This window comes from Ictalurus punctatus, chromosome 17 (assembly GCF_001660625.3).
Source record: "Ictalurus punctatus breed USDA103 chromosome 17, Coco_2.0, whole genome shotgun sequence".
Lineage (NCBI taxonomy): Eukaryota > Metazoa > Chordata > Actinopteri > Siluriformes > Ictaluridae > Ictalurus > Ictalurus punctatus.
In genome coordinates, this window is record NC_030432.2 from 10891265 (window position 1) to 11001324 (window position 110060).

Below are 110060 nucleotides of genomic sequence, written 5' to 3' on the forward strand. Positions count from 1 at the left end.
CACAGGACATTCCAAATAATTGTATTGGCTCTGCTCAATGCTTATGCAATGGCTCTGATCAATGTTTCCCTCTTTTCTAAGTTTCAGAATGGCTTGCATTTCTTCCATAGACAGCTCTCTGGTCTTCATGTTGGTTTATCTTTTGCAACAACAAATGCAGTGTGCACGGACAAAACCAAGGGCACAAACCAAGAGTAGACCTTCAGAGTTATATATTAATTATTTAAACAGTCAATATAACAGGACACACCTGGGCAAGAAACACCTGTCAAGCGCACATTTGAATATTTTTGATTACCTTGAAAAGTGGAGTTTGTTCAAACAAAAGTAGCCACGTTCTAAATTGTTTAACACATCTAGTTGTAAATATCAGGAAATAAAAACTGAAATTCTGACTTAGGGTTACAAAATAACATCACTCTATTTGATAGTTTTATTAATGTTACAAACAGTGTGTATGGTAAGGACATTGCCCCTAGGAAAAATAAACATGCTTGGAAGAGAGGAGAAAAAATGTCCTTCAAACAGCAGGATATATTATGCTTTCTTGGACCATTGTGGGGCTTTAAACCTGATATTTCGTGATGACAAGGTGATGGATTATTGTTGTGCCACTTGGGAGCCCAGGTTGCAAAACTCTTAGAAAAAGGCTACGTCAGCGCAACCATAAGAGGCAATTTATAATTATTAGTCTAGTTGCGAAGGCGTGCTTGATTATGCGTTTGCCTTTTGGATTAATCATGTTTTATAGGGACGTCAATGACAACCTTTTAACTGATTGACAGACTCGCTCTACTCCTTCACTCCGACAAAGTCCTGTGTCATGTTTATATATGTGAATTTGTGTGCTCAGTGTAGTGTTACAGTAGCTGGAATGAGTAATGGGGGAACCACTAACCTGTTAAACCCACTGCAGCCCTTTTCACTGCCAACACTCTGCAGCACCGCTGTACTATGGGAGAATTTGTAATCTTGTTTTAGTGTACGTCAAAATTGGAGCTGTCTGGCACAGAAGATTTCCATTTGTCTCATAAAGATTTTTCGATGCCTTCAGCTCTTGCATTTCCTGGGTATTGTCATTTAAAATGATAAGACATGATGTATATGTCAGCTGTCAGCACACTGTATTAGGAATGATGAGAATTAACTTTAGTTAAATGTGTTAAAGGCCTAGAAGATAATCAATACGGATCTTCATACAAAAGGATATATTTCATTATTCTGTGTTATAACTGTAACTTTAAAGTGTTCAAATATTTTCCTTTCCAAAAGAGGAAGAGGATTTTGTCACTGTCTTTGTAGAACTGATCTCACTTCTCAACAGGAGAATCTTACCTCCAGTCATTCATTCACCCTCATTTCAGTTTAAGCTTCTTACAAATCTTCTACTTTTTTTTCCCCCTTACAGCTCGGATCGACTTATTGAAGACACAATAAGGTAAGCCTGATCCTACAGAAATTGCACAGTACTTAAAGATACTACTTTTAGGGATGTACAGTTGTTACTGTAAAAACTGTTTATGCTATACACATTTGAACTGTCTTTAAATGTGTATGTTTCTTAACTGGAGTATGACATGACAATCTCTTAATACTTAAATCTCTGCTAAACCAGTAGTGTATTTTTCACCCATTTCCATTAGAAGAGACCTCAATCAATGTTAAACATCAAGCCACTACCCCATTACTTGTCCATTCTCTGATACCATTAGATTATTGCTTGAGATTAGGTTGAAAGCAGATCCTGCCTCTTAAGTGAAGCTGTCAGAAAAGCTTTCTTGGCAAACATTTAATGGTCGCTTTGTTTGAAACCGCATATTCCACTTTGTTCAAGCGTACATCATGTGTCCACAATGGCAGGCACATCTAATGGATGCAAATCTTAACATATCACAAAGGAACATGTGTGTGTGTGGTGTTTTTAATCAAATGCCTCCTTATGAGTTGAGTCTTGGCTCAGTAAATAACAATTAACACATCCGAATGTGCAACTGAAGCCCTGGGAACAGGTCCTGCCCTTGAACTGCACTCATACTTACACCTGGTGGGCGATGTACAGGCTGACTGAGAGTGGGTCATGTGCTCACCCATGGCGTGACTAGACGTACGTGTGAGCACATTCTCTTTGTCTCGGTCCCAGAGTAGCAGCTATCTTCATCTTGGGGAAGCCCACAGGAGCCAGGTGGCCCAGAAGCTTAATTAAGCTGGTTCCTGGTCCATGCAGCTCCTCTTCTAATCTCCTTCAGCGTTATTCATGCATAAAATTGCTCAATATCATCTGCTTGTGATCGTTGTGCTTTCTGCACAGGGCACACAACAATACACTAAAAGGAGTTTGGGATTCATCGTTACTGTGGTCTCTGGGGTGTCTGGATGCTTCTGATTTCTTTTTAATGATTCTTAGGAAGCTCTCCTAAACAAGATTCCAGTTCATATAATGTCCCTGGACAACATTTTATAATTAACAACTAACATTATATATAATTAACAGTTAATTGTCCTTACCACTGTAGATCATTTGGAATTGGAATTAATAACATTTATCTGGAATGATTATAAAGAAAATTTTGAGGCCATGTTTTGATTTCATTAATGTGAAATTAAATCTATCAATGTATGTTCAACTTAGAAACATTAGACACGTTTATAGTTAAGTGAATTTTTTTTCAAAAAAGAAAGAAATACGATCAAAAGAGGATTAACTATGCCTACAATGAATTTTCATATCTAACACTTTAGACATATTTGTCCACCTGGGCTTAGTGGTCCAAAGACGTGTGTTATACAGGGTTCGTGCATGGTGCTTGAAGTGTTTGAAACGTTTGAATTTGGCTTTTTGAAAGTAAGTACTGGAAAACCTTGAAAATAGCCATTTTTATCCAGTGTTGCTTAAAAAGTGCTTGAATTATAAAAAGTCAATAAATACGAAATTGCTAAATACCTTTAAAATATTTGTATTTGTGTTCTCCCAAAAATAATCCTTTCACTCAATATATGACACCCCACTGCAGCCCCTCCTCCTCCTGCTATTCACTTACTCATTTTAACAGAAACAGCTCCGGTCCACTTTTCAGGCCCCTTTAGCACCTTTTTTCCACCGAAAAAGCACCTAGTGACAAATCTAGTGACTTTTTGGACAAACCTTAATCTACTTTCTGTAGAAGAGAGTGGCCAGTACTGCCGCGTGTGCACACGGTCCTGCTTTCCTGCCACAGGTACACCTCTCTCTCTCTCTCTCTCTCTCTCTCTCTCTCTCTCTCTCTCTCTCTCTCTCTCTCTCTCTCCCCCTCTCTAGAGCTACTCTGTTCAGTGAGTGGCAGAGAGAAGCAACACATTCAGTGTGAGAGTAAAAATAAGATGCATTCGGTTACTTCTAACTTTCTCTCTGAGTGATCATTTTACATGTAAATATCGCCAAAATCACAGCAAAGCCATTGTCTTTAACTTATGTATCTGGTGATTTTGTCAAACGACATCATGGTTATAAAATCATGATTTTTAGCAGTACAGAGCAGCAGCTTGGAAATGGCAGGGAAGTGACTGCTGGTTAACATGTAGTCTCTTAATGGTTGGGTTTCAGTCACTATTTCATACTTGTTCCGTTGTCTGACATCAGAAACAGATAAATCTGTAAATGCGAACAGCTTTATTGGAAATTCGGCTATATTAAAATACAGTATGTGAGCACAGAGAGTCAGAGAGAAGTAAACCGATGTAAAGGGCCGACACTAGGCAGAATGCACATATGTAATGAATATGCTAATTAGCGCATGACGACATCCAGCGACATTTAGCAACTTTCCATTGAAAGTTGTTGGCAACAGTGCTCTTGTCCCTCACCTTGAGTACGTTGACGTTATGGTGAAGATGAAGCAATGTCTGGGAAATGCACATTTAGTCCAGCATGTCTGGGAAAAGGCGCCATATTAAAATTGGTTGTTTTTTTTATTATAATATATAACAAATATATGTTTGAATGACATCTCTTGTACAGTTCTTGAAAACAAAATAAATACTGCTTGAAAAGTCCTTGAAAGTCCTGGAATTTCATTATGAAACATCTGTATGAAACCTGGTTATAGGCTGATTGCCATTCCCAAATTGTTCAGCGTGTATGAATGGGTGTGTGTGTGATTGTGCCCTGCAATGGCTTGACAACCCGTTCAGGGTGTCCCCTGCCTTGTGCCCCGAGTTCCCTGGGATAGGCTCCAGGCTCCCCCGTGACCCTGATAAGCGGTATGGAAAATGGATGGATGGATTTGTCTAACTGATTTCCAACCCGCCAGCCAGCTCTCCACTATCATACAACAGCTACCAACTGCAGATTGTGACGGCTAGCAAGTGCTTCCTCCGAGACATGTGAAGCCAGCCAAAGACATCTTTTCAAACTGCTGCTCAAGCGGCATCACAGGGCAGTATAACTCACTTGGACGAACACGATTTTTGCCCTCTTCCCCATACACAAGCTCACAGGGGAGAATGAGAGTGCCATTCCTCCCACCCTGAGAGCATGACCAATTTTGCTCCCTTAACTCCAGTCCAAAGATTGCTGTGGTGTTATCAGGAGTTGGCCTCGCAATCTCTCGACCATACTTCATACACTACACACAATTTAAAATGTAATGATAATTAGAAACTGATTATCACTATTTATTTCCTTTACTACATCAGTAAGAGCAGATATGTTCAACAGTTTGAGCATCAACAAATCCTCAGTGACACTGTTGACTGGAATATTTAGCGAAAAGATCCTGTGTTTATGCTTCTACTACGTTTTTACTCCACTGCCATTTTGGCAGGACAACACATTTTTCCTCTTTCCTGTTCGCAGGTCTGCTCATGGTATTTTACTCTATAAAGGCAGTTTGTGCACTTTTTACACTAGAGCTGTGGAGCTTCTGTATACATCAGCATACAGTATGTTGTAAGAGTGAGAAAGTAAGTTTAGCTTTGGACACAAATGTGTCCACATGTAGTACTCCCTGTGTAATTCCACTCTCCCAGTCCTCGGGTAGTGGTCCGTCAGCAGATCTCTCAATGATGATGATAAATGTCTCTGGAGTGTGGAGAAGCTAAACCGTACTGAAACAAAGCGTTGGTTGTTTATGTCTAAAGCCACCAAGGGAGAAAGTACCAAGAGGGAGTTGTCTTATGTGATACAGTTTGTTTATATCAGTGGATTGTTATTTTCCCTTGTTCCACTCCTGTGCTTATATCAGTTCTGTGCTGTATTACGGGTGGAGTTGAGCTCTTAGCACAAGTATAAAACTACAACAAAAAATGTGCTTTGTAATGTGACATCTAAATGGATGTAAACAGATAAATTACTGGACGATCATAGAACCTCAGAGTTTGCATCATTTAACACATCTAATGCAACTCATCAATTAATTCCCAAGGCCCTCATTGGTGTGTTTGAACAGGGAACGTCTCTGTGGGGTTGTGATTCTCTAGGACAGGAGTATGAAACCCTGTCGTACACAGGATATTTGAATGTTACAGGATTTATCTAGATGGCTTAGATTTATACCTGTTTATCTGACACTGTTCATTAGAAGCATGTGAACGTGACTCTGCATGTATGTTGTTTAAGCTGAGAACATTGTGAATTTTCATTGCACACAACAGTGGGATTAATTTTGAACCAAGGCATATAATGTAAACATATTACCCTGCATTGAGTCTGCTTTGTTCATTTGTTTTTTCCATAAATCGCACTTTTCCTGAGATGACTTTTGTATAACATCTTTTTGTCCCACACCCCCAATGAATAGCTGAAGCCTGCAGCATGCGCTTAAGGTGCCAGGCTATCATTTACACTCCAAAAAGCTGCTGAGCCCAATTCTGAGTGAGCTATAGTGTCACACTGCAATTTAATCCTCTCTACCAGTTACAGGAACGCAAGACTCAGCTGAAGAAGACAAATAAGTGCTGGCTCTGTATTTGCCTGACAGGTTTAGAAAAGTCTAAGCGTGCATAACCGGGTCATGCATTTAAAAAGTGACAGTAAAGTCATTCACATCTTCTGTATTAGAAATGGGTTTACAGCAGAGTAAATGACAGCTGCCGTCTGTAATCTAATGTTTAACTCATGTGAAACCATTCTCTCCTTCTTTTCCAGTATTGCCATGGCAACCAAGGAAAACATGACTTCCCAGCGAGGCATGTTAAAATCTATACAGAGCAGGGTCAACACTCTGGCCAGTATCCTTTCATTTCTGTGGAAGATATTGAGGTGAAAGCATCAAGCAATGGCTACTATAGAAATGGGTATTATGGGACTGTATTCAGAACTTATTTACAACGTTGTCCTCGAAGCAATTAGCGCTGAGCACACTGAAATGGGAAAGTAATAATTTTTTGTTTTCTTTTGTTTTGTTTCAAAAGACTTTTGCACTATGTATTACAGTGTCTGTTCAGTGTAATCAAGTAGACAGTCTCATGAACATTTAGTAAGGTAGAGTAGAGCACCCGAAGGTCAGCCGCTCCTACAGATAACAGGTCATCGTTTGTTTTTTAATACTACATTTGTCTACGTTGATAACACTTACCTTAGAATTTTTTTTGTTATTCGTACATTTTGGTATGGTGGTAGATTTTGACCACTAGTGTTTTACAGCGTGGTCGACTTTTAAACTACACTATGCCAGATACTTTCTTAAAATACAGTAGGTTTTCGCCTGCCTTACTGTGGAGGCAGCAACGACAAGTCTGTGATGAGAGTTGCACAGAGTCACCATTCAAAATGGAGGGAATTGGATTTGTAAGATAAATGCATGACTGCCACAACACAGATACAGCACTTGATCAGAGTCTATTGGTGTGCACCGGCCTGTTAGCACAAATAATTAGTGCTGGGTGCTCTAGACACTGAGAGAAAAAGCCAAACCAGTGAAAATAAAAATAAATTCATTCTGCTGCAGTTGAGCAAAACAGCAAAGGCAACTATTTCTCTAAAACGTTCCTTGTAGCAGAACTTCTTGCAAACAGCTGAGCCATGATGATGTGGAAAGTTGGGACTACTTAAAGGTTTGTACTCTACTTAAACCATAAAAGCCTGGTTCATGTTTTCTGCATTTCTCAAGCAATGATGTAAAGGGTATGCAGTCTCAAAAATTGTCATTTTGTCTGCACATACCATAGGTAGAGTGGATCCGTCACACATAAATGAGGCTTCATGTTCAGTAGTAGGTGTCTTGATTCTATACAACAAACAGAAAAGAGCTAGAGAGCTATTTAGAACAAACCCGAGGAGTCCTTGATTGTAGTTCTTCTCATCCCAACATGTAGAACCATATCACCTTTAAAATGGGCATTAATGATAGCAAGCCTTTGAGCATTTCATTAATTCTTAAAAGAAATACTGATTAACTACATGCTTCAAAAGTATATTTTTTGTCCTTAAAATAAGACATTAGTTAAGAGATTAGTTATTTCACTAATTGTGTTTAGAAATTCTTGGCACTTTCTTTGGGTCCTTAACTTTCCCTGCCAGATCGATTTCCTGCCATCAATAGCCTCATCCAGCGAATCAACTTAAGGAAGAGACGGGACTCATTAATTCTGGGTGGAGTTATCGGCGTCTGCACCATCCTTCTGTTGCTTTATGCTTTTCACTGATTGACAGAAGATCTGATGGCATTTTGGGCTATTCTGTGAGCAGTGGCAGGGCTTGGAGAATAAGCTCAGTAAATGGGACCCTGGAGGCTGCTAAGCAGACTCCCACTTGGCCTAATCAAATAACAGGATTGATTGTGGCCAGAATGGACTACCTTACTTGTATCTAGCACTGGGTTGGATGTGGGTCGTACAACATTTTTGTTTTCTTTAATGCAAACATAATGATGACAATGAAATGGAGACCAAATAATAAATGAGACCAGAACATTTTGGTTTTAAAGAGCATCCTGTAATACTAATACTGGCTTTGAAAAAAAAAAAAACACAACAAAAAAAGTCTCTCTGTGACATAGCACCACGAAATTGTGCCGTCACTGTTGATTACTGGGGTAAAGAGGATTTTAATGTGATGATCCTTTTAGTGAAGGGGATATTCATCATGTTATGTGCGATGTGATTTAATAAATTATTCATATACATGATATTAAAAAGTGAAACAGTGGGTACTTGTAAAGTTTTTATTCTGCAGACAGTTCCAGAGATTCCTTGGGCTTATGGCCAATTTTCTGACACAGGAAATTGCATCGTAGTGCATAGAGGTGTGATTAACCTAAACCTCTTCATGTTTTTACTGCCAGCGGAGAAATGTTAAAGATAAAATTGCAGCAGCATCTGTTCGTTCCTGTGAGCCTGCAGTTCATGTAGCTGAACATCGACTCAGCCAGAAGACTGAAAGGCAACTAATCCTGTGTCTGTGTCTTTTCTACTACTCAGTGTACTGGAACATTTGGCACCAGAAAACCACCAGACCAGTACCAAAGGCTCAGATTGATGTTTTTTATGATTTTGGTTCCATGCTAGTAGGATATTTTTTATCAGTAATTTTGCTGTAGCCAAATAAAACTGGTTAAAAGCCAAGGGAGCAATGCATTTAATGACTGTAGAGGCATGCATCGGCACTGTTGCACAAGCAGGAATGTTTTTTTATTTTTCTGCAGCAGGGAACAGCTTCTCAGGTGTGAAGTGTGAGGGATAAAGGAAAGTCACATTTATTAACACGAGCATATATGGTGCTTGCACAGTGCTGCATGATGTATTCAATCATTCATCAGTAACGACTTTATCCTGGCCATGGGCACTGTTTTAAATGACAAATTTTGCCAGATTTGTCAGAATTCCTTCAGGAATGGGATATAAACTGTCCCACGCACGTCTCTGTTTGGTAATGATGACACACTTGCTCTTAGTGTTGCTATAATCATTCCAGTTTCCAGGTTGGTGTAATGAGAAGTTCTTCTGCTTCCTGTCTGGACATGTTTTTGTTTGAGTCAGGCAGTGGGATAATGCAATCAAAGTTCATTTTTGAACCTCAAGTGACTTTTCTGTCATAATTGCTTTTGCCATTTCTCCAAACGCTTTAGGCCTGTAATTTCTCAATGTCTTGAGTTACAGCTTCCCTTTTGGTTTTTACAAAATTAACGGAATTTGAAGAGTGAGCATGTTTTATTGGCATATATTCTGCACTGCTTAATATGATATGATCATATTGTTTGTTTCTATAGAGAGAAAAACTCTAGGAATGCACATTGTCCAGGATGGCTGTATGCATTTCCATCATTATACTGATGTAAAAAAAAAAAATGTAAAAACAACAACAACTTCTTAGATTAAAATGGCAACCTTTTTTCATACATCACAATGACAGAAAAAAAAACACCCCAATAACAACTGAACATTGACTGTTATTGTTAGACCGCTGTAGTTCAGAGAACCATTGAGTGAATGAATGAATGTGCAGTTTTCTGATGGTCACCCATTCCTGCAGGAGAGCCTGATGACTCTACACATCCTGATGGTTTAATATGTGACATATTTGTTCTATGATATTAAACAGCAGGAAATAGAGGGCTAGTTTTGAGAGCAGTGATTCTCAAAGTGGGGTTCATGAAGCATAGCCAGGCATTCTGTCATACACCATATGGCTAAAAGTATGTGGACACCTGACCATCACACCCATATGTGGTTCTTCTCCTAACTGTTGCCACAAAGATGGAATCACAACTGTGTGGGATGGCTTTGTATGCTGTAGCATTACAATTTCACTTCACTGGAACAAAGGGGCCCAAACCTGTTCCAGCATGACCATGATCTTGGAGTGTCCAACACAGAGCCCTGACCTCACCGAACACCTTTGGGATGAACTGAAATGCCAACTGCGTCCCAGGCATCTTCGCCCAACATAAGTACCTGACCTCACTAATGCTGTTGTAGCTGAATGGGTAAATCCCCATAGCCATACTCCAAAATCTAATGGAAAGCCTTCCCAGATGAGTGAAGGTTATTATAACAGTAAACAGGGACTAAATCAAGAATAGGATGTTCAAAATACAGATATGGTGTGTGTGAGATGATCAGGTGTCCACAAACCTTTGGCCATATAGTGTTTTGTTTATTTTTCCCCCACACAGTAATGGAAATCACAACCCACCATTACTCAAGTTGTTATGTTTATTATTGAAAATCAAATAGCCTGTAAATGATGTCACGTGGGCCTAATGAGTTACGTCACTAGAAAGTGCTCCAAAAAAGAACAAGAATATTATTGTACACTTCTGAATAATGAGTAATATTAGAATAGTTTATTAAATAACTACTAAGAAGGGTCCAGACTATAAAAATTTTAAGAACTGTTGGTCTATAGTGTGTGATAGCTCTGGCACATGGTATACATGCCTGCCTGTGGTGTGATGAATCATTTTCCTTGCCTATTGTGCTTTGCTTGGCATTATGATGATAAATTATGTGCTTTCTTTGCATTAATGTTTATTTGTAAAGGCAGGCTGATTGGTGAAAATGCCTCATCTTCTCAGTTCCTATATTGACAGCTATTAGACAAGGTATAACTTCAGTTTTCCCTCTTCAGGAAGTGTCTTCCCCCCCCCAGCATGTTTTGATGTCTATCTCAAAGTAATGTTCTCCAGCTGGGTCTTAAGTAAAGAGGTTTTAGATCACCATACTGAGTCACTGCTATGCTCTAAATGTTTACCACAGTCAGAGTCATCAGTTCTCCAACAATGCTCTTTCCATTTGGGGCTTTATCTAAAGGTCACAGCAGCAGCACATGGTTTCTGTTTTTGCTTGATACAGTTTCCAGAAATTAAAACCTAAAATAAATAAAAAATATTTGGAGCCATGGGTTTCATTGCAGGAGGGAGCTCTAAAAGGACATCATATTAAAGTGATTGGTTTGTTCCCTCTCACATGGAAGAGAAAACATGGGCTTACGGCAGCTGCTGGGAAATCCTCTTCACTCTTCTATTATGATGTATAGTTTAAACATTGCTGGAGTTGTACTTGTTTTATCTTGTGTGAGGCTATCCAGCTGCACAGACTGAAGAGATGAGTAGATTACAAGCAGGTGGACTTAACCAGATTATCAATCCTCTTACACACTGTACTGTTCTTACAGCTTTCTCAGCACTGAGATGTTGCTGGAAGATTCCTCAGTTCGAAAAACAAATGACCACCAACAACCAATCAGATCAAAGAGGCGTTTCAACTTTCCAGTCGATCATGTTGCCTTGTGAATTCAGAAAGCTCCTCCTCGTCTATGCTTGCATGTACGCAAGATGGCAGCCGCATTTATCCTGCAGTCGTTTGGAGCATTACTTGTCCATGTCCTCAGAAATTAATGCGATGTGGGAGAATCGTAGCATGAAGGTGCACCTGAAAATTCTGCAGGAATATCAACATGGACCAGAATCTCAAAGTACTGTTTCCAACATGGAATCCATGCCACAAAGAATTGAGGCTGTTTTTAGAGCAAAGGGAGGAGACCCTGCCCAGTATTAGTATAGTGTTGTGTGTATATCAGAGCCATTCGGGTGTTTATTGGAGCAAGAGAATTCTCGTCACTGTAGTCCTCTGACTATCAGTAGAAAACTACATTTTAAACAGGGTTAACTGTACATCTGGACCAAAAAAAAAGTACTGACAAGAACTTGATCATTCTGGTTTAATATTGAGCTGCAGTAAATGCTGCTACTCTGTCAGTTATGTGTAGTTTGTAGTCTGTTTTCATCTTTCATAAAGCCACTGACTGTGCCATTCATTATACTGATGTAGGATCATATGTCTGTTTCTTTATACATATGTTTGTGCTATATTATAATGTTATGCACCATTTCATTTTGAGCCTGCTTTATAAATATCAAATGGTGAGATTGCATTGAAATTTATTCGTGTGTATTCTTAAGTATTATTTTAATGGGTTGAACTCACACTTCTTACTACTTACAATTTCATGAAGACCTTCAAAACGGTTGATGCAATGCTCCAAGATGGGAAGAACCTTAATGGATTCCCACTAAGGGTTAACCCTTAACCATTAAACTGCTCTGAACTTTATCTGATTGGTCAGAAGGTGTTGATTAATTGTCTATAACAGCAGCTCTGAAATTAGTGCTGGCTGGAACTGACTGGAACGATGGGTTTATATTTATGCGCTTGGTTCAATATGTTATTACTTGTATAATAACAGCTCATACATAGGAACGTGCATGGGTGATGTTACACAGATAATCTACACCTAATAATCAAGTAAACATTTATTGTTATTTAGAGAAAAATGTATATTAGTAGATATGGCAAAGATTTCTCATATTGTTCTACGTAAACCCCTATCACAGTGTTTCCCATAGTGCATCCTGGTGTCTTCTCTTCCCCATGTAAGTGACACACACACACACACACACACAGCAGTCCACATGATGTAAAAGAAACCATGTTTCATCAGAGCAGGCCACTTCTTCCATTGCTCCATGATCAGTTCTCATGCTCACATGCTCATTGTAGGCGCTTTTGCCGGTAGACAGGGGTCAGCACGGGCACTCTGACCGATCTACAGCTACACAGCCCCACACGCAGCAAGCTGTGATGCACTGTGTGTTCTGACACCTTTCTATCATAGCCAGCATTAACTTTTTCAGCAATCTGTGCTACAGTAGCTCTTCTGTGGGACCAGACGTGCTAGCTTTCATACAACCCCCCCCCCCCCACCCCCCTCACCGCACATTAATGACCTTGTTGTCGGTTGGACCTTGGACCACTTTTGGTAAGTACTATCCACTGCACACCTGGAACACCCCATAATACCTGCCATTTTGGAGATGCTCTGACCCAGTCATCTAGCCGTCACAATTTGGCTCTTGTCAAAGTTGTTCAGATCCTTACTCTTACACTTGCCCATTTTTCCTGCTTCCAACACGTCAACTTCAAGAACTGATTGTTCACTTGCTGCCTGATGTATCCCACCCCTTGACAGGTGCCATAGTAACGATATAATCAATGTTATTCACTTCACCTGTCAGTGTTTTAATGTTATGGCTGATCAGTATAAATACGAGTACATTAATTTTCACTCCAAGGATCATTTTAACTTGCTGCTTTACCTTTCAATTAAGATTTGACACAATGACCATAATTTTACTTAGGTAATTGTTTTCTGTACGTTTTCCATCCCTGTGTGTGCTATAGTGAGACCTGTACAGATCAGCGCCAGGAGCTTGCACATAAAGTGCAAAATCAGCCTGTAGATGTGCTGTTTTACTGATCTATGCATTATTCACTCCTACAAACAGACTGAAAAATAGTTGTGCATGTGCGGTTGTGATGGCGTAAGCTTTTGTCAGAGAAAAGCATAATAACCTCTGTGTCTACTGTACTGGCAGTATTTATCTACAAAATAAGTAAGCAGACACATTGTAGATCATGCGTGTTAACATTTATTCCACCCATGCAGAAGTACACAATGAACCTATGAAATGAAAAGTCATATCCAAAGAGAATTAAAAAAAAAAAAAATCACAGTTTTAGACACATAGCAGCACTTGTGCATCTCATCAATATTGGCACTGCACTTTAATGTACAGTAAGTACCTGATGTATCAAACTGATATTTCTATACGTGAGCTGTGTTCGTCTAAATGTTCCACAGCTTAAAGCAAAGCTCAGCATTTCTACCTCTTACATAAACACACACACACACACACACACACACACACACACACACACACACACACACACACAGTATGGACAGAAAAGCGGTGGATGAGGTAAAACAGTACACAGAATCCAGTGATTAGTGTTTCTGGGTGGTTTGTAGATGCTAACAGTCTCTACTATTAAAAAATAAGGCAATATATCAAAGAGAAAAATACATAAATTTGTCAATCAACGTGAAGAAAATCATGAATCTGGAGTAAAAATCCTGAAAAGGCTCCGGTAATAAAGTGCTTGGAATGGGGCAGTAAAATATTTAATTCAGAATGAACAGAATGAGAACATTGTTGTTTATTTCATCTATGAAGAAAAAGCCTAATAGCCAAATCTAGGTCTTTAGACAAAGATTTAGATGATGAATTTCCTTTTTTTACGTCACTAGGTTAATTATGCAGAGATGCAGTAAATACTGTCATTTGTGTCATATCAAAGAAACAACTTAATTTGTAAGATGGCGATTTTTTTGAGTGTGTGAGAGAGAATAGTACTGTCTGTCTACAGCATGCCTATATATTTTGATAAGTATATGGATATATAGCATATGTATACAAGTTAGGAGTCCAGAAGAGCTGGACTGGCATTCTGCACTAGTGATTTCAGTGATTGCGGGTAGAGTACAGTTCTGAGGGCTTTGGCACAGAGCACAATGAAGTGGTCCTGCCCTCTTCATGCCTCTAGACATTTGTCCATGCTTCAGCAAGTAGCTCAGATTGGAGAGGGGATTCAACATGCTTTTCAATGCTCAGTTCTCAGACCACTTCCAACAGCAAGGCAAAGAGAATCAGCTCATCTGAGCCAAGATCAGCCCTGGGCATGTAGCATGTGCAATCCACTTTAAATACCCGCAGTCTTTCTAATGGGATGTGATGAAATTTGGCTTTTCACATGCACGTGGTCATCTTAGTAAATCAAAAGCTACAAATTAAATAACGTAAATGAAAAAACAAACTCCTCCCATTCAGAATCGCTTCCATTTTCCTTCGACAGAGTCCATGAGGTCACGTGTCATCCAGCAAAGCTAAGCGTCTCCAGTTTCCCCAAAAGTTAATTTCATCTTGTCATACAAATCTTTACATAAAATATATGTGAAGAGTTATATTGCAAATATATCTGTGCATCTGGATATTTCAGGAGTAATATAAGGTTATGATGCAGCTCGCAGCTCAAAGTCCCCATCTTGATGAAGAGTTCTGCTCTCATCCTTGGCATCATCTTCAGTCAGTTCTCCAGAAGAACAGTATTTTGTGTATGCTAAGCACTCCCTGTTCAATGTTTTTTTTTTTTTTTTTTATCAAGCACACATTAGCTTAAAGCATGCACGTCATTTCTCTGTAAATAGATATTATTTTTTGCTACACTCCTTTTAATTTCTTTTTTTGTTTTATAGATTATTTTATAAGAAAGATCTCATTTTTTAAATTACACAGTAGAGGTTTTTTTTGTGGGTTTTTTTTTTTTTTTTTTTTTTTTTGCTGTAGATGGTTATTTCTCGTCAGCTGGGTGTTCCTGTTCTTTAGCTCACTGTGGGAGAAAGCAGAGACACTCTGAGTCATCTATCACTCAAGTATCCATTCCAAGGAAACATTCATTAAACTTCCACCTGCTATAATCTCTAAATGCGTCTATATAATATTATCAAGCAGTGAGTAGTTACACGTCAGATTTCTGAGTTATGCTCAAATATAAAACCATGAGTGAATTCAGTATTCGATGATACTATACATTTTCTGCAATTTGAGTGTATTTAGGAAGGAAGCAATATTACGTTTTGCTTAGATGTTATTCAAATACTCACCGTTTTGTTTTGTTTTTTGTTGTTTTTTTAGGTTTAATGTTTATTTTATATGCTTATATCATGTGCACCGACAATTGTGCTGTCATTTCTACTTCTACTTGAACACAGTGCTCAAACGTATGCATAGCCTTAGGACCATATAAACACCTGTACCCCTGCTGATTTATGCAATTATCCAGTTACCAAATCATGTGTCGACAGCAAGCACAATGCATAAGCTTGGTAGATACTCGGCAAGATCTGCAGTTATTGTTCACATCAAACATCAGCATAGGGAAAATACTGTATGAGATCTCCATGACTTTGACTATAACATGAATGTTAATGCCAGATGGTCAGAGGCGAATGTCCAGAAGCTGACAGGAAGGCTACGACAACTCAAAGAACCCCTCTTTACAACCGTGGTGAGCAGAAAAGCATCTCAGAAAGCTCAATATGTTGAACCTACATATGCGTGCACATGCTCACTGAAACTGGACAGTAGAAGATGATGTTTTTCCAGTCTTCAACTGTCCACTTTCTGTGAGATTGTGCCCTTTGTAGTCTCAGATTCTTGTCCTTGACTGACAGGAGTGGAACCTGATGTGATCTTCTGCTGTTGTAGCCTATCCATATTAAGGTATGATGTGGTTCCTGAGACGCTTCTGAGACGCTTTTCTGCTCACCATGGTTGTAAAGAGTGATTATTTGAGTTACCATAGCCTTCATGACAGATCTGTTCTTTACCCTGCCTCGCAGTTCTCCTGTAACCTTTCTCATCACCAAGCCATTTCCACCCACAGAATTGCTGCTCCCTGGATGTTTTTTTTGTGGCCATTCTGTGTAAACTCTATAGAATGTTGGGTGTATAAATTCCATGAGATCAACAGTTTATAAAATACAATTTTGGTCTGGCACCAAAAACAATGCCACGTTCAAAGTCACTGAGATCTTCTCCATTAAGATGTTTGATGTGAACATTAACTGAAGCTCTTGACCTGTAACTGCATGATTTTCCTTCTTCAGATCAGGTCTGATCTGAGAGGGTCATCATACAACATCTTTCCAAAATGTTAACAATAATGGTTTGTATTGTTGTGTTTTGTAGATATTTTTCTTAGAAACTTTTGCACTCAACTGTAAATTTTATGCATATACACACAGTGATGTGTATACACACAACCTTTGTGATATATGGTATCACACTACTGTTCTCAAATCCTAATCAATCTTGACTGATTGTTTAAGCAGTTCATGTTTCATTATATATTTTCTATTTGAGTTACTGTTTTCAATTACTGACTGAAATCAACAGTAGAATTATTTAAGTCTGGTTTAGACTTGCTACCCCAGATCACATCTTCCGACAGGCTGACACTTTACTTTCATTGGACCCAAAACAATGACAAATTTGCAAAATAAAGTGCATGAGTGTGTAGTACCTGATACCACAACGTAGACAATAATTGCGACCAGGCCCAGGATGATAGCCACGATGCTGAGTAGGCGAGCCAAGCTACCCAGACGTCTTGCACCATCGATATCCCCCTGCTGTAGGCTGTTTCTGGACTGAATGAAAAAGACAGAAAGATGTTGAAGGCTTCAAAATCTCCCTGAAAAATCTCAGATCTCACAAAGAGCACAAAGTGCTTCCTGTTCAAATATGTATGAGTTGCCATTACAGTAGCAGCCTAACAAAGATCAGAACCTGAACTCTGTATCACACTGCATAAAGATGGATTAAGTTATTTTGACTCGGATTACTTCCCCACTTGGTGTATGGAATCCTATTATGTTTAGGAGCCAGCTTTTTATTCTAGAGAATGAAATAACCACAATGTGTTATTGTAAGTCCTACCACAGCTGTCATCAGTGGCATGGAGACATGCTGAGCTTCCTGAGGACTATGTATTCTCGTTAACAGGGACCCTATGCCACCACTTCCTATTAGCGCTTCAGTGCACTCTGGGAAAAGCCCCTCTAGACTGCATTAAAGCAATCGATACAGAGCAGCGCAGCTGAAAGAAAAAGCCCCTGACAGAGGCACCTCACCCTACAGCACACTCTCCATACATACCATTACTCCTATACTTCTGTTTACATGCTCAGTGATGTGATATAACCTTAAAAATCAGCGGATGCAGAAGAGCAGCAACCGGAAAGACTGGCTTTTACACTGCTGCTGTCCGTGGTGCTGAACACGATTTGGCAAAGTAACGTGAAATGAATGCCTTTTTACTGCGGTTCACTGCTGATCTCAGAAGAAAAATAAATCGTTCACATCCTCTGGTGCATACATCAGGAGTGATCAATTAGATCTGACATCAGGCCAATTTCTCAAGGAATTTGATATCCAGCCACAGAGAACTTGTCGCAGAAACACAGAACTGAATATAGTGTGGTAAATGTAGATCTCTATTTGAAATATTTAATTGAATAAGATTAAAATGTAATCCCAGTGAAAATTACTCTTAGAAATATATTTCATTAAGACAGCAATCTTTTTCAGTATAATAGTTCATAATTTCAGGCTGTTTACATGACTTTTTCATACTTTCCATAATACTGTAATGATGTCACCTGCGCAGTATGAGAGACTAGATCCTGGTGGAGGGACAGTATTTAATGCTTAACCCTTTTTTTCTATTTCATTTGTTTTACAGATTCTACTTCAATTTAATGTAACTGAACAATGTTATGGAGGATTGGGCGCAGAGAATATATTAACATCTATAAGCAGAAAGCATTATCCTTTGAGTTGTAATGAAATATTGTGTATTTGTTTGATCCAAGACCGGCTTTGGATTTAACAATCAGCTAGGCAATTACTAGACAAGCCTTATAATCTTCTATTTGTACTGGACTGTATGCACAACATGGCCACCTATTATACTCCATCTCAGCATTGCAGGTGTGTTTGCTTAGAGCAGGGGTCATTACTGTAGGGGATTGAATTACTACTCTGTCAAACTGCTCCTGAGCAGAGTGAGAACCCAATCACCCCCAACAACCCTGCCCCCCCCCCCCTTCCCAAGCCACCTTGGTGCTTTGAATCAATGGAATTCAAGTTCTTGAAAAACTGTGCATACTAAAATGTCATTTATCTCTCCTTCCTCCCTTCATCCTCTCTGCTTTATAATTACACAGTATCAGGACAGATGGGATAGCTGTACTGTGATGGTGCCGAGCCAAAACTTGTTAATATCTACTAAGGATGTAGTCGATCACATATACATTATTCTGAATGAACAGACGATGTGTTCTAAAAAGATACAAATACAGATAATACGAGATGCACAGGTATGCGTATGAAGTTTGCAGGACAAACAAAGACCTCGTGCTGTATGATGCATTTACAGAATTCTGCCTGATCAGGGTCATGGTGAAATTAAATTAGATTACTAGTGTGTTTATAATTTGGGAAACAGGATGAACTAAATGCATTAGAAAACAAATTAAATCTAAAAAAAAAAAAAAAACAACAACAAAAAAAACCCTCCACAGCTCTATATGAGACAAATTATGTACTCTAGCTGAGGTTGAGAAAATGTCAGAGCCAAAATTCACAGACCATGCTGGAATTTCTGCCTCTGGAATTTCCCATAAACTTCTGGTTTAGGCCACGCCCACTTCAGGTTTAAATCTGAATATACAGATGGTCTGCACTTATATAGCACTTTTTTAACCTTAGCGATTCTACAAAATGCTTTACACTGGTTCTCATTCACCCATTCACACACACACTCACACACCAATTGTAGCAGAGCTGCCATGCAAGGTTCCGTGTCTTGCCCAAGGACACTTCGGCATGTGGAGTCATGTGGGCTGGGTATTGAACCCTACGATTAGTAGATGCAAATATTTGGAGCACCAAACAGATACAGATACAGTTAGTGTCATTGTGTTACACCACTACTATCTATACGCTGTTAAACCAGACATCTTAAAGGGTTCTTCGTTTGTTCCTGTAGAAGAGAACCCTTAATAGGTCTATGTAGAGCCCTGCAAAAGAAGGTGTTCCCATTCACAAAAGGTTCCTAATAAAACCTATTTAGAAAGCTAGGACTGTTAACCATATATTTTGCTTCTAAGAGTGTAACAAACTTTTTTAAATTAGGCTTTGGACATTTACCAAGTTTTGCATAATTATGTGAGCAGTGAGAAGCTGTGCAGGAATCTAATGAGTATATAGATTAATAATGTGTTTTCTCTGCAAGCAAGAGGATCAGGATTACCTCCCACAGTGTGACAAATGGATATTTTTATTCCAGCTGTATTTTCCTTGTGGATTTTAAATTCTTTGGCATTACTGCAGAGCAAGCATTTATGCATGGTATTTGATGCACTTGACAACACCGTAAACCCTTCCCCCACGATACTGCCCAGTGTAATCTGTTATGTTGAAGGAGTACACTCTTACAAGCTTCAGCCATTAATAATGGCAGGAACAGCCCCGTTAAAGGTCAGAAGCAAAAGTGACAACCAAGTAATGTCAGCAATGGAAGAGCTACTCGCACTGTGGTTCAATCAACCACTGACTCAGCTCTCTTACTGTACATAAAGCGTCTGCGGTCAGTATGTGAGCAGGTGCACTAGAAACACGATCTCACTGACACTGAGCATCTATAAAGTGATTGTTCACATAGTAGTGTAAAAACTCAAAATGTGCAGCTTGGATAAATTGCTCGATAGGCATTATCATTTTCCTTAGCTTTTGTTTGTTTGCAGCTGCTGAGCTTGTGCTTAAAGAGTCATCCGTTGCTGGAAAGGTTCCTGTTCTACTGATCAGGTCATACTAAGAGGAGGAATAAAACAAAAGGGAAACATCAACTGAAATGCGTGGACTTTGTTGCAACTCCGAGAGCCATAACTGCCCAGCATACAGTCTTGTAGCTCTGGCCCTCCCTTTATTTCAAGCATTGCTTAGTCTAATAAATGGACTTAGTAATGGGATCCTTCCTGCATCCATGAGCTGCAACTTGCAAGTACATCTTACTGATCTCTGTAACCAACCATATTTTCTGCCTTCTAATTCATCTCAAGAGTCTTTGATAATGCACTAGAAAGAAACACCTTGACAATGCGCTATCTGTTCTCTCCCTCTCTTTCTCTCCCATACTGTCTTCTATACCTAATAAGCTGTGTAAAGGACCTCTGCTAGCATCTAACAGGTGTGAAAGTTGTTTCTGTGTGTGACCTCTGCCTAACAACTGCAATTTCCCGTCTCTCCTACTATTGCTCTTGTTTCATCTGGAACTCCCCCTTCTGATGGAGTAGAAATGAAAGCCAAGCCCATTTGAATCCAGTCGTCTGGTGAACAAGCTCAGACTGCTTGGATGTCTGTGGTTGGTGCATAAGGTATGTTTGCAACACAATGTCAGCAACCGTTACAAACAATACAAGTAATCATTGTGCTGTCAGAACACTCTTCAGTTTGCCCCTCAAGTGAAGCTCTTCAATGTCCTATGTAAAACCCTACAATGGAGTGTTCCAAGTAGATTTCTATCTGGAAGCTAAAGATAAATTCCTTGAAGAACCGTTTTTAAGACTGTACAATATTTCCCTGTGTGGAAGTGTGGAAAAGTCCTAAAAAATCATTCTCCTGTACCCTTATGATGTCTCCATTTTCCCCACACTGCGTTAGTGAAAAATCGAGCAGATTCTAACTTTACTACTTTGCAGGAATTGGAGTTACTGCGTGTACATGATCCTGCTGAAACAGCAGTTCAAAACAATCTGTCTTTGCATTTCTCTAGAGACAACTCTCCATTTTCCCTGTAGAGACAAAATGATAGGCACAAGGACAGCACTAACACATTGGCTAAAGACCAATGTGAAAGTCTGGAGTATGCAGGGAAACCTAAGAAATAACTCTCTTACACCCCACTTTTTAATTCTACTTTATTCTACTCCACACAGAAATATTGTAGATCAGGCCACACTCTTGGACTGCTCTACATAGAATTCCTCAAGGGTTTTTGAATAGTTAAGAGGTTTTACATGCACCTCGACTCTGCCTGTCTGTCACTGGTGTAAGCTTGTCTTGTTACTGTTACCATCCCTAGAAACGTGGAATCAATATTTCAACTCCAGATGGTTCACTGGCTATCTATGGCTGGGAGTCCTCAAAAACAAGAAAGAGAGATATCGATATTGGATATTTCACATATCCAATTTCTGATATGCAGATATCCAATTTCCCTCCTCTCCAAGTGTTTTTTTCAGAAGTGTTTCCCCACGAATAGCTATTTCTGATACACTAACATCAGGGGAAGACCATTTGGTTCAACATCTCTTATGAGAGAGTGGAGTGATTTCTCTCAATACTGCACACACACACACACACACACACACACACACCAGTCAGCCCAATGCATGGAGCCGCACCCAGCACTACCATCCTGCCTCTAGCACTAAATGAGAGGCTATTATGAGTTATGATTCCCTGTTGGAGACTGCAAGAATAAATGATTACAGTGGGAAAGACATTATCTTGGCACATTTTGGATATTTGATATAAGCAGCCAGGGCTTGCTGGTGGCCAGTGCATGATTTTTTCTACCTATAAAACTGGCTTATGTTACTGATTTCCATCTTTGATTTTTATTTATTTTATTTATTTTTTTTTTTACAGATGATTCAGGCAAGAAACAGGGGAAAATACTAGGTAAAACATAGGGGAAATATGTTAGGTTTCAGACTATACAATGTTGGACTTTATGATTATTAAAGTATTCCTATAGAACTGAGTAAGAGATCAAATCTAACAAATGTGTCCATCCTAAAATACATGAGACTATTGTGATAGTCAGTCTGGTTTAGGTTTGGGCCATGAATGCGAAAGAACAATTTTCTCTCAGTGCCAAGCCTTAGCTCAGTGTGAAGCGTGGCTTTAAATCACTTTTGTTTTTTGGGTTTTTTTTTTTTTTTTTTTTTTTTTTTTGTGCATTTAGCTGTGCAAATGCTCTGGGCACATCAATATGAACTGAAGACTCACAGATATAGAGACACATATCAGGGCTGGATTAATATAAGGGGTCTCTACAGTGTAAGAGTAAATTGAACAGAGCATGTCTTATTTTAACATTTTAGCATTACACGCTCAGAGAAAAAGGACTAAACTTTAGCTACCATTGCTTATGTGTGAAGTGGGACCATCAAGAGCACACTGTACCTTTGTACCATTAGTATGTATCTTTTACCTGGAAAGGTGATGAATAGATTTAAAGCTTTATTCTAAAAGCTAATTATATTAACTAGGAAATACTGGGAAAGCCGAGCAAATGTGCAGAATGTAACTTTTCCATTATTTCCTTACCATAATGGAATACACGAGCGCTACGATGCTGACGGGCCACACGGGACAGAAGCAGGACAGGATGACCAGCAGCAGGTAGTCTTTGGGCTTGGGCTGCTCCTGCACCGCGTTGCCGGTGGATGAGGTGCGGCTCAGACTTGGTCTGGAGGAAGACAGAGGTGCCGAGGCGAGCTGCACCACCGAACTGGATCTCTGTGGTCCCCCATGGCCATTCTGCTCGCTCTCGGGTCCTTTCTCTACGTCCACAGTGAGAGTGCCCGAGGTGGACATGCTGAGCCCGTTTCCTGCCCCGCCTTCACGCAGCAGCTTCTCCGTTTCCTGCTGCGCCCTGCCGCTTTCAGCCAGACCCGACTTCTCAAACTCACTGTCGGTGTTTATGGCCATGCTTCACCTCCGAAAGTCAGTTTACACTGAGGAGAAAAAAAAAAAAAAAAAAAAAACCACCCGTTTTGTAGAAACACCGGTGTAGAAATGAAATAATGCGGCAGCGCTAAACTTCCATCGTTTGCAGTTCAGTTACGCACTGGTCTAGTTCCCAATAAGACGTGTTTACAACAGACCCTACTGATGAAGAGCACTTTCAGCATCCACTAGACGCTCGGAGGACCAGTCACATCCGGAGAACTGCAGGCTGTCAGTGTGCTCCCATTCACATCTGCTCGTTTCCTCTTCCCCGGACACTTCAGATCAGCGCTTCCACTCAATCCTCCCTTCTCACAAAAGCAGTCAGTCCAAAGCGATTCCGAGGAATAGAAGAAGTCATTCACCAAAGCGCACCATCATCACTTTTCTTCTTTGCGCAAGATTAAAGGTGTTTGAGATTACCAAAATTAACCACGTTTCTATGCGCACAAACGGTGAAAGAGAGAGAGAGAGAGAGAGAGAGAGAGAGAGAGTGTGTGAGAGAGAGAGAGCGTGTGTGTGAGAGAGAGTGTGTGTGTGTGAGAGTGAGAGAGAATGATGGAGAGAGTGTGAGAGAGTGAGAGAGAGTGTGTGTGTGTGTGAGAGAGTGTGTGTGTGTGTGAGAGAGAGAGAGAAAGTGAGTGTGATAGAGAAAAAGAGAGAGAGAGTGTGTGTGTGTGTGTGTGTGATAGAGAGAGAGAGAGAGAGAGAGAGAGAGAGAGAGAGAGAGCGCAGTAGCTGCGTGTCGTGCCGCGGGATTTTTGGCTTTGTTGTATTTAAAGCTGCTGTTGCGTTAAAGCTGCTGATGAGGACTGCTCGAGCTTTACTTCACTTCACTGCACACTACTCACTACAGGACAGTGCACTGTTCTTCCCATCAGCCCCCGCGCTGCTGCGCCCGGACTCTCCCCATAGACAGAGGTGTAGAGAGGCACTCCCTATCGCTCACACCATTTTCCACAGTTCAGTCCAGCGGAAATAGGTATTGGACAGTCTCAAATCAATTTTTGTACATAAAAGTTTCAGATTCTAAAATCAATAACCTGCAGCTTTTGCCAACAAATCAATATCATGTTAAAAAAAAAAAATCAGCGATAGTCTACAAATCCAGCATGATTCCAAAAATGCCCACAGGAGTAAGAGAATGAATCATTGTTACTGCTGTTTAATTATACATGGCGTGCTTTTTCTGTAAATGCTGTTGAATGCATTTATGTAAATCTTGCTTTTGTAGAGCCTGACTACTGTTTTGCATTCAGATGTATAAAGTTAAATGCATCATTAATGTTTGTAATGTTTGGATGGAGAGAGGAGTGTGAAATTCTTTTCATTATTCTTTAAGGTGTAATGACAATAAAGTTGAATTGAATTAAATGAATACAGTTAAAGCCCATGCCAACGTGTGAAACTCCACACAGACAGTAACCTAACCTTAAGATCAAACCCAGGACCTAGGAGCTATGTACACTGCTCAGCCATAACATTAAAACCAACTGACATTGTGTTGGTCTTTGTGTAGGTCCTTGTACTGCCAAAACAGCTCTGACCCATCAAGGCATGGACTCCACAAGACCTCTGAAGGTGTGCTGTGGGTGAGTAGTGGGTGTGGGACATGGAGGGGACAGTTATAAGATGGAGTAGACAACACAAGACAGTAGATATGACTGGAATATGGTACTTATCAAAGCGATGGGTTGAGGGGGTATGGGAGGAAAGTGTGTAATATTTGAAATGTCAGTTGAGTTAATTAATATGTATAACACCGACTTTGGATTCTGTGAACGTTGTATGCGTGTATGTTTTGTTTATTTACCTGTGTTTGTGAGCATCCTGTTTGAGGCTTTGATTATGTAGTTGGTCTGTAGAAGCTGTATTGTTGGCTATTGCAAGGTGATTCCCTGGTGTACGGAGGTGATCAGTGGTATCCGAACAAAGTTACATTTGAAAGTTTCTTTTTTTGATTGAGGCAGAGCGTTTTTGCAGTGTTAAGTAGTCGATTATTAGGTTTTTCAAATGTGTGATATTAATATTGCTCTTTGATTTCCAATTTGTTAGTGTGTGTGTATATATATTCGATTATTAGGTTTTTCAAATGTGTGATATTAATATTGCTCTTTGATTTCCAATTTGTTAGTGTGTGTGTATATATATATATATATATTAGCGATGGTTAGTGCTGTACGAAGGACTGTTGTGTTTTCCTTTGATTTCGTTTTAATTTATTTATTTACTTTCATATGATTCATTTTCATGTGATTCATTTTCATATGATTCATTCTCATGTGATTCATTTACCTTTTCTCTTCTCTCCTCCATTCCCTTTCCCAAATATTTCATTGAGAAGAAGGAACCCCCACGGCTCATCATGGCCACTCAATAACTGTCGCTGGTTATATAAACATTATAAAACCCAAGAACAGGTACAAAAATTTAAGTGGGAAGTGTCTGTAACTCCATAAAGTTATACAATAAAGGGATGCCATTTATAAAATAATAAATAAATAAATAAATAAATAAATAAATAAATACATTCATCTAAGTTAGGAGCGTATACAATACCTGTCTTTGCATTAGAGTACCAGCAAATATAATATATCTACCGTTCGCATCAGCGATAGCGTTAGTGGATGAAAACTGTAAACCTTTTGTCAATTAAAATAGCGACCCCTCCTACTTTCAAATTAAAGTTCGAGTGGAAGACGTTTCAAATATGTAAAAACCTTAGATCTCTTGACAGGATTACCTCTGACGTTCCAACAAATAAATCTTAAAGGCGTGCCTGTCCCAGCCGGAGTGGGCCCCCCCTCCCCCCCAACACACCCAAAGTCTCCATAAAACAAAGGGAGACAGCAGTGTTTCCCACCAAGAGTTGTCCACAATGTGAAAACAACTCAAAGAGTAAGCCGAACTAACCAAATAAATTACCTAAACAAAAACAATATTCCAGTAAGAGAAAAGTCCCCTACTGACTTCAAATCTGAAAATAGTCTGCGCACTTTAACAAATATAATGTCCTTACCGTTTAAAGACTTGTAACAAATAATATAACACAGTGTAGCACGTAGAAATGAGGAAACAACACTAATAAAATGAAATAAACTCTTACCCAGCCAGAGCATCAAAACAGAGAAGCACATTAATACAGAAGTACATTTAAGAGGAGTGAGTCCACCAAATCTAGACGAAGTAATGCACCGACAATATCTTCAATAAGAATCCGAATTCTGTAGAGCTGGAAGGCCGAGTGCAAAAAAAGAATAAAAGTGAAAAAAGCCCCACTATATAGGTGTTGCAGTTCACCCCGATATCAAGAGTTTAACGTAGTCTGCTGCTTCCTCCGCTGAAATAAAGTCCTTCTGAACACCGTTATATGTAATGCGAAGCCGAGCTGGGTGAAGTATTCCATGGCGAGCTCCCTCAATACCACGAAGTTGACGCCGAACCTCGTTAAACGCGGCCCGGGCCCGGGCTGTCTTGGCTGTGTAGTCAGGGAAAACGGAGATGGTCAAATCCCTCACTTTAATCCACTGGAGCTCTCTCGCACGGCGTAAAATATCAACACAGTCACTGTGATAGTGGAATCTGCACACAATAGCTCGTGGTCGTTCACCAGGCTTGGGCTTCGGCTGAAGGGTCCGGTGGGACCGGTCCAAAACCGGCTCCTTCTCCAGACCTTTGTAATGTTGATCCTAGATGTATCTCCAAGTAGGGAAAGTGAAGGGGAAAGTGGGATGATGCTATTTAGAAAACAAGATATTTCCTCAGTGATTTGTTTCCAGAAGTGCTTAACTGGTGTGCAGTCCCATATTGCATGTATGTAATCGTCTGTTTTATTTTGTGTGCAGTGTCTGATTCCCCGAAGCCCATTCTATACATCCTACGACCTGTGTACTGAGCTCTGTGGATTATTTTGTACTGTATCAGGTGCAGACTTATGTTATTAGCTATGAGGGACATGTTCTGTAATATCTGTCACCAAAAGTCTTCTCTAGGTGTGATAGCTACAAGGTACGGCAGTTTAGGAGTTGGATTTGGATATTATTTTCTATATTTTGGTTAAGACTTTAGTCGGTGGTGATATATTTATTAGTTCTGATACTAATGGGTGGAGGTCTAATGTGTTGTCTTTTAGGTTAATTTTAGAGCATATAATGGATTTAAGTTGTAGAAATTCAAGGACATGTTTATTTTCTAGTTCATGCTTTTTGGCTAGATATGGGAATGATGAAAAGGTGTTGTTTTGATATGTGTTAATGCCTTTATCTACCCATGTGGAGATGTTTGTTATCTTAACCGTGTTTGTGAAGTCAGGGTTATGATGGGTCAAGTTGAGTGATTTGAAACAAGAAGGGGGAGGTTGAACTGGGATCATTGAAAATAACTAATTCATTTTGGGTAGTATCGTAATTTTTATGGATGCTATTCTGCCAATGAGAGAGAGGGGGAGGTTTATCCAGCGTTGGATATCATTACGTATGGTGTTCATAAAGGGTCAAAATTGAGTTTATGGTAGTCTGACAGCTTGGTGGATGTTTTGACACCAAGATTTCCTCCGGGCACTCCGGTTTCCTCCCCCAGTCCAAAGACATGCATGGTATGTTGATTGGCGTGTCTAAAGTGTCTGTAGTGTATGAATGGGTGTGTGAGTGTGTATGTGATTCTGCCCTGTGATGGACTGGCACCCTGTCCAGGGTGTACCCTGCCCTGTGCCCGATGTTCCCTGGGATAGGCTTCAGGTTCCCCCGTGACCCTGAAGAAGGAGTAAGCCTTAGAAGATGGATGGATTGATGGATGTTTGCTGTCTGGATCCCATTAATATTTACATTTTGTCTTATTGCTGCGGCTAATGGTTCTATAAAAATGGCAAATATGGATGGACAGAATGGGCATCCTTGTCTAGCACCAAAAAGTTAACAGCAGATCTATAAAGTCCTGTATGCAGGGCCTCCATGGATTGGATGTGTTTGTCCAGCACATCCCACAGATGCTTGATCAGATTAAGATCTGGAGAATTTGGAGGCCAAGTCAACACCTTGAACTCTTTCTCATGTTCACCAAATCATTCCTAAACAATTTTTGCAGTGTGGCAGGGTGCATTATCCTGCTGAAAGCATCCACTGCCATTAGAGAATACCGTTGACATGAATGGGTGTACTTGGTTTGCAGCCATGTTTAGGTAGGTGATTCATGTCAAAGTAACATCCATATAAATGCCAGGACACAAGGATTCCCAGAAAAACGTAGCTCAGAACATCATACTTCCTCCACCAGCTTGCCTTCTTCCCATAGTGTATCCTGGCGCCTTCTCTTCCCCATTTAAGCGACACACACACACCTAGCCGTCCACATGATGTAAAAGAAACTGTGTTTCATCATAGCAGGCCACTTCTTCCATTGCTCCATGATCCAGTTCTGATGCTCATCTGCCCATTGTAGGCGCTTTTGCCGGTAGACAGGGCTCAGCACGGGCACTCTGACCGATCTGCAGCTACACAGCCCCACACGCAGCAAGCTGTGATGCACTGTGTGTTCTAACACCTTTCTGTCATAGCCAGCATTAATATTTCCAGCAATTTGTGCTAGAGACTGCCAGTTGTGTCAGTGGTGTCTCAAAATAACACAAACAATCCAATAACAATGATGCAAAAGAAGATAGGAATGTCATAATTCCTGCATGGCTTTTCAAATATAAAAAAAATAAATAAATAAAGACTTTTTTATTTATTTTACTGTTCTTGTGTTTAACTGCCCTCTATTACCTCTGTTAACCAGAGATCTGCCTACAAAGGCACAAAGCCTAGACATATTGGATGACTGCTAAAGGTCGTATAGTCTAGGGACTAGCTGTTTTTGTAGCATATATAGTATGTTTATTTTGTGCATTTAATATTGCATATCTCCATCATAGCCCATCCATCTCAAACCAGCCGGAAGCAAACACCAGGAAAGGTTAACTAAAAAAATACAGCATAGTTTTTTTTTCTTTTGAATCTAGGCAGGTGCTTTTAAAAGGGCTAATGTTTAATGTCACAATGCAGCATTAAAAAGTAAGAGCTAAGTGTCTGATTCCAGTAATATGAACAGCACAATTTTTCAATCTAACTATTGTCTATGGGGAATTAGGGGAATTTCCTATAAGCTAATTGACAGTGAGCAGTCTAAAGGTTCTTAATCTGATTTTAACACACTTGAGACAGAAACTGAGTGTCTGTGATGAGAAAGAATGACAATAAAGTTGACTTTGACTTTGAGATACCATGTCGAGTGCGTGTGTGAGCTATACTGACAATATGATTTGTTTTTCTTCATTTAGCAAAATGATCATTAAAAGCCATGTAGACCATAAAAAAGCAACTGAAACATCATTGTAGCGAATGACCACTCTTTCAAGGCAATGAGTCTGTTAAATGTGTTTTATTACAGCATGCTGCTTGAAATGCATGTTAATAGCACAGATCTACTGGCATTATATGGTTGATGGTTTACCCAAAATTACCCTGATGGAAAATCATTCATCTAATAAATATTATGCCATAGTATTATATCAAATATCAGATTTTAAGCACCCCTGAAAGTAAGCAATATGCCCATTTCATGCCCTAATAAATAAATTCCAATAACAGGGATCACATTGAGCAAACGGCTATCAGTCTGTTTCATTACGTGTCTTCATCACTGACATGAGTCATTATTTGTAGTGTTCTGGTGTTGCTTCTTCAACAGTTGCGGTTAAATCTGGTGCATTTTCTTGTCTTGCAGTTCCCTTTTCAGGAGTAACTTGCTCTGCAATCTCTTGCTGTAGAGTTTCCTTCTCTGGAGTTTCCTTCTCTAGTGTTTCCTTCTCTAGAGTTTCTTGCTCTAATGTTTTCTTCTCTGGAGTTTCCTGCTCTAGTGTTTCCTTCTCTAGAGTTTCTTGCTCTAATGTTTTCTTCTCTGGAGTTTCCTTCTCTAGAGTTTCTTGCTCTATTGTTTTCTCATCTGGATTGTTTGCCTCTGGAGTTTCTCGCTTCACAGTTTCCTGCTCCGGATTGTCTTTCTCTGCAGTTTCCTTCAATGCCGTTTCTTGTTCTGTAGGTGCTTGCTCCAGGGCCACTTGCTTGGAAGGTTCTTGTTCAGTAGTTGATTGTTCTGCTGTTTCTTGGTCTGTATTCGTCTGTTCCTGTGTTTGCCCTGGAATTGTTTGCCCTGTTGCTGTGGCTGTGAACATGCCTTTGTATTTTTGTCTGTCCTCCTCTCTCTTCTCCTCCATACGCATGTTGAGAACAGCTAGCTCTTTCTTTACTGACTTTTTCATACTTGGATCTAGATCCAGCACCCTTTGAAAGTCAGCCCTGGCCTCGGCCTCATTCCACACCTCCATGTGTGCTTTTCCCCGCAAGTAAAAAGCTTTCATCACCCCTATGCAACACAAACCAATGTATAGTAGTGCTTCACATACAATTCTCAAAATGACTTGCTTTGGTGTATCACTGTTATTCTACATGATTACACAGTAACTCCATTGATTACACCAACCTGGAATAAGTTCAAACCAAAGTTATGAAGTCTATATTCTACACTCACCAGGATGCTGGTTTATGATGTCACTAGTGTGCTCAATGACCTCATAATACTCCTGCATGCGCAGCAGACACTGGCAGTAGTTGAGTGTGAGAGTGTTGGCCATCTTCTCGAGCTTTAGCCAGGGGACCTCCCAGGCCTTCTCCTAAAAGAATACACACACACACACACATATCAGGCATTCAGATATCAATTAATTTTCCATTCACTTTTATCCCCCAACTAGTCATCAGTCATCCATAGTCAAGTCTTGGCTCACTCACCTTTGACTGAACATTCTTGATGCAAAGGATTGCCTCCTTGTACTTGTTTGTGGCCTCCTCAAAGCGACCCTGTTTGTACAGTTTGTTCCCTTGGCCATGGAGCACAGGAACAGCCTTCAGTCTCTCCTCATCGCTCATCGCCCACGACTCCCTGTGATACTCACTCGGCTGCTGAACCTGAACAACACGACACACAAAATATCAAAACCACATTAAATAATGTATATAGTGTAACAATGATATAGTGTCTATAGTGTTATAGGGAGAGCCATAAAAAATGTACTCTAGAGAACCTTAAACTGAAAATAAATCCAGAGCTCAACCTAGTGGCCATTCTAGAGAAGTATTTTATAAGTCCCTCTTGCATTTTCAGATTTGTAATAAATTGCCAAACAGAAATCTCTTACACAATCGGTCTATGAAAATACCCTGACTAGAACAATATGTGCTTGCTTAATATTTAGTATCTCTTTGTACATGAAATGATTTCTTTACAGATGTGAAATAGAAGTGAGAGAAATGAGAATGACCTTTAGCAGTTCAAGCACAAAGATGAGAGGCTGTGGTTCTTTCTGGAGCTCATCCAGATCGTCGTAACCCAGGGTGTGAAACGCAAACATGTTAGCCATGCCACAGGTGTGGATGTGCCAGTCCACTGGATCTTTTCCCTCTGCAATGCGACGAAGACTTTTTGCCACAATGGGGTACAGACCAGTGTGCTGTTAAACATCAAACAAACCAGAGAACAATAAATACACACACAGAGATGGCTCTTGACTTTTGAAAAGCAGATTGAGATATTCGCATACTACCTATTGCTAGGATATTCTAAAACTGAAATTAAATAAAGGTGTTGTCCCTTTTTTTGAAAGCTATATCAAGCAAAGCTCACTGCTGTAAGGAGAGGTAATGTGAGTCATGTTGTAGGGCTCAGTTTTGTCAGCAGTACATAATAACTACATCGGGTAGATACATTCAGCTTAATCCTCCTTTAGGTACTTGAGCTGTAGACACTAGGCTTCTGTTTCTCTTACACTGCTAATGAACAGAGCTTATGGGGGTTATTTGGGCCTGCATCCCATCATAATGCTTACTGACCAAAATATCAGCTGTGTGCTATAGATCTCACAGGACCTGCACTAACACTGCACAACAGCATTTGCATTTAGCCTTAACTGAAGGTAATATACAGAACTCAGCACCATGAAAACCGTAGAATGCTATACACAAAAAAGTTTGTACACAAACAGCATGACAATGTCACTTTTGCTGGCAGTGAAAATGATATTAAATTGTATATCATTACTGGCTATTAAATATTCTATCAGCGGTTGTGTGTTTTTTTTCTAGTAATTTTTAATGAACTTTTTACAAAGCTCATTTTGTGCTTTCACTTTCACTGTGGTTGGCATTTTGCATGGCGATATTTACATAGTGATGTTCATTTGCACAAGTCTTACATCAATCGGGTTGTTTGAGTACATTTTAGTTGACTGAGAGAACTAAACGCTGGTACTCACGATTATGTCACACCAGAACTCTGCAACTTCTCCTATGCGCATGGACTTGAGCAGAGCCTCCCATATGTCCAGTCTGAACATGTTCCCGATCACCACCTCCATGGGCATCCCGACCTTCTTACTGTCATCCAGCACTGTACGATCGTCATTGCACAGCATGGTTCGGAAATGGAAAGTCACCTGTGGGCCACAGAGGATGAAGATGAGAGGACACAATTAGCCTCCAAATTCAGATAAGCATTGCATGCATAGTCAGCAAATCAGATACCTTATGTGTATCAAAAGGTCTGGTTGGCATAGTACTTTGGTAATTGTGGCACTGAAGGGCTATAGCACTGAAGAGGTTAGTGTTTACCCAGCTCTAATATACATAATCAAAGTATCAAAGGTCTTGATTATTAGCTTGTGAGTTGAATTAAGCATTTTCAATAAGGGAATTTCCAAACTCTACAATCATGTGCCACATGTGGTCCAGGTGGTGTTCGTTATGCAAAAAAGACATCACTATTAAATGTACTTTTTACAGATCATTCATTGATCCGGTGGCTTTAACTTTATTTGGGTCAAAATCAAAGATCCAGAGCCTATCCAGTGAACACTAGACATGAGGTGGAAAAACACCCGGTGTGAGACACCAGTTCATTTCAGGGCAACGTACACCCGTGGGCAGTTTAGCATAGCCAATCCAACTACCGGCATGTTTCTGGGAGGTGGAAGGAGGAGGAATCTGAAGGAAACCCACACAGATAAAATCCTTGAGCTGTGAGGCAGCAACGCTTCCCACTGTGCCATCATCCTGCTCTCCATTTTACAATCAGTCTTATTAATAATAGTTTTGCTGAGGACAAGAACATTGCTTCCATTCCAAGTATTTTTTTTACTTCCTTTCCTTATTTCCATAACTTGATAAAGAATAGTGATCAATTGTGTTACAAATAAAGCTATTTGATGCTTAGATTACATTATGCAAATGTGTTTCTTGGTTCTTGGTTACTATGCAAATACATTTACCAGCTGGTAAATATGTGCGACAAATCTGAAATGAAAGCAATAGGTTACAGACAACGTCATGGAATTATAGAGCTAGCTATATACACAAACAAGTCCTACTGTACCTTGGATCCTGTGCTGAATTTGGGAATTTCACTAGTTCCTCCATACAAGATAGTTTTTTTGATTCCCTCCACACCAAGCAGCAGACTGTCCACCATACTGCATATATGTAGAGACAATTGTGTCTGGGCAAGTAGGTTTGCACTGTATAGGTGAGTATTAAAGTCTGAAGTGTTCCCTGTGTATTAAAGGACAGGGATAACAGGATTAGGCCTGATGGCTCCACCTGCCATCCACAGAAAGGCTTTTCTCAGCACTTTTCACCCGTAATCATGTCTCACCAGAAATGTCTGGAATATGCTGGGAGACAGACGAGTGTTTGTCCCTCTGTCTCAGCCTCCACAATTGTCTATGCTAACAGGAGAGAGCAGAGACCCATGGACTCAGTGCCCTCGGTGTACACATGTGGCTGACAGCTGGAGAGTGTGTTCACAGTGCTCCCGCTGAACAGCGGTCCAAACAAGCCATGTTCTACTTTTACAATTTTATAAGATTACTTAGATGGGCTTTACTGATTAGCTCAGCATAGCTAGCTGCATTTTGTGCATGTGTCACATTAGTGAGCGACAGCTTCAATTTGAGTTGGACTGTTTGGATAGTAAGGTTAGAACATTAAGGCACAGCTGTATGGGGAGGGCCCTGAGAAAAGGAAACTTCCTTTAAAAGGAAGCATGCATTGCTTACAAAGACAAAGTGTGCTTACATTCCTCCAGTCATGTGGCCATTGATATTGCACAACAGTTTGAAAAGAGAACTAGGACCTAAGCCAATCAGAACTGGCTTGCAGCATGGTTTATCTGCCCTCTAGTGGCAGCAATGTGGACACTTCCATGTGCATTGTGCTTTGCGAATGTGAACTCTTTCATGTGCACTAAACTGTGTGAACATCTGGGATTTTCAGTCTATCTGGTGTTGCCCAGAAGAGGTTGAATTTCCTTTGGAGTCTGGTTCCTCCCAAGCTTTATTCCTTATGCCATCTCAGGGACTTTTCCCTTAGGTCTGTCACCTCTGACTTGCTCTTCAAAAAAGTAGAGTCTAAATCTAAACCCAGTTTCTGTAAAGCTGCTTTGTGACCATGTTTAAGTGCTATACAAATAAATAAATAAAAAGAACCGAAAATGCATACTTCCATATGTATTGGGACGACATTACTATTTATAAAAGGACCTGTGCAGTTTGTATTTTGGCACTACAAAACAGTATACAGAAAACTTAGAATTTCGATTCACACAGGACTTTTAGTGGAGGTGGTAGGAACACTTCCTGATTCTGCATCTTAATTGCCAATTACAAACCTGAACTTTCAATTTATGTTTTGATCTATTTAGGCTTGTAGTAATACCTTGCATTGCACCATGCTCCCTCCGAACCTCTAACACCGCTAGACTGGTGCCTCCATCTCTCAGGATACAAGGAAGGCATGCATGAAAACTCTTCCCTGTTCTGGCACTTACATGGTGGAATGAACTTCTCCTAGATGTCTGAACAGCTGAGTCACTGGCAGTCTTCAAACAACGTCTAAAGACCTACCTCTTCTTAAAGTACTTAAATTAGCACTTTCATTTAAAAAATTGTGTTTTCTTACTATATTACATCCCAACAAAGTTATAAGACTGATGATATTCTTAGTCTGTGACCTAGGGAACCGTTATCGGGATGTATTTATTGATAGAGACTTCAAAGCACTTCTGTATATCGCTCTGGATAAGGGCGTCTGCCACATGCCGTAAATGTAAATGTAATAATAGACATCAAAATTTACTTCTTTGTTTTCTAATGCCATTTTCCTCTTTCTTATCTTTTCTTTTCATTTAATTTCCTTTGCTTTCTCTTTTCATCGCCTGTGCAAAGGAACAAAATAAAAAGATCTACTATAAAGTGAATTTCAGAGTCATACAGTTTTTGTGAATATCTCATACTAAATTGTTTCAGAAATGAAAACAAAATCTAAGATAAACAAAGGCAACCTGAGTAAACACAAAATACAGTTTTTAAATGGTAACGTTATTTAATGAAGCAAAATGTTCTCTAATACTAACTGGGCCTGTGTCAAAATGTATTTGCCCCCTTACTTAATAATTGCCCAAATCTGTGAAACTGCATTCATAATGTGGTTCAGCTGGACTAGACGCAATCAGGCCTGATTACTGCAATCCCGGTTCAATCAAACCAACATTTAAATAGAACTTTTTCAACAGCATGAAGCTGGTTAAAAGGTCTTACCCAGTAACACACTATGCCAAAATTGAAAGAAATTCCAGAAATGATGAGGAAGGGGATGGAAATAGGAAGGGTTACAAAGCTATTTCAAAGGCTCTGGGACTCCAAAGAACCACAGTGAGTGCCACTTTCCCAGATGTGGCCAACCTTTCAAAATTCCTCCAAGAGCACAGCAACAACTCATCCAGGAAGTCACAAAAGAGCCAAAGACAGCATCAAAGGATCTACAGGCCTCTCTTGCATCAATAAAGGTCACTGTTCATGATTCCACTATCAGAAAGACACTGGGCAAAAATGGCATGCATGGAAGAGTGGCAAAATGAAAACCACTGATATCCCAGAAGAACATTAAGGCTCGTCTGAATTTTGCCAAAACACACCTTGATGATCCTCAAACCTTTTGGGAGAATGTTCTGTGGATTGATGAGTCGAAAGTGGAACTGTTTGGAAAAACAGGGGTCCCATTACATCTGGCGTAAACCAAACACAATTCCACAAAAAGAACATCATGCGTGTGGTCAAGCATGGTGGTGGAAGTGTGATGGTGTGGGGATGCTTTACTGATTCAGGGCCTGGACAGCTCGCAGTAATTGAGGGAAACATGAATTCTGCTTTCTACCAGAAAATCCTAAAGGAGAACGTCCGGTCTTTAGTCCGTAAGTTAAAACTCAAGCGCAACTGGATTATACAGCAAGACAATGATCCAAAGCATAGGAGTAAGTCCTAGTCCTAGAAGTAAGTGAAAGACCGATCTGCACTCATCGGAAGCATTTGGTTGCAGTTATTGCTGCTAAAGGTGGCACAACAAGATTTTAAGTTTAAGGGGGCAATTAGTTTTTCACATGGGTGATAGGTGTTGGCTAACTTTTTTTGCTTCAAAAAAAAAACTGTATTGTGTTTACTCAGGTTCCCTGTATTTTATGTTGTATTTCGTTTGAAGATCTAAAACTATTTAGTATGAGATATACCCAAAACAACAGAAGAAATTTACACCACTGTACATAAAAGAACAAAGTTATTGGTTTCTCTTATTCTCTTATCTCAGTGTTGCCATGGGTACAGGTTATGGAAAGCCTATGGATAACAGAGTATTTAATACATGCTTTACAAAAGGCCTGATATGCCTGATGAATTTCAATAATTTTTAATAACAAATGCATTAATCTGTGGACTGGAGATTTACATATGGTGCCATTTTATTCCTCAGACTACAATATAAAATGGCACATGATCAGAAGTGCTGTTTAAACATCAGTCATGGCATTGCATATTGTATAAAGTCATGGCATATGTCAAATTCTCAACGCCTAGAGAGATTTAGGTGAGGCTTAGGTGACCTGGATCAGTGGAGCTGTTTTATGTAGTACATCTGCAGCAGAACTGTACACTGTGCTTGAGGCTGGTTTGATTCTCCACCTGTCTCATGCACACGAGGATTTTACAATTCCTGTATGTCAGCTCTGGTGTCTGAGTGAGTCATTGTGACTGAGTCACTCCTCCTGCGCACATAGATGAATGTGTATGGGGATGTGTTCGTATTACTGAGGTGTGTTTTCAAAGAACACAATGTGCATCTTTATAATGACACCATGGAAAGCTGATTAATAATTATGCATCGCGATCTGTTTGTGTAATGTGATATGTTCTCAAGTACAACAAAGCTTTCTCATTCATAAAGTGATGAGGCTAAATCCCTGGAACAGGTGCTGCAGGGACTTGGCATGGAAACCGAGCCATGGTTACTGCTTTATCACTAGAGCTAGAGACTGAATTGAGTATGTGAGAGATAGACAAAACTGTGAGTGTCCCCTATTTTCACCGTGTAGATTCTCAAAGTGGGAACCTCCAAGAGTTGGTGGAGAATAGACAGGGGTCTATGTTTTATTTTCATTTAGTTACAGGAGTGGAAATTCCAACCCAGCATTATCACAGTTATTATACTGAATATTGAGTTCTAAAAGTTATTGGCCTTTTTGAGTGGTCACTTCAATTTTATGGGTTTCATCCAAACCTCAAAAACACATAGCCCATAAATAATGCCAAGCTGGACCTTATTAGTGAAAAATCCCAAAACAGAAATCTCTATAGCTCAATAACAATAATAATATTCATGAAATAAATCCGTGCTGAAGGGATCTGTGGACTGTATTTTCCATTTCAAGGAATTGTTAGCTACACAAGTTTGAGAACCCTTGGTTCAGGGGAGATGAGCCTGGTCAAACACTTCTCCTCCACTGGGAGCTGGCCTTTTCACATGTTCGCCTGTGTGCATTCATACAGCATGACATCTGTGTGATCAGATCAGCTCCTCAGTTATTCTCTGAAATGTCATCTCTGGAGATTTCAGCAAGTCTTGACAGAGGCCTGGAACCCCATCTAAATAACAGGCTCTTTGGCCTCGACACCTCTGCCCACAACAGCTCTGCTCTCTGATATACTACACACACACACACACACACACACACACACACACACACACACACACACACACACACACACACACACACACACACACACACACACACACACACACACACACACACACACACACACACACACACACACACACACACACACACTCTGAGTGAGACAGTTAATGTGTGTGTCCTGACAATCCTCTTATTTCACAGTGGCTCACACACCACGGAGTTGCTGGCTAGGCAGTTTCAAAATGGCCTCCTGAATGAACACTATTCCACAAGTCCATTTAACACCACTTCTCTGTGGATATCGCAGATGACACGAACTGACCAGCCAATCAGCAGGGTACAAATCTGAAACCTTGTTTTTGATTTGATCTTTCAGTATATTTGATATATTTCCATTAGTAAGTCTATCACATTAGTGCCTTTTACTGGTAATTCTTAATAAACATGAAGTGCTTCCTGAACTAACAACTGAAAGAGGCTTAATTTCACTATAAAATCACATAAAACGTTAGTATAAATGCAGAACGTTAATGGATCAAAGATTTTTAAAAATAATAATAAATAAATAAATTCAAAAAACAGCAGCAAAAAAAAGTTATTTTAATTAATTGGTTTATACTAGATATTGGTGTACAGTTAGATTATTTTTGTTCAATAAAAATATCAAAATACATTTTAAATGGGAACAACAGAAATTCAGCCCATTGAAATGCTATTAAGTAGAGCTTTATCCTTGTCAGGGTTGTGGTGGATCTGGAGCCTATCCTGGGAACACTGAATGTGGGACAGGAATACAGCCTGGATGTGATGACAGCCCATTTCAGGGCACCATGCATTGCAAACGCATTCACACATTAATTCACAACTAGGGTTAATTTAACATAGACAAATCATCTACCAGCATGTTTTTGGGATGTGGGAGGGAAAACCAGACAACTGGAGGAAACCCACACATACAGTACACAGGGAGAACATGCACAAAAACCGAACACAGACACTAACCTGAGCTCTGGATCGAGCCAGGGACCCTGAAGCTGAGAGGTGGCAACATTTTTAAATTATAAGGCATTTGAATTATGTGTATCAAATAATTCTGAATGTCTCATGATGTTCAAATGTTTGTTTTCCCATTGGAAATTGAAAAACTGTACAAAAGCTATCAGATGCTCCATGAGCCATGTGGTCTGAGAGTCTGGGCTCTGAGCTCCAGTTACAGTCTGTATGGAAGTGGATATATTGTGTGGGTCAATCTGGGGTTTATTTTAGGATTCACTTTTTCCCTGACCAGTAAAAAGCAAGATTGTTCTTTTAATTATTATATTATTTATAAACTGTTATTCTTTTTCTATATTTAAATTATATTGTAATAATAAATATTGCTGTTAGACCCTAATATGTTAGAACGCTCAAATAGGTGAATGGTCATGATTAGTAAAGTAATTCAGTCCTCTTGTCAGATTAACACAGTGCTGCAATTAGAGTTGCCTGGATTTAAATGTAAGGCTTCGGGTTTCAATAGGATTCAGGGCTGCCCTTGAATCCAAGGTCTTACAACCAAGTGGGAAGAGCTCTTTCAGAAGGAGTCCCATGTGACTTCAACCCTTTAATTATATTTTAGTTACGGTTTTATTTTTGACCTCCACATCAGATTATTTGCTGTTAACAAATTCCTTAAGGAGGATTATTTTGGATTTTTCTGGAACCAAGCACAACAGCACCACTAATGGTTATCAGAAATGTACACACAACAGTATATACTGTAGAAGCAAGGCTGGGGCTGATTTCTGTCTAGTCCGGGCTGTAGATTCATGCAGCCTATTAGTGACAGCCATGTCAAGTGAGTATACAGAGTGACACGCTGATATCTGGGCTGATATTTTTAGCCCATGTCATTTATACATCTGTAACAAATTATCACCAGTGATTGAGAAGGCACATGTGAAATACAGTTCTGAGTATAGTGAACACAAAGGAAGTAGATAATTTATCATTATTTTTTCTTCCCAAAATGCCTTGGGAGAACAAACTAAAAGTAGACTGTCCAATCAAAATATTTAGAAATTAGAAATCAAGAATGTAGCTGACATTAAGTGTATGTATAATAGTTTGCCCGCATCATTCTTATTATACCTTGTGATATAATGCATCGCTCAACCCTGACAGTTTCATATGCTATTATTAGAACCCTCCCATCTAATATCACAACCAGTCATCACTGCTCACATGTACACGCACCCACATGTTCTTCCTCACACTGCTACTTCATACAATTCTATGAGCTTCATTACTGACAGAGATAGTCTGGGATGACTATGGGATTCTACACTACTTATCCTCTTTGAACTTTGGAGAGTCACGTCCTTGAAGAATTTAACACTTGAGGAAAATGTCTGGGGAAAAAAGCCTGCCTTTAGCTTGTACAGACATCTTGGCCTTCTCTATACTGATACAAAGGCAAGTGATTGATGCACCTATGGTCCATGTCATACACTGAGACATCAATGGTTTAGACAAAATTTGACTAACCTATCCCCTAATACTAATCTGGTCTGTATTGATATTCTCCAGAAACATCAAATATAACAAATATAAGAAAAAAGTTACAAATAACTTGAAAAATGAGGAACAAAATGGTGTGTAAAGTCAGAGCCTATTTACAAGCCAGAGTATTTCTGGTAATCTGATCATAATCACCTCTTTCCAGCACATATGCTTATATGCTTTTATAGCACAGTGTGTTATATGCTTTACAGGGCACTAAATTCAGAACTGGCATTAAATTATAAAAAGAATGGCCAGCTACCAATCAAACCAATAATCATTTGGAAATCCCAGTCTGCTGGTGGATCAAGAACATACAGATAAATGTGGTGGCTGATTCAGATGTATATGTCAAAGTTTTTACCTTACTTTTTTATTGATGGCTTTGTGATTCTTATATCTGTTTGTTGCAAAAGTTCCAGAAAATGATATCCATCCCAAAGATTAACTCAAATAAGTTTAACCGGTAAAGATGACTTATGGTGATGGTCATTCCCAGCTCAGTGCAGCATCTACACTTTTTTCTTTCTTAGGCAACATCCGCTAATAAGGCATCTACTGTTTCTGTATCTATGATTCAAATCAACTACTAAATGATTCCCTCATATTCTGAAGTCCCTGAGACTCAGATTTACTATTTGTTGAAATAAAAATCTTATGGTCTTCTCCGTCATCTTTTCACTTACAAACTTTGCATACCTTTAGGATTGTTTTTCTAGCTAAGCACAAAGCATACACTTTGATACATCCTGAACCCTGGAGGTAAAAAACAAAACAAAAACAACCCCTCAATCAACCTCATAACTCCAAACCTCATTCCCAAACCGCACAACTCCAAACCCCTGTTCCAAACTCATAAACCACATCACCAGCTCAAGCCACCTGGTCACTTGAACAGAACTTGTGTGTTGGAATTCTCAGTGTGAGTGCAATGTGTGACTCAAATTCCTCAGAGCCAGACTCTTGCTGGGAGGCTGGAAATTAATTTTTGCTGGCCGCAACCAAAGCTGGTTTGCATGATTATGTTCATCCCTGCAGAGACGGAGCAAAAAGGTCTCAACAGATATTTGCAGGGATTTGGGAAGATGTGGGGAAAAACACATTTTCTGTTGTTATCATTATCATTTTATACGAATAAGTACACAGGATATTTTAAGCATAGCCCATTCTTCTAGCATGTACTGCAGAGTAATTCTATTTTACATCATTACTACATAAAGCACACCTTCAAGAGTTTATGTTTCAAAATACTTCATCCTCTAATGTTTAAAATAATATAGCACAAGCATTTGTAATTCTGGTCTCAGAAAGTTGTACGAGCCAAAACAAATTCTAGTTTTTAATACTTTTTATTTACCTGCTGTGTGATTACCCAGCAAATGAACACATCTGAGCATCTGGCCTCAGTCTTGACTTGGACTTGGTGTTGCTCTCATCTTGGTCTAATCCCTCTGTCATACTTGGTCTTGACTTGGACTCTGATGGCTATGGTCTTGGTCCTGACTTGGTCTTACCCAAGGTAGTCTTAAAGCCAACACTATAAATATTGTCTTTAGGATTGTCTTTAGGAAGATTGTTCACACAGCTATTTGTACTAATAATATATTCTTTACATATTAGACTTTAAACTTTTCAAGTCTTAATTACATCCACATTTTTGTGCTGACTAACATTCATAACTGGAGATGGAGAGAGAAAGGCCATTCTTCTCACCAAATGAGCACAGCTTAACAGTGTTCAAGCTCATGATCTGACAATAGGGTAGAATTTAATTAATGCACCACTATGGAGCTCATGAATTTTGTTATATTATTACCAAAATAACCATCATAACATAAATGCTAATAACTATTAATAATGGTACTATAGAAACCAACCAGGCAAACTGAGCAATAAGACAAAAATTGCTACCAGGAGATTCCAGGTTTCATTGAAGGACACTAGTGTATAGATGTACAAGTATTTACATATTTACATTTACAAAATATAAGTAAAAGTAAAAAAAATAAACAAAAAAAAAACCTGTAATATGGTTTCATATTTTATGTTACTATTACTCCATTTGTTACAAATGACAAAACATGGTGTGACCTGGGTCTAGCGTAAGCACATTAGATAAAATCCTCACTAGAGGATAAAAGACTGAACATGCCAGCAGAGGGCTCGAATCACTCACCAAGCTTTAATTTTTCTATCAGTCCTGAATCCTTTTTCTTTTATAGTATAATATCTCACACTTTAGGGGCGCACGGTGGCTTAGTGGTTAGCACGTTCGCCTCACACGTCCGGGGTTCAATTCCCATGTGTGTGCTGAGTTTGTATGTTCTCCCCGTGCTGCGGGGGTTTCCTCCGGGTGCTCTGGTTTCCTCCCCCAGTCCAAAGACATGCATGGTAGGCTGATTGGCGTGTCTAAAGTGTCCGTAGTGTATGAATGGGTATGTGATTGTGCCCTGTGATTCTGCCTTCTTTTGTGCCTATAGTTGAGGCATGATTATGTTTTACATATCTAAGCTGGCATATAATGTAGGAGTGCAAATTTCCTACCAATTTAGACCCCTGACACACCCCTGACACAGTGCTGACTGAATGACTATTAAAGGCTAATCAGGGGTGCATGGTGGCTTAGTGGTTAGCATGTTTGCCTCACACCTCCAGGGTCTGGGGTTCGATTCTCATGTGTGTGCAGAGTTTGCATGTTCTCCCAGTGCTGTGGGGGTTTCCTCCCCCAGTCCAAAGACATGCATTGTTGGCTGATTGGCATGTCTGTAGTGTATAAGTGGGTGTGTGAGTGTGTATGTGATTGTGCCCTGCGATGGATGGATGTACACCTTGTCCAGGGTGTACCCTGCCTTGTGCCTGATGCTTCCTGAGATAGATTTTTATCTATCTATCTATAGATAGATAAAAAAAATTTATCTATAGATAATTTTTTTCATTTTTAAACAAAAATCTTATATGCTGTAGCTTTAAATATCAGTGAAATGATTAAATGCCTTATTTTTAAAGTGCGGATAACTACCCAGTTTTTGTTTTTATTTATTTATTTATTTATACCTAGAACTAGGGTGATATTTTGGGGCAATAAATATATTTGTTCACTATACAAAACATTCACTATATTAAAAAGATGCTCAAGTAATAAAAGACTGTTTATTCAAGAGAATATATAATCAGTTACAGCAAGCATTTATACAGTTGAATGTTTTGAACATTTTCAGGAAGGGCCGTCAAAGTTGTAGGTATATTAAAAGCACAGATTTAGGGAAATGACACGTCTATGCATGAGTGAATAAGACCATGCCTTAAAGCATGCTTAGCACGGCTTCACTAGCTAAAAGCAATGATCACTGGGGGCTTTGCCAGTATTTAATAGAGCAGAGCGCTCTCAAATGCACTCAGTGACCCTTCTGAGTCATGCTGCTTGTCCTCACACATTGAAATGGGTCAATTAAAAAGAACGGGCGCGGGGGGCGGAGAAAAAAAGAAGTCCGGCTCTCTCTTGACTGCCAGAGCTGCTTCATGCCCAGGGAGAACCTGACTTGAGCCACGATTGACAATTTCATCAAGTATGTAATCATGGGGCTCACGCAACTCATAGTCCAGATGAGCACTGGAGCTAAGCTAAATGAAAGGCAGACTGATCTGACATGGACCCGCATGTGGTACACAAAGGGGACTTTTCAGCACAGCTCTTCAGAGAATAGCAAACACTCAATTGCCTTGCACTGCTTAAGCATGTTAGGGTTTACTGTAGGACAACAGTGAAGGGAAGCAGGACCATGTCAAGAGACAATGAATCAGTGTCAAAGGCTGCCTGAGATGCTGCTGTTCCTGTTTCATTATACAGTAGTTCTCACTAGCTCACCACATAGTTGCCATGTGACCTGTTCATACAGACACAGTACTCTTCTCTCAAAGGACCTGTAGTAACACAAGCTGATGTAAAGAGGTACAGAGAAAAAGTGTGTATGATTGTGCATGCATGGCCACGTGTTACACATTTGTCGAGATTTTGTAAATCTTTAAGAAACCTAATTGACACCAGTGTTAGAAGTGTTCTCAGCATTGAAAAGTGGATTAAAGTTGACAGTCATTCAACTGCACAAGTAGTCAAGGCCTCTAGTGCACTAGACTAATTTTATCTCTGTTGAGTAAGCTCTGCTTTACACTCTTGCTCCAGCAAGTGGCACCTCATGGCACAGTCCATCACCATGACTGAGAAGGAGCTAAATATGGATACAGTAACACCAATGCAGCAGATCAGGCTTCTCAGACTTTTTGCAGCCAGTAGGTCCATTCAGTGTAAAACATATTTCATGGATCCACTGACATAATTATTCTATAAACAGAAATAAAATAGTAGGCACATTTAACAAATATGTATACTGGCATACTTACAGTGCATTCACAAAGTATTCAGACCCCTTCATTTTTTTCACATTTTGCTATGTTGCAGCTTTATGCTAAAATTCTTTAAATATTTTTTTCACATCAATCTACATACCCCATAATGACAAAGCTAAAACGAGATGGTTATAACTTTATTATATAACTTTATGCAACTTTATGTTATAACTTTATGCAAATTTATTAAAAAGGGAAAACTTAAATATCACACAGACATAAGAATGCTATGACACTTGAAATTTAGCTCAGGTGCAGCTCATTTCTCTGGATCATCTTTGAGATGTTTCTACATTTTGTCTGGAGTCCACATGTGAAAAATTCAATTGTTTGGGCATGATTTGGAAAGGCACACACATGTCTATAGAAGGTCTAACACTGAAAATGCATATCAGAGCAAAAAACAAACCATGAGGTCAAAGTAACTGCCTGCAGAGCTGACAGGATTTTTTCAAGGCACAGATATAGGGAAGGCTACAAATACATTTCTGCTGCATTGAAGGTTCCCAAGAGCACAGTGGCCTCCATAATTCTTTAGAACAACCAGGACTCTTCCTACAGCTTGCCGCCTGGCCAAAATGAGCAATTGAGGGAGAAGGGCCTTGGTAAGAGAGGTGACCAAGAAGCCCGATGGTCACTTCTGAAACTTGCAGAAGGTCAACCATCACTGCAACACTCCACTGATCTGGGCTTTATGGCAGAGTGGCCAGATGCAAGCTCTCCACTTGGAACAAAGAAAGACCATTGACATGAATGGGCACAATGCATTTAGAGTGATTCATATACAGCATTTGTTATTTCATCCTTAGTAACTGTCTGGTCAGGAATGCACTGTTTTAAATTAAGCTACTAGTTTGTATATATTTTGGGAAACAGAAATAACTGAAAATGCTGTGGGCAGGTACAAACCAAAATAATAACAACAGAGTGAGCAGAATTTTTAAAAAACAAAAAGAAAAAAAGTCCCTCACACATCTCTAGTTAAATAAAAAACTCAGTTTAGGCCACACCCACTTCGGGTTTTACAACAGATAGAGATAGTGACATTGTGTTAGATCCCTATATACTGAGTCTTAGATTAGAAAATGAGTAACTTCCTCAAGGAAATACCTTTATGTGACTGGCCTAATTATAAACCCAGTAACCAGTAAATACCAGTAAACAGCAACTGATACTGATCTCATAACATCATTAAAGTCATTAAAAATCGCAGACCCCACTTTGATTATTACATCAGGAGATAATGAGCATAGTCCTTTTAAAATAGTCAAAGTAAATGTTTTGAACTGTAGGCTGCAGCGTCTGTGATATTTCTGAGCACAGAAAAATCAAGAAATTTCAGAAGGAAGACATTTGCTGAGGCGCCATGCCTCTTTAAAGAAACTGTCTGGCTCTTACATTTCTCCTGTCAGATGTTCCATGGAATTACATAATCATTAAGGGGCAGAGAATCAACCTGACCGTTCTCGTCCTGACGTCATCAGCAGGATTAACTGCAGAGGTAGACAGTAGATTAAAGACCCACAATGAATCCTATTCACCGACTGTTGTGCCCTTAAAGGCTCATACTCTCACATTTTTCCCCTCATCCCACCTCGTGGCTACGAGGCTACATTAAACATGACACATTGCCAGTGACCTCGCTTTGCCGTATGCATCACAGAAATCAGTTCAGGGCTCCAGTGGAACAGGAGGCTAGTTAGTCACTCAGACATGGTGGTGGCGGTGGGTGTGCATATGCTCTGAGTCATCAGTATGTATTCAGACATCCTCTCATGGTATTTTCCAGCAGTAGTTAATGAGCAGGCCAGACTAAGGCTACCGTTTATTATAGGCCTGGAGATTTTGGACTCATCCATTTGTCTGAGATCACAGGTCTTAAACATTTTCCTGGGCTTGAGGCGTGACTTACAACACTGCATCACATGTGCACTTGCTTTTATAATGGCATATGATCCTATTCAATCATATTATCTAAGAACACATTTGTGGATAACTGCTTTGATTCAAAGCGCACTATCTATGCCATTCGATAGATAGATAAGTGTGGTTTTGGGATCTCAATACTGATAAGAATCAGTTGAAAACAGATCCAGAAACATGGTGTACTCTACTCTACACACTGTAAGTGTGAGGGTCTGGTTTGTCTACGTGCAGAGTGAGAAAGCTCATTGGCATGAGTCATGCTTTATGTCTGTGTGCTGCTGCTTCCTTTCAGGCTTCACACACAAAATGGCCTCTGCTGAGTAAACTGATTATGAGTCATCATAAAGCGCTGGGATTTTTGTGAGAAATTGCCTGGGTCACTTTTTAAGTACTTGGAAAATAAACACCTGATTCTGTTAATACACAAAAGACCACTGAGTACTTCATTACCCACATTTACCTGACTGAAAGTGAGTCTCACTGCACAGCAGGTAACTTGTGTTCGATTGACCCGGTGAACAGGGCGGCAGCGGTCAGCCTCAGTCACAGGGCCAAAGATCAAGCAGGCTTGCAAGAGGTCTGGCACGGTGTCGCAACATGAATGTTTCATCAGGTGCAGTGATCTCCTGTCTGCCTGGAACTCAAGGTAATCTGGGTAAGCAGCTTTAACCTGGTGCTGAGAATTCTGCCTTAGAACCCTCTTTCCCCTCTTCAGGTGGCATGAAGACAGGCATCAAACCAGACACAGCAAAAAAAACAACATAGGCACATAAACATTATTTGAGTAACTTGTGTCTTCTGTAACATTTCTGTCTACTTTTCATATGAAGGAAGTCCTTAGTCATGACAACCCTTACTGAGAGATGAACTAAAGCATTAGGGCTTTGGGCATCATACATCCCTTTCCAGTTTAAATATTATCTAATGTGTTGAAAGCAAGTGCTTTGAAATCCCACTGCTGACTGATCAATATCACACTTCATTGGGTTATCGAAGAGCATCTGACCCTTCCCATTAGTAATGCTATTGCTCTTCCTGTGACAGCACAGAGCTTTTAACCATTACACAAAGCTGTACAATGCCAGTCTCCTTCTACGCAATTGATTTCGCAATTGATCTTTCTAACTTCTCTTTTTTTTGACAAGTTCAATTTGTGTGTGTGTGTTGGGGGAGGGGGGGCATGCTGTTTCAGCACATTTTCTCAGTGATTTCTCAATGACTGACAGAAGACGGTCAGTGGAACAGTCAGGCTAAATATTAATTAGAGTAAACCTTTAACTTATTATCCACATGCTTTACTGAATTGTTTCTCCTCCACTGTGAATATGCAGTATGTCTCTGGTGCACCTTCACTGCTACTAAAGAAGAAATGTATGCCTTCTGTATTATGAAAGAATTTATACATACAAGAATCTTCACAGTTGAGCAAATTCACATTATATATGAAAATATTAATAACAGAAGAAGTGTAATGTTATAATCACTTATAATGCATTTCAACATTATATATATATATATATATATATATATATATATATATATATATATATATATATATATATTTCCATATTTATAGCCAAAATCACAGTTTAAAGTTTACAATTCAAGATTAAACTTTTACTTTAAGTCTATCAAAGCGCATATCAAAACAACATTCGTTGTTTAATGTGAAACAAGCTCTGAATATGTGCATTTATAACACTTTATTTTCACAAATGTTTAAACTGTGCCATTTTTAATGAAAAATATAAAGTCAATGAAGTGAAAGTAATATTAGCCCTACATGTAACTAGTTCAACAGACACATACTGTAGTCATGTTTTGTGACTGCATCTCAAAGATCATTCAATTGTGCATTAAAAAGGTCATATTTGTTGTGTTATACCCTATGTAGCATGCACATATTTAAAAAAAAAAATGCCTTTGTGAAGATGAGATGAGAAAACCAGTAATGTTTCAGATTTATTGTTGACCTTAATTAAAGTTTCTATAAAATTTTGATATTGCCTCCTTGTTATTTTTGTACTTAAGGAAGCAACCATTTTTCACTTTCTTATGTTATATGAACATAGTGTAGTGCTACTACTCAGCAGTATAAAAAAAAAAAAGATTATTAATATTCAGATGCATGTAAACAATACGTTTAATTTCGTAATTAGTTTGAATGTATCTTTAAAAAGCCTGGTATCAATAAAAAAAAAAAGGTAAATGACATCGGCAGCAGTCCTGAATGAGCCTCAAAGATGAAGGAGAGCACAAACACAAAAAGCGTGGTCTTCACTTTTCAGGCCACGGGCATCTGGTTCTGCTGAGTGGCGAGAACATTTTCTACTACGCTTTTCATCCGGCTGGGAGGCTTAAGACACATTCTCATATCCTGTTTTCGGCACTGCTGTTGCCCTTGAAGTGAGGTTTATTGCTTGCTGAGGGTCAGGCACTGTGAGTGTGTATGTGTGTGTATGTGTGTGTGTGTGTGAGTGCGTGTGTGCGTGTGTGCATGTGCGTGCATGCGTGTGTAAACGCGCACGTGCATATGCATGTGTGTATCCCAGAGTGTCGGCGGTTGTACTCATGCACAGTATGCATAAGCCGAACAAATAAACCCAAAATCACATACCACAGCAGGGCCCGGGGGAAAATGAGGGGAAGTTACAGATGCAAGTCCAGTGAGTGTGTTCTTCGTTCATACTCTGGAAGAACCCGGTGACTTATTCATAAACAGAAACACATGTGAAGGCCTGGGCTTTGATCCAGAGAACACAGTGACATCCATAAGAGCATTGCCGTTCTTCTTTCAACCCCGCAAAACATTTTGATCAGTAGCAGAGAGGTTGAAAGGGTGTTTCCCCGCCTGTTCCACGCCCAAATAAGGGCAGGAGCATCTCATCCTTTCAGGAATGTTGCTGACTCAGCATGGGCCTTGCCAGTAGGTTTAGTTTATGCTTGCAGAGAATGCAGAGCCAGGCCCAGACAGCTCACGTGACACCTTCCAAATGGGGTATGGGGGGGGTTTGGGATGCAGTGGATAAACGAATTAAGATAAAAATCAGGACCTGTCTGACCTGAGATTGATTTTGACTTCTCTACCATCTGGCTCCTGTCATATTCCTCCAACTCTTGACCTGTGATAGTCTTGTTCTAAGCTGGGGTGCCAGGAAAGAGCCAACCACAACAGTTCTTCAGCTGGCAGCTTTAGCTGATACACAAGGACATAAAGCTTGCCAGTGAAGAACTGCTGCGGGTCAGCCAGTGGCATCCGGATATGCGCTGGACATTCCAAGAGATGGAGAGGATCAACCTGTAGAAAGAAACACAGAAAGAAACAGAGGTGTCATAAGACTTAGAAATCATGCAAGAGATTGCAAAGGAAGATTTCTAATTTCTAACACAAATACAGTTTTTGATCTCCTCAAACCAGCCAATGCCAGAGGAAGCATGGTAAAAGGAGACGTATACAGGCTGATAATGAAGCTATGTGGATGGGGTTTCAGCTGCGCCTCCCCTCGCTGCCACAGCTATGCAGGCTAGAACAAGCAGTGGAGTCATGTGCTCTCTGCCCCAGGGTTTTTTTCATCTGAGCCAGCCCGCTACTGCTTCCCCATTTACTGTGCTTAGCTCAGCTCCACTCAATCCTGGCTTTCTTGCTGCTGTCAGCTCAGAACAGCACCAGAACTTTAGCTCCAACCAGAACCAGTTCTTCAAGAAACTGTAATGATCACATCTAAGCAATGCAGATCCCAATTCCTCTCAAGACTTTAGGTAGCTTTTTTTAAAACACTCCAGAGGTTGCAAACTGATCCATGTTAACGAGTATTAAGACAATTTATTACATTAGAAATAAAACAAAAATACTCTCACCAAAAATGTTTTTGTGACAAAAAAGGCAAGTGAGGGCATGACAGTGTTACGCAAAACATATTTCATAATATAGATGCAGTCCTCATGACAGAAACCTCAACCAGTCAGAGAGTCTGGAGGCCTCCGTCTCAGTGTGCAGTTAAAGGTGGCATTGTAGCGCTGCATTTTTTCAACAGTTCAAGGACGACAGCACGGCAAGCACAGCCTCAGTAGCGCATTGAACCCGGCGACCCTGCAGCACCATGGAAAGAGCCAATCCACACAGCTCCGGCCAAGGACAGGACACCCACAAACTAACACGCTCTCACAGGCAAACTCACTAACTCCTACAAAGCCGCTCCCACACACTCACCACACTGCACAAATACACCCCTACAAACACTCACCCACATAAAAACACACTCTTGCCAAACAGCAGAGATTTTTTAAAATCCAGCCACGCTCATTTAACCAGGTAGCTTATGGGATCAAGCCAGCACGTTGGAGTCGAATTCAACCATCCATCCGTACAGTTTACAGTGATTGAAATTACTTTCAGTAGCAGCTTCCACTGTGTCTAAAACAGGTTATCAGACACCCAGGCAACTGAATCACCCTTTGTCTGAGGTGGAGATAAAGTCCTCTCTGTGGCCAGGATACTGATGGCGGAGAGAGCAGTGGGCTACGATTACACAGAGAGCAAGATTCTCTGTCTCTCACACACATGACCTGTGCTGTATTACATCGTAAAACTGCACCTCTTACACCTTGTGCACACAGTAGAAGAGGTGGCATCTCTAGGGACCTGACGATTCAATTCAATATTAATTCAGGTGTCAAGTCATTATAAAGCAATTCTTCATATGTCTTGATGCAGCTCAGTTTTTGATTTACATTTCCTATATTATGATTTTTTTTCTGGTCTGACTGTTTAAAAGGCTTTTTTAGTACCTCACTTGAAACCAGGCTTAAAGTATTTCCATTACAAATGTCAATATAAATTTCAATTTGAATAGGGTACTATACAAATTCTCAAAATATTTACAAAAAATCCACATCCACATCTACTTTTAGTTGCTCAATGTTACAGGAAATGGGCTCTTGAGTGGATCTTTATGGAAATATTCTTTATTTAATTACATTAACCTTCTACGTTATTGAATGCATTTGAATTCTAAAACTTTTACGTTTTTGAAATGCATATGAAATATCTGAATATCTTGTGGTTTATTTTTTCATTATAAATGTTTGATAATACTTGTATGTATGCATAAACCTATGCAAAGGTCTGATCACAACCGTGCACTGATAGATAATCTTTTAAGAATTATTTACAAAGCTTTAAAGTATCAATTATTTTTCACTTCCCTTCATACTAGACAACAAAACCATTTAGTGTTCAAGCAAGAACTACAGAGTCTCTCCTGATAGGCCATGCTAGTGTTTCCATGAAGCACTTCCAACTGAATTCTCACTGTTCCAGGGTATATGCAGGTTTCCTTCCTACATTGAGATGCACTGCCACAAAGCCGCACTCTGCTCTTTGAGCTAAAAGCTTCATTCATAAGGAGTCTGTTTTGCACACAATGAAGCATATTTAACCATAGCCCACTCTTCCTGTCTCTCACACACCGTGACTCATTCACATACGCACACTCACAATGGCTTAAAAATCCCATTGCAGAACAAAGTGTTCCCAAAGGGTCAGTAATCCTATGGATGTGGACATTTCCTGGGAAAATTATACTCCAACAACTCTGCTCTTCGAGAGAGACTTCGAATAGACACGCCTCTCTCTATATATGTTCTTGGACCAGCACATCCCAGGCAACTGGCTAAGAGAAAAGAAGTCATTAATCAATAGCCAGGCTATGTGTAAGGAGAAAAAAATTCTCACTTTACCCTTTCTAGTCAACTCCTTACAGTCATCAGCTATGCACCAGATCACAGCAGCGAAAAAAAGTCTCATTTGCTTTAGAGATATTTCGAATCTCAACTTTAATCACCTTCACCAAACATATGAGCGTACAGTTTAGAGTTAATTAGAGTTTGGCCTTACAGTCATTTAAAAAAAAAAAGATAGGTCAGGACCAAGGTGACATGACATAATGATTAAAATCAGCCATGTTGGAAACTCTGAGCTCCCAGGACGAGAAGGTGCATTCCAGCCATACTTGCCCTGTCGAGAATGAGGAAAGGGGGGTTGGAGCGAGAAACAGAGTAGCAGAAGAGAGAGAAACGGAGAGACAAACTCAGTGGTTAAGAAGCTTGAAAAGCTAGTCTTTCGGTGCTCTGAAAAATTTGAGGTTTGCTTTCTTAAACTGGCAGCGAAAACCACTACAGCCCTGGTGGAAAGGTACCTTAATTTAGCTTGGCAATACCACGAGACATGCAATACAGAAATGATCAGAAGAATTAAGTCGGGGTTACCGTATATCACTTTCACCCAAATTGGGCAGAGTCTGCGCTTGATTTGTGGGTCATGTGTATGTTAAGGACACAGTCTCTAATTTCATGCTTTATGCTTTTGCTAGTTTTAGCCCATTTGGCCAGAGTATCAAACGCTGGACATGGCTCAAATTTCTCTCAATAACCAATGAATATTAAGAGTGCAAAAAAAGTTCAATTTAGGAAATAAAAATAGCAGGCAGGCATTTGCGGCTGCAGTGGAGAATTCAATCGAGGATAAAAGAATCAGGAGTAGCACAAGTTCCTGTATAAAGTAAATTCAAAACCATCTGGACAAGAAAAAAAGGATTGGTTGCAAATGATAAACTTTTGATACTGAATGTCCAGCACCATTCTGGAGCTCTGCTCTCTCCATCTGCGCTGTTCACACTGTACTATACTTTATATGCATTATTCATGGTGAACACTTGTGCAGGAAGGAACATTTTCACTTGACATCTCTTTAATCAAACAGTTAGCTTGCATCAGGCTTTTCCAGAACCAAGGCAATCAAGCCAGTTCACCAGGTTAAATCCAATGGCAATGTGACCTCAGTCATCCATCTCTGACTCATACCTCAAGCAGCGAATGAGACATGAGTGTAAGAAAAAAGTAAGATATTGAGAAACAGATGTAAATTGCAGGGGCACAATAGGAAACAAAATCCACAGGATGAGAGGAAGGGGATTATTATATAAAAATACAAACCATTATAGTGCAAGCTGCACCTGCAGTTCAGAAATAGCTTTTTTGTGAAAGAGGACGTGTACGATGTGTATGGGGAGGTAAACAGGAAGCTCAATAAGGATTTATACCCTGCCACTCCTACCTGTCTGAATGAAGCTTTAGACTCCCAGGCTCAGCACTGATGCTCATCCTGCGAGTGTTAATCAGATATACTACGAGTTTCCTGTCATCCTGTGAAATAACCGCAGCCTGTATATTCCCTTGGGGCAATCTATACAAAGACATCTCAGCATCCAGTGCAGCTGCTATGCATTCTAGGTCTGGTGTATTTTCCCTGTGGAATTTAGTGGATGAACCTGATTGGATACAGATGCCATGATCATAGGAAAAGAGGGAAAAAATAGGAAAACCACCAACCCAAAACTCCTTGCAATCCCACATTCTAGCTTGGGTAGAAGTTGATTTGGTTTGGTTTCACTTTATTGTCTGTTCAGATTTCCTGGACAGAAATGCATCTTTGACACTGGTATAAAAATACATCTTATCAGACAATACTGCACATCCACTTACAAACCACATAATTAAGCATATGGAACACACATTTGTCCCCATTAAGAACATACATAAAACAAATGAATACAATACTACATATATACACACACACAACACAACACACACACACTATATTATATATATATGCACACATATACTCACGTATGTATACACACACCTACCCATATAAATATATAGTACCTCAATTAAGAATTTGGTTTAAAACAGTCACCGCTATCAGAACAAATGATGTCTTATATATGTTGTTTTTAGGCAGCGGTATACGCAGCCTGTGCCCCAAAGGGAGGGCCTCATAGCATGGAGGGGAAGGGCTGGTCTGAATATTCTGCAATTGCTTTTTTCCATAAAGTGTGAAAACAGCTCTTGCAACATATTCTGTTTCTGGCCAGTGATTTATACTTCTATAATGTGTGTAAAATGATTTGTCATACACAACTTTAAAAGCAAGAGATTGGGATCCTACATACATTTGGTCATTTCTTGCATCTTGAGCATCTGGATTATATATCTGAATGGAGATTATCCACATTTTTAAAAATAAATAAATACAATAAAATAAAATAAAAACACCCACATCCAAGACGCATTTGCAACAGATTTAAATCTGATCGTTTTAAAAGACACATTTTACACACATTATAGAAGTATAAATGCATCTTTCTCTACAAACCACATTTGACAAACAAAACCCCACCCAATTGGTGACTCCCTTGAGTGCTGTATTTGCACATTTAAAACATTACAGAGCTGGGTGTTTGAAAGGAATAAGCTGATTTGCATATTATTGTGCAATACAGTGCGCAGACTTCAGTTTGGCTACCCGGAGATGTTGCAAGTGTAAATGAATGTAGCTAAATCTCATCAGAATACAATCCAGATACAAGACACGTGACGGCAGGTGTAAATGGGATCAGTGAGCATGAGGACAGCCATATGAGAACTTAATTGAAGAAGTCAAGCAAGGGGAGAAAATGATGAGACACATTGAAGTAAATTACTGGCCCTCTCCCCTATCCAGACATGGCTTCCCCAAACTGCTGTGTGTGAGAATAAAGACTTTGTTTGTGCTTGGTCCTGCGAGCTGCAGGCTCTCGTTTGACTTGCCAGCGCCTCACACTCATCTCTCTGTAGCCTACTCTCTCACAGTGAACTTTGCCCCCAATACTAAACACATTCCTTTAGCTGCTTGCTAAACAGACAAGCAAATAAACAAAATAGTTTGATGTAAAAAAGGAAATTCCAACAGGCTCATACAATGGAAATGACTGTGAGGCAATTCGGAAGTATCAAATCCGTTTCAGGAATTCATCTAATCGCCCGTTAATATTGGAGCTGAGAGTGGAGGCTGTCTATAAATCACCCCACAGAACTGCAGAGACCCACATACATCCACAGCAACACGCACATATGGGTTTAGTGTAAGACTGTGTAAGATTAAACAGTGTAGTGGAGCAAACTAGATATGTCACTTGTATTGTGGATTCATTGTAGATTCATTAGGTTTACAGTGTCAAAATTATGCATCAGTTTCTGATGATGAAGGCAATTAGTTGTACCTCAATCATTGCTGAGGATTCTTTGTTTATCTATGAATATTACATTATGTATCAATTAAATAAAATCTCTTCCAAACCTTTTTTTCTCTAAGCCATCCACTCTTGCAATTTTTCGAGTTATTAGTCTTCCTTATGTGAATTAAATTATTCATCTCTCTATATTATTTCGCAGAATATGGCAATTTTTAGATGAATAAAATGTTTCATTATTTTCAGCATTGTCGGGAGAGCTGCTATACAGATCCCACAGACACTAATGGACATATTCATACTGTAAAGTCAACCACTGAAAATGCATCTTTACGAGTCCGCTTTCCGACATAGCTTGGACAGTGGAAAATGTAGTGTCCTTTTTAAAAATGAAAAAGTATTATTGACATGTGATCTCCATGATTCCAAGATGACTGAGCTCTTTGCGATGCTGATTTCTGTGTTTAGGTATTTAACACAGACTGCTTTGAATGTTCAGTGCGGGTGTGTGCAAAAAAGTGTATTTTCTGTTCATGTTGTCAAGACAAACAAACATGGCAGTAATGACATAAATTATAAGGTCATGCGTCAAGACAGCCAGTGCTGTTTTCTGTCATTTTCATGTTTCATTGCAGTTGGGAAACTTTCAGAAAACACACTGAAAAAGCTAGTGCTTTCAAAATGACATCTCTTAGTGTGAGATATGTTTAAATTGAGCAAGTAATAACAACATCTAATAACAACCATTTAGCACCATTGCCTCTGTTTTGAGTTTTTATCAAGTGACTGCACAAGCCTGTTTAGTAGAGTAGCTGTTTTAATAAGTGAATATTGTACTAAATCTAGCCCACACTTGTTTTTATCCATCGAAATTTCATTTGTTCTCATCCTCTTCTGTTGATTCAGATCACAGGGTTTATTAGGAAACTGTGTTAGTGAAGCACGTGCTACCAAGGAAACAAAGAAAGCAAAAATATTTTCTGACTTCATCATGCTTTGAACATCGATAAGTCACCATTAACATTACCAATGCTAAAGATATCATCAGTAATTTTAGCTAAGTTTGTTACTTCTAGCTGAAACTAAAATCTAAGCAAATACAGTTCTTGCTTTCAGTGTTCTCTCTCAAATCATGCCCCCTAAAAACCACATGCAACGTGTTCTGCCTATGCTAGAATACCTAAAAGGTGGCGCTTTCTGAATTGTGAGGAAACAGGTAGAAACATTGGCTGGATTTTTTTCTGGCCCGTATTATTTTTTCCTCCATTTACAGAGCCCAGTGGGCTCCACATAAACCACATAGAGTTTAACCTCTGGGTAGATATTTTGTTAAAACTGCCATAAGGCATATGCACACATCTACACAGTGATGGCTTGGGTATATAGTTAATAATGATACTAGTAATGTATCGTATCATTAAATAACAGCCCTATTCTTTTAAGATGCACAGCTCCTAACCACTATTTACCCTCACGGCTAAATAGGTCATTGGAAACCAGTCACGGAATTATACACCACAGGTCTGTTCCTGCAGCTTTCCCTCCTCCCATCCTTCTCTCTCCTTTCCATTCCTCTTTCTGTAGTTCTTTCCATTGGTCAGGTTCCTGTGCCACACATTCCGAGGATGCCTGGTACATATGGTATAAATTCCATTCAGACTGGTGAGGCCCTCTATGCTGTCTGAACTGCTCTGTGCTGGACGGACTCCACCCTACCTCAGAGCCAGGCCAGCATACACTCCCTCCCTCGTTCTCAGAGAAAGAGCCTTAAGGAGTCAACAAGATTCTTCAATATGGAATGAACAAGATTTGACCAAGTTGAAAAGTTCCCTGCAAAGGGTGTTTATATGTAGCACATGTCAGTGGCTGATATTCATTGTCGAAAAAAAAACCTTAAACTGGCTTACACCAAGCCCACAGGCCATTTAATCAACAGGCCTCTTAGGAAAGATGGCATTGGGATATTAATTTCAAATGTCTATATGTCGATGACGGCAGCAATCAATATCAATTTCAAATAATTACACAGGAGCTGACAACTGGACTACTTCCTGTTTGACTTTTAATATGTTGCAAATGTGTCAAAGCATTGCTACATAGGAATGCAGCCCGAGACCCAGCTCTATTCTGAAATAGAGCCATTAAGAAGGAAATGTTTGCAGGCCCGGTTCCATCACCGGCTTGTCTGAATGTCCAGTATTTGGTCCCAAAGGACCACGCGGCTGCACAGACAGGAAGCTCCACCATCTCAGAGACAGTAGAGTGCACTCAAACCAAACGCCTGCCTTCCCACATGGACAAGGCAGAGACAGCTAACTGCCAAGTGGAGAAAATCACTATCACAGAGAACCTCACACACCCCCGCAAAGCCCACTCAAAATCTGTTACACTAACCATACAGTACAAACCAATGAGCGAAGGCAAGACTGTGCACACAAATCCCACAAGAGCTCTTCAACCTACTCACAGGATAGCGTGCAAAAACTTCAGCACAGATAGGAGAACTGTGATACAACTCTCAGGGTGTGGCCCTAACTAGCATTTTTCTCCTCAGGCCAATGAACACTACCCACTGGTCAATATTAATTTCCAGCGTTCATTCCAAAAACCACAATCACATCCTCGAAAAAAGTTTCACAAACCGCTGATCTGCTCCTGTGAACGTGATAAGTGCACCATGTATTTCGAGTTACGGACAAATCAATAGTACAGAGCAGAAAACAAACTCCATTCTCCAGACCGCTCTCTCACACATCTCACAGATGTTCTTCACACAAAAGAATACATCTTGGCCATAGAGGAAAACAGACAGCGAGAGAGCAGTGAACAAGTGCGGACCTTGAATAACAATCATGTCTCATTTCTGATTTCTCCATTTGAAGTCTGGCCGCCTGGAGACCAGCCCAAAGAAGCATTGAAACAGCCATTTGTGGACATTTGTAGTCATTTTTCCAGCCAGACTGGAAGGACAACTAGTAAATGTGACTGAAAGACCAGACAATGCAATCCCCAAGCAAACATTTACTGAGAGTTTAAAAAAAAAACAAAAAAAAAAACAGTATCCCAGCACATTTTGACCGGAATTTCTGAAGCAGGCAATACAAGAAGGAATTCATCTCCCATTTGTTTCACTACACAGAAAACAATGCCAGGCTTCAACAAGGATTTGAAAAATAGACCAAACAGTATAGCGCTGAGACGATCAACCAGTCTCCAGGTCTCTAGTTCCACAGCTCTTTTTTATTTTTCCAAGAACATTCTTTACACTGGTTCATCCATGTAAAAGGCTTATATCATTTCAAACCCAACAGATGAATTTATTATTACTAGACTAGACTAGACTAATACTAGACATGACACCAATCTGATAACCGGGATTGGTATCTGGCCTATACCAGCAAAAAATTCTGGATCAGATATTAGAGGCAGAAAGAACGATTCTGTAACAAATGGAAAAGACTGGAATTGGATTTGAAAAAGTTATTTTAGAACTGGAAAAGTTTACATATTAAAAAGAGACATGACTGTATGACTTTATAACACACACACACACACACACACACACACACACATACACACAAACACACCTGAGTGTGATTTTTGTGTTAAAGAGTTTAGCTGAAAAATATTAAGCTGAGGTTCTGGAAGTCATGTTTTTACCTATGTATTTTCCTTTATTTTTTATGTGAAGTGCTTCAGTTAAAACATATATATATATATATATATATATATATATATATATATATATATATATATATATATATAAATAAATAATTTATATATATATATATATATATATATATATATATATATATATATATATATATATATATATATATATATATTAGATATCAGCTAATGCTCAACGTTTCAGTATCTGTAGCAGAAATGAAAAGTGTTATCATGCCATCTCTAAAAAAAATAGTAATATAATCCAGCTTGTCTGACATTTCTATCAATATCAACCTGCTTAGTGTTGTTTTAAGAATTACCAGTTACAATTTGAAAATACCTAAATAGGTGTCTTTATGGGTGATTTAAATATTTTACCAGATAAGCTTTTATTGTTAATTTATAATTTTGAGGCCTACCTATACTACACATCTCGCCATAATAGCTTTTTTTTTTTTTAGCATTAAAGGTGGGTAAAAACCTGAATATGTTGTTAAGACAACCTGCTTCATTTTTTCCAATCCTACAAACATTCAGCATTTTAACTCTTCTATGCATCACTATGAAATTGGCCCGGTGCAAAAAGCCCAACAACGCCATTAGCTGTTTGATGATATAATAAAAGCAAAGGGTTAATCAGGCATGAATTAACTGAATATATAATCAGAAGAACTGTATTAATTGTAAATATGTTGCTGACAGGTGGCTGGTCAACATACACATCACATTTTGCTTTGCCATGCTAAAGGCTTATTTATTCACTGGCTTAGTGTTGCAAAACTGACAGGAAATATGCTGCCACATCTGAGATCCAGCTGCCATATTGGAAGCAACATATAATCAGGTGACAAGAAAAAAAAAAAACAACAAAAAATGTACTAGTAAGCTGTTGGGCCAACAGAAGCTTCCAGAACTGCTTTGATGATCCCGGTATAGATTGTCAAAATCTCCGGAAATGTACAGGAGCAGGAAAATGCTATTTTATAAAAAAAAATATATATATGTATATTTTTTTAAAACCTCAGTTGTTGGTAGAGATTGCTGTATAGCACATCCGAAATCTCCCATAGGTGTTAATTGGGTTGAGATGTAGTGACTACGAAGGCATGTAGCATATGATTTACATAATTTTCACACACATCGAGTTCACTGATACCTCGAGACCTGTGCATGTGGAAGAGACCGCTCCCATCAGGATAGAAATGTTTTATCACGAGTCAGTATAACTTTGTATGATTTCCCTCTAAGGGAACAAACCCAAACTATGCCAGATATACCCCATACGTCATAACAGAGCCAAAAGTCTTTCATTTCATTTCGAACCTGTGTGAACATTAAATCCTATAGTACCTAATGTTCACACAGGTTAGAAATGAAATGAAAGACTGTTGGTGCTGTTGCGCCTATATGCTTGTGCCAAAATGGTAGACTGGTAGGTGGCGTACTATTTTCACATAGCATACTGGTTAGTAAGACAGTAGGCTTGTGTGGTTTCGGATAGCCTTCGGGAGCCGAACTGCTTTTTTCTCTCTATTTTTTGCAGTTGCATAAGCAACCCTGTAAACATTTTATTACTTAGCCTGCGTAGTCATGAAAAAAGGAACGAGGTTCAGAAAACTGAATGAAGTTCTGTCGCTACTGTGTCTATAACTTACATTCATTAGGTTGCAGTTGTGGATTAACAAAAAATCTTCCAAGACATCACCTTTTGTTAAAATGAATCTATTTTAACTTTAATTACAACTTGTGTTCAGAGCACACTGTAGGTATTTGACACGGTTTAGCTGAGTATACACATTAGCTATAAAATTTCCACTTTTAAACACTTCATACCTTCAGACCAGCAGGCCACCAGTCAGACCAGCAGAAATCCATTATGCCTCGCAGCACTGATGAACATTTCTACTGCTTACAGCAGCTATGTATAGAGGAAAAAGAAGGGGGAAAAGGCAGTCTTTGAAAACCTGCACTGACGTGAGAGAAAAACAAACGAAACGAGAAACTTTAATAGGTGGGGGAGAACTTGCTCATCCATAACGCAGTGTACAGGGTGGGGCCGTGCTCGGACCTCAGAGGAATCAGTGTCCATGCATAAATACATACAATACGTAGCAGACTGGTCAGCTTAGACACTTCACAGCTTTTAATTCATCAACGTGAGTTTTAGTTTTATCAAGCAATTATTAGTCTACATGTGAATATTGTTTTCTTTTACGATAAAACGTAGGGAGGAAACGCTGTAATAACACCTCAAGACATGGTGCCCATCCCTGTCGGCTATAAACCCTTAACTTTTATCAGGTGATAGGCTGGAGCCTAATAGGCTAATAATTCATAAAGGGGGGGGGGGGGGGGGGGGGGAGTAGGAGAGAAACCGTACCTTGTAAAGAGTCAAGACGACATTTTAAAGCCGGTGTTCATTCATATATCAATATGTCGAGTGTATTTTAAACCCGGTCGTGCCATAATGACTCATTAATTGCTAAGCTAATTGTTTAATAAGGGCTCTACAGCCCAGGAACCTTCGAGCACTTCGGACAACAAACACCTCTCAAGAAAACTTGCCTCAAATAGCATTGACCCATATCTAGACTACTTACTTTCACAAGAGGAATTGTTTTCTCAGTGTTATCTTCGCCACCGCGTCTCCTTTCGAAAGCAGTGCAGGTCCCCTTTCAAAACTTCTCCTAAACACAGGCTTGTGTAATTGGTTTTGTTGTTTATTCGAGGAGCTCCTCACCCCGACATGACGGAGCGCTCTCTCTTCTGCCCGACTCCACGCTCACGCCCTGCTCAACTCCCAGATCATCCCCCCGTCTCCTAACAACTCGCCTTTCTCAAGGCATACAACATGTTTATTATACCTCTATTACACTCCAGTGTTGTTTCCTCTTAGGGTAGTTATCGAGAAATCGTGCCAGAAACGTTATAACAGTTTTCCCGAGCGCTGCAACATTTTTTTTTTACTTATTAGTTTAAACACATTGTAGCCTAGACGGTTGCTTCCTTCCTAAAAATCCCACCCGGTTATAATCATACCTGAAAAGTGACTTTATCTTCAATAAACAAACCGAGTCCTTGATTAAACTCAAATCCGAATGGGACTCGGGGAAAATCGCATTTCGCAGTAAGCCACACCTTAACCCTAAATCAGAGCTGACACTTCACAGCGCCGCTGTGGAACTAAAAGCTGTTTATAAAGCGAATGCGTGTCAAATGCAGCCACAGTAACTACTACCTTGTCATTAACTGGATTAAATAAGATTGTTCCATTAGTCTGTCTCTGCCTCAGTGCGTCCGTCCTCACATCGCTCCCGAAGTCTGTCCGCTTCTACTCCTCTCATACCGGCTTCTCCTCCGATCAGCTGGCAGCGCCGTGACGTCAAAACCACCAGATGACCAATCACCTCTAACGTCAAAGCCCCGTTATGACGCCCACTTGGAGCGCTGTCGTAATTGACGGGTGCACGCACCAATGAGACGTTTGTACTCGGGCGGATGGGAAACGTGCCGACCAATCAGACCTCTCTCCGACCGACGTTCCGTATAAAGTGGTTAAAAGAGTGTGGTTGCCAGGTCCGAATGTTTCGCACCTGTTTTGTGTACCTACTTTTTAATAGCTGCGGTGGGCCTGTTGTTCACGTCACAATCTAGGATCAAAATTAAAGTGAGATATACAGTGCAGAAATGCCAACCCACTTCATATTTAATATACCCAATGCCTCTAGACTACACGAATTCATAAACTTTCAATCTTCCATAAACTGCTCTGACTCATGTTAGAATGCTACATTTTGATTAACAGGTATGTCTTTCTTTCTTTGTTCTCAGTTTCTCTCTTGCTTCTGCTTACTTATTACTCACAAAAATGCATAAAAATGCCATGTGCACAGCTAACACAGCTAAGAATAGAAACCATCACAGAAATTCTAATGGTTTCCACTACAAATACCATCAAAACCATTGCTGAATGGTTTCCACTACATAGTAGGGCATATTAATGATATAGGTCCTTAATGGTATCCACTAGACATAACATGCCACCAATAGAAGGCAACAAATTACCAGTAGAGACCCACAGGGACCATTACATTTTCCATTAAAATCAATATAATTCCCATTATAACCATTATACCATTACAAACTATTGTTGTTGTTTTATCAGCAGGGAGGGTATATCAGCTAAAGTTACTTGGGATCAGTTAATATTAATGCAACTAGCAAACATTACAAGAAGTTTGCATGTCACAAGCTGCTAATTGATAGCAAGCACGCATGTCATGGCTTCATAGCTATGACAGATGTTAGCCTATAATATGTACATTGTATATTTCACAAAAATGTTAAAGTCAGATAGCACAGCATTTCGTGAGCACTAAAATTAATGGAAGTCTATGGGAAAAATTGAACTGTCTTTCTCAGCTGCCCCAAGATTAGATTAGATCATGTATTTTCCACATAGTAGACTATATTCTTCCACTACATTATCAGGATGTTGCTGTGTCCATGGGCGGCTGTGGCTCAGGAAGTAGAGCGGGTTGTCCACTAATCGTAGGGTTGGTGGTTCGATTCCCGGCCCACGTGACTCCACATGCCGAAGTCTTCTTGGGAAAGACACTGAACCCCAAGTTGTTCCTGATGGCAAGTTAGCGCCTTGCATGGCAGCTCTGCTACCATTGGTGTGTGTGTGAATGGGTGAATGAGACACAGTGTTAAGCGCTTTGGATAAAAGTGTGATATAAGTGCACCATTTACCATATTGGACAAATGGAATTTCCATGAATTGGACAACTGGAGATGCTACTAAGCCCTTCTGAAACTACTGAGGTCCAGACTTTTGTGTTCTCATAGTCAGTTATGGTCACAGTTATTGATGCCATTCACAACATTATCTCTGTATATTAAGCCTAATTTATGATTACAGTATATATCATGTGTCAGTGAATTCACCTACTCATTCTTATAGCTATACTTTAATTATTCCAATATTTGTAATGATATTGAACTATTTTAGGACCCTTGTGAAAAATCTGATTAGGGAAACTGCGTGTTTTAATATGTATTTAAAATGTATAACTTTAAATAATTACATACATTTTACAATGATATTCAGGATATTCTACATTAAAAGGTAAAAAGTACAGGGTTTGTTGCTGAGATGTTGTTGAATTGCCATATAGTTGATTTTGTCAAGCAAGCCTGGCAACCCTGCTCAAGACCTTTGTTACCTAACTGACTCTTCCTGCACTAGTGTTAGCTAATTCAGATAAAATACCTGATGTGTGTTTTTTATTTAAGTATTAAACATATATAGTCTATGCCTCACACCTACTACAGTCATAGTAAGATACCGTGTCTCCTGTAAAAAAAAAAAAAATAATAAAAAAAATTCCTGAGGGTTTTGGTGATGTATTATTTTAACATTACACTAATAGTCAATTTGAAGTCTGAAACCTTAATTGGTTGTACAGTATAAGAAAAATACATGGATATTTGTGCAAGGAGTTCCTTTGAAGGATAGAAGATATTTGGAAACTGTAGGCTTTTATTATTTTATGGTTACACGCAGACATGTCAGTGTCAGTTACTGTGGCCACATGGACTGAAACTGTCAAGAAAAGAAAGCAGAATGATCTTAGATGTCAGAAGTATATGGTACCAGAGGTCCTACACAGGAATGTGTGACATACTGACAAACCACTCCACCATTAGCAATTCAAACAGAAACCCAAAAAGTGGTCTTACGGAGCAGCAGAAAATATATCAGCCAACCCTCTTATTATTTGTAACATAGTGTAGTTGCATGCCAAAGAAATGTTATGGAGTTTAAGCAATAAATCTCAGCACTAGCTGTGAACTGCACAATAACCACAGACTATGGAGAGACTGTGTGTTCAGACTCATGCATGGCTCATGGAAGATCCATATACATCTTCTGGATATATATGATATCCAGCAGAGCAGACTGCAGTATAGTAGTATCTTGTGTGTTAACCAGCCACATTCAAACCACCTTTTTACTCAGAATTGGATGAAGTGAAACACATTTATTTGGTTCAAGTTAAGTAATGTTGCTGCTGCCATTACTTTAGGAACGCTAACTATTTGCTGCTGTGAAGGCTCTTAATTTAACACAGAAGGCTATAATTCTAGAGGCTCAGTGGAGGCCTTGGACAGACCAAAAGGATGCAGGAAGGATCCCAACTTTAGTTTATGCCTGAAATCTGAATGGGAAAAACCATAGTTAAGGCGGGTGACAACACCCACATTTCATGCATTTTGTTGTTTCTATCAGCCTGGGTGGTATCAACACATAGTGGGTGTGAGTTTCAGTCATCACATTTTTAAACTCATTTAATGTTCAAAATACCCTTGTCTGCCAAGAATTCAATTTAGGAAATAGTTTTAAATAGTATGCACTTATCCTAGATCACCCAGCCATTCAAGAAAACAAGTCATACTGTTCTAATTATAAAGATATTTTGAGAAGAAACAGTACTATATTCAGAGAGTTTTTAGGACATGATTTAACACCCTCCACCCTTGTTCAGGAAGGGTGCACTGTCTCTGACAAAGCCTCATTATGTCACATGCAGTAATGCCACACAATCAGGCTAAGGCTCTGACTTGACTTCAGGGTAGTTCTGATTGCAGATATACTGTAGATATGTGTCAGTTTGTGTTTTGTAGCCTTAACATGCTTAACACACTGGGCAGAGGATACCTTAACCTAGCTCCTAAATGCATTCCAGGAATCTATCACTCCTCTCCAGGCAAGTGCCATCCTGTAGCAAAGCAACTGGTGAACAATTTCAGTAAAATATTCTGAAGAGAAAAATTGTCTGTCTCTATTTCACCCCTTTTTTTGCTAGGAGTATTAGTGACATTTCCTGGTAGGTAACTATATGCGATATCAGCTGGAGAAGCTAGATTTATGGTTAACTGTGGTGAATTTTTTATATTGCATTTTTTATATTTTTATATTTTTTAATTCATGAATAAACATCACATCTTTCATGCCATTAACCATTTATAGTCACATTTAATGTTGCAGAATATCCACAACATCACATCCACACATGTGGAACGTGAGACAAGTTAGTTCTTGTAATCACTTGTTATCATATCACATTATAGCAGCTATAAACAAGCAATCCCTCACCAACTGATCTATTTTTCTCTCATGAAGTCAATAAGACTAAAATGCAGATTGTCAGAAACTGGCAAGTACACTCTCATGAAGACTCCTGTGGAAGAAAACTTACTGACCATTAGAAAGTGCTGGCACTAGAGACTCCTTCCTTAAATGTTAAATAATCACCTTCTAACTAAAGGCTTTGACATTTGATTAACCATTTTTCTTTGATAGATAGATAGATAGATAGATAGATAGATAGATAGATAGATAGATAGATAGATAGATAGATTTGTTAAACATTTTTAAATCAGTTTATTATTTGCCTTAGATTATATGGAGTATCTGCAGCAGGGTTTGGCATGTTGACATGAAGTGTTTAGAGCACACTGAGGGGTAGCACCACCTAATTATGTACTGCATTTGCAGAACAACTGGTTTTGTTCCCTGATGCAAACTAAATGCCTATATATTTACATAACTGATAATAAGCCTTACCACAGAGTTGGTGTGGCAAGGCATATTTCAAGGTGGAAGCTGTCATCCAGTGCTTCCCATGTGAACACACCCTTGAATAAAGAGATCTGATTCAATTTAATAATTAATTACCAGGTTTGGTGGGTTATTAAACCAGAAAATTGCCCACTGTGGTTTAGCACCTTAACATTGTTGCTTGAGACAGTAATAGTATATATAACGAGTAAACAACGCATATAACTTTGGATGTATTTGTGCTCAGATATCGTCATCTCCCCTTTTTCAATTTTAATGCATTCCAGCAGCCCAACTTTATCCGCTCTTACTACCCCACCCTGTTTGCTCGATCGCTGAGCACACAGCGGTGTCAAAACCGGGGCCGTCACTTTAAGAACGCCTCTTTTTTTTGCCCAAGACAACGGATTATCGATCCTGCTAACCAATCACAGCGTGCTTCGTGAAAGCTCCGTCCAATGAAAAGTGACGGTAGGCGGGGTTTAAGGACACCAACCCGAACCCAGTGACTCAGCACTGGCGAGCGCGTGCGAGATGATGCATGATGTTGATTTAAAGAGACAGGGCTTCGCATCGGTAAGGTCTGTGCTCTCCTACCCTTACCCCCAACCTTGGAAAATAGGAGCCTCAACTACTGTACAGGGGAAAATTTGGACTTGTGGCAGCATTATTTAGAGAGAGACACACCTTAGCAGTCACAAACACAACATGGCTTTGCCCTTTCTGACCCGGACCCATGTGACTGACAACCACACAGAACAGCAGTTTCAATGACATATTAACAAGCAACAAGCAGCGAGGTTCTGATTGTAACAGAACTTTGAACACAAGATCAAAGTCCTAGACAACTGAAATTTTCTAGGTCATGTATCATCGTGCAGCAAATGTCAGCAAGGCAACACCTCATCACACACGTTCCTGTACTGGGTACATCATGTGCTGAAAAGCACTGACTATAACAGTGGTTTTCAATCCTGGTCCTGGGGGCTCACACCACTGTAGATTTTGTATGTCTCTCATATCTGACACACTCAGCTCAGTTCATGAATCTCTCTCCTAATGAGCTGATGATCTGAATCAGGTGTGTTAAATACAGGAGAGACAAAATGTGCACAGCGGTGGGTCTCCAGGACCAGGATTGAAAACCACTGGACTATAACCTAAGACTTGTGAGCGTTTAAGAAACACCCCTTTCTTCAGCAGGCACTTTGATTGGCATGTTCCTACTCCAGCAACCAGCAGGGAGGAATGTGAGTCACATGTTGTTAGAGCAGTTCCTCTCAATAAGTAAATGCAGATTACTGTGCTGAAGTGTCACACTATTATACTGAGCATTGTGTTATTTTAAACATTAGCCTAAGTAAACTTGGAGTTTGGTATTTTCACATGTTGATAGCAGAAGCATTTATTTTACTCAAGTCCACATGACACTTCATGTACTCACATGTGCAAATTAGACAATTAGACATTTGCAACCAATTCACAATAGAGCCACTGCGCATAAACAGTATTTTGGCATGAAGAAATGATGAAGATCCTGAAATTCTGAATATGGTCTGAATTAATTAGTACATAAATACAGAGTGGGAATTAATGTTACAGTGAGGTTCAAGGGGTGATCTTTTAGTGTTTGGACAGGAATCCTATCTAACACAGGCACATGTTTCATTGAATTGAAGTCTAACACTAATTACATTTTCTTTTCTATTTTTTTTTTTTATCTATGTCCTCTATTTGTGTTTTGCATGTTGTCCCCGTGCAGCATGAGTAAGTAATATTGTGCTTTCATATTCATCGGAAAAACTTGAAATATCACTTCCATTAAACAGCTTGCTGTTTGGACTCTATGATGTCATATTGCCTTCATGTGGTGCATGGGTGGTGGACTCTTGCCCTCTGCGTGTGAACAGATCTGCCCTGGAGGCAGCTCAAATGAAAGTTTTGAGAAGCAGTTATCTGTCTTTCAGAGTGCAAGGACAAGGCCTGCTTACAGATAGGAGCTAGCCTTGCTAATAGAATGGAATGAGATTGAGATTGCTTGGGACAAACTGAAAGAGTTTTTTAAAAAAAACATCCATGCTGAAATGCCAAACGAATCAGCAGCACTGCATGCACCCCAACAGTGCATACTCAACAATCTCACCTTCCTTAATTCATTATCAGACTGTCAGCTTGATGTTAGCTGATGCAGACAACTAGAGCAAAAGTGTACCTGGTGCAAGCCATGACAGCACAGGGGTGTATAATCATACAGTACAGTACAAACTGGATAGTGCAGCGTCTCGGTACACATGATCAGTCCTCAGAGCATATTTCCAGTCTGTTAGTGATACAGCAATACAGCAAATTATCACTTCCATCCAGTTCACAACGATATGGTATTGATTTAGCCAGTATGAGTGATTTCTGACTCTGCATGAATGTGTGGTTGCTGCAGGGATTAGGGAGTGTGTTCGATTAATGTTTAGAAAACATGTTTAAATGATTAAATCCTTTCTAGGGAATTAATGTGAGTGTACAGACTGGTAAATTTTTAAAAAGGTTACTGCAGTGGTTCTGCAGGGGAGAACATAGTTAGTATACAGTACATGGCAGGCAACAAAGACTGAAGGCCCACCTCTTCACTAATCACTTAAGCGAGCACTAGACAAATAAAAAAAAAAAAGTCTGCTGTACTAGCATTCATACTAACTCTAAGGGAATTTATCTTAATGTTATTTCTATATAGTGAGCTATTTGTGTTAGCATATTATATGTTTTAGACCAAAAAGTATAGTTATTATAAGTCACTCAGGATAAGGGCGTCTGCTAACTGCTGTAAATTTGAACAGTGTTATTGCATTATAAAATGTAAGAATCACATCCCAGTATGCAAATGCATTTTGCTAATACAGTGCAATTTATAAGGTGACAGCTCAGAGATTTTACTAGGTCTCAAAAATTGTTCCTATGGAAATGTTTGTAAATAGAAAGTTGAGCTACAGTTCTACTGTGTATTACAGTTTATAGTGGAAAATTAAAGTGATTGCTTAATAGACACAAATTAAATACTGACATTACATTTCAAGCTAGCTTTCATTATAGAAGACTCTGCCTTTGTTTCAGTTGTGTTTGTTTATAATGTGATGTCACATATTGTCAAGTATTTACTGTCATGTTGTAAGACCTGAATGCATTGTTGTAAGATGAAATGAATGCAGTATTACACTGGTTTATCAGAGAAGGTGGCAGGTGTGTACAGGATTGGTTTACATTTTCTTGATCAGGGTAAAGGTGTGGGCACTTCCTTGGGCTTCCAATGTCTTATCGTATTATCTATGTCTACTCCACATATTAAAAGCTTAATTTAAGCATATAAGCATATACTAGATAACCGTGGAATTTCTGAGCAACCCGAGGCGCACTTTAACATGTTTAACTTTGTAACTGTGAATGGTTATGGCAGTTTGCTGTTACTAGGTGAAACAGCACTTTGCCTTCTGCCTGCGTGGAGAAATCAATTATGGCTTACATAATAGTGCTGGTGCCTAGAGGTGTGATAGGAGCTGGCAGGGCATATCACAATGCATGACTAGGTCAGACTATCCTGTTTTGTGAGCCTTTTCCTATATCTCTCTTCCTAAAATTCTGCTGCTCAACCTTTCTTTTATTAATAAAAACTGAATTTTTCATTTACTACAATGTCTTCATGTGTTCCTTGTGCTCATATGAATGCTGTGAAAAAAGTGCTGAGATGACCTGAGGAAGTGTCACAAACCCTCAGCACTGTCTTGTTTTGTCTGAACAGCAGTCTCTGTGATGAGCTCAAGCCGTGACAGAGGTCTCTGTGGAGGAGGAAGCAAGTCACTCTGTTATTCCCTATTCGCACCTGTTTAAAAATCAAACCACCTCACTGCATACACAGCTGACAGTCTTACAGTCTGACACAGATCCAGCAAAACAGACAGCTGATTTTCCACAAATAGAGCCCAGTGCTCCAACTATAGCACAGCGCTCCACTCAACACTACACATTTATATAACTGAGCATGAAGGCAAGCATGGAGGAAGCAGCATGTTGCTTAGCTGTGTCACTGCACCACCCCCACCAGCTGTAGCCCTGACACGCCTCCTGTCCACTTTCAGTAGTGCTCTTGAGCTTGTGTGTCAAAGACTGTATATAGGGCAAATACACACATCTATCACAACCACTTGGAATCCTCTTTGTCGGTTCACCATTTCTTTTTTTATTTATTTAATTTTTTATTGGTTTTCCTTATACATGATATAACACACTCGATACTGGCAGAGGTTAACACAACGAACACAATACGAAACAAGAAAACAAACATATAAATATACACACACACACACACACACACACACACACACATACACACACACATATATATATATATATATATATATATATATATATATATATATATATATATATATATATATATATATATATATATATATGTAGAATTTATAATACAGAAATGTCAACCTTGTGAAAAGTATGTTCATTTATGCACGCAATAGTTGGTTGGGGCTTTAATCCTTTAGCATGAATTACTGCATCAGTGTGGCATGGCATTGAGGAAATTAGCTTGTGGCACTGCTGAGGTGTTATGGAAACCCATGTTGCTTTGATAGCAGCCTTCAGCTCATCTGTATTGTTGGTTCTGGTGTCTCTCATAGATTCTCTACGGGGTTCAGGTCAGGAGAGTTGGCTGGCCAATCAAGCACAGTAATACCACGGCTAGAAAACCAGTTACTAGTAGTTGTGTCACTGTGGGCAGGTGCCAAGTCCTGCTGGAAAAGGAAATCAGCATCTCCATAAATCTTGTCAGCAGATGGGAGTATGAAGTGCTCTAAAATCTCCTGGTAGATGCTGCATTGACTCTCGACTCGAGGAAACACAGTGGACCAACACCAGCAGATGACATGGCCCCCCAAATCATCACTGACCGTGGCAACTTTACACTGGACTTCAAGCAACTTGGATTCTGTGTCTCTCCACTCTTCCTCCAGACTCTGGGACCTTGATTTCCAAATGAAATGCAACATTTACTTTTATCTTCCCCATGACTGTTGTTGTGTTTACTGAACCTGACTGATAGATTAAAGGCTCAGGAAACCTTTGCAGGTGTTTTGAGTTAATTAGCTGATTAGAGCTTTTCTCAGGGCAACATTTCTGTATTATAAAATTCTTTATTCTAATATTTTGAGATATTGTATTTTTGATTTCCATGAGCTGTTAGCTGTAATCATCAAGATTTTTTAAATTGCTTGAAATATTTCACTTAATGTCTAATTAATGTACAATATATGAAAGTTCCACTTTTTGAATTAAATTATGGGGGGAAAAAATTACTTTTCAACAATATTCAAATTTTTTGAGATGCACCTGTGTATATATATAAACAACATTAGATGTGACACACAACAAGATGGATAAGTTAGTATATACTACAAATAGACATGGTTCTAATATCATTCCTCCTTAAAGTGATAGTCTTCATAAAATTCTCCCAAATGTCTATATTTATGTGATTTCCATTCAGTTTTGCCGACATTTTTTCATATGAGGCGCACTCAATCATTGATTCAAACCACACTCTGAGTGTGGGAGAGCATCTTTCCAGAATCTAATTATCTGTCGAACTGCTGTAACTATACCTACAGTAAGAAGGGAGAAGTCATTGTTTTTAATCTGAGGAATCTGTTTTATCCCCTAAAAGACATACCCTTGGTGAAAGTGGAAGGTCATATCCTAACCCTCTCCCAAGATATTTCAAAACAATTTCCCAAAAAAGCAGAATCTTTGTACATTCCCAGAGAGCATGAAAATACATTCCAGTTTCTTGTTTAACTTTCCAGCATTTATTATTTTTCACACTAATCATTTTATAAAGCCAAACTGGCATGTAATAATACCTGTGTAAAATCTTATACTTGATAAATTTACCTCTTGCTTCCTTTATATACCTCCCATGTTGGATGAAACTCTATTCCAAGTATCCTTATCTATGTATCTATTTCACTATTAAGGTCTCATTGCTAAATCAGTCTCAGGTTTTCACAGTGCTTGTCATCAATCCTTATACACCTTTGATAAAAATTAGATGCCTTCTCAAGAGGCCTTGGTAATATCCAGAACTCTTCTAAAACATTCTTTTCTTGCCCAATGCAAACCAATACCTTCAAACTATTTCTAATCTGTAAATATTTCCAAATATTACAAATATTACCCTACTATGTTCCTACTAAATTTTTACAAGATTAAAGCCTGTTGCTACTAAATAAGTCCTTTACAGTACATATTCCACTTCTAAACCATTGTCCCCAAAGAACCCCCCCCCCCCCCCCCCCCCCCCGCCACCCATTTTAATATATGGATTATTCCATACTGACGAAGAGTGTTCGCACATGTGAGAGATCTGACACATTTTGTGGACGGCCTTCCAAGCATCCCTAGAATGAATCAATATTGGATTGGTCATATTATGATGTAGTTCTCCCTCCAGTTTTTGTGATAGAGCCTCTATTAGTCGAAAAGGGAAAGTAGGTGTCATGGATATCCCAGAGGCCACTCTGGGCTACAGCTCCCAGCAGCCACTGCACTACATCACGGTCATATGACCATCTGCACCTGAATCACATTCTAGTTAATGCTCCTCCATCCTGATCGGCTGAGGACGTCGTGCCGCCTTCCTGCTCGGCTGAGGATGTTGGTCCGCCTTCCTGCTCGGCTGAGGACATCGCTCCACCTTCCTGCTCGGCTGAGGACGTCGCTCTGCCATCCTGCTCTGCTGAAAACTTGGCTCCTTTTCTTTGCTTCGCGCTGTATGTCGCTCCCCCTTCCTGCTCCACGGAGGACATCACTCCTCCCTCTGGCCTTGTGGAGAACCTCGCTCCTCCCTCTGGTATTGTGAAGAACTTCGCTCTCCCCTCGGACCTCACAGAGAGCATTGCTCCCCCCTCTAGCTTCATGGGGAATGTCGCTTCCCCCTCAGGATCCGCTTTCACATTTTGCTCAGAGGACCACCGGGGGAAGGAGTTCTGTCATGGATATCTGGACTACAGATCCCAGCAGTCACCGCACTACATCATGGTCACATGACCACCTGCATCACATTCTAGTTAACGAACTCTATGTGTATATATAGCCACAGTTGGCACTGCACTTTTGTCTTTCTTTAATTCTCACTTTGCCGTTGTTTCTGTTCTGGTCCTTGTGTCATGTTTATTTCTCACCTTAGTGTTTTAACCAGGTGTTTATAGCTTCTTTTGTGTTTGTTTTGATTATTATTAAACCTTTATCTGCATTTGTATCCGTCTCCACCTCTAAATCATGACAGTGAGTTGTTGTTCTATTAATACCCAGTCTAAAGTCAAATAATTTTCTTCCCAGTTTCTCACAAGCTTAAACATTTCAAATGCTATTTCATAGAGTTCTACATTCGTTAATGCTAAACTGCCTTTATCTCTAGGTAAACACAATTTATTTATTCTGATCCTGGGTCATTTACCGTCCCATAAAAAGGCCTTAATCACAACATTAGATCGTTTGAATTTCTGATGAGGCCTGATTAGAGGAACCATTCCCCATTAAACTGCAACGCAAAAACCATCTTTATTATTTTAATCTTTCCCCATAAAGTTAAGTTCAGTTTTTTCCAGCTGTCTAATTTTGTCTGTAGTTTCTCATTGTGTTCTCTAAATTAGGGCTCAGTTGGATACCAAGATATCTAATTCCTTTATGCATTCATTTAAAATTAAGTGCACTAACTGAAGAAGAGGAACATGTTCTTGATACGGGCATAGTCTCTGATTTATGCCAATTGATTTTTATATCCTGAAAATTTTTAATATGATTCAATCACATTAAGTACTACTGATAAAGAGTATGCAAGGTTTTATCTAATAGCAATATGTCATCAGCATATAACAGCAGTTTGTGTTCTCTTTCCCTTGCAAATACACCTTTAAATCTCTGGTCTTCACTAGTCTTTGAAGCAAGTGGTTCCAGAACCAATATAAAGAGTAGTGGATTAAGAGGACAACCTTGATGGGTAGACCTAGATAGATTAAAAAAAAAAAAAAAAAAAGATGAAGTAATTGCATTAGATATTACTGTTGCTTTAGGATTGGAGTATAGAATTTTGACCCACTTCACAAACCCTGGGCCAAAACCAAATTTATCCCAGGTTACAAAAAGAAACTCCCATTCCACCCCATTAAAGGTTTTTTCCGCATCGAGCGATATTGCAGCAATGGGATCTAGGTTAGACTGATTCATCCACATAAGATGCAATAGTCTTCTCATATTATCAGTCAAGGATCTGTTTTTAATGAAGCCCACCTGATCTCTATGTATAATATTAGGTAGAATGCCTTCTAATCTGGCTCACCATTTCTGAAAATTAGAAGTACTATTTTCATGTATTAGTCTGAATGATCTAGAAGTCCAATCGAGTCTAGTGATGACCCTTTGACTCATGCTGTAATCAAATACACTGACCATATAGTCTTTCCCTTCCTGTACAGTTCACATGACTGAAACTAGAATGTGATCTGTTCCCTCAGAGCTGTTTCTGATGATATATGTAACAGGACATGAATGTCCTTTCTCGCCCAGGTGAAACTCAATCCATGAAGAATGTGAGCAATTCCTCATAGAGATGCAGCCTGGTTGGCTCGGACTGCACAGAGAACACAGAGGTTACTTGGTTTCCATTTTCAGAAGGAAAAAAAATGAATCATTAACATAACTGCTGATTCATGTTATGTAAGGAGCAGCAAAACTTACCCATTTGTTTTACATGACACTGGTGTAAAAGTAAAGGTCAAGACCAACTATATGCTCATACATTACCAAAACAAGATTCATTAACATGGCTGGACATGAGTTAGTCCTGTAAGATTTCTAAACTAATATAATCAAAGAGTTCAGTCTGTGCTTACTGTGTTTTATGTTAATGAACAGAACTAGAACCAGAAAGAAGGCAGATACAACAACAGTAACATCAATTATTTTTATACTTTATGCTTAACATTGGCATGCTTTATAGTTGTATTATTTTTATTCAAGAATAATGTCAAAAATACATTTAACAAGCTATTATTATGAGCGCTGTGCATTTTCCACACAAATGACGCAGCCATTGGGCTTTATGTTCAAAAGAAGACAACCATCAGTCACTATAACAATGTATACCTACTTGTGAATCAGGCAGATCACCACACTGTACCAATTATACCAAAAATATTAGATATTTCTGTAATATTGTTTTCATGTAATAATATTTCTATCTTTGGGCCAAATTCCCATCCATCATATATATGTATTTTATTTATTACACCATATGACAGTGCAAAGCTTGTTTTAACTAATAAATACATGAATGAATGCAATAATCCATGCATCCATTTTCCATACTGCTTATTCTACTCAGGGTTGTTGGGATCCTAGAGCTTATCCCAAGGGACTTGGAGTACATGGCAGGAGACACTCTGGATGGGGTTCCAACCCATCACAGGGGACAACTGCAAACACTACAGATAATTTAGAAAAAGCCAATCAGCCTACAATGCATGTCTTTGGACTGGGTGAGGAAACCACAGTATGCAGAGGAAAGCATAAAGCACAGGGAGAACATGAAAACTCCACACACACACACAGAGTGGAGGTGGGATTTTAGCCCCCAACCCTAGAGGTGCGAGGCAAACATGCCCCCTGAATGCAATAACATGTAAAAATGAGCACTGCGAATTATATCATAATAATATATATCTGCTTTTGGTTTGCACAATGGTTTGCACTCCAAAGATTATAATGATAAAGACCCAAATATAATAGATTAAAGTGTACCAGAGTGCTGTTGAATTCTCAAATCAGTTTGGTCAGAAGTTATTGAATAATTTTCTATAACAACATGGCTCTGACAGTAGTGCTGGATGATGATAGGTTTCTATTCTAACTCATTCATAGGGACATGTTTGGTGAACGCTCCACATACATGGGTAAAAAACGTGTAATCATTGACCTGGTGAAACTTTCTGTGAGGAGAAGATTATTTAGCATTTTTGAAAGGAGTCTCCATTGTCTACAGTTTGTAACATTCAGAAGTAAAGCTGTTCCTTTAAGGTTTTTTGACACAGGCGAGTTTGATGACTTTGCAGTTTCTTGGCAAGCTGTATTGTATGTCTTACTAATGTCAAGAAAGAAAAAGAGATTGGTGCTACAAAATATAATGCAAGTTATAATAGGAAAAAACTTGGTTCACTGATGTTCACAATATTAAGCATAACTATAAATGGATAAAAAAAATATGACATGTCATTTGGCAGTGCTGTTATAGAACAATAATCAGCTTTGGCACTGATTATTTCCCTGTAACAGCACGTCCTGCCATGTTTTTTTCCTTACATAATACATACGTTAGGACAGATGTTGTAAGAGATACAACGAGGAGCTGTGTATTTAACCTTCACATTGTGAAGCTGATAAGAATCAAAATAATGAAATCTATTTGAATTGAACTTTAGAAGCAGGCTGCCGTAACAGTGTTGGGTTACAGTGTGACATGCTGCAGATTTAAACTCTGCTCACGGCAAATTTCTGTCCCACTTAAACACATACAAGGCAAAGTTCTGTGAAAACCCTGATCTTAAAAAAAATTTCTAGCTAATGAATGTTAAACGGGCTATATAGCAATGTCTCACATTGTGCTCACATTTTAAATATCTGTGTTTATATCTGCAGTAATTATTTTATTGTTTACAACACAATCACTAAATTGTTAACTAATAAAGTAAATTACATTAATGTGTTTAGGATTAAAGCTCTACTTACTAAGTACATCTCTATTTGTAATGTATCAGAGTATGCTCCACTTGAAACACAACTTTTTATGTTTTATTTTAAAATTTTGAGATCTCTGAGGTATATTTGCATTCAGTCTTACCCTTTTTCCATGCAAAGGCTAATCACATGCAACAGGAAAAAAAAAACAGTAATTGTATTGAGCAAGGGAATATGTCTTAGCCCAGGTCTGTGTGTTAGTGTGTGAGAGTTTGTTTTGTTTTGGGAGTGGTGGAAAAATGGACTGCGTAGTAGCACCCTGAGGCCTTCTCAAGTGGACATAAAAAGACATAACATTTTAGAGGAAGGAGATATGCGCTGTATTTTTCTAGCATGCGAGTGGCTCGTAGCTTTATTGTTACGTGTGGAAACTCACAGGCCTATGGACTGAAGATTGCAGGTGCATGTCTGAGGTCAAGGTGGCCAGATGCCTGAATCACTCTCCATGGTTCCTTCTAATGATTGGGGCCTCAAGGACAGAATTGAGAGGATGTGCATACTTCTGCATCAGGTTTCAGAAACACTCAGCCAGTTATTAGAAAGATTATACAAAGACCAGGCATTTAAGCATTGCACTGCTGCCACATGATTGGCTGATTGGATAACAGCATGAATGTTTCAAGTCATCAGGTTAATTATGAATTACTTCAGGGCATTCATTATGCATGTTAAGCAGAGAAAATATTAAAGCTTGCATAGCACAGGGACTGAAACTGGGAACCACTGCTTGCTGCTTGGTAACAGCCCTGTGGAATCTAAAGGCCCTGTTTAGTCCTTTGCCTTGTTCATAGCTCATCTGTTGTCAGTCACTAGTCATGCTATGCAGGCACAAATCTGCATAATGAAAAAAAAAGGTCTGACGCAAGTCTCCACGAGGGAGTGCAATTTCTCTACATCGGGGCCGGGAAGTGCAAGACGGCTTGTTTAAGCATCACCGGCTCCTTTTTCTTCTCTTAATCAGCTGTAAAATGTGACTCATCTGCAGTCAAAGGAGGAAGAATGTAAGATCCTGGCCCCTATGGCTCCACTGATCTGGTCTACTCATGCCCAGCCAGACAACATGTCACATTACATTACATCTTCTACTGACTGTGTGAGCCCTGCCCAGGGGAAAGGAGTTAGCTGGCTCTGAGAGAGAGAGAGAGAGAGAGAGAGAGAGAGAGAGAGAGAGAGAGAGAGAGAGAGAGAGAGAGAGAGAGAGAGAGAGAATTTTTTAAGGTGACCCCACCTAGTGTGTCTGAATCATATTCGTGTTGGGAATTTGCCGAACTTGCCGAAGGCCACAGCAAATATTTGCTGCTTGAGTTGGACATAGTCACACCTGGGTAGTGGAAACAAGGAACAGCCTTTGCTACAGGTCAAATAGCACAGGTGTTATTAATGATGTGAAGTAAAGAACAATCTCATGGAACTGGAAATAAATCCAAATAAAGCCAAGACCATTTACTGTTCTGCTTTGTCATTTTGAACCTAACTAGATCACTAAATTAAATCTAAGATGCCGGAAGTGAAAAATCAGACATTCCCTCTAGTCAGTTCAACTTTGATTCCCATGAGATCTATATTGTATGCAGCAGCAGACATGTCACTAAACTATAGTCCCTGATTATTAGATCAAGTTTTTATTGAACAGGTGACTGAACTCATGAGAGCGGAGTCATGAGAGGCATGTGTACAGTTTTACAACAAAAAAAAAAGGAAATTCCTCAGCTGTTTGAAATTCTAACCTCAGGTACATTGTCATGCAGTGCATGTGCTTAAAATGTGGGCTGGTTTTTGATTCACACAGCATTTCCACTGAAAACAAGTACTAAATATAATAGTTTCCAAGCCAAACATGGAGGAACTGTGTCAGACTTGTGTGTATCATGTCCTGGTTAGTTTGATCAGTGCAGTGCCGTACTGCTATTTACTGTCTGAGAAACCTGCTGACATGGTAATGCAGTATCAACAACCATATCCGTATAAATATAAAACCAACAATAAAAACGTTTCAGTTACACCAAAATGTCTTCGGATTAACTACAGGTTAAATAGCACATGACTTCTGTCCATGAGAAATACACGCTAATCTGACAAAACAGGAAATAAGTCCAAATGAACCCAAACTCATTTACTGCTCAGCTTTGTGACACCTCAGTTACTGGTGAGAAGAAAATTGAAGTATTTTTGAAACCCCATATGTCTCAGGGTTGTTTTTCTTTTTTTTTAAGCTCACTATATTGTAGGACTAAAACCACAGAAAAGTCTAGAGCAACACAAAGCATTACTCATGCTTTTAAGTCAGAGTATGGGATTGTCACAAATGGTGAATTTAAATAATAAACATCATGTAAAGCCACTACTGGTATTCAAATGAAAATAAAATGAATTGGATATTGGCACCTGGAAAATGATGGTGCTGCATGTGTGAGATAAAAATAAAAGACTAACAATTTGCACTATACTAACACAATCTTCTACTCTTCTCTTTTCGTACGCCAGAATAAACCTTTTTTTTTTTTTTTTTTTTAAATAAATTTAGGTGCATATTGGCTGTTGGAAAAATACCTGGAAAAAAAACTAATGAGCTCTCAGAATGCTTAATAGCACTACACCCATTACTCCTACACTTCACACATTTGCTCAGCTCCATTTGCTTATCTTGAATCAGTTTGTTTTTCCACTAGATGGCACTGTAAGCATATTACAAATTCCACCGAAGTCGTTAGTCATGCCAGTTCTTCGTCTGTAATGCATTTCATGTCACAAGCCATTACATTTTATTAATATAAAATATTCCGCCTATGTTTGTCCACTTGCAGCCTGAAAGGAGTCTGGGTTTTGAAAAGCCATGGCAAGGCTGATTCCCATTCTCAGTTTTTCTTTAAATGAGATCTCTTTGATTGAAGAGGCAGTGTTAAGAATTTTCAGTTTTACCTCAAGTGAATTAAGACTCAACAATTACTGTCATGCCAGCTTCTCTTTAAAGGACAAATCAATTAAACCAATCAAATTAACCTATTAACTTTTTTTTTTCTTTCTAGGCACCATTTGAGCAGGTTTTAACCACCTACACATAAAACATAAACACAGCATATCATAACTACATAGCAGATTGATTCACAGATCTGGTGGTGTTCTGATAAAAAATTATTATAATAATGCTGCAGACTTGACAGATAATTTATATGCATCTAAAAGAGGAACTGCTGGGTTCAGAGATCACTGAAATTTACCAGAGGCAGAGTGAGAGCAGAAGAACATAGTTTACAGAGACCTTCACATCCAGTCAAGCTCACAAACATTTGCCCTGCTCCGACTGCAGTCTACATCTACATTGCGGAATGTCTGATTTAAACAGAGTCATCACTGAAATGAATTCTGGCTAGACAATAAATCACCTGAGGCAGTGGAATTTTTTTAATAGTTTAAATCTGTACAAACCTTCCACCTACAATACTGTTTTAATTAAATTAAAGAAATGTGAATCTCAAGTATATGATTTCAGATCAATTCTTTTAATTAAACTCTTTCATCAAGCATGTAGATAATTTAACAAATAAAAACAGATGTGACAGTAACACCATGTTACATATTGTGAAAATTTTTAAAAAGGCTGGCACACCAGTGTTTTCAGTGAAAAACCACAAGCTAGTTTGACCCATCGCAAAAAAGAATGCTAGAACCCTGCAACCTTAGTGTGGCCAAAAAAACCCCAGTAGTTTCCGACAACTACTTACACACAACATAATATATCATACAACAAGGCAATCATAAATATCCCAGCAGTCTCAGAATTATAGCACAAACGTAATAGCCTCGTGATAACGTTACAGCTCATTACTCCACCTACCAGAAGCTGCACATACTGAGAGCATTACCTCATGGAAAATTCTGTGTTTATCAATTTACATGCAGGATGTTGTAATGGCAGTGAAACAGACAACCGCCATCCAGATGAACATAAGGAATAGATGAGGGAATGAGATACGGGAAGCACCATGTAAATCGTGGAACATAAAGCCCTGTTACATGACTACTTCTTTATCTTACAGTAAAGTGCTCGACTCATTCACGTATACAGTCTTATGTATGCAGATATATGCAAATCTCCACCACAAACCAACATTCTGACATATGCCTGGTATGTTCTGATATGTTTATTTCTATTAAAAAACAACAACAACAACAACAACAACAACCTCCTCCAAGCTGTATGGCAGTAATCATCATCTGGTGTAAGACCTCTGCCAGTTGTAGATGGTGTGGATGTTGTGTGAGCAGACTGGCAACTTTTTGTAAGTGCTCACACTGCGATGGCGGAAAACCTTGGCACCCACGTTCACACCACGACATCTGGCGGTCAACTTGGCCCGCTCTTCAGCAGCAAAGAAGTCGCTGGTAGCCCTGAAGAACTCAAGAAGGGCTTGGTGGCTCCAGAGCATAGGTTCTTCACTGGCTGTGCAGAAGCCACAGTGGCCTCCACTTTCCGTCAACAGCAGGAAGAAGTGAGGGTTGCTCTCAAACAACTCTAGGGGTAGCGTGGCCTGAGTTTCACCACGAATCGGATCGTCACGGCTGCAAACGCACAGTACCGGGATTGCCACCTCGTCCACGTCCCTCAGTGCATCATTGCGTTCCCAGTACGCCTCCCAGGCTCCTTCAACTGGTGCCTCCTTCAGACCAGACTGACAGAACAGTGCCTCTTCCATGGCCCTGAGTGAGCGGCTGGAGAACAGGCTGTCAGTATGGACCAGCTCCCCCAGCACTGTTCTGTACCTGCAGGAAAATTCCAACCCAATCAGTAAAGATTTTGTCCAGACGAAAAAAGCAGGCTTCCATATTTAAAATTGTTTATTATGCTACTGAGCAGACCAAAAGCATTACAGAAATCAATAGCACTGGATCATCACTGTTAGCACAGCAGGTATACAGTTACCGACTGTAGTTGTGTATGTTCCAATACATAATTTGTCAACTCTCCTTCACCCCATAGTCCCATCTCAGACCATCTCTTGTATGTATAAAGCGACTCATAGTAAAAATCTGCCAAAAAATTCTTAGAAATCAGTGAATTTACTTAGCAATGTACAAAAATGCTTTAGCCAATATACAAAAAAATGCCGGCTTTACATCAAATCACAGGTTCATATTAAAATGTGCTCTTTCTAATACTTTATAGTGTATGACTTATATAAGAGCTTTCCAGTAACATGGCAGATTGTGTTTTGATAACAGGAACTAACTTGTCTTGCAGATGTTCTATAAAGGGTTAAAAAGCATGAAAAACTGTATCCACTGGCAAATCCACTGGTATAATAAGAAGAATAAAACACTTCAGGATGTGCTGTTACTGGAACATAATCAACTTTGGGGTGGTAATAGTAACTGGTTTGTCTCAGGCTGCGTCACACCACCCCATCGTTAATTATTTTCATAAAACAGCATGACATGTCAAGTTTTATTCCTTCCTTATTCTGTGGTTTACTCCCATCTTTCAAAAACATGCCAGTAGGTGGCTACACTAAATCGCTCCTAAATTGTCTCTGGATCCACAGTGACCTTGTTCAGGATAAATCGAATACTGAAGATGAATGTATGCTTTTGAGATTTAGCCTGCTTTAGTGATGATAATTGATGTAAAGTCAGGTAACTGTCCTTTGATCAAATGAAAACTCGTGTTAAAACACAGGGTTGGGTTAGACTTGGGTTCAACCTGACTAGTTAGGATGAAAAAAATATATAGTTTGCTATAGGATGGCAGAGGCAATTAATAATTCATATCCAGCTGTATTACATATTGCAGTACAGTACAAGAAATGATTGCATACCAGTCCGTACAGGATCTCAGGAAGTTTTTGGTGATTGCTGCGGCCAAAAATGCTTGATTTTGCTGAGGCTTTTTAACAAATTTGCAATGCAGCTTGCGGAGTTCTTTCTGGGGTTCTTTTGTGGAAAACTACTTGAATTGGCGAAATGGCAATTGCACGAAATTGTTTTGCACAGTCTTTTACAGTGATGTTTGTTGGTAAATGAGACCTTTTAGCTGTACTCATGTTCGACACATGTGAATCAAAGGGGGCTTTGGCTGAATGTGTCTTGTGATGATGTCACATGATGCATCTTGCCCAAATCTGCAGAAAATCTGTGGTAATTTTTAAAAATTGCAAGCTCCTCCAAATATTGTGAAGTTTGCCTGATTTTGAATTAATTTCTGCGATTGCAAAATCGCAAAATCCTTGAGACTGCAATGTACTTTTAAAATTCTGGGTGTAGATATTTTTTATTTTTATAAAAGAAGCCACAAACAAATGAAATAGTCCATTATTTCTTTTTATAACAACTGCCTGTATTAAAAACCATACATAAAATTCATACCAATATTGGTTTTGATGCATTGGTTTTGGTGACTGGTCACTCAAGCAGAGCCATGACAGCCAATGATATTGTGGTTATATATTTATGAGATCAAACCAAGAGAGCAGCCAGATAGATATGATGTGCCGGAAATGGTTGTGTCTCTATCATCCGGAGTTGTTAATTAAAACTGTGAGTAAAAAGGATAATTTCATGCTCAATCTGGTGCATCTTTTTGAGAACTGCATCACACATGAATTGCAGTACATGCTCTCTTGGGAAATAACGGAAAATAGTGGATTATAGATATGGATAGCACTATTTCAGTACTATCACCTTTTACTACTCTTTAGGTTTGTCTTGAATAATTGCCCTTAAGGTTAAACATATTTTGTATATAAGCCTATGTGTAGAGTAAATTTTAAAAAAGTAAAAGTAAAAAAAAGTAATTTTTGCCACAAATGTTTACTCTGAGCAGCTTTATACATACCAATCCAGAGGTCACAGAGTAGTGACACTTATGCAATTACCATATTATAGTGTGTGTCTGGTGTTAGTACATGTGGATCAAGCCTTTGAGGTTTTTCAACAACTGCCTACTTTATTCCCATACTTTATAAGTTAGTCTACCTTGTACATGTGCACATAGAGACTACAGCTCATCTTTGATCATGCAAAATCATCTAGTATTTCATCAGTGAAGAGTTCATGAGTACTGAATTGGTTTTGGCTGGAGATTTCAGTTGGTGGATTCTCTCTGAACTCAGCATTAACACTGAAGTGTTTAAAACCACCAGCAAGCCATGGCATAACACTACCACACTAGTATGTCAGTGTCATGGTTGTGCCACCAACCAAATAATATCTGGTCAGTTTCATTAACATTAATGGAGGAGGTAGACCGGAGCTGGCAAATTACAGATGGGCTACAGTCAATAATCAGATACCTACAAAGTGCACATATAGTGCCCTCCACTAATATTGCCACCCTTGGTAAATGTGAGCAAAAAAGGCTGCGAAAAATTGTCTGTTGTTTAACCTTTTGTTCACAAAATTCACAAAAATACTCTGCTCTCATGGATATCAAACAAATGCAAACATAATACAGGTTTATCCAAATATATATATATAATATATATATTATATATATATATATATATATATTATATATATATATATATATATATATATATATATATATATATATATATATATATATATATATATATATATATATATATATATATATATTTGTTACCACTGTATATGGTAGGTGTACCTTATAAAGTTGCCACTGTGTGCATGTGTTTGTGTGTGTGTGCATGCATGTGTTATAAAGGATTTGGGGAAGCCTAGCACTTCAAAATGTGCAGCAGACTTTTTTTTTTTTTTTTATCTATTTCCTACCACAGCAGCATCTATCCTAGAATAGTTTGTACAACTTTGGGGTGTATTAAAAGGTTTCTTGAAAGTCACATATTTAAAAAAAAAAAAAAAAAAAAAAAAAAAAAACGTAAGGTTTCCCCAACATTTTACAAATCCTAGTACACACTGCCCAACCACAGAAGTTCATTGTTGATTAAAGATGTCAGGGTAGATTCAGCAGTCCTGGAAAGCTGAAGAATGAAAAAAGACCAAGCAACTTTTTTCAAATCTTCAACCGTCCAATCTTGGTAAGCTTGTACCCACTGTAGCCTCGTATTCCTGTTCTTGACTGACAGAAGCAGAAGACCCATGTGGTCTTCTACTGTTGTAGTCCATTTGCCTCAAGGTTCAACTTCTTATGCCTTCGGAGATGCGTTTCTGCTCAACACAGTTGTAAAGAGAGGTTATTTGTGTTACCTTAGCCTTCCTCTCAACTCGAAGCAGCATGGCCATTCTCCTCTGATCTCGATCATCAAAAAGGTATTTCCACCCACAGATCTGTCTCTCGCTGGGTGTACACCGTATAGCCAAAAGTATATGGACACCTGACCATCATCCCCATACATGAACCTTCATCAATCTTTTGCCACAATGTTAGAAACACATGACTGTATGTGATGTTTTTGTATCCTGTAGCATTACAATTTCCCTTCATTGGAACCAAGGGGGACACAACATTTTCCTGACAAACCCCTGTGCAAAAAGTGAGGGCTTGCCAAGGTTGGAGTGGAAGAACAAAAGTGGCCTACGCAGAGCCCTGAGGAACACAGACTGCAGCCCAGGCCTCCTCTCCTGACATCAGTGCCTGACCTCACTAATGCTCTTGTTACTGAATGAACACAAATTCCCACAGAAATCCTCTAAAATTTAGTGGAAAGCCTTCCCAGAAAGGTGGAGGCACATACTGTATTGGTGTGATGGTCAGGTGTCCACATACTTATAGTGTATTTTGGTCAGATGTCCACCATATAGTGTATTTTGTTTTGCCATTCTGTTGTGCATGAAAATCTGAAGAAATCAGCAGTTTCCAAAATAAAGTGATCAGTGAATTTATAATACAATGGAATAGTGTGTTGGAAGTGTTTCATTTTACTATACCTGCTAAGGCAGACCTTCTGATAGAGCAGGAGAACCCAATGGAAGGGCCAGGCAGGACCACTCTCAAACCAGCTCTGACAGCGGAAGATGGGCGACAGGCAGGCAGCAGCAGTCACATAGCTGGAGGAGCCGCACTCTCCCAGGTAGGACAGAAGAAGACCAGAGCCAGTGCTCTCACTCACTGCGTAGAGACGGCCCGCAGGCTGGCGGTAGCGAATGTACCGTACTGCCTCTCGCAGATCGGCTGGATCCCCAAACTCTTGTAGTTTGATTGTGCTGAGTGGCGTACCATTTTGACTGCGCCGGTTAAACACCACAGGGAGGTAGCCATGACTCAGAGCAGCCTCACAGAGCTAAGGAGAAAAAGCATACACCGTCATGTCCCAATCACAGTGGGAGAGAATCTAAAAGGATGACACACAAAGATGAGTCTCTTCCACACATAAAAGCTTTACGGCCATGAGAAAATAAATATTCCACTACATAAGTGTGTGTGTTCGAAAAAGTTTTTTTATCCTGATGCACGTTACTGACCCAGATTTATTTGAAACAAACCAACCAGAGGACCGTGTAATTGCAGTCAATGCCGCTCAGTACTTTTCCTGTGTAAATCAGGCACATGGGGAATTCTCTCAAGACACTGAATAGCAGCACTTCTGCTATGCACCACATTCCTCACATGTTCAACAAGCCAGAGAAGCAGAAAAGCAAGCATTCAGTCAAAGAGACAGAATAAGGTCAATGCTGGACTTTTATTTCACCTGCTCACCTAATTACAGGACAGGGCACAGCTCTATTGTACAAGACATATTTGCTGCACTTTTGCCTGATGCCACCCATCACAGTCAGCAAGACCAAAGCAATATCCTCTAAAGCGGTCATCTTTTTGGCTGGGGCATTTATAATGATAGTTCACACCATAAGTGATGCTGGCTACGATGCTGTTCTGACAATCATCATATTAAAGTCATAAGCACCATCTGAAACACAGCAGCAGCATTTTCTCACATGCAAAATAACATCTTGTACTATGGGCAAAGGTTAATCTACATCAGAGTGTAAGTTTGCACACAAGGGAGAGGAGCAACAGTTATAAACCACTACTCCACCACAAAAAAAAAAACCCTCATGGAGTTAATTTAATAAACCACTCTTAGATTCTATCGATTTCAAAACACTCTGATTTAAAAAAAAGTTTTTAACCAGGTGTTTTCAAATTATAAATTAGATTTTATGTTATACTGGAAATTGCTTATCACTGGTGCTTGTGTAACAGTATCGACTCCATTCGAGGAAGGAAGCACGATTTAAATCTAAGTAAAGTGAGTGCAGTAAATCAAATAACTACAAAGACAATCTGACCCCAGGGAAACTTGAGCCAAATTCAGACATCACTAAACCCATGACGTTCAGATTTGTACAGAAAGGTATGTACGAAACAGTTTTCAGGAATGTTTTGGTACAGGAAATAGGTGGAAATATCAAAACTCAAAGAGTGAGCCTTAAGGCACAATTTTTCATATGGTATCATGTTATTATCCGGTCCAAAAACTAATTTTCAATCAGCAACAGCACCACAGATCTGCCAAGCAAAATGAAGATAATGTCTTCCATATTTGACTTGATAAATTAATTTTAATCTGAATATAGCACTTTGTCAACACAGAGTTGATGGTAATTGTGCTCAGCATAAACCTGAGGTGAAAAAAATAAATTGGCCATAGGCATTATCATCTTGTAACATAATTACTGTACCATAAGGTTACTCTCTCTGCATTTCCACTGAAGTCACCAAGAGACATCAGGCTGCTTTTTTTTCATGCAGTCTTCTTCATGAATGCAACACACTGGAGAGTCAAGATCTAATACGGAAAAGCTTAATTGGCACTTTGGCGCAACAGTGACAAAAATACTGTGCACTGCATGCCGGAGGCATCATTACAGTCAAGCTTACATGACATGCCTGCTACTAAAACAACAAAAGGACAGCAACCCTCAATTGCTCTTGCCACATTGTGTGGTGCACGCCAACATCCACAGAATATTTCTGCATATCATTTCATTACAGGGAGACTGTAAGGCTGTGAACTCACTTTGTAAAGACTGCAGCCTTATGATGCAAGTAGAGCATCGCTATCCAAATCAAATAAATGCACAGCAGGGGGATCTCAAGTCTCCTTGCAGCAGTGATCCACCTCATATAGGTGAAAGCAATACAGTGACAAGAGGCAGACACTTTTTTTTTTTCAGTCATGCATTTTGATTTTGAGTGTGCACTAATTTTCCCCTGTGTTATACGTCACAAGAAGTAGATCATATACTATGTTATTATGTCTCATTATCATAATGTGATGATTATATGGTCTTTATCAGGATTATTTCATGACTATAAGCTCTCTGTCATGATCATGTTATGCTTTATGACTCTTTATCCGGACTATATAGTGTACACTATACCATTTGATGAATAAAACATTAGCAAAATAAAATAAAGGTCACCCAAACATACCACAACGATACCACACCATACCAAGCGTACAGTATCATCCCACACAAGCTGCTGTGGACGACATAGCATGCTCGCTTTGATAGATTTTGGAGATTACCCTTCTCATGCACAATGCTGAGACCTGATACTGATTTGGGACGGACATTTCCGGACAAACCAGAAAATTATGCATCTTTTTTTTTTTTTTTTTTTTTACATAATCTTATTACCTTCAAGACGTTCCTGGTGAGCTTTCCGAAAGAGTTGGGAATGATCAGAAGGATGGGGCTAGATGAATTACTTGAAGTCCTCCTCCTCTTAGGACCAACAACAGCCCAGTCTAGAGCTACCAGGCCGTCGTCACTCAGCTGTAAATAATCTCGGATGAAATGCACGGCGCAGTCGTGCGGCCAGAGAGCGCCAAAAAGCGTCTGCAAGCACGGACTCGCCCGCCAGTGCCACGCCGGGTTCGGCACGTATTTACAGAAGCTCGCGCAGTGTTTGAGCAGGTATTTGGCGAGTGCCGAGGGCTTGCAGATGAACGCGACAGGGGCTGATGATTCACCTGCCGGCTCGTGCACTTTAACAGGCTCTGTCTTAGTTGCACACTCCGATGCGCTCTTCTCTCCTCGTGCGATTTCAGGCCCCGTTAAAAACGCTCCGAAATGTTTGAGCACTGGCCAGAACGTGGCCACCAAGAGGAGGACACAAACAACGCCGATCCATTCCAGCATTTGAACGGCTTCTCAGAGCGAAAACACAGAAATCCAGCGGCAGTGAAAGCGGAGGTGGGGTTCATAAAAATAAAAAAAAAAGAAAGAAAAAAAAGAGACACCGATTCACCCGAAGCGTAAAAGCCAAAGCTGTGAATCCATTCCCTTGATGAAAGCGCGCTCCATGCGCTCAGACCTCTGTGGGGAAAGTCTCGAGTGCGCTCCTCTCTGCTCCTGCAAGTTCAAACAACTTTTAGAAGCTGATGCCTTTTGCTCTGTCCTAACTGATTCACTGTAACCGATTCATTTCTGGAGCAAAAATAATCTACAGTGGTATCCATACGGCATAAAATACGCGTTTTAAATCAAGCCAGTGTCCAAGGTTGGCGCCATTAGGTTTTGAAATGCAGGGCTCTGTGTGTGTGTGTGTGTGTGTGTGTGTTTGCTGGAGCTCAGTGCAGGAGCTCTTCTCACGCTGTCAGCGTTTTTAAAGCCAGCAGCAGGCGCCTTTCTCTCCACCATGCAGCATATATCTGTATAACGACTGCTCTTGCTTAATCCAGTCCCAAGCAGACATTTCTGTTCAATCGCATCCAAAGGTGGTTCACAAAATATTCTCGATCATAAGCATAGTGGAGTAAATTGTCATTTTGCCCTTTATGTGATCAGTACCTTTTTACAATTTCAAAACTTCAGGAACCCCTGAAGCACAGGGAGAACATGCAAGCACCATGCACACAGGGCAAAGGCGGGATTCAAACCCTCAACCCCAGAGGTGCAGGGAAAACATGCTAACAATCAGTAATCAGTAATGTCAAGTGCTTCATGAGAAATGTGAATCTGGGTCAGGAATTATCAATGGCTTTGTATAAACTAGGATACTTGTTTGTATGGGCTGCTATGTACTGTATCCATGGGCCTGGTATAAAACATAGAAGCATATAAAGAATTGAGACGGGCTGATTTCTTTCTAGCCCAGACTGTAGATTCATGCAGCATCAGTCAGCCACTCCAGGATTTTGAGACTGCAGAAATGAATGCAAAATCAAGCTCCACAACATTCTCAGGAGATTGCAATTTTTCAAAATTATCGGAGATTTAGCTAAGACACATCATGTGACGTCATGACGATGCACATTCAGGCTATAAGGCCCCTTCAATTCATGTGCGTAGAAGATGAGTACAGCTAAAAGGGTCTAATTTACCAACAGACATCACTGCGAAATACTGTGCAAAACAGTTTCTTGCAATTGCGATTTTGCCAGTTCATGTAGTTTTCTGCACAAAAGCGCAGCAGCAAAATCAAGTATTTTTTGCCCCAACAATCAGAAAAAAACGCCACGAAATCTTGTAAGGACTTATCCGTGAAAGTTATGTCAGGTGATTAGCCTACACAGAGTGAAACATCTCCAAGATTTGATCTCCATTTGTGCTGATATTTTTTTAAACCCATGTAACTGACCCATGTCAGCTCTGTAATGAACACAGAGGATCAGTTACTCATCATCATTTTTCCTCAAAATGCCTTTGTAGAAAAACATACATTGTCAAAACAAAGTACAAATTATGCAAAGGAAAGATGTCAGAATTGTAAGTTTAGTGTACTTTTGTTTGAATGAAATGGTTACAACATTTCTCTTTATGATGTTTGGTATTCAAAGGAAATTCAGCATGAACCCAGTACATCATTTAAAAAGTGAGAAATTATGAATGCAGTTGCCTTTAACTGTGTATGTTTAAAGGTTTTTGCAACACACAAGTCTTAATATGCCTTCGATGAGACCTCATGATTTAATGCATTACTCAGCCCTAATAGTTTATTTGTCAAGCTATGGATAGATATTAGATTTAAGTCTCCCATCTAATATTGCAACCATCCATCAATGACTGCATCAATATATACGTACACTACATACTTTTCTTTATACTACATACTTTCTTGTAGCAATATACAGTATGGAAGAATTATCACACTGAAGCTCATTAAAGATATACAGTCAAGTGAGTCAAATTATAGAAACAGTAATGAATTTAATTTCAGCACCTACCATAGAGAAATGCACCTGAATATCATTTTAATTCCATTCTTAAATCATTTAGTGAATATTGGCTTCAAACATTTGTCTGTTTTTTTTTTTTAACATGGCCTACTTCATACACATGAATTAATTATGTGTAAACTTGATTTGATATTTATGCACTTACTATTGAGTAAATATTGGCCTACACCTTATATGTACACATTTACTTGCAGCTGTCAATCTTTATGAAAGAAAGGTTTTCATTTTTCTCTTGTCAAGATGTAGAGTACAAACATGCAGCAGTACTGCATCCTGTATGTGGGTCTATCCTGAACTCCTCAGGACTGAGCTGTCATGACTTTACATTCTCCCTGAATTGTAAAATGATGCTGATAATACAGTGCTTGTCACCTTGCTGTACATAATTCATTGTCGTCAGTCAGTTTGCTCTTTAAAACATAACTTGCTACAAAATCCAAATTTTGATATTGAATCAAATTCAAATTGTATTGGTCACATACACAACCATACACAGTATGACATGCAGTAAAATGCTTTTTTTGAATGTCCATGACATAAAAATGGAATTTATATAAAACAGATTTTTTTACTTCTATACAGGTAGGAAAGAAAAAATATAAAAATATGATATAACAAAGATCATTCGCAGAAACAGTACCACTCTATTTTGAATAAGGTGCAACATCTGCACTGTTTGTGCACCACCCAGGAATCGAACCAGGGTCGCAAGAATGTTAATCTTACATGATACCACTACACCAGCAGCGCAAATCACTTAAGAGATAATTCAATTGATTGGTTTAATTATGCTAAAGGGGGTGTATGAGTCCAGACATTTTAACTCATTTATTTGTCATGAAATAACAAGGAAACAGGCCACACCTGGCCTTGAAACTGCTTATCAGTCAATTGTCCCATTACTTTTGAGCCTGGAGCGACTATGTAACAATGGCTGTAATTCTTAAATGGTTAATGTAATATGTTTGTTAAAGCCTTTGAATTAAAGCTGAAAGCCTACACTTCAATAACATCTCTTTTTTTCCAGTTTCATTTTTATTGAACATTTCTGCTGAAAATTTCTGCTGTACATTTCTGCTGAAAATTTCTGCTGTACATTTCTGCTGAAAATTTCTGCTGTACATTTCTGCGGAACATTTCTTCAATAACATCTTAAGTGCTTCATTTCAAATCTATAGTGGTGGTGTTCAGAGGCAAAATGACGAAAATTGTGTAGCTGTCCAAATACTTATGGACCGGAGTGTAAGTGGCTTAAAATATCACCATATTTATGACAGTGCGATAAATACTTTATGCATCTTGTTATCCTGTAATGCCTCAGTCTGCCTTCTTTTTGAATTGTAACAAAAGTAGCCTATAGGTGGCATTGGGCCATTTGGGCGTATTGCAGTCAGAGACGGCTGGCACCCTCATAGCTATTGTTCTCTAGGTATTATTATCACTTTGAGAATAGATACCAAAATATCTTCCATTCCTTTTCCTGTCTATTAATTTCAAATACAGTACAATTCAGGGCAGCAGAATTAGTGAACAAAAATATAGCACCAAGCTTCTGTTTAACCTTTGAACTCATTCGGTTAAAATGTTCCCTTACACATTCAGCATCATTCTGCAAACCTGATGGGTGCTTTTATGTGGGAAAGCATGGATATGAATTTGATTTTAGACATGGCCACGTGTTTATGGTGTATAGAGCGCGCGCGCGCGCGTGTGTGTGTGTGTGTGTAAGAGAGGTTTTAAATTATTGCTTCATCCTTAACCTTCATGAAATAGACCCCTAAGGGACTAGAGCAGGAAATCTAAAATCAAACACGACTCACTGATGTATTTTCGGGTGATTCAGTGACAATTAGTGTTGCTACGCTGAACAGGAAGGGCTTAAGAATGGTCTGTGAAGGAGGCCGGATCACTAACAAAGTCCTTGGGCAGACAGTGAGGATAAACAAAGACATGAAAAGACAAAGGCTGTTTTTCAAGAGGCGCTAACCCAGAGGGCCCAAATCCAGGGTTTCTGATGGACTGTGACCTGTCCTGTTCTTTGTTCTCCTCATCTTGTCTGGTGAAGTTGTATTTTCCTCCACGTGAAGTGACAACCTTGTATTGTTCCTTTGCTGACCTCTGTACTAGATTACTGGATCGCATCGTGGTAACACAAAGTCATGTCACTGAGTTCCTGCTCATCACTCAACTTCCCAGGGAAGGTTTGGAATTAAGCTCCTTGCTTGAGTGCTGACTCCAAGGAAACTCTTAAAATGAACATAAGCCTACATAATCACTTGAATGATGGCATATGTAAGATCACATGCATTATAAATGAAAGATCTCCGGCACAGAAAACTGACAGTTCCTGCAAGTCATGCCGCTTTACTGCAATGCATTTTGGGTTTTCCTTCGTTTAATTCACAACAAGGTTGATGGTGTATCAAGAGAACTGACAGAATGTATTGCAATATTAATTTTTTTTAAGGAAAAAGGAAGTGCACAGGGGGTTTCAGCTCTGAATTACTGTACTTCAGTCTGCACTTTTGGTGTGCTAAATTCCTGAATTTGATAGGTCTCATTGCCGGTTCTTAATAGAAACCATCTGTGGCTGTGCTGAATGCATTGAGTGAGCTCCTGGTTTTGGGTTCACACTAACTCAATAAGACTCTCGCTCACATTCTCACTCTCAGCTGGGAAATCTCATTACCATCTACTGAAAGTGTGAGACAGAACGGTCTCTTTCTTTTGCTCTTTCATGGCTTAGCATGGCCACTGTGGCAACATTATCTGATCTCTCAGTCTCATAGTGTACAGTACACTCAGGGTAATGGCTCCTGAATGTTCCTCATACCGTTTAATTCCTGAATGTTTTAGCTCTGTGGGCACCGTTTAACGAGACTATACAAATATAAAGTGCCTCATAAAGTGGGGGAGGTGAAGAGACAGAGCTCTTCTCAGGCAGGAGCTATGACGTCAAGCACCAGACACACTTCAACTCTAGAGAGACATGATCTTGAACTGTATGCAATGCACTTGTAAATAAACATGATGATGTACTGAATCTGCCCCAAGGACTTTGCTATTTGGACTCACTGTTTTAGCCTTCATAGAAGGACAGTGCCACATATACAGTATTTAAACTTACAGCATATGTGTGCACACATTATCTCTGCTGATACCTTGTAAATAAGTATAAACTGGCATCCAGTGTGATTGTGGCTATGTAAAACCATGTGGCATACTGAATCAGCATTGTGTAGTAACGCCACAGTGACTCACTGTGAAATTTGAAGCAGTAATACATTCAACCACATCCTCTGTGGCACTCTTCCTGTCCTTCTTACACTTCCTGCCTTGCAATACAAAATACAGGAGACCTGCAACTGAGTCCTGTCACAGATTAATCTACTCAGGACTTACACACAAACATGCAATGGCTCTGTCCTTGAGAAATTTTCACGTTTTGAACACTTTCTCCCAAAGTTAATTCCTGTTGAACAGTGCTTTATTCTGTCTTCTTTATATCTCAAGTTTGGCAAGCACAAAAGTAGGTCAATTCAATGAACTAAAAATTATTAATAAGTATCTAATGTCTTCAATTTTGACTTTGTAATTTATAGGTCAAGGTAACAGTAATCTTCATTAGAAACTACTGTGGTTATCTATGAGCAAGTTCAGTAAAAAGCTCCTTCTTCCCACCTGCCATACATGGCCAGTAAAGCTGTCACTATAACTCTGCTCTGTATGACAGGTTGTTTTTAAATGCTGTGTTGAATTATCTCTCCTGCAGGAGTTCCTGTTAGCACCACTCAGCCTGCACAGTCTGGCTGTCAAGACCAATTTAGCAATGTAAAAACGATTGATGACTATATGTTTTTTGATGCTTACACTGTCTCTTGCTATTCTATTCTGTTGTGGTGCAAGAAGATGCTGCGGCACATTAAATATGTATTAAGTGTAATCCGCAGGGACCATTCTCCCCTCTCTGTAATGCTTTTACCGAGAACACTGGCCTCTGTGGATTTCTGGATCTCACAATTGTCTATAATTTATGCTAATTAATGCAGCTGAAGCCAATGCATGCATCTGCATTTAAATTTGGGGTATTTTCCTACATCTTGACATCACACAGGACTTGTCGTTCATATCATGCATGACCTGTCATGGTCCTGTCACATCAACTCCCTGGTGAAGAAGGCCAGGCACTGTCTTTATGCTTAAGAGACTTTAAACTGCCCTCTATGTTGTGAAGGAACTTTTACACCTGCACCACTGAGAGCACCCTGATGGGAAGCATCACAGCCTGGTTTGGGAACAGCACCAAGCAGGATAGGCGGGCTCTCCAGAGGGTGGTGCGATCAGATGAGTGTACCATCTGCACTGAGCTTCCTGACCTGCAGTCTATCTACAGCAAGCGGTGCTGGACCAACGCCAGGAAGAAGATAGTGAAGTACTTCAGCCATCCAAACAATAGACTCTTTCTCTCTTCCTTTAATATAGCTTGTATTCATTTATCTTCAGTAACCAGTTATCCTGTATTACCCTGTCTTTGTAAATATGTATTATATATGTGCACAATTTCTATACAACTACCTCAGATTAATGCTGCACAGCATTACATTGCACAAACAACTGTACACATTGTAATCAGACTGTTGCTGCCAGCTATCTTTTTATCCTTACATTATATGTATAGATAGATAGATATTTGAATATATATAAATGATGATGAGTCTTTACTGGTCACGTATACGTTACAGCACAGTGAAATTCTTTTTTCTTTGCATATCCCAACATGTTAAGAGGTTGGGGTCAGAGCACAGGATCAGCCATGATATGGAGCCCCTGGAGCAGAGAGGGTTAAGGGCCTTGCTCAAGGGCCCAACAGTGGCAACCTAGCAGTGCTGGAGCTTGAACGCCCGACCTTCCGATCAGTAACCCATAGCCTTAAACCGTCAAGCCACCACTGCCCCATTTATTTTTTATTTATTTGTATTTAATTTTTTTTATAATGATATACAATGATACTGTATCAGAGCTGATAAATGTCTGGGGGAAATGGCCGAAGTTTACTGACTCTAGTTTTTCTAATGAGCAAGCCAGACATGGTTTGCTTTTCTTTTTTTTTTTAAGTATGTCTTTATTCTCTGTTTCAACTCTATGGCACTAGGTAAAAGTGATCGTAACATGTCACTACAAACAAAAACAAAACACAAAGACTTCATATTGTGAACTAATCATAAAGTCAAGCATATAAAGGTAACTTTAGGTTACCAACTTTATAAAACGTTACAAAACTCAAAATTTTATGTAACTGGACCTTTACAAATTTCAGTTTGAAAACCCCCCAGCCATGAACAGTTTTTAATTTTCTGATTGGGTGTTTGGTTAATTAGCTTCTATTTGATACAGTGAAATTACTCATAAAAGTCCATAATTATGAAGCGTTTTTAAATTTAGTCAATCATAAAATGAGGACTGTAACAGCCTGTAATCGACAAAAATATGATGACACAAAAATTGCACTGTAAGGACATTATCACTCCATATGACTTTGTCTTTGTCACTTTGTGTTGTATTTTTTGTTGTACATATTGCTAGTATGGTTTTTTTTTAAGAAATGAAACATTTAAGAATATCGAGAAATAGAACAGAAGAATATGCCATTTGTCTAAGCAAATAGCACTAAGAAATTAGATGATAGGGTGCACTCAAAAGAAACACACAGAAGTTTATCTAATTCAAAGTTTGTGGGCTACAGTGCTCTATAGTGAAAACTCCAAAGCAATGTCTTTTGAGGAAGGAATCAATAACTACTAATCCCTAAATGACAGCTGATATACTGTATGTAATAATTATTTTACAGGTATCTTTGATTAGTTAGATAAATAAGTTAATTTAGCTACATAATCTAAGGTTCCTTTAAAATAATTTAATCTGTCTTTAAAATAAACTTAACCTTAAGGTTAAGGTGCCATGTCTGTATTTACCTGCAGAAATGCAGTGAAAGCCTGTCCATGTATTGTGACTGTGGTGTCGGTTTCCATGGAGATGTGAGCAGATGTTTCCACACAGTGGGACTGAGGGCAGAGTTTGGCTGTAAAACAACCTAGTAAATTGCATCAGTGAGCAATTAAATGTCGATGCCCTAAATTCAGGTTAACCTTAAAATAACCCTCGGTAAAGTGTGAGTTTGTTAGTAGCTGAACGGAAGAATATATGACCAGAGCGGCATGTGATATAGTGAGCCTCCTGCAATTGATCATCTTCTTCATGCTTGTTTGATTCTCACACGTGATGCATGAAAAGTTGGTTTGATGGCTTCTTAAGTGGTTCTTCATACATCAGCTGTAGGACTGGGCATTGGGTTAATGTGTACAGAGCAGCTTAAAAGCTGACAGCTGTTCTCAGGGTATAGCTTAATGTAAAAAGGAAGCAAGAAAGATACAGAGGGAGAATGAACAAGAGAACATATGAGAGAGTGAGTGAGCTTGTTATTTTCGCTCAGGTGCCTTCATGTAGCTATTAAGCTGGACTGCACTGGGAGAACAGCATTCTGGTCATGTGTATATCTGTTCCTCTTCCCAGTTCCTTTTTTTGTGCTATTACTGCATAGTAAACAGAGCATGGACTTGAAATACTGTCAATGAACAGCCATAATGGGGGTGCTTTGATAACAAGGGAATAAGATAATTCAGGAGAAAAAGCTACTGAGATAAAGCAGAACCATTCCTGCTGCCCCAGCTCATATTCCCCTCAGCATCACTGCTCACCCTGAGACCTTTCCATATGCACTGGGTTATGATCGGTCATGCTATCAGCAATGTAATTGTGTATAGATTATTATAATGGAAAACAATCAATATCCTCAAAAATATGTATTTGTGTCTGTAGTTACCGCATAAGCACACAGAGATCAGAAATATTAAATGCTTTTCATATTCAAAATGACATTTGAATTGCACATTGGAGCAAAACCCTGCACTTATGCAAGACCTTGAATGGCCCACCAACATTTTATGAGACCACCAATTGAGCATTGTTGCCTTATGTAATGCTGACAGTAATGTGCTGCACCCTGTGATGAATCCATGCCAAACCACACTAGCTTGTTTTGCCAGCATTCTTTGAGCAGATGTAATCGGAAGACTGCTGCTATAATGCATATTTTTTCTCAATTAATCTGAAAATCTGATGTGCATTAAATGTCTTGAACAAGCTAAACTTTGTTTTTGGACATTAACGCATTCTTTGTATTTCAAATTGTACAGTTTCAATACATGTTTGAGTCCATTTACATTAACAAAAGCAAAGAAAGGTTTGACAGAGAATGACAGGAGCCAATAATTCAGTTAAATCCATAATGCTAAAACCACTTTCAGGTTCAAATGCATATCCCTATAGTTTCTGACATCTCTCCACCATGTCTTTTCCCTCCCATTTTCCCACTTCCCCAAAACGTCTGGAAGCTTTTATAAATGTTGTACTTCTCGCAGGTCACGTAAAAACCCTGCCACATCATCGTCTGGATACAAAGCCCTTTTGATTCAAAAGGAAACCTGGCTCAGGATCTGTGTATGTCTAAATGAGTGTAATGTCATACTGATACTGTATCTTAAGTCCTTTTAGATAAACACAATTAAAGCTACAGTGTTATCTGTTTGTTAAATTGAAGAAAAAAAATCATTTTGAAGTCAGGGGCGAGAACAAACACTATAAAATATATGGTTCCTGAGTTGCAATGAGTCACCCTGAAAAGCCTACACAGCTATTCACAGTTGGAGGACTGGATTTGGCGGGAAATGTATTTGTATTTTTGTTTTTTACTTTTTTCTTCCCAAATAGGTCAATCATTTATTTGTTCTTTAATTTGGTAGATATCCAGTGAAATGATATTCAACCAATTAATCCTCATTGTGAAATTTGTATTGTTACCCAGTTGTGAAGTTGTTTAGCTAGAGTACTCATGATAGCCAGCAAGTGGCTAACTAGGTGTGTTCGATGTATTTATGTGTGTTATTGCATTTCGAAGGATGTTAAATCGGGCAAGAGCAGTTCAGTCGAGACAACTGGTCACTCTAGGTGAATGTAATTTTGACAGATTTGTGACTATTGGTCTGTTTAAGCTAGTGCGGTGACAGGCTGGCTAAAGCCTAACAGGCATTTTGGTGTGGGTTACTGGACATTTTTAAATGTTTAAGAATTCATGCTCAAGAAAAAACATAAAATAATATCCATACACTTTATTTTAGTGTTTTATACTTGTAGTGTTTTATGGGATCCTTGTTTTAATAGTAGATGGTAGTCATGATCCATCATAATCGATATTTTGGAATTAAGTCAATATTTCAAGCCATTAAGCTACATTAAACTATTTTTCATACAGAGTTTCTAAGGAGACAAAATGCTTAACATGACCAATGATTTTGATGTATTACTGATTTTATTTTTTTTTTTGGCATTAAATAGTGTTTATGGCAATCTAAGTGTGAAAGAGATTTGGTATTGATTGGTCATTATTTAATTGATACATTATGCCAATGAGATTTGCTCCCTTGATTGCCATGTCTGAGCATTTATCAGATTAATTCACTCAAGGCCAAGGCAGAACTGTTGCATTAAATAGGCAGAGCAGCTTCTGTCATTATTCATTGTTCATTATTCATTCATGCTCTAATGTGCATCTCTTGTCATTTTCCCCCTCTGCCTTTGCCTTTGTGTCTCAATAACTATGCAGAGATAAAATCACCAGACACTGTGTTATGTATAATCAACAAATAAAAGACAGAAATGTCAGCTCTTGTGGATGTGTGAAGAACGACTTGACTCTAACTCAGTCTGAATAAACCTATTCTTCCTACAAGACGCCATTGGCAAGATAAAAGCTACATGAGTGTAAATTAAATACACTATTTGGCCATACTCTTGTGGATACCTGACCATCACACCCATATATGGGTTTTCCCCAAACTGTTGGCAAAAAGTTGGAAGCAAACAATTGTATAGGATGTCTTTGTATGTTTAACATTAAGATTTCACTCCACTGGTACTAAAAGGCTCAAACATGCTCAAACATGAGATACATGAAGACATGGTTTGCCAAGGTTGGAGTGGAAGAACTTGAGTGAGCTGCACAGAGACCTGACTTCAACCCCACTGAACACCTTTGGGAGGAACTGGAACACCGACTTCACCTGACATCAGTGCCTGACCTCACTAATGATATTGTGGCTGAATGAGCAAATCCCCACAGCTATGCCCCAGAATTTAGTGGAAATCCTTTCCACACAGCAAAATCACCAGTGTTGATCTAACTCCCACAGTGTTGAATTCACACCCTTCAGTGTTTATATAAGGCCACTGGACTCATATAAACACTCTGGGTGTTAATTCAACACTAGGAATTTTACTGTGCAGAAGAGTGGAGGTTATTATAACAGCAACGAGGGACTAAATCTAGAATGGGATGTTCAACAAGCAGGTCAGGTGTCCACAAACCTTTGGCCTTATAGTGTAAGTGTTGTGAAATGGTTCAGACTTCTGGTGTAAAATGGGTTTTGTGTTATGGATGTAAAAAATCTTTTCGCTTTTTCCGAAGGCTTAGAAGACTCTGGTGGTTCCCACTTATACAGTTAGCAAATTACCTGTAAACTACAACTTTGTCTTTTGTTTAATGCTAGTTAGCTACATAATATTAGCTATCAGTCTAATGTGTTTGCCAAGACTTTAATATTAAGTGACATTCTGTTAGTGAAAATAGTGTGATATTTCATCAACAATACACTGTTGTTAACTAAGTTTGCACAAATTTGGCTAAGGTAAAATCATTTTTTAATGTGTGTACTATAACTGGAATTCTGCCCACACATTATCCCCATACTTTTGCTAAACAAGAGCAATTTACATCTATCCTAGCAGAGACTTCTACCAGCCAAGAAGAATCTATGGTGTTGCAGCTAGATACTATTGACATCTATATACATAACATGACAGATCCCATATTAAAAATTGTACATCAAAAGCTTCTTTAATTGAGAAACATTCAGGACAGAAGAAGAGAAGAGTCTCTCAGTCTCTCTCAGACTCTCTGAAAGCACATATCATCACTATCATGAGAAAACCTTGCATGTCTGTGACAGTGACTGTTCAAGAACAACACTTATATTTTAGATTTACAGTTACATTCACACACCTGAAAGATGTTTAGACATCTGTACACGTTCATGAGATATGAAAAAGCATGCTGTCACCTTTTGATTAATTAAAAATAAATAAATCAATGTATCAATAATGTATTTATGAACTACTAGGTTTAATTATGTGCTGTTTATGTCTTCTTCTCTCTACACTGAATTTCACTTGTCTTGAATTTCACAAATTTCACTTGTCTTGAAAGAAATTCTGAAGGATTTGTGGCACATACAAGACATTACTATAAACATGCGTCAGTGGACTGTCCCCTGTAACTGAGATGTATTCCAGCTACAGTGGACTGTCCCCTGTAACTGAGATGTATTCCAGCTGACCCAGTCTCTTCTGAGATGCTGGCTGCAGGCCATAAGCAACATGGCTCTGCGCTCCCCTTCCTCCCCTTGCACTCTTCCATTTATGCCAAAAACAACTGTGCCAGCAGAACATCACGCAAATGAGACAAGTCCAATTCTGTGCTCACATTGACCATAAGCTGACCTTTACTTCAGCACAGCTCACTGCTGAAGAGTTTATTTATCAGGTCACCTGATTTATATGCCATGATTTTAGAAAAATACTCTTTGGGGTACTTGGGTCCATTCAGAATTCAGAATCTGTTGAACCAGCATTATTATAGTAAACCAAATCTAGACCAAATCTGTTTTATTTTTGGGCATACCATAAAGTCATACCATACACCATATATTTCATATTACCATTTTCCAACTTCATTTTAGAATTCCCAGGCTGCTTAGACCCATTCAAATGACTCTTCTGACTGGCATACTGCTTCACATTTCAATCTGGACCCATCACTCTCCTGCTTTGTATGTGCCAAAATAAAACAGGTTTATTCTATGGCTGTACTGATAGAGCAGATCATATTGTATCGGATTGTTCGATGTGTCTGTGTATAGAACAATAATAACATTAATCAGACTGCATAATAAAGTAGGCTATTCATCATAAAACATTACTTATATAACGCAAGGTGTAATAAATATTTAAACTTAAGGCTATACTCTTTCCTTTGAAAAAGACTTTACGCTAATTATATGCTAGTCCGCTACCATATTAGCATATTAGCTCAAGAAAAACAGAAATGAGCCTTTCCCAGGGAGCATGGGGCACAAGGCGGGGTACACCCCCGACAGGGTGCCAATCCATCGCAGGGCACAATCACATACACATTCATACACTATGGACACTTTGGACATGCCAATCAGATTACCATGCATGTCTTTGGATTAGGGGAGGAAACGGGAGTACCCGGAGTACCCGGAGTACCAGGAGAAAACCCCCGCAGCCAGGGAGAACATGCAGGTTCCATACCACCCTAACCCTGGAGGTGCAGGGCAAACGTGCTAACCACTAAGCCACTGTGCCCCCCTTCCTCCTCAAAATAAAACGTTTAACAAGGTAATTAACCAATACTGAATATTGAAACTCACAAGGGAACTGAACATAATTGAAAAAGCTAATTAAGACAACAAATATATTATAGCTTTGTGCTGAACTTGAGCTAAAGGGCATGCTGTTTCCATCTGGATATCCATCTCTCTGGCCTTTCTCTAGCACCTCAGATTGACGTCATGGCTGAGATGCACTCCCTTCTCCACTCTAACAGTGAGGAGGGCATCTATAAATACCATTCCTGATGTGGCTTTTTGCCACCCTGCATCACTGCATGTGTACAACAAAGCTGCTTGCTGAGGTGATCTGCACTTTACCGTTAGTACAGTATGAATGTGCAGTGCCCATTCAGACCTTTCACACTGCAGACGCACACTCTCACATCTTCTTCTGAGCCGTGAATCATGGGTAATATCTATAGAGATTAGAGGAGTGAGCAATAACTCTGGAGCTGCTGGAGCTTCAGTTTTGCACAGAGTTAATTTCTAAACCATATCTAACACATGTAAAGCAATGAACAGGATCTTCGGAACAGATTAGTTGGAAAAGATGTAACAGATTAGGTTTTGAACTAAATTCTCAACAAAGGTCGATCTTAAGGAAATTTGGTGACTTTAGAAGACATGCAGCATTAATTTGTGTGCTGTCTCACTATGGATAGTTAAATATATAGGCTCATCTATTAGTCTGTATTCACCATCAGATTCTTATTAACATGCCTTATAAATCTGTCTATTGACATTGTTTAAGATCAGACTGGTATTTATGTATCTTTTCGTCCAAAACTTTTCCCTTTTCTTGTAGTTATTTTTGCCTCAAAGTTACAGTCTGATAAACAAATTAGTGCTGTTATTAAGGGAAACTTCTTTCATTTAAGGTTAAAACAGTTTCTTGCAACAAAACACCTGGAATGCTCTTATTACGTCACAGTTGAACTACTGTAATTCTGTGCATGTTGGCCTTCCTCAATCTGCCTTATCTTGCCTGCAGCTTAAACGCAGCAGCTAGATTTTTAACTTTAAAGACTAAAAAGAGGAATTATATTTACCCTGTTTTGGCATCTCTTCACTGGCTTCCTGTTAAGTTCAGAATTGATTTAAAAATTCTTATTTTTTCATATAATGCTCTTTCTGGTCTTGCTCCACAGTATATTACTGACCTTTTTCACCCTTATTCTCCTACCAGAACACTAAGATCTTGTAATCAACTTCTTTTATCTGTCCTCCATTGTCGTAATAAGACAAAAGGTGATTGAGCCTTTTCGATGGATTGTCCCAAACTCTGGAACAGCCCCCCCTTTCATGTGAGGTCCACTCTGCCTTTAGCTATTATTAAATCTTCTCTTAAAACTTATTTATATTCTTTGTCTTATGATGTTAATTAATGTGATGTTATATGATGTTTTGTATAGCACTTTGGATCAACTACTGCTGTCTTTAAACGTGCTTTATAAATAAAATTTGACTTGACTTGACTTTTCTTCCTCCTAATAGTGTGTTAGAAAACCCATAGAAATGGAAGGTATTATTAATTATTTACCACAGCCCTGTGAATGAATTCTTGATTTTGATTGATAAGAAGGTGTTGATTCATTTTCTAAAACAGCACACCCTGTTGTTGATTATTTTTCTATATCTGTGCCCCATTGTGTTTTAGTCCTTACTTATTATTAAACTGTATTAATAAAGATATTGAAATTATATTTGAACTCTGGTAGAACCTTTGAATTGTTATAGGTTTGAATTTTTTTACGTACTGTATACAATCAATATTGCATTTTTTATACGTTTTAGCCAAACACCATACGCATGCCACAGACAGCAGGTGGAAAATAGATTCTGCACACGGCTGGTGTTATAAAGGCTTAACAAGCAATTGGTGTAACTGCTTTAGACACCATGTAACATTTTTTTGGTAGGAAGCCCTTATGCATGTTCAGTGAACCATTGTGCCTTAGGCCACTAATCCTTATCCGCATTCACTTATGGTACATGCAGGCCTATGCACGCCTCACCACATACGCATTCACAACTTCCTGTTTTTGACTATAAATGTCAACCTGTCGTCTACACCTGCAGCCCTCACACTGCAAGAGAGCATTTCATAAAGGCCACATCAACACACCAGAGACACACCATGTACACACAACAGCTTGAGGAACACCATCATACAGAGAGCACAAAGTGGAAAAAAATTACTGCCTTTGTGTAAGGATCTTTATTACAAAAGAAAAGAACACTGAGTTTATTCAACCACACAAGGCTTTTCCAGTAATTCCAGCTGTGTGATGACGTTTCTCCTGGCTTGTTTTGTTCCTTTCACAGGTACTATCTGACCAAAGGATAGTACATACAATCATGATAGTAAATGTTTGAGGGCTGCAGTCACGGTTGCATGCTGTCATTAAAGGAAATAGCTTGTGAGTGCTGTCAGCAAATCTCGCTTGAGCTCTGTAGGAGTCCTTCATAGCAAATGACCTCTGTTCTATGTAGAGACACTTATGTTTACATGAACAGTGCAAATCAGGAACACGGACATGAGAACTATTATAAATAATAATGACTTCAGACACCCTAGCTGATATGTCTTGTTTATGAAGACATTTTGATTATTAAACAGTACAGAGATTCGTTCCTATTCACACACATATTGTATGCCATCAACATGTTGTCTTTTTTGGATCCTGAGCCTGAGAAAACTTTCTGAATTGTAGTTCTGCCAATACATTACTGATATTGTTGCTCTGAAAGGATGATGGTTTTCAGCATGGAAGAATCAGAGCAAGCAATGACACCTTAACCTTAATACGCAGTATCTGTCCTTGCTGTTTTTTATTTATTCACAAATTACATTTCCTTGGTACATTTCCTTAATGGGCAGGTGCACTCTGCCTTTCACAAAGAGCGCAGACTTACATTATGCTAAAAATAGCTAATGACTCCCTATCTCTCCAGGAGGAAATGTTCTTTGTAAATGTGTGTGTGTGTGGGGGGGGTTGTTAGAAAGATGGAGAAAGAGATAGATCACAGAAGGATCTTGCCCCACTTTCTTTATTGTCAAAGACCTCCAACAGCAGCAGGTAGCAGAGGCCACACATAAGAGCATCTCTGTGCTGTGTACAACAGCGTACACAGCAAAATCTCCAGTGTTGATTTAACACCCAGAGTGTTGAATTTACATCCTACAGTGTTTATATAAGTCCATTGTACACAAATGCACACTATGGGTGTTAATTCAACACTAGGGATTTTACTGTGTAATTAATGCAATCTATTTATTGAGCGTTCTCGAAGGAATTCACTGCGCACAATAATACACACGCGTACAGTAGAAATGGAAATGTAGCCGTTGCTTAGTGTATCGTGAGCAGTAGGATCCTCTGCTGCATAATTTCCCCTTCAATTACTACCGCTTTTGTCTTCACTAATTGGCATTAAATAAGACTGATGATTTCTCACAGAAACTTCATGCAGATCTCTCCTTTAAATTAAGACAAATGTCCTTATTTTCACACAGCATGTACCACAAAGCCCTTGGGAACCTCTAACAAACATCTCAGAAAGCCTGATATAATATCCTAATAGTCTCTATTTTCTTTACCTAATCCAAGCACATAGGTTTCCTGTTTTGTGTGCCTCGAACAGATTTAAAAGGTTTCATTGTAGCCTCCAAACTGCTGGTGAGATTTTCTGGCCTGTGTTCCATGTGGATTTTGAGGTATTTCAGCCTTTTATGTTGTGTTTATGGTACATAGATACACATGCACTACCCGTCAAAAGTTTGGAGACACGACTAAAATGTTTCTCATGATCTTAAAAATCTTTTGATCTGAAGGTGTATGATTAAATGTTTGAAATCGGTGTTGTAGACAAAAATTTAATTGTGCCAATATATTCGTTTCTTTCATTAGATAACTAACTTCATTTACAAAAGAATATTTTTTAAATGGAACGCTCTGAGCAAACTATTCAGAAAAGCAGCCAATAAGAGTCCAGTGTAGGTGTGAACTCCTTTAATGCTGTTTAAAAATCATCTCAGGGAAATTCCTCAAGAAATCGGTTGAGAAAATGCCAAGAATACATTTCTGGAAATTCAAGTCAAATGGGTGTCTACTTTGAAGATGCTAAAATATTAAATTATTTTGATTTATTTTGGATTTTTTTTTTTATCACATCATAATTCCCATAGTTCCATTTGTGTTACTCAAGAGTTTTGATGACTTTATTATAATTCTAAAATGTGTAGAGTATACTCTACAACCTACTCTACAACCTTAAAATCAGCCATTGTATTCTCCAGCTACTGACATATCCATATTTACATAGTCAAATGCATGCACATCTATGAAGTCAGTCTGTCACCTGACAGATATGAGCTATAACCAAATTTCATGGTCACATATTTTCATGTACACGAAAATATGCTTAGCTATATATGGCCTAAGCTTAAACCTACTGTGGCTTGCGTAAGTATTCACCCTGTTGACCTTTCCACATTTTGTAGTGTTACAACCTGGAACCAAAATGGACTTAATTGGAATTATGATTGTTTCTTGGTTATTTAATCCCTTCTTTACCAAGTTTTCCTGATTGATTCGACCCCCCCATGCACACACACATATTATAAATATATATTGTGTTTTTCACTATATCTTGATGATATATAGCAATATGGTGGTCCTGAATATGGTTGGGTGTGAATTGTGATTCAGCACACACTCAGCTTTTCAATTCCAACAGTTACTGAACACAATAATCAGTATAACTATGAAAAGAAAACACAAAATAAAACCCACATTTTTATTGTAAAATCAATAAAAACATTCAGAACTAAACTATTTACTCAAATAACAGGAGCAATAAACCATTTTATGTACTAATAAAAGTTACTGGAAGTCTCGTGTATATTTGTACATGGTTTTATCCACTAGTTGTGAAAGGTCGTGTGTAGTGAAATAATATCTAAAATTCTTCCTCTTCTTCAATTTAACGTGGAGTTTGAGGCACAGTATATTTTAAGTAGTTGTAAAATTTACAAAGTTTGGTTTAGGTACTTAATGTTTTGATGGTGATGCATTGGGACTTGAAGGGTTACAGATGACAATGTGCTCAATGTTTTTTGGCTTATTGGAACATATCTAATTACTAGACATGAGTCTCTTGGATTTCCACCACCAGAAAGATGATGATGTTGAAATGATGTTGAGGTTGTGGTTCCCTGGCAGACCCCCAGTCAGGGCATTTTTCCAGTTTAGACTTGATAGCTTATGGGTCTCAGTTTCCCCATGTCTGGATAGTGTAAAGGTCTCCAAACACACCAGGGTGGAGGTCTAGCATTACCTTATTCATAATCAATGTCACCATAATAAGGTCGACTCCACAATCAGTTTACTAGCTCAGTCCTATATCAGTTTTATTTATTTCCCATTACATGGACTTAGGTCATGCAGGTTTCAACCTTTATATTTATTCCCTTGTGTTCATTACATTTTACCAAAGGAAAAAATTGCTGTTGTGAACCAAATGAATGGCATAGTTACAATAAGTATTGTTCATGCTGTTCCCTCTCCTCATGTTCTTACTTTTAGTACACATTCCTTTTCCCTGTAGATAAATATGTGGAGGACACATTTCCTTCTCTCAGCAGCTTTATGGGCAGTAAGTGAGCATAATAGCAAGGAGGACATTGTGTGAATCATTGGAGCCCATCACAGATGGCTGTTTCCTCCATGTGCCAGGTGATCATGTGTTTGTGTAATGTTTAGTGGTGAGCAGGAGTGCATTTATGGAGCCTGGATGACCAAGTCATTAGTGTCTGAGTGACTTCATTAGTGAGCCTGAATTGCATGGACCTCTGTTTACGCAGACATTTTCTTTAACTATAAGGAAGGTACAAACAGTGCAGTGATTGCTCTTAACTTATCAAGAAGCAGATTACAGCCTAATACCAGCGACATTCTTCATCCTCTGTCAGAGGGACA

General features: G+C 39.1%; 4 protein-coding genes and 1 non-coding gene across 11 annotated transcripts in view; 1 reads left to right on the forward strand and 4 right to left on the reverse strand.

The window, feature by feature from the left end:
- The window catches only part of gosr1 (golgi SNAP receptor complex member 1), a 29561-nt gene extending 21619 nt beyond the window's left edge, over nt 1-7942 (forward strand). Inside the window, 3 exon segments of the mRNA NM_001200362.1 lie at nt 1409-1438; nt 6122-6204; nt 7496-7942. Coding sequence (NP_001187291.1) covers nt 1409-1438; nt 6122-6204; nt 7496-7620 — 238 coding nt within the window. The 3' untranslated portion in view covers nt 7621-7942.
- Nucleotides 7943-13380: 5438 nt separating this feature from the next.
- Nucleotides 13381-23156, reverse strand: trarg1a (trafficking regulator of GLUT4 (SLC2A4) 1a). The gene is made up of 3 exons (XM_017490244.3): nt 22773-23156; nt 16897-17023; nt 13381-15201 (listed from the first exon to the last, which is right to left on the reverse strand). Exons 1-3 carry the CDS (start codon nt 23154-23156, stop codon nt 15194-15196), a joined length of 519 nt encoding a protein of 172 aa, XP_017345733.1. The 3' UTR covers nt 13381-15193.
- A 6303-nt stretch (nt 23157-29459) lies between these two features.
- On the reverse strand, nt 29460-63268 carry aipl1 (aryl hydrocarbon receptor interacting protein-like 1). Of its 7 annotated transcripts, XM_053687270.1 has the most exons (8): nt 63132-63264; nt 61727-61811; nt 47611-50448; nt 32518-32697; nt 31528-31716; nt 30998-31174; nt 30738-30879; nt 29461-30572 (listed from the first exon to the last, which is right to left on the reverse strand). In XM_053687270.1, the coding sequence occupies exons 3-8, from the start codon at nt 47758-47760 to the stop codon at nt 29863-29865; spliced, it is 1548 nt and encodes a 515-aa protein (XP_053543245.1). In that variant the 5' UTR covers nt 47761-50448; nt 61727-61811; nt 63132-63264; the 3' UTR covers nt 29461-29862. The 7 variants fall into 7 exon arrangements, 5 of the variants coding, with proteins under 5 accessions (XP_017345732.2, XP_053543245.1, XP_047017182.2 ...); XM_047161226.2 differs by lacking the exon at nt 61727-61811 and having other exon boundaries at nt 47611-47859; XM_053687271.1 differs by lacking the exon at nt 61727-61811 and having other exon boundaries at nt 63132-63244.
- Nucleotides 63269-81850: 18582 nt separating this feature from the next.
- abhd15a (abhydrolase domain containing 15a) lies at nt 81851-90897 on the reverse strand. The gene is made up of 3 exons (XM_017491733.3): nt 89952-90897; nt 87234-87586; nt 81851-83132 (listed from the first exon to the last, which is right to left on the reverse strand). The coding sequence occupies exons 1-3, from the start codon at nt 90453-90455 to the stop codon at nt 82583-82585; spliced, it is 1407 nt and encodes a 468-aa protein (XP_017347222.1). The 5' UTR covers nt 90456-90897; the 3' UTR covers nt 81851-82582.
- A 2276-nt stretch (nt 90898-93173) lies between these two features.
- Nucleotides 93174-93244, reverse strand: trnav-aac (transfer RNA valine (anticodon AAC)). Its single transcript has one exon. It is a non-coding gene; the product is annotated as a tRNA-Val (tRNA).
- Nucleotides 93245-110060: the final 16816 nt, after the last annotated feature.

Excerpts from the sequence above, each read along its gene's own strand:
- aipl1 (XM_047161226.2), bottom strand. The coding sequence starts at position 47,760 with ATGAAACATTCATGTTGCGACACCGTGCCAGACCTCTTGCAAGCCTGC. Across the intron at positions 31,175-31,527 it reads TTGTGCTTGAACTGCTAAAG|GTTCAGCAGCCGAGTGAGTA; the intron begins GTCATTCTCATT and ends CGTGTTGTTCAG. Across the intron at positions 30,573-30,737 it reads CATCATAAACCAGCATCCTG|GGGTGATGAAAGCTTTTTAC; the intron begins GTGAGTGTAGAA and ends TGTGTTGCATAG.
- trarg1a (XM_017490244.3), bottom strand. The coding sequence starts at position 23,156 with ATGGCCATAAACACCGACAGTGAGTTTGAGAAGTCGGGTCTGGCTGAA. Across the intron at positions 17,024-22,772 it reads CGCTCGTGTATTCCATTATG|TCCAGAAACAGCCTACAGCA; the intron begins GTAAGGAAATAA and ends TTTTTCATTCAG.
- abhd15a (XM_017491733.3), bottom strand. The coding sequence starts at position 90,455 with ATGCTGGAATGGATCGGCGTTGTTTGTGTCCTCCTCTTGGTGGCCACG. Across the intron at positions 87,587-89,951 it reads TCACCAGGAACGTCTTGAAG|CTCTGTGAGGCTGCTCTGAG; the intron begins GTAATAAGATTA and ends TTTTCTCCTTAG. Across the intron at positions 83,133-87,233 it reads CAGAAGGTCTGCCTTAGCAG|GTACAGAACAGTGCTGGGGG; the intron begins GTATAGTAAAAT and ends ATTTTCCTGCAG.